This window comes from Mus musculus, chromosome 9, assembly GCF_000001635.26.
Source record: "Mus musculus strain C57BL/6J chromosome 9, GRCm38.p6 C57BL/6J".
Classification (NCBI taxonomy): Eukaryota; Metazoa; Chordata; class Mammalia; order Rodentia; family Muridae; genus Mus; species Mus musculus.
In genome coordinates this window covers 45163402-45305933 of record NC_000075.6, presented here as the reverse complement: position 1 = coordinate 45305933, position 142532 = coordinate 45163402, and the positions used below count along the sequence as shown (strand labels likewise).

At 47.8% G+C, this 142532-nt stretch overlaps 3 protein-coding genes, 1 long non-coding RNA gene and 1 other non-coding gene across 14 annotated transcripts; 4 read left to right on the top strand and 1 right to left on the bottom strand.

Annotated features, from left to right (window-relative positions):
• Nucleotides 1–36784: 36784 nt before the first annotated feature.
• Il10ra (interleukin 10 receptor, alpha) lies at nt 36785–52097 on the top strand. 3 transcript variants are annotated; one of them, NM_001324486.1, is made up of 7 exons: nt 36785–36928; nt 38720–38834; nt 39292–39479; nt 40279–40445; nt 41456–41609; nt 45463–45581; nt 49493–52097. In NM_001324486.1, the coding sequence occupies exons 1-7, from the start codon at nt 36862–36864 to the stop codon at nt 50402–50404; spliced, it is 1722 nt and encodes a 573-aa protein (NP_001311415.1). In that variant the 5' UTR covers nt 36785–36861; the 3' UTR covers nt 50405–52097. The 3 variants fall into 3 exon arrangements, 2 of the variants coding, with proteins under 2 accessions (NP_001311415.1, NP_032374.1); NM_008348.3 differs by having other exon boundaries at nt 38714–38834; NR_136903.1 differs by lacking the exon at nt 38720–38834.
• Nucleotides 39227–39291, top strand: Mir7086 (microRNA 7086). Its single transcript, NR_106054.1, has one exon. It is a non-coding gene; the product is annotated as a microRNA 7086 (primary transcript).
• A 2466-nt stretch (nt 52098–54563) lies between the features above and the next one.
• On the bottom strand, nt 54564–110246 carry BC049352 (cDNA sequence BC049352). 3 transcript variants are annotated; one of them, XM_006510476.3, is made up of 6 exons: nt 109941–110246; nt 105322–105434; nt 64425–64541; nt 62934–62967; nt 61647–61775; nt 54564–57119 (listed from the first exon to the last, which is right to left on the bottom strand). In XM_006510476.3, the coding sequence occupies exons 2-5, from the start codon at nt 105332–105334 to the stop codon at nt 61676–61678; spliced, it is 264 nt and encodes an 87-aa protein (XP_006510539.1). In that variant the 5' UTR covers nt 105335–105434; nt 109941–110246; the 3' UTR covers nt 54564–57119; nt 61647–61675. The 3 variants fall into 3 exon arrangements, with proteins under 3 accessions (XP_006510539.1, XP_006510537.1, NP_001185900.1); XM_006510474.3 differs by lacking the exons at nt 105322–105434; nt 109941–110246 and adding an exon at nt 66900–68574; NM_001198971.1 differs by lacking the exon at nt 105322–105434 and having other exon boundaries at nt 55945–57119; nt 109941–110168.
• On the top strand, nt 101815–133208 carry Tmprss4 (transmembrane protease, serine 4). 3 transcript variants are annotated; one of them, XM_017313272.1, is made up of 13 exons: nt 101815–102149; nt 115772–115805; nt 120006–120055; nt 121541–121693; nt 122627–122756; nt 125183–125284; nt 126491–126531; nt 128069–128228; nt 129382–129548; nt 130377–130475; nt 130690–130832; nt 131927–132076; nt 132526–133044. In XM_017313272.1, exons 5-13 carry the CDS (start codon nt 122743–122745, stop codon nt 132535–132537), a joined length of 888 nt encoding a protein of 295 aa, XP_017168761.1. In that variant the 5' UTR covers nt 101815–102149; nt 115772–115805; nt 120006–120055; nt 121541–121693; nt 122627–122742; the 3' UTR covers nt 132538–133044. The 3 variants fall into 3 exon arrangements, with proteins under 3 accessions (XP_017168761.1, NP_001351457.1, NP_663378.1); NM_001364528.1 differs by having other exon boundaries at nt 101899–102149; nt 121581–121693; nt 132526–133208; NM_145403.3 differs by having other exon boundaries at nt 101899–102149; nt 120006–120119; nt 132526–133208.
• Nucleotides 133209–136753: 3545 nt separating this feature from the next.
• Nucleotides 136754–138881, top strand: Gm39327. 4 transcript variants are annotated; one of them, XR_001779348.1, is made up of 3 exons: nt 136754–137338; nt 137599–137719; nt 138471–138881. It is a non-coding gene; the product is annotated as a predicted gene, 39327 (long non-coding RNA). The 4 variants fall into 4 exon arrangements; XR_001779346.1 differs by having other exon boundaries at nt 137568–137719; XR_001779345.1 differs by lacking the exon at nt 136754–137338 and having other exon boundaries at nt 137348–137719.
• The last annotated feature ends 3651 nt before the right edge of the window (nt 138882–142532 follow it).

Below are 142532 nucleotides of genomic sequence, written 5' to 3'. Positions count from 1 at the left end.
AAAAATTCACTTTTAAAAAGTTTTCACACTGATGACTGTCAACAGATACTGACAGTTGTATACCATTACTGCCCTTAACGCACACAGCGTTTTCATAACTCCAAACGTCCACAGTCAGTCTTGGGCCACCCTCTAGCCCTCAACACACTTTTGTTTCTAAGTCTCATTTATGGAATGCCATGGAAGACACTTACTGCCTCCAGCCTGCACTCCTTCAAGTGTGGCTTCTTCTATTCATCATGCTTTAGATTTGAGTTCCCGCTGGCCTGAGCGGTCCTTCACTTCTTTTTTACTGATGGTGGTGTGCTACTATGTATAAGTGTTACAATTTGTTTGCTCTTTATCAAGTGATTGACATTCGGTTCTTTCCTACTTGGAGCTATGAGGAATAAGGCTTCTGGAAACAGATACATTGTTGTAGAGACGGATGCTTTCCTTTCTCTTACACAAATACCTAGAAGTAGAATTAGTCAGTCATATGGTGTTTTGTTGACTTTAGAAGAAATACTAAGCCATTACTTTTATTTTTGTTACAGTTAGTTAGTGTGTCTGCGTGTGGGCACATGCATGCTGAGGCATGCGTGCGGAAGTCAGAAGACAACTTGAGGGAGTTGGTTCTCTTCTTCCACCCATGAGGCTTCTGGGGATCCAACTCCAGCTCTCCATCTTGGCAGCTAGCGTCTTTACCCACTGAGTCATCTCACTGACCCAGTCAACTGTTCTTGTAAAGTGGTTGTGCTATCTCCTTACCCACCAGCGATAGAGGAGGAGAGCGGTGGTGGCTGTTCATTGTCACAAAAGCCTGCTGCTGCTGCTGTTCTCGTTACCACCGGCACTGGACGCACAGAGCATTGTGTGTGGTCTCCATTTGGGTCTTTTTGATTCCTATAAACACTGAGTGCATCTCTTTGGTTAGGTGGTAGTAAGAATTTTACCCTCTCCTTCGTTTTTATCTCTTTACTTTTGAGTGATGAATTCTTTATACATACTGACACCTTTAACATACTCTCAATATCTGAAGATACATTTTTTCGAATGTTTTCTTTCAATCTGTGACTTCCGCAGTTCCAAGAAAGTGCCATCTAAAGGGTGATTTTTCTTTCCATGAAAAGCAATGTATCACTTCTTATTATAATTTGTATTTCTCATGATTTATCTAAAGGCCGTTGCTTGATGAAGACATTTCCCTGCTGTCATCCACTAGAATTCATCTTTGGAGTATAAAACTATGATTATGTAATCGATTTTCCTGTTCCTACAAAAGCAAGTTAAGAAAGGAGAGTCAAGGTTCAAGGTTAAAGTCCGTCCCAGCAGGGATCCTTGTGTCGGGTACTCCAGGCTGGGAAATCCTTGTGTCAGGTACTCCAGGCTGGGAAATCCTTGTGTCAGGTACTCCAGGCAGCGAGTCCATCGCGGCACCTGTCAGGAGAGAATGGCGAGCGCCCTGGTCATTTTCCTCCTTTCCTCAGCTGATGACCCCAGCCCATGCTACACACATGGGGGAGTCTTCCACCTCAGTTAACCTTTTCTAGATTGTCCCTAAACTGGAAGCTGATCTAATCTAGGCAATGTTCACCAGAGTGCCCAAAAGCTTGTGGCCCAGACGATTCTAGTCAAGGTGACTGTCACTATCAATCACACAACGGTCTAGTGTAGGTTACTGCTTATGTATGGGGTAAGGTAAAGGCCATTTTTTTTTCATCCTCAGTATTTATTATTGGGCCATCATTTGTTGGAAAGACATTCTTTGGTCCAGTAAAGTACTTTATTGTTTTTTTCAAGCACGGACTGACTGAACCAGGACTGGAGCTCTTGGTTGGGGAGCCCTAGAATAATCTGGAACATTCTTCCGTGTTCTGAGTTTAGCCCTCCTCAGCACTGAGATGGTTTAGAAATGGTATCCTATAGTGTAGGTGGAGTAGAGGCCTGGTATGGAGCAAGCCGAACCCCAACCTCTAACTCCAAGACTGGACTGAAAGGAGGGTTTTTCAAGCAGCCACAGGTTTTATGGCAGAACCTACAGACACTCAGGTCAACTGAAAAATGTCTCGCTGAAGAAAGTAAGGAGGGGTACCTGAACACGGCACTGGGATATGTCTCCAAAGACCTTTTCTAATGTATATGTGTATATATGTGTGTGTGTGTGTGTGTGTGTGTGTGTGTGTGTGTGTGTGTGTGTGTGTGTGTATGTGTATGTGTATAATTTGTAGGTGTGCAAACATGCTGTATATGTTTGGGTGCTCACAAAAGCCAGAAAACAGTGCGATCCCCTGAAGCTGGAGTTGTGGGAGGCTCATCAACCCACGGAACTGTTTTCTAAATCTGTTGTGCTACCTACATATCCACTAGGCCCTTGATGAGGGGCTAGGAATCAGATCCTCTGGATGAGCGGCAATGCTCTCCACTGCTGAGCCATCTCTCTAGGCTATGCACTATCGCAGACACCACCCCAAACATTTCGCTTGTGAGGTGTCAGAGGGGCTGTCAGGGGATGCTCTGGCCAGAGGTGAGACATTTTTGACTGAACTGGAGACATTTTTGACTGAACTGGGCCTAGGGAGCACTGACAAAAGGAGTCAGGGTTGGGCATATCAGCAACCCGAGGTAGAAAGATCAAATGAGAAGCAAAGGAGAGGAAAAGAACAGAGAAGCCTATGCCATGTCACCTGTAAGAATAGCTACTCAGCCTAGGCCTGGAACCAGGCAGTAAATGAACTAGGATTCTGTGCATGAAGGTGCCACCAGACACAGAGATGACCTAGGACAATGGATCCTAGTCCCAGCCTCGCAGAGTATCACCTGGCAACATTCAATAACTTGATGATGGCCAGGCATGGTGGTACATGTCCATGATTCCAGCTCTTAAGAGGTGGAGGCAGGAGGATCTCAAGTTTGGGGGGCTAACCTAGGCTACATAGTGAGTTTCAGACCAGCTTGAATTACAGAGACCGGTCTCAAAAAAACTCAGAAGAACTCACTAGAAGATGGTGCTTTCAATGCTGACACGGGGACAGTCCCAGGAACTGGGACAAGTTGTTCATCTCATATGTCTTTTCCCACTTAAGATGGCGGAATGCATGAACGGTGAGTTGTGGACTACAAGTTGAGTGTCTGGCTGTTAAATACTTAGCATGTAGATCTTTTCTGTCTAGCTGCCCTCTGGACAGGACATCTTCAAAGATCAGTTACAAGGAGGTTTGTCAGTTTGCTCCTCCAGGGACATAGATCAGTGTGGCAACAGGTGGGCTCCATTGAGGCCATATATGGCTTGGCACAGACACCTGTTTCTATACAATTTCCGAGTTCTGTGGGGTCGAAGGGGGCCCTGTCCTGTCTAAATCTTCCTACAACACGCCTTCATGTGGCAGATGCCTCTCCCGTGAAGCACTTACCATAGCCACAACTATGTACTTCACGGTATGTGGTAATTTCGAGACAGAGTCATGTAGCTCAGACTGTCTCTAACTACATAGCTAAGGACGACCAAAGCCTCAGCAAGGACAGAGGCCAGGTCCACTTTAGCTTTCCTTATTGAATCTCATTATCAGGTTTTTGGTTTTTTTTTTGTTTTTTGTTTTTGTTTTTGTTTTTGTTTTTGTTTTGTTTTTTTTTTTTTGTTTTTTGTTTTTTTTTTCAAGACAGGGTTTCTCTGTATAGCCCTGGCTGTCCTGAAATTCATTTGGTAGACCAGGCTGACCTCGAACTCAGAAATCCGCCTGTCTCTGCCTCATTATCCGTTTTAATAGTAAAGTAAGCCCAAAAGATGGCATCGGATTGGTAAAGGATGAGATCTCCAGCCTCAAACTTAGGAAGCTGCCTGTACAGACGGCTGGGCTTGAGCAAGCCTTGTATCCGGGTATTTTTGGTAACCACCTCCTCCTTCCCCCTCTGGCCCTGGTCAGCTATCAGCATGCACATTCACACCGCCTACCCTCGCCTTGAACTGGAAAGTACACAATGGGGTACAGTGGCATGGCCCCTGTTAGCATTCCTTCTAGGCTCCGCCCAACAGTTACCTAGCAACAGCCAGGTAGGCCTGGCTTGTTCTTAAAGACTTTGTTTGGTCGCTCCTTGCTCACTCTGCCCCCACCCCTGACTCTCTTCTCTCGCTGACCCCTTTCTCCTTCTCCCTCTACCCCCTGTCTTTCTCTGTCTCTACTCCCTTCCCAACCCCCCTTCCCACGCATAAATAAACTCTGTCCACACTATACCTGTCCTATGGCTGGTACCTCAGAGAGAAGGGATGTCACAGCACAGGCCCACCAAGGCCCCCTCCCACTGTACCATACTTGGTTCTATCAAACATATCCTGGCTCTCTTTTATAAAGCACAACAGCTACTGTGTAGACAGAGGTGCAGACTCAGTGTTGCACAGATGGCAGGTATCTTGGACGTCTCAATACTGATTTTTAGGCCTTGCATTCCTCTATTACGAGACTGCAGCCCAGTAGGATATAATGATGGAGTCGTAGTCCAGTAGGACCCAAACTGCTCTGTTAGCAATGGGGGTGGTAAAGGCCTTGCTATGGGGATTCTCTGTACCACTTCCTGCCTAAGATATGATGCTGGGAGTAGAGCTGCTGAGTACCCTCACAGCCAGCCCAGGCACCTCCCCTCCCTGCTCCAGTGACCTTTGTCATCGTTAATATCTATGATGTGTAGGACTTGCTAGGCAAGTAACTACCTCATTGGCGATGGCCTATGGTTTCTTCTTCCTCCACCTCCTCCTCCTCTTCTTCCTCTTCCTCCTCCATCCTCTGCTTCTTCCTCCTCCCCCTTTATTATCACCACCATCATCATCAGATCTTTACCAAACAGGCCAGTGGTCCAGATATTATGCTGAGTGTTGGGGAGGGATGTTCATGAGATAAAAGTGATTAATGAGATATGACCAGCACATGCTACATTCCACAGTCAGGGAGATAAGATATGGACTCAGTCTGTAGGGCAGTGTGTCATAAATGCCAGGCACAGGGTGAAGTTGACTAGTGATGCCTGGTTTCAGAGGAGAGAGAGCATGCGCTAGAACTGTGAGCGAGGCTGGGCTGGGCTGGCTTAGAGTGTTTTCCACTCTGTCATCCATTTACTTCACGTTGTTCCGTGCAGGGATCAGTCAGATGCTCTCACGACATTGCCCAGATACAAAAGAACCCGGACTGGACTGATGATGAGTGAAGAGTGGGTACTCCGTGAATGAAATGAGAAGCCCACTTCCTCTGCACCCAGTGCCTGATGTAACGTCGTGCAGCCTGGGTCGCAAGCGGAAGAACCCCACCTGCTGAAGTCATCCCTGCTGAGTCATTTCCGGGGAAGTGACTTGGAGAATCTGCACGCTCGCGTGAATGTCCTGCCTTCCAGTTTCTGTCTTCGGGCGCCACCTAGTGACAGCATTCGGAAAAGCTCTCTGCTCCTTCCACCTCCTGGCTACCCCCAGTACCGGTTTTCCTCAGTTGCCTCATACCCTGTAGCTCCCAGTACGAGACACCCCTCTTCCCAGTCCACTTCCTCTATAATTTTCTCACTTTGACCTTTTCCCTGAGCATCCTCTTGAAGAAACATCATCTTGTCATCTTCACGGACTTTTCGGAGTTCTCTAAGGGATCCTTTCTAAATTAATTCAGTGCTTTGCCAGTGAGGTGTTGGGGAAGCCGATGCCACTCTTCAGGTCCCTGAGACTTAATGCTTCCCAATGTTGCCTCTAGATCTGCATCCTCTTCATGTGTCCCCCTTTTCTGTACCACTTGGTATACCACACTAGACCAAATTAGAGTGTCCTGGTGGCACATATCTGTTTGGGTGTCCTGGGGTATGCAGATTGGCAAGAGCCATGCTCTCAGGAGATGTGACAGAGGGAGGCAGGTGAGGACTCACAAATTAACTAATGGATGTAACAATGAATGATCCAGAGGAAACAAAGTGGTTAGCTGAAAGTAGAAGAATCTATGTGGTGATGGGAATGGTAAGAAGGTTTCAGAGGAAGACAACAAAGAGGGGGCTGGAGAGATGGCTTAGTGCTCAAGAGCACTTGTTCTTACAGAAGACCCAGGTTCCATTCCCAGCAGCCATACGGTGGCCCACAACTGTTCATAACTCCAGTTCCAGGAGCTCTGGCACCCTCTTGTGGCCTCTGTGGGCATTACGCCCACTAGACATACATGCAGGCCAGGCACTCATACACTTAGAAAAACAAACCAATGAGAACAGTGAGGACGGAGGGGGAAGAAGTGAACAGTGAGTCCCTTTGGGGTTGATGCGCTACCATGAGACCCTTGGGGCAAGGTGGTCAACATGACTTTAAAGGTAGCAATGTCCTTGTGTATGCTGGAGTGTAGGTCCCCGAGACAGGCACGCTGGCTTCTCCTTGGACCTTCGTTTTCAGTGGATTGATTACATACATAAGGGAGTTTTTACTCTTTCACTTGGCTTCTCTGTTGGTTTGGGTGGGAATCAAAGAGAGAACTGAGAGTGGCACCCAGAGACCGGAGCAGAGAGCAGCTGTTTGAAAACAGAAGTGCAGAGTGAACTCACACAGGGCTCCCTTGGAAGTCCCTCCGGAGAAGACTCAGATGACATCACCTCCGGGGCCGAGCTGAGCTCATCTCCTGGGACTCTCAAAGAGCAGGGACTGCTACCAAAAGATGGGGGGGGGTCACAGTCCTGTCACAGTCTCTACCCCAAGAAGACAATAGATAAATAGATCTACCCAACCAGACCAATAGAGAGAACCAGAAAGGAGATTTGCTCATTGTGGTCACATTGGGAAGAGGCAGATCCAGTGACCACTTCAAGTCCATCTCAGAACCCTAAAGTGAAATTGAAATTTAAACAGAGGGCTAGGAACTTGCATATCTAAGCAGTCCTGGTCAGAACGCCCACTGATCCATTATTGTCTGGGCTTCATTCCGTTTCATGAGGTGATCTGAGAAGCTGTGAGTGTCTTTCTGGGAAACAAGTACTCTCTCACTCCCAGCCAGTTTGATAGTCAGGTCAGGAGATACCTAGTTCTTCCAGGCCTGTTACTGGAGAATGGCTGATTTCTTGGATTAACCTTCAGTGCACTCACTGTGCCCTTTAGGATTGGCCTTTGGGTATCTCAGGCTGCCCTGGACCCCAGGTATCACTGTGATGCCCTCTTGATAGTTGAGAGAGGCTAGAAGATACCCAGTAACTTGCTGAAGATCAGAGGGTTCTGAAGAGGGCGAGGAGGGTTTGACTCTGCGCTGGCACCTGAACCACACGTGAAACACTTGGGTGAATTTTAAGGTGGATGCTTGTCCAACCCCCGATGCCAACATCCAGGTGTGAATGGAAAATACTTCCTTGTTTCTTTCAATTCCCATCATAGCTATTCCTGTGTTGAAAACAGAAAGAAACCTGACAGCATAAACCGATGGTTCTCTATTAAAGGGGCTCTGGTCAGTTTCTGGAGACAGTTTTGATTGACATGAATATGAGGCTCAAGGGGGCACTGGCACCAAGTATTGGAGGTAAAACGTTTATTAGAAGAATTATTAACTCCTTGGAGAGACAGACGGGCAACAGCATTATGGGAACTTTGAGCAGAGTTCAGCCCCCCCCCCCCGAATCAGGGACAGACAACATGGCAGAGGATCTGAAAAGAGGAATCTGGGTTCACATGGCAGAAGTAGGATCTCTTGTGAGGATGTGGTGGTTTCTGGACAGGGCACTTTGATTCCCAGGCAGGAGGCTGGGGAGAGAGCGGGGAGCAGGGTGTGGGTCACCAATACCCACTGTGATGTACACTCCATAGGAGAGGAACCTGGCACCTGGAAATATGTTAACCGTAGACCCCAAGTCCCCTCAGTAGGGCGCCTGTCAGTGTGTGGGAGAGGAGAGGAGCTGCAGTGGGTATTGTGGTCTGAGCTACAGTCTGCTCTGGGTTCTCACAGTCATAACTGCTGGTAGGAGTAATGGTAGCAGCAGGGAAGTCAGGCTAGGATGCAGCAGATCAACCCACTGTGTCTGAGACAGCCACTCACAGCAGAGTCAGCCAGACCAAAATGTCACAAGTACTGGGGCAGCCAAGCCTGGCAGGGTGAAGCAGGGAGAGGAGGCACCGGGAAAGCAGCCGCTGGCCACTGTGACATGATCTTGATTATTTAACCTCACTCTGGGGCCTGGCTTTCAGCTTGTCAAACTTGCACCTTGGGTTTGTGACTTTTCAGAGATAAAGATTCTGCAGAAATGATTCACAGCGAGCAAAAAGCTTGAAGAATGTACTCGTAATGGTTTTTAGGCTGTCACTCTCCAAAACAAGGCAAAGAGCTCTCCCCCGATAGGACCAAAGCCTTAGAAGCATGGAAAGGAGAAAATAAATAAATACATAGAAGGAAAAAGCAACTGAAATTTCTCTCAACACTTCTCCCCACTCTTGACCCTTAAGCAAAGAGTCTAGAGGCTGGGACAGTCACCCACAGCTTGAGTCACTTCCTGTCCAGGAGCTCTTCAGTGACACCTTAGGGAAAGTAGCAGAGGCAGTTCTCCTAGAGGGATTCAGACCTAACGAGAACCCAAGACACAGAGACAAGTCCGCAGTCTTCTCTGATGACACATTCGTTCATTCACTGTAAGAATTCCGAGGATAACCCTATCTAGAATTTTCTTTTTACATTTTGTATTTGTTTTATGTCTGGATATTTTGCTTGCATGTGTGTCTGGGCACCGATTACATGCCCCGTGCCAATGGGTATTGGACAGTGTTCCTAGTTTCTCTGGAAGAGCAGCCAGTGCTCTTAGCCACAAGACCATCCAGTCCTCCATCTAGAATCTTCTTGTCAGTAGAATTGTGCACTATGGCTCAGCAAAGCAACACTTCAGGAAGCCGATGGGGGTGAGTTTGCAGAGTGGAGGGAGTGATCGCTAGAAGCCTTCCATAGTGTCTTCCTCACTCCGTGATTGATAAGGCCAGACCCTGTTATACAGACACTAGTGTTGAGTACCCATGTCCCTCAAGCTCCTCCTGTTGTTCCCTGCCAGTCCTCCACCCTCACGAACACGCCTGCCATCCTGCCAGCCCATCATCCCGGCCGCGTTTGAGTCTGCAGCCCGAAGTCCACCAGGCTCTTGACGAGGTCTGAAGTGTTGCTAGCTGACCATGCATTTTTCCTTGCTTACTTGCAGAACTTGATCATGGGGTCTCCATGCACCTCACCCTGGCCCTGTGATAGGTCACATGTCACTTTTTATGTTGTGTCACAGTGACCTGAGCATATTGTCCTCCCTACTCCATCTAGGGTTGTCCAGGCAGGTCTAATGACACAAACTTCTGGCTCTGTCAGAATCAGGATTAAATCCCAGCTACAGTACACACCAACCACTGCAACATCCTGTCAGTCTCTCTAAGTCTCGATTTCCTGACTACTAACTATGGTCTCCTGGGCTTAAGATAAAGTTGGATAGTCAGGCTTCTTGTCTCTGAAACAAAGCAGGGAAGGTCTATTTGGGTTTACCACTTTAGAGATCTCAGAACATGATTCTCACCTCTGCAGATTCTGGGCCCAAGATCAGGCATAACATTATGGTAGCATGAGTGTGTGGCTAAGAATACTCACGTCCTGACAAAACAAGAAGCAGAGGTCAGAATAGAGAAGGGACTGAACAAGAAATATCTGCCAAGAACACACCCCGCTGTGGGCCTACTCTCTCCAGCCAAACCTTCCTTCTTAAAGTTTCTAGAACTTTCTAGAATAGCAGCACAAGCTGGGGACAAGCCCTTCATCCATGAGCCTCGTGGGAGGAATGTCATGTCTGTAAAGTAGCTAGCAAAGTGCCAGGCAGAGGGAAATCACTCAGTAGATCACTGTCATTGATGTCCCTTCGGATTGAGCCCAGCAATGGCAGCCAGTCTCTCCCATCCTAGGTGTTCAATGCATGGTTGTGACTCAAGGCTGGTTTGGGCTCCTGTTCACTGCTGTGTCAGGCACAGGCTGTGCTTGTCTCACTAGTGTGAATTGGAGACTTGAGAAAGGTACAAACGACTCAGAGTGATCATTTCCCAGCAGGAAACCTAACTAGTTTCTGAAAAGTAAGACAGACAACAGCTACCTCCCAGGCCAGCACTGCCCACTAGGAATATAGCGTGAGTTACAGGTATAGGCCACCTAAGTGATTCTCAAAAGAGATGTAGTACTCAAGTTACAAGCTAAAGCAAAACTGTCAGTCAGTGAAATGAATCTCACTATCTTTTATTTAACCCCAAATATCCAAAACACTATTTTGATATGAGATTTATCTTGAAAAAAAAATGACATTTTATATTTTCTCTGTCTCTGGTCTCTCTGTGTCTCTCTGCCTCTGTCTCTCTCTCTTTCTTTGTGCATGTGCGCGCGCGTGTGTGTGTGTGTGTGTGTGTGTGTGTGTGCATATATAGGCCAGAAATCTGTGTTGGATGTCTTTCTCAATGGATGTCTTAGTTTTTGAGGCAGGGTTTCCCACTGAACCAGGAGCCCCTCTCTTCAGTTAGCCTGGCAAACAAACAGACCCAAGGGGTCCTCCTGTCTCCACCTCACCAGCACAGGGATGCTAGGCCAGCACTGCCAGGCTTGGGGATAGAACTCAGGACCTCAGGCTTGCATCAGAGTGAGCAATCTCCCAACGGATCCATCTCCCAAGGCCCTGTATTCCTCTTCTTTTTAAATATAAGCCTTTGAAATGTAGTATGTCTTTTATGCATTGTGCATTTTAGTTCAGACTGTCAAGTGCTCAGCTGCCACACGCCATGAGCACCTACCATGTGGGATAGCAAGGCCCTAGCATGTAGAAATGTAAATGAACCCACAGGGAAAGCAGGGTTCCACACAGGTATATGACACGTTAGTATTATTGCTTCGCCATTTCACATAGATAACATGGGCAATTCTTTGCATAGTTATGTGATTGTACTTTTTATAAGCTCACATTTCCACACAGAGAACATGGGATGTAGCAGGTGGTGAGTACAGCCTCTACCAGGGTGGATCCCATCCCTGTGGGGAGGGGGGCTGGCTATCACATGGCCTGTGTAAATGACGCGTCTCTGAGGCTCACTGACCAGTCTGTAAAAGGAGTTAAATAAAGTCCATGTCACAGGGAGGCTACAAGGTGAAATGGGCTGATGCCAGGCTCCACTTAGGACAGTGCCTGCAGAGAGGAAGCACACCACAGAGGGCGGTTATTACTGCGTTGTTTTTTTCTTTTAATTGAAAACACAGAACAACTGAAGGAAATGTTGGTTTATTAACTCAATGGCTTTTTCCACACCTCTGAACCCACATTTGACTTTTTTTTCAGTGTTTTTTTTTTTTTAATAAAAGCTGGGGCCCCACCTATTTCCTCTTTCGATAAGTTATAAAGAGCCTTGCATAACTTCAGCTTTTAAAAAAAAGTGCCTTTAGGAGCCCCTTTCCCCCTTTCCTGCTCTTATCATCTTTGGTCCCAGAAGCCAGGGCAGGGTCAAAGAGCATTCCCCGACTAAGACAAACGAACAAACCAAAGGCTTGACCCTTGACCCAGCAGCTTTTCTCTGGTCTGTCATTCAGTGGTTATGTCATGGGCAATTAGCATATGACATCTTGTTCCTGACAAATGTCAACTGAGATGAGATTGTTGATCTAGTCATAAGGAGAAGCTCTGCGTGTCCAGGATGTGGCACCATTACGTGTGGTAGATCTAGTGCCCTCTTCACTCAGCCTGAACAGCCCCAGCATGCTTTAGTAACCAAATACGAGCAGGGAATGCCTGTGTGTGCTTACAAGCCTGAAGCTCTGGTGTTAGGGCCCTCTTCCTAAGGCAGTGGCTTGAAAGGCGTACCTAGAGACTCAGTTGGAGAAGGTGTTAAAATTCTTATTTTGGGTTCAAGTCTTACAAAACCTAACTTTAAAGTCAGACATGGTAGAATTTATGCACAAGCACAGCACTTGGAAGCCCGAGGCAGGGAGATCAGGAGTTCAAGAACATCCTTGAATACATAGCAAGCTTAAGGACACCTTGAGCTACATGAGACACTGCCCCCAAACAAACAAATAACATAAAGAAAATGTTATGTGATTGCTTTATGGATGCCCGCTAATGTGCATTTGTTTACAGACTGCAGGGAATCCTGACACAGATGGTCCAGTCCCTTCTCTTAAAACCTCTCCATGGCCCTCTTTGCATCTTCCTGACATTTATAAAGACTGAGACGGGATGGAGACAGAGATAGAAGCAACGACTGCACCTACCACGTGGACCACATGGTGTTTGACCGGTGCCACTTGCCTACAAAGTTCAGGGTCACCTTTCCAAGCTATCCAAGACACACGAGTCACTGTCTTCGGAGATGGTGTGACTAACATGCCACATGCCATTATAATATCAAGCATTCCAGTGATCCTAGAGGGTGGGGAATGGTGTGTCTGAGGTCTCATGTTACCCTTGAAGTGTGTTAAGGGTATGGCTTAAGGTAAGTTTTTTCGACGGGCATGGTGGCACATGCCTTTAATCCCAGCACTTGGGAGGCAGAGGCAGGCAGATTTCTGAGTTCGAGACCAGCCTGGTCTACCAAGTGAGTTCCAGGATAGCCAAGGCTACACAGAGAAACCCTGTCTCGAAACAAACAAACAAACAAACAAAAAAATTAAGTTTCTTCCCTCTTTGATTGTCAATGTATTTATCTTGAAAAATGGAGATAATGAAGCCAACCAATCCCTGAGTTTATGAGGTTATTAAGTAATATTATAGGTGCAAATGAAATACTATCAGTACCAACTACAGAGCAGATAGCAGGTATTCATTTATTCAACAACTAAACATTTTTAGAAATGTGTTTTTGGGGATAATATATATTTGGGTTCCACACACACACATACATATATCAAAGATATGTACATATATACACATACATAGATGTGTGCCAGGCTCCATCCTAGTTTTGGGAATAAAAACAATAGGAGGTGCTGCCAGGCTGTGAGGTACTCTCCACATGCTGGTAGGAAGGAGGAGATAATGGGCCTCCAGTATGGATAGAAGGACATTGGGAGACAGGGCATCTCCCAGGATATGAGCCTCCTTGTTCCCCAGATGACACTATTAATTCCCCAGATTTCTAGCTATTCAAGAGTTGAGAAATGGCCCAGTGTTCTCTCCTCCTTGGCTGTCTCAAGTAAAACCAGCCTTCAGCAAAGCTCAAGTCCACCCAGAGAGCTATGAAGGGAGGGCCCAGTCAGGCTTCAAAATGCTTGCCTTGTTAATGATGTACAGCCAAGTCTTTCAACACTCCTATGACCCATTACCCTGTCACTTGGGTTCTGGAAATTTCCTCCAAGGAAATGATCTTAAAACCAAACAAAACAAAACTTCACCTGCAAAATTAAATCTCAAAATGCATTTCGACAAAATGCATGGCCCTTAGCCACAAAATCCCTCTCGTGACAGCCCGCCCTGAAGACGCCATTGTAGAGCTCCCAAGGAGTGGGCGGCACAAGGATCATCTATCTTAGCACTTTAAGTGAGAGTTTTTAATCTAATGTCAATTAAGAGAGGAGTTGACTAGGTAGATGTGGTATTTTCAGAAATAAAATTCAAAACACTGAACAGTCAATGTAAGCAAGAGTTCAGAGTGTCTATCTTGTACCAGGTGTCAACTTTATAGGTGCCTGATTTGGGGAACGTTGAAGAGGGTGCCAGGGCTGGGATGGGGGCAGATTGAATGTTTCATCAATGGTCATTCTCTGTTACTGAGCTGAAAAGACAGATAGCCAGAAGAGAGCTATGCAGACATGTAAAAAGATGTAATCTCAGAACTTGGAAGGCTGAGGCAGATGAATTGCCAAATTGAGCTCCAGCCTAGCCTAGACTGAAAGTAAAACCACACATACATATAGGTGTGTGTGTGTGTGTGTGTGTGTGTGTGTGTGTGTGTGCGTGTGCATGTACAGGTGTGGTTTCCATATATATGGAAAAAAAACCCTCAGAACTCAAAACTGAAAACGATTGTGGTATAAATTCTATGCCTTTGTAAAGATTCACCAAACCATACTGAGGCTTAGTGGGCGTTTTCTCTGTCATGATATCACCAGCTTCTGAGGCACTGTGGTATAGAGTAGCGACTACAATTCTGTGTTCTGAATATAAATGAATCTGCACAGCCCTCAGTGTCGGGATGTCCTAAGAAAGTAGAGCTTTTAGGAGGTGAGCCCAGAAGGTGGCCTTTACTAGTTTTCCCCAGGTCTCTGGCTTCCTATTTGTGGTGTCATCTGCCTCACGCACGGTCTCCCACCATGATACCGTCTGTCCCGAGGTGCTGCAGCCAAGCCCCACTAGAGCCTTGCTGCTTGGGCTTCTTAAGGACAAAGGAAGAGTTCAGATAGGTGATAGCTTATTTCCCAGCAGGAATGACACAAGAAAGAAGACTATGCGGTACCATCTTTAAAACATCAAAAGGACGGGGCTGGAGAGATGGCTCAGCCCTTAGGAACACTGACTGTTCTTCCAGAGGTCCTGAGTTCAATTCCCAGAAACCACATGGTGGCTCACAACCATCTGTAATGGGATCCAATGCCCTCTTCTTGTGTGTCTGAAGACAGCTACAATGTACTTATATACATATAATAAATTTTAAAAAATACTTTAAAAAACATTAAAAGGAAAACAAAACACAGTCCAAGCAAAACTGCCTCCTAAAAATAAACTCTTCAGATGCATCAAAGCTAACGGAACTTCCCCAGGTGAGCCACACTGCTCAGGGAAACTGTTCGAGCACAGAGAAATGATACTGTGTGGGAATCAGGGGCCTTCATAGTGGGCCTCGGAATGCTTTGGATGGTAGTAACTTTGTTAGTAAATGTAATTCTTAAAAAATAATTAAAGCCCTTTTAACTACAAAAGACTATTAAATCTAAAAGAAACCTGTGATTTATTGTGGGGGTTTAAAATATATGTAAAAACAAAAGTAGGGTAAAAGCTGGGAAGAGAGAGACACACGTGTGTTATAGGTTCTTGTACTGTGCATAAGAAAGTGTCACATGACCACTTGGAAGTAAAGTCACGTATATAACCTCAAGAGCAGCCAAGCTCACCCCAATAACAGAGTCAGAATATGCATAGAGCTGAGTTGGGAGAGTGTTGGCCAAGCATGCATAAAGCCATGGGTTTGATTCCCATTCCTATTTAAACTGGTTATGGTGGCACATGGCACATGCCTGAATCTCAACACTCAAGAGGGGAAAGCAAGTGGGTCAGAAGTTTAAGGACAGCCTAGATTACACAAGACCTTGTCTCAAAAAAAAAAAAAAAAGCTAGCAAAGAGAAGGTGAAATTACTTCATCCATCCAGAGATGGTGGAAACAAACAGGAAACAGGAAATATAGAAAAGATGAGATGAGGTTAAAAGAAACAGGGAGAAGTCTAACCCTGTCAACAATCATTTACATATAAATTAAAAGGCAGTAGTTGCAAGGCTTGGTAAGAGTCAACTACTTGTTGCCAACAAGAAATGCACTGTAAGCCAGCCATAGTGGTGCGTGCCTTTAATCCTGGCACTTGGTAGGCAGAGGCACATGGATCTCTGTGAGTTCGAGGCAGCCTGGTCTACAGAGTGAGTTCCAGGACAGCCAAGGCTGTTAGAGAGAGTAGCCCTGTCTCAAGCAAAACAAAACAAAGATACATGTTAAAGGTGAAAGGACAGCAGTGATGTACTGTGCTGGTCGAGGGGAAATTGGAGCAGCAATATTAATATCAAAGTAAATCAGAGCAAAAAAAAATTGCCAGAGATGGAGAAGTTCATGTTGTACTGATAAAGATATCAGTTAATCAAGAGGTTGCTAATGTTTACTGTTTATGTGCCCTCAAAATGCAAGGAAGGTGAACTGCTGTGAGGAGAAAGAGACAAATCTACCATTACAATTAACAGTTTCAACACCCTTCTTCCAGTAAGTGTGGGACTAAGCAGAGAGAAAAACTGTAAGAACATGGCACCCTTGAATAGCACTGTCCATCAATTTGACCCTGCCTCGCTGCTGGGATGCCACTCAGGGGAGGTGGAACAGTCCATGATAGGGGTCCCAGCTATGTTCTTCCGGATGAGAAACACTGAGATCGGGGTCCGAGGGTCTGGCCTTCCCCTATATGTCAGGTAGAAAGGGGGATGTCTGAGCCTTGGACAGGGCAGAATCCTGTTTGTTGAGTGCCGAGAGTAAGAGGATGGAGAGGCTGAAGGAGAGAAGGCCTTCTCTGGGAGATTTAGGCAAGGCTCTTTATAAAGAAGGCCTCCCCCTGCAGTAGTCTTTGATGAAGGAGAAAGTACTTGCTTGTCCAAACTGCTTTATTTTTTTATGGCATATGTACATGCATTTGTCTTACTCAAGGTGAACCAGGAATTAAATACATTCTATGGGAAGGGATGCCCAGGGAGGGAAGCTCATTGGCTGAACACTTGGGCCTATCTAGATACCTCATTAGCATGGAGAACTCCAGGTTTTTATGCTACATGACCTCTGTCATGGCTCTCTCCATGGGGTGTCATGGCTACATGTGCCAGGACAGGTAGATCAGGCAGGGAGCTGGTCCCATGCCTACCGTTCTCAATTCTGAGATTGCCAGGGTTGTGACCCTTCTTCAACCTTACCAGTTCTCCTGTCTGGTGGCATGGTCCACTTGCCCCCCACTGTACCAGGATGGAGTTAATTGGAAATTAATATCAGAAAGGTATCTGGAAAATCTCCAAATGTCTTGAAATAGCATCCTGTATTTTCTTTTTTTTTCATCCTGTATTTTCAAATAGCCCACTGTCCAGTAAAACAAAACTTACAAGGAAAATTACAGAGTATTCTGAACTGTGTAACATGAAGACACAACATATGGAAGTGTGTGGGCTGTGGCTAAACAGAGCGGAAGGGAAATGTGTAGCTCTTCATGGCTCCCCTAGAAAGTCTACCTTAGGAAGTCAGGAAGAAAGAGAGAGAGAGAGAGAGAGGGAGAGAGAGAGAGAGAAGCAAAAATTAGGCTCCAACTAAGCAGACAAGAAAAATAATTCATATCTGAGTATGAATTAATAGAATCAAAACAAAACAAAGCAGATGTCAGAATGAAGATATAGTTCAATTGGCAGAGTGTTGGTCAAGGATGCGTAAAGCCATGAGTTTGATCTCCATCCCCATGTAAACTGGTCATGGCAGCACGCGCCTGTAATCCCAGCACTGGAGATGTGGAGGCAGGAGGGTCAGAAGTTCAAGGACAGCCTGGATTACATAAGACTTTGTCTCAAAAAAAAAAAAAGTCAATAACATGAAAATGTTGTTCCATGAAAAAAAAAATTAGTAAAATTCATAGAGCCCAGCTGGACTGATTAGCATAAAAAGAGATGACACAGCAAAATGACTTGGTGGGTTAAGGTGCTTATTATAGCCAGGTCTGAGGACTGGAGTTAAACCCCAGGGACCCGGGTGGTAAAAGAAGAAATCTGAAATCCAACTCAGACAAGCTGTCCTCTCACTCATTGTGTGCGTTCTCTCTCTCTCTCTCTCTCTCTCTCTCTCTCTCTCTCTCTCTCTCTCTCTCTCTCCACACACACACACACACACACACACACACACGCGCGCGCGCACTCATTAAACAAATATAAAAACAAAGTTAGGTCTCTTTCTTTTCATTTTTAAGAAAACACAAATCACCAGTGTAGGGATAGAGGTGACCTCTCTTACCAGGTTCTGCAGATAATTAGAGAACTAACAAAGCCACCTTAGAAATCATGTGAGGGCAAGAAACTGAAAATGTGGGTGAAATGAACTAACTTTTGAGAAATAGAAAGTACCATGGCTTCCTTTAAAGAGATTCACTGACCTGAGCAACTCCGTATCTATGCAGTGACTCACAGTTACTGCGAAAAATCGCCCCACAAAGGAGCCCTCGAAGGCCAAGTTTTCACAATTTTTATGGAAGAAATAATATTTGACACAAACTTTTCCAAAAAATGGAAGAGATGGGGCAGTTCCCATTTCATGAGACCAGAGTCACCCAAGACCAAAATGAGACAGAGACACTTGGCGGGAAAAGAAAACTGAAGGCAGACACCTCAAATGAGCACATACACACAGACTTCCCAGAGAGAGTTTCCGAGAGCAAAGCCCAATGACACACTAAGAGGAAAACAGGTTATGAGGAGATCAGCTTTAGCCTAGGGCTTTGGTGTTAACGAAATATTAAAAACGTCCTCGGTGAACCCCAGCAACGTTAACAAAGTAGAAAGAGAAAGTCACGTGGTTTTCTCAGAAGATTCTGGAAAAGCACTGGTCACATTTAACATCCATTCCAGATATAACTTCTCAGAAAACTAGGCATGGAAGACAGCTGATTCGGTTGAGTTTTAAAAAATGCACACACACACACACACACACACGCACACGCACACGCACACGCACACGCACACGCACAGCCCATCAACACTCTTGCTGGCAAAAGACTGAAAGTTTGGGACCTGGGACATGATGGTTCAGTGGGTGAAGTGCTCGCCACAGGCCTGGTGACCTGAGTTTGTATCCTCAGAACCCACATAAGATGCAGTAGCACCCACATCTGTTGTCCCTGTGCTCCTGTGGGTGGCTGTAAGGACTCACAGCAGGTTGTCCCGATGGCCAAATGTACAAACACACACACACACACACACACACACACACACACTGTGTGTGTCACATGCACATGCATACACATATAAATGCATACAAATACAGATATATGCATACACATATGCATATAGAGACACATATACTTACATATACATATATACACATGCACACATACATATACACATATGTGCATACACATACATACATGCATATACACATATATACTCACATATACATATACACATGCACACGTGCACACATACATACACAGAGTCTGTGTGTTTGTCCCAAGATTAGTAACAGACAAGGTAACAGGTTGCAAGACACACACACACACACACACACACACATTAATAATCTACGACACTGTTATACACTAATACAAATAATCAGAAACCACGATTTATACAACAATACCATTTACCATCACCACGACTTCAAAGTATCACCTTTCTTTAGTTATTGTTGTGCTTTTGTTTTTAAGACAGGGTCTCATTATGTAGCCCTGGCTGGCCTGGAACTCAGTATGTAAATCAAGTAGATAGGTCAACACTTGTCTCTGTCTGCCGGGTGCTAGGATGAAAGAAAGGCACACACCACCACCTCAGCACTGAAATCTCAACTAGCTGTTAAGGTGGCCATCAAGCATCAGTGACTTCCACAAATTTACATCGTTCAGAGACTAGACTACAAATCAATGAAATGAGATCATCAGAAATGGTTCGCTGCCAACGGAGTAACCTGCGTGCCTCTGAAGAGCCCCAAAGCACAATAAACATCTAAAAAGTTTTAACCAGGTGAGAGACATAAGTCCATTGTGAGATGTGAGTAACTGTGCACGGGGGGGGGGGGGCGGATTTCATAACCTTTATATGTACAAATTAGAAATGAAGAGAAGATGACTGTCAGTGATCTAAGTGGCCTCCTCAAGATGACACACAAATGAAATCCAACCTGAGACAGAAGGAAAGCTGTGATGAGGATAAGAACAGAAAGTTATGAATAATAGAAAATGGGGTTAAAAATCTGAAATTGGGGCCTGGGAAACGGCCCAGTGGATAGGAAGGAGCACTTGCTGTGTAATCATCACTGATCTGATCGCCTGCACCCCCAGAGCTGAGAGGCAGACTCAGTATCTCAGAGACTTGGTGGCCATGAGCCTAGTCTCATAAGGGGTGAGAGTCTGGGAAAACTGGTGAGCTCAAGGTCCAGAGAGAGACCCTGTCTCAAGGATTAAGATGGAGAAAAAGGAAGGACACTTCCTTCTCTTGCCTATGTGCGCATGCCCACATGTGTGCACATGCTCCACCCCCGACTCTCCCCACAGAGTGCACAGTACAGAGAGTAACTCTGTCCCTTGCAGTCAGCTGTCCTCTTGCAAACTTCTTACCTTACTGTGGTGTATTTGTTAAATGAATGGACCTATATTGCTACGTTATAATTAGCTAAAGTCTATGTATGATGTATATTTTTTTCATTTTTTGTCTGATGCTTCTTTATGCTCCTAGATATAATATTGTGTAAGTTGACACATAGCCTTGGGCTCCTTGGCTGTGGCATTTATCAGCCTTTTCTTGCTTCTGACAAGCCTTGGTAGTTTTGAGGTAGACTGCTCAGTTGGAAGATGCACTTCTATTGGAAGTTGGCTGATGGCTTCCTTGTGGCTATCCCAGGGTTGTGTGCTGAGAAGGCAGTTCACAAGGTCAAGGGTTACTTTTAAATCATCACACTGTCTTAGGGGTGTGTCTGGGTCACTGCTCTATTGCTCTGAAGAAATAAAACAACCAAAGCAACTCTTATAGAAGAAAGGATTAGTTTCAGAGGTGTAGTCCACTCATCATGGCAGGGAGCTGTGCCAGTGATCTCCAGAACAGTAACCCAGACTACTTCCTGATCCATAACTAGAGAGAAAGAAAGCAAGACATATGTGGCCTACCCTTCGTGACACACTTCCTCCAAAGCCACACCCACTCCAGCAAGGCCACACCTCCTAATCCTTCTAATCCTTCTCAACTAGTACCACTCCCTGATGACTAAGCATTCAAATATATGAGCCGATGGGGGTCGTTCCTGTTCAAACCACCATAGGGCTTGACTGCTGCCATGACTAGTCACTATTAGTTTTTATTGGTGGGGCAGTGCCTAGGGTAGATTTGCCAGCAATCTCCATTATAAGTGTATCCCCACCCAATTCTGTTGGTTTTTGAAGGACATCACTATGTACAACCTAGAGTTGAGAAGAGGAGTTTTACCCCTTCCCCTATACAACCACTGATTTCAGATTGTCTACATGAATCATATAGACTTCGTACGTGAGAGAATTATCTTATCTCCTAGTTGGAATGATCAATATTTTTAAAGGATTTATCTTACTTTTATTTATGTGTGTGCATATGTGTGTATGAATGCCACATGTGTTCTTCGAGCCCATGGAGGCCAGAAGAACTCCTGTGGTTAGAGTTCCAGGCAGTTGTAAAACACCTGGTGTGGGTACTGAGAGCCAAAGTGTGGTCCTCTGGAAGAACAGCAAAAACTCTTAAACACTGAGCCATCTCTCCAGGCTCCAGGAGTGTTTTAGCAGATGAGGGTTTGTGCAGGAATCATTTGTATTGAAACAACAGCTTGGCCAATAACTTTTCCAAACTTTGAACTAATGTTTGCTGGGCACTTGGTATCACATACTCTCCTGAACATCTCTCCTGTGTTTGGTTTTCTCTCACCCGTGCAGTGATCGCTATTTCTCATAAAGGAACAGACTCAAAGCATCACTTTACGTGTAAGCCCTGTGTATCCCTCAACATGCTTTGAAAATATACCTTAAAAGTGTGTGTGTGTGTGTGTGTGTGTGTGTGTGTAATTTTCTGACCTCTTAAATGCCCAGAAGGGTAAGCCTTTCCCTGACTTCTTCTTATGTTGCTCTCTCTATCTCTGTAGTTAACTATCCCCTCTTCCCTATAGGCCTTGCTATACAGGAAATAGATTGCTCAAGATCCTGTCACAGAATCCAGCCTTGGGGGTTCCCAAGGACACCTAAAAGCTCAGACATGAGGTCCTGGGGGCCCAAGTTTAAATCCCCATCACCTGCATAAAAAGCCTGGTATGGCTATGCATGTCCTTGTAACCCCAGAGAGCAAGACCCTGGCCACCATAGCAGCCCCAAACCTCCACTCTCACATAAAGTGCCCTTACCACCCAAGGACATAAACATCATTCACACCTATGAGGACCTGAGAGGCCTAGGAGCCTGGCTCACACTTTGAGCAAAATCCCCCACCCAGATGCTAAAAGGTGAGAGGGCAAGGAACCAGTGGAAGATTTAAAAGCTGCTATGGTTGAAAAAGAAAACCCCATCTGACCACCTGTGGACGGTTAACCCACCTGTGCCTACAACAGCTGCCAGGAGAGTAAGGTTTGGCAAGGCTCAGCCAACGTTAGGACTCAATTAGATACTCAAGGTCTGGGCCTCCTCAGGACTATCCTTAGGCTTTGTAGTAGGTGCCAAGGTGAGGAGGAGAAAGGAGGGCTTGGGTGGAGAACATCACTGGGTTCCCCCCCATAAAATCCTACAAGGATGTGGGGGAGGGGTTTATATTGTCAGTTCACTGTGGGCATCAAAACTCCCAGAACCAGTAATTCTCTAGATATGTTCTGGTTAGTGGTCATGCTGTTTGATTCCATCTTGAGCTTTTTGTGTGGATAGATTGATCTAAAGAAGGAGAATGAGAAAGAGGGGGGCAGGGGAGAGGGAGGGAGAGGGGAGAGAATGGGAGAGGGGAGAGGGAGGGAGGGAGGAAGGGGCAAAGGAGGGGAAGGAAGGGGAGAAGGAGGATGAAGAAGGAGTGGAGAAGAGAGGAAGAGAGAGGAAGTGGAGGAGAGGGATAAAGAGGAGAAGAAGAAGAGGAAGGAGAGGGGGGAGGAGAAGGAGGAGGAAAAGGAAGAGGAGGAGGAGGAGACAGAAGAGCCACTGTCATGAAAAAAAAAAAGTAGGGAGACAGTGGGTAAAGAATGCTTACTGAGCCTAAATCCCCATTCTCTACATAAAAAGGCATAACTCCAGCACTGGTGAGGCACAGAGACAGGGGTATCCCTGGGCTTGTCAGGCAGACAACCTAATTCCAGGTTTAATGAGAAACCCTATCTTAAAAGAATAAGGCAGAGAGTGGCATAGCAGGATACACACCAGTCTCCACATACCCACAGGTGAGCACATTCATATGCAGGCATGCACATACCTGACACACATAATAAATGAAGTCAAGGCCGATCTGAATTCCACCCCCCCACCCCCAGATTCAGAGCAACCTGGATGATCAGAATGCCTGGTATCAACCAAGGAGGGCCCCGGCGATAATGCTGAATACTGTGAGGACACATGTCTTCTGGGTCTACCTGCCATCTTCTGGAGGGCTATGCCTGTCATGGGCTCCTCAGTTGGGAGCCACCTGGTGGCATGTGCCCAAGGAACTCATCTAGGTCAAGCAATGTTGGCAGCAGAGCTACAGTCTAGAGGCATTCACCTCATCATCCCCACTGGCATGTGACTAAGGAATGCCACCACAGAGCCTACGGTATTGACCCAGAGGGGCTGTGTTAAGTCTGTATGTCTAGAGTGCCTGGAACGGTATTATGGGGTCAAAGAGAGGAAGTCATTCACTCAGGGCCACATAGATGGTGAGTCACAGGCGTACAGTCCAGCAACCTTCACCTCTCGCCTCAACCCCAGGCACATGACCCTCGCCTCAAGAACCCAAATGATATCTTCACCTCATCTTCTTCTTTGTAACTCCCAACACTGTCTGCTACAGCCTAGTATCTAAAGAAAGTAATGTTGACTGAATTTTAGAGGTCTGGCCCCAGCTCTGAATTTAGAGATGTTCCCTGTTGAACCACCTGAGCCACACCAGGTGGGAAGTAAAGAGAAAATCCACGGTCGGGTGTAGGAAGGGAGAAGCCCTGGGCACAGAGCAGTGGCCAAGGGCAAAGATAGAGGTAAGGCCAGGACCTGCCAGGGACCATCTATCCCTTCTGTTGACAATGCTGTTCCTTCCTTTATATCTAGTAACACCATCTTCAATCTGTCTTCAGTTCTTAAATCCAGGGCACCTCTCATCTATCGCAGGCTGGTCTAGCACTTCCCACGGATTCAGACAGCCTGGCATTCCAGCTGGGTAATTATTCGATTAACATCTATAACCTGCAGTATCTGTGGCCTGGTGTCCACATGCATGGCTCTTGAGCTTGAACTTTGTAGATGTCAACATTGTGATGTAATATCAAAGCCCCAGGAGAACCTGCACTGCTCATAGCAGTTGCCAGTACCCCAAATTATTTGGTATGGAGCAAATGTTCTGTAAATGTGTGATAAATTTAATAAATGCAAAGACGATGACTGGAACTTAACTGGCCTTAGTAATAGTCTGACCCTGTGTTCCCTAAGGCCTGAGATATCCACATGAACAGTGTCTTTACGAGCATGATTGAATTGACAGTCATGAATAGGGAAGATTACCCCTAAATTCAATCACATTTAAGGTCTTAAATTTTTGTTATCAAAGGAAGGCAGAGGGAGATTTTGTACACACACACACACGCACCCACACACACATACAGTTGCATACTCATGTACAATGCACACTTGCATACATATGCACCCATGTATGTGCACACATACTCACATACCCTTGCGCACGCACACACGTGTACATGCACACACTTTCACAATACACACTTGCTCAGTACACACACTTGCATACACAAGTGCACACATGCATGCACACACGTGCACACAGGCTCTGCACGCACTTGCACATACACAACACACACTTGCACGCACACACACAGCACACTAGCACACACATTTGCGTGCACACTTGCAAGCAGATATGCACACGCATGCTCATGCATGCACATGCACGCACACACAGAGCTATAAGTCAAGTAAGTCAAGAAACCTGGCAACTACCAGACTGCAGACGCCTTCATCAGGTATCCACACAAAGGAGGTGGAGACAAGAGATGCATTTCCCCACAGAGGGCCATAAGGCTTGTGCCTGCCTCTACCTTAACTTGGCCTAATGAACCTGATCTCAGACTTCCAGCCTCCAGACCTGGAAGAGGATGCGCTTCAGCTGTTAGAGCTCCTTTGTTACAGCAGCTGCAGGAAACAAAAGCATGGGCCTTCCTCTTCACCCTAACTGGCATTCTTGCCAGCAACCTTCTCTGTGACCAGAAACTTCAGACTGAGAGAAGAGGGAAGTATCCAAAATAGAAACACGAAATGGGGAAGGGACAAAAGATGAAGAGAGAGAGGGAGAGGTGCTAAAAGTCTAGACATCAGACCATAAGGTTAGGGTTACTCTGGTGTATGAGAGTAGCCCACACTGCAAGAAGAAAAGCCCAGTGGCTATACTTGCCCTGCCCCTCCTCCACGAGTACTCCTGAATGGACTATTTGACTGACCGAGATTCTCAAATCCTTTGCCCACTGGTCTCTATTTGCCAGCCACCACCCATGGTCCACTTTGGGGAATCCAACCTATAGCCAGTCAGGTCTCTCTCACTGGGCTTCAGTTACACACTGGCCTTACAGGTCTCAAACATGCCAGCTTTGTCCCCACCCCCACGGCCTTGGCACTGTTGCTCCCCTCTGCCCAGAACAATGCTCACCCAGATATCCACATGACACCATCTTCACCTCCTTCGGGGCCTTGTGCAAAAGTGACACACTATGGGGTTCTCCCCTCCCAGCCCAGCCTCGATTCATGGCTCTCAGGAGCACACAGCACCGTCTGGCACACTGCTATCTACTCTTTCTGAGGTCCACACTCCATGTGGTAGCAGTCTGGTGGCCTAGACGGAAGGCAGAGCATGGTAGACTCTCGAAAGATGGGTCAGCATTCTCAGAGTCCTCCTTTTGGGGGAGAGGAGTTGCCGGGGGAGAACCTCACATGGGAATGGCATGGATCAGATGAGAGATGAAGTGTTTGCTTCAGAAGCCACCTGCTCGTCTTCCATAGCAGCTCAGAGGCCAGTGGAAACTTTGCCAGGGCATTTCTGCAGCTTCTGGCTGTATTTGTACTCATGGCCTCTCCCAGGGGGATAGAAGACCTCAAATCCCTGCCCACAGGCCCCATAGCTGGGTCTTTAGCTGCCAGCCTTCAAAGTAGCCTATGACTGGGATTGCCCCCTTGGTGACCTTTTGTCTGTGGCTAGCGTGAGAGAGGCTGAGAGAGGTGGTGCCATGTGGACCTAGCCTTAGAAAGTGAAGACTCAGTTTTCTCTGCTGTAAAATGGGCAGATGAAGTAGCTGTAGCAAGTTACCTAACCTAGCAATGTTAGGCTGCTTTCCCTTCACTTTCAGCTAAACAGGCACAGATCCTGTCCTATTTTTATACCCAGTCATTTTGCATAGTGCCTGGCACTTAGTACTTGGAGTTTCACAGAAGAACTATTCACCCAAAGGGAGAAATGCTGTGAAGAAGGCATAGGCCCTGCCATCAAACCAGAACCTCAGAAGAGTTCTGTTGTTACTGGCTTAGGCCAGAGTTGGCCAGTGGAGGAAAATTATGTGAAGAGGACAGAGGAATAGAGCCATGAACTCAGGACCACACTGTGACAGAAATGAATCAATGAAAAGGATCTTGTCATGTGGGGGAGACAGAAAGCCTGTCCTAGGATAGCCAATGGGCAAGCACCCAGCAATGGCAGGGTAACTCTTCTGTCATTTGTACCTGTGCCACAAGTAGTGACTGCCTACGAGACCTAATGAATCTTGGAGCAGCTGCTGACTGCCAGCTTTCTGAAGTGCATCTTAGAATCTCCACAGTTTATAGCATTAAGCAGGAGTCATCTCTCTGAAATGTCATACCGTCATCAAAGTATTAGTAAAATGTCTACATACTTCTGAACACTTGGTATGTGTGTGCATGTGTGTGTGTGTGCATGTCCATGTATGTGAGCGTGTGTGCATATGTATGTGAGTGTGTAAGTATGTGAGTGTGTGTCTGTGTGAGTGTGTATGTGTCTGTGTGTGATTGTGTCTGTGTGTCTGTGTGAGTGTGTATGTATCTGTGTGTGATTGTGATTGTGTCTGTGTGTCTATGTGTGTGTGTATGTGACTGTGTGTGATTGTGTCTGTGTGCATGTGTGTATTACAGTGTGTGCATGTCCATGTATGTGAGCATGTGTGCATGTGTGTATATGTATGTAAGTGTGTGAGTGTGTGTCTTTATGAGTGTGTATGTGTCTGTGTGTGATTGTGTCTGTGTGTCTGTGTGAGTGTGTATGTATCTGTGTGTGATTGTGATTGTGTCTGTGTGTCTATGTGTGTGTGTATGTGACTGTGTGTGATTGTGTCTGTGTGCATGTGTGTATTACAGTGTGTGCATGTCCATGTATGTGAGCATGTGTGCATGTGTGTATATGTATGTAAGTGTGTGAGTGTGTGTCTTTATGAGTGTGTATGTGTCTGTGTGTGATTGTGTCTGTGTGTGTATATGTCTCTGTGTGATTGTGTGTGTGTGTACTTATGGCTTACTGTATCTAAGAATTATGAGTTTTGAGCATTAATCAAAATTTTAAAAGTTTTAAGAAGTGTAAAAGTGCTTTCACCACATACAAGAAGAACTCTAAAGACCTGCAAAAAATGTTCATTTTTCTTTCATGGGTCCTGGTAATTTTCCACTTGTGTGACTTTCTGATTGTGTTATTTTGACATCCGGGGAAGAAAGTCTGGGGCAGGACAGTGCAATGCAGAAGAGCCATTAGCTATCGGTTATTAAGATACCAGTGGGACATGCCCACTCCTTTCAAAGTAATGAAGATGTCCCCCTGTTTTAAACCTTTGGGGAGAAGAGGTGAGAAGACTGTGACTGACAGTTCTTCTGCCCCCAAAGGTCAGGATGCCACATAACGAACCTGGGGGTAAGGTGCGAACCTGACACTGCCTTAACACAGCTCTTCTTCTCTGAGTTTCGTTTTCTGACAAATGACAAGTGCTTCAAGTCTTAGCTTCCCTCTTCCATGCCCTTCTCCCACACACTAAACTGTTGACTGTGTGCATGCTTCTCACCCGCCCTCCCTGGCCACCCTCCAGTTACCATTTCTTGTATCTGTTGTTGATTCTGTGAAGAGGTTAAAATGCTACTTTCAAAATGTCCTACGAAGAGTGAGGAACCAGGAAAGATAACTTCACATACTAGCAAGGACCCTGAGGATTGAGGCCCTGGAAAAGAGATGTCCAAATGTGAGAGCTTAGGCTTGGTCCAGCACTGGACTGAATGAAGACCAAATCTGTATGGAAAATAGTCACAGGAGCATCAGTGTTGCACATGAAAATAGCAGGTTCATCTCAGCTGCTTCTTCTTGAATTGTATTAACATTATTTGCTGGAGATCTAAACCCCAAAGAACTACCAATGTCTGACCCATTTTTCGAATCCCACTGGGCCTAAACAGGTGGTATCTTACAAATATTTTGCTCACTCTAATCCTGATAGGTTGTAAGGAATGTTATCATATATATTTTACAGCTAAGAATTTTGAGATCTGAGTTTTTGACCCTACTAAACTCACAGATGACAAGTGACAGGCCTGGAACTGAACCCCAGTCTTGGGTCTTCCCATCCAACTTACTCCCTGCTGTCATAGGTGAGGAAGAACATGGGATTTTAAATTCTCCAAGGCAAGATGCTGTAATTCAAGGGGTTATGTATACTTTCTGCATTACATACTGGTAACACTGTTCCTAGCTAAGAGTCTCCTGTGTTTTGGGTGAGTATTCTTGGTCATGTCCAAATTTAAAAAGTACAAACCTGTTGGTTAAAAGAAGCCTTGGACACCCAAAATGACTCCAAAATGAAGTGCTGCAAGTTTGGTTCAGCAATGACTGTGGAGTGTCTCCTTGGCCCGTGATTGGTACAAATACAAACCTTCATTTGCATGAATGGCTATGCTGTGATTAGGGAAAAAAACCTCTTATCTATAGAAGATATAGAAATGTTTCCTAAGGCTGAGTTTGGACTGTTCTGTGTTTTAGAATCACTGTGCTTAGCAAGATGAAACCATTGCCTTGAGACACCGGAGCAGGAACTAAATATTAATAAGCATTGTTAGGTAGTATTAAGCATTGTTAAGTTATGTTAATACTATTAGTTCTGTGTTGAGCTCTTGTCAAGTCTTTGGTTAAAACTCTCTTTATAATGCTTTGTGTGAATTATTAAGACCATCAAAAGCAGGGCCATTTGGCAAGCCCTTCCTTTATACCTGGCTTCCTATCGTTCAAGCATCCTCTTTGGAAAGCTGGCTCACTGGTCCCATGGCAGCCGAGCTCCTTTGAACACTCCACAGATGCTTTGAGGGAGCAACACCACAACTAAACCTCTTTTTTTTTTTTCTGAAGCTCCACTTGACTTCAGAAAGTGCTGTTCCAGCCATGACTATTTCAAACAACTTGGATCTGTCTTGTTGGTAAACTCTAGCAGCAAGCTTCATGTGGTCAGAGGAAGAATATTTCCCCTGATGGTTTATGACTTTTCATTTATACAAATGGCTGTTCCATCATTGGTGGAAACTACTTCTTCATACCCCACTTCTGGCTATATAAGCATGCTGTTTGACTGACTTTGTGAGTGGTCTGAGAAATAACCCGCTAGGCTACCTCCCGATGCTGTGACACCATGTCCAATAGAAGACATTTCTGGAATGACCTTGGCCAAATTTTGATTCTTGCCATAAGAAGTGGATTGAGCTAGTAACAGAAAGAAGAGACATCAGAGAATCAGTGGGGGCAGGCAAGTGTTGCCTTGGTGGTGGTGGTGGTGGTGGTGGTGGTGATGGTGGTGGTGGTGGTGGTGGCACTGCAGATATAGCAGAGGTGCCAGTGGTGCCGTCAATAACAGTAACAGAAATTGGCTGTCTGAAGAGTTACTGAAGAGTTCCAGAGAAAATCCAGGAACAGAGACAGTGGGGAGCAGAAGCAGAGTAAGCCACAAAACACAGTGAAGTCTAGAGAAGGCTTCCAGGATCTGAACTGAGAGTTCCAGGGAGCTGCTAAGCCCTAAGCCAAAGGCGTTGACACCTGATATGAAAGTATAGAGCTAAGTGTCTCAAGAGTTGTGACATTAGCCATTGCTAGGAGTCATGGGTCTCCCAAACCCCAAATTTCAGAGTTCTAAGATAAGTTGATGTTGGCAGCTGCTACAGCAAATGGCTAAGAGGCAAGGCCTGAACTAGCTTCTAGGCACCAGGCCACTGGCAATCAAAGCCTAGAGCAATAGGCCTCCAAACCAAGCACTTAGAGCCATTAGCCTCTAGTTGTTAGAGCCTTGAACCACAGACTTCTAGCTTTGAAGGCTTGGAGCTATAAGCCTCTGAATGTATTAACTCAGCTCATATAGTTTTGGCACTCAAGGGCACAGGTCTGTTTATAATAAAATAGCTATTCCTTGCCTACGCCAGCCAAGTGATTGGTAACAGGAATACTGTTTGCAGAGGCCTAGAGAGGCCTCATTTAGGCCAATGTAATCTCTTCCTCTCTGCAGAGGATCTATTGCAGTACTTTCCAACCCCATATAAAAAACACACAATCTAGTTATTATGCTTAAAAGCGATAAGCCTAGATTGGGTAGAACTAGCAATATACTAACTTGTTCCCCAGCTATGAGACCTTTTGCTACTTGCAGTTTCTCCCTGACACTTGGTTCCACTCCATCTTAGCTTCCCCTTTCTCCTTTTCCATCCTCTCTCCTTCCCTTCTCGTTCTCCTCTCTAACCCTGCACCAATTTCAAAGACTTCCTGTCCTACCTTTCCCCTCCACTTCCCAATCACAGTCTCTAGCCTTTATTGATCAGTAAATGGGGAGAAGATTCACATAAGATAACCTGAGTACATGATCTGAGTACTGCTCGTCCAGGGCCACTCCTCCTGAGAAAATAGAATTAACATGAGAATTCAAATGGCATCAGAACAACCCACAACAGGGAACTGCAGAAGGAAAGGCCTCCTCTGCCACCATCTGGGCACACAACTCTGTCCCCATAGTACCCTTTAGTGTGAAATTAGTGTGTGTCTTGCGTGGTCCACTGGAGAGGGGTTGCACCACTGTCCCGCAGCTGGGGATTCCTCTTGAAGGATGGTGATGTCCCTTGTGTGAATCATCTTGAGATAAAAGAAATAAGTAATAATGAGTGGGTTCAAGGCACAGAGAAAAGGTCCTCCTCTTTTAAGGAGAAGCCTGAAGAAGTCAAAGGTAGGAGTGGTGGTCTGTCCCACTGCACAGACTGCCCAGTGTAGAATGGGGCCAAAACGGGTCATTCTCCCGTAGGCCATGTTCTGAAGCAATTATAACTGGCAACATCTTGAATACTTCTAATATCTGCAAAAGACTTGGGCACAGCATTTTAAAAGGCATCATGTTTTTGCATGTGCCTGAAGCAGACTGCTGTAGCTCAGAAGTCACTATCATGTGACAGACAGAGCTCTAGGGAGGCTCTGGTCTAGAAACCCAGCAACAGATAAACTTCCTGCATTTGGAAGACAGGGTTTGGGGACACTGTTATTTTAGAAGAATGAGGAAATGGCCCCCTCAGAAACAGGAGAGGTCAGGGCCATTTGGGGGGTAGAAGGAAGACACAACACTTCTTTGAAATGACTGGGGATATTTTTGTGTGTGGTCTGTATGCCATCTCTTACATTTGAGTTCACAAGGCAAGGAGAACAGATAGGCCCATACCCTTTCCTGCTTAGATGGTGTTTCCAAAAACCACTCAGATGAAGATGGGTAGAAGAGAGGTGTGCTGTCATGCATAGCACGTACCACAGCTGGAGAGAAGCCAAACAAATCCAGGCTGAGAGACCAGGCTCTATTAGTACAGCAGGTGGCATGTTGTAGATTATTTCTACTAACCACATCTACTAACCACATCTTCCCCACTGGGGAAGGCTCTATCTGTAGGCTCCACATTTTTTCTGTGTGTGTTTCAATTAAGCAATGGCTAGTGGAGGCCCAGGGCCTGGGCTAAGGGCACACGGCTGGCAGTGGATAAGCTAGAATGCGGCTTCCTGTTTTCAAGGCCCATGAGTTCCATTTTGAGATTCGATCAAGAGCAGGGTCCTAGGTGCATCCTGCAAAACTCTACAGGACTGGAGAGGCTCTGAGCCTGCGTCTGCTGCTTCAAGGCGTCAGCAGGGGCAATCTTTCTCCTTCACTTGGGAGATCAGCAATTCTCCCTTTCCCTCCAAGCCGCCAGGCAGGACAAGCTACATAGCTACCTGGAGGCAGGGGAGAACTTAGCTGTGGAAAGCATGGTTTGAATTCTGAAGAGTGAGTGAGTCACCAATTACTTACCTGCAGGCTCCGGGTTCTGAGTCTATTTAAATGCAAATCTGTTCCCCAGCTATCTCCTATCTATAAATTCGAGGTTGTGTGTAAGAACCAAGTTGATTGTTTATGGGATGGATCCCCAGGTAGGGCAGTTTCTGGATGGTCATTCCTTCAGTCTCTGCTCCGAACTTTGTCTCTGTAGCTCCTCCTGTGGGTATTTTGTTTCCCTTTCTAAGGAGGATCGAAGTGTCCATACTTTGGTCTTCCTTCTTCTTGACTTTCATGTGTTTTGCAAATTGTATCTTGGGTATTCCAAGCTTCTGGGCTAATATACACTTATCAGTGAGTGCATTTCATGTGTGTCCTTTTGTGATTGGGTTACCTCACTTGGGATGATATCCTCCAGATCCATCCAATTGTCTTAGAATTTCATGAATTCATTGTTTTTAATAGCTGAGTAGTACTCCATTGTGTAAATGTACCACATTTTTCTGTATCCATTCCTCTGTTGAGAGACATCTGGATTCTTTCCAGCTTCTTGCTATAAATAAGGCTGTTATGAACATAGTGGAGCATGTGTCCTTATTACATGTTGGAGCATCTTCTGGGTATATACCCAGGAGTGGTATTGCTGGATCTTCTGTTAGAACTATGTCTAGTTTTCTGAGGAACAGCCAAACTGATTTCCAGAGTGGTTGTACCAGCTTGCAATCCCACTAGTTATGGAGGAGTGTTCCTCTTTCTCCACATCCTTGCCAGTGATCCATCCCATAAACAACCACCAAACCCAGACTCTGTTGCAGATGCCAGCAAGAGCTTGCTGACAGGAGCCTGATATAGCTATCTCCTGAGAGGCTCTGCCAGTGCCTGACTAATACAGAAGTGGATGCTCATAGTCATCCATTAGACAGAGCACAGGGTCCCCAATGAAGGAGCTAGAGAAAGTACCCAAAGGAGCTTCAGGGTTTGCAGCCCCATAGGAGGAACAACAATATGAACTAACCAGTAAGCCCAGAGCTCCCTAGGAGTAAACCACCAATCAAAGAAAACACACGGAGGGATTCATGACTCTAGCTGCATATGTATCATAGGATGGCCTAGTCGGTCATCAACGGGAGGAGAGGCCCTTCGTTCTGTGAAGGTTCTATGCCCCAGTATAGGGGAATGTCTGGGCCAGGAAGCGGGAGTGGGTGGGTTGGGGGACAGGGTGAGAGGAGAGAGGATAGGGGATTTTCGGAGGGGAAACTAGGAAAGGGGATAACATTTGAAATGTAAATAAAGAAAATATCTAATAAGACTAAAAAGTTAGAGTTAAAAACAAAAACAAAACCAGAACCCAGCTGAAGTGCATACAGCACCTTACTCCGGCCTGAGCTGCTGCTCAGAGGGCGCCTCTTCGGAGCCCTGCCATACTGAGCATTAGTATTGGGCAGAGAGTGAAAGGGAGCGGGCATGAATTAGATTCTACAGACACATTTAAAAGTTTCTCCTGGGACAGGGGCTGGACTGAGCATGCCCAGAGCACTGGTTACGCCTTGGCAGTCCCCATACCTTGCACTTGAAATCCTTTTCACTGCAAGGACTGCCCAGTTTCACCAGGCAGCTTCCTCCTTTCTGTCTCCATCTCAGAGCCGGTGCCTCTGGGTTTCACTGTTTTGTGCTGCCCTGACAGAGTGATTGTAATCACTGTAGGGCAGCCCGGGACTTCCCAAACACTCGTCTGGAGACCAGCTGTGTGCCTGCAGAACTCAGTTTCCTGCAGTGCTCAGATGCCCTGGGAAGTTTATGTAAGAGTGTCATGAAAGGGAGACAGTGACTCCATCAGACTTCAATTGTGCCCTAAGAAAGAGAGAGCTGCCTCAAGATCAAGCTATCTACCTGGCCGGGTCCATCGGCTTCCTGGGCTCACCACGGTACCATCATCCTCCCAGCCCCAAGTTGCCCTCCTCCTCCTCCTCCTGAACATTCTCATTCTCTCTCAACTCACTTGGTATTGTGCTTTGCAAAAAATCTTCCAAAGTTCGAAGTCACCATTGCCAAAATAGGAAATACAGAAGTTCAAGGACCAACTGAGCCCTGCCCGCCAACTAAAGTCTCTGCCCTCTGCCACCGTGTCCCCATTTGCAAAACACTGACAGCTGCACCACCTCCCCACCCCCCAGTGGATTCTGTTAAGGACTGGATGAGGCTGTGTTTGCAGATGAATCAGGACTGGCCATCATGGCTGTCAGGAAAGCCCTGAATCTCTGTGGTGTAATACAGGGATCCAGTTTAATGTTTCATCCTTCCTTCAGAGTTCTCCAAGAAGTGATTCGGGGCACCCAGGTCTTTTGCATTCCCTGGAAGTCCTCGGCTGGGGCCCTCTGGATGGCTGACAGGATAGCACAAGAGGCAGGGCCTGGGTGTACCACTCTCTGCTGCAGCTTCACACGGGTTTAAACCCGGTCATATTTTCCAGCCACACACCGGAAAACAGTTGTCCCATGTTCCCAGGAAAAGGACAGGGATTTGTTTGTTCAGTACCTGGCTGGTGTCTGCTATGCAGTGTAAAGTGTTTTATGGAGTCCTTGACACACCTTAAGAGTCCGAGCATATGAAAATCCTGTTATTTACCATCTGTTCCAATATGGATGCTCACAAAAGAACCCCTGAAGAACAAGCTACTCAACACAAAACAGCATGCATGTGGGCTTCTTCTAATTTTTTTTCTTTCCTCGGGTATGATAATTATGTGCCTAATGCAGCTTCTCCCTGGGTGCTATGCAGGAAGCAGGGAGTGTAGCAGGAAGCCCACACTCAATGCTGGTTCTGCCCCGAGCAAGGGCCAAATTATGTCAGCCCTAGGATGTGTGCCCACTTTACAGACTTCTCTAAAACTGCTGTATCCCCTCATCTCCAATGTCCCAATCCCCTCCCTATCCATCCATCAACTTGCCTATTACAACGCAGCGCTCAAGTCTCAGATAACCGGCCACCTCTGCCATGGAACCTTCCTTGTTCTCAGCCCTGTGTCCCCTTGTTAGTCTGTACTTTCCTTCCCAGAAACTGTTAAAATCTCCGCTCACTTTCTGTCTCTGGCAAGGTGGTTTCTAGAGGAAGGGGCCTGGTTTTGGCCAGCATCAGCTTGTGACTGTAAATTCTGGTATGTGGAAGAACCATCTCGATCGTCCCTTAAAACAGCCAAGGTGCAAGGCTTTAAAATTCTTATAACTCAACCAAAAACTAAAAGGAAGACAACTGAGGAAGAAACACCGCAGTGTCCTCTTTTTTAAGAGGTAAACGGGGACTAAGAAGTCATGCCCGGGTACTTGCGTCACGCCTGGGTACTTGTGTCACGCCAAGCAGTATATGTGCTTTACCAGCGGAAGGATGGGCAGTGCAGAACAGCAATTAAAACAAAGTCCTCCCACATTAAGAAGTCTGAAGTTTTCCAACATGGCTGACATGAGGGTATTCACAGTGACGAGGGTATCCCTGAGTGTGGTTCTCACTGATTGTGTGTGTGTGCGTGTGTGTGTGTGTGTGTGTGTGCTCGATGCTATGGTTCACAGATATTACTTCCAACTAGCTGAATAGCTAGGGCAGCCCAGTCCTCACAGACAAGCACCTTTCCCAGTGAGTTCCCTCGGCACAGAACATGATCCCACTCCACTTGGCATCCTCTGTCTAGGCCACTGGACATAGCACTATCCACTCCCACGGTGTTTAGACAAAGCTTGTGTCTCCACAAGCCAAGGGGGTGGTGTGCATCACTAGCTCTCAGGTCACGACGGCAGTGCTCGTGTCTGACACCCCCAAGTTGGAGGGTCCTTCTCCAGGTTCAGAGGTTGCCCAAATCTTTGACATAGTAACAGTACTTTGTCATCTACGAACTTCACACCGGAGAACCATCCAATCCAATTTCCAGGAAGAAAAAGAAAAATTTAACAAATACCTCATACTGTTTTCAGTCAGTTTCTAATTTGATGGGAGGCAGGATTGGTATTGGCACTGAGAATCATGCAATTTGCAGACCGATGGCTGGCCAAGCCTTCTCAAGGCAGTAGTGTCTTCCGTGTGACAGGTAGGCTCTGAGGGGAATAGAAAGTGACTTCTTGAGAGCAAGGGCATCCTAGTGACTCCAGCCCTTCCTTGGCTTCTGTGCCTCCTCAGAACAAAAACAGGGCTTCCAGGATAGCATGAATATGTACCTGGCAGATGACCCCACGGGCGCTGTACACCTCACAATTAGATCCCTGAAAATCATGTAAGTGACATACTCACAGTATCAGCGCCACCTGCCAATAAGTCAGGTGGACAAAGCTTGGTCTCTCACACAATTAACATCTTTGGTGACACTGGAGGGCAGACAGATGTCCTGGTCACTGAAGAGGCATCTGAGTGATACCAGGTCCCTCAAGGCGCCTATTGACACTTCTAACCTGCAGATTTAGGGCAAGAACAACCTAAAGGGCCTGGGGGTGTCATGGACTCCCACCAAGAGTCAGGTAGGGACGTTCCCTCACTGTTGGCTTAGCAGAGGGCCCTGCATAGAGGTCCCAGGACTTTCACACATGTACCTGCACGCTTGTGCTTTGCTCCTGGCCCAGTCAGTAATTCCAATTGCTACAACAGAGAGGGGAAGGGGGCAAGGGGAAGGGGAGGGGGAGGGAGAGGGGAGACAGGCTGTCCAGTCGGTGTGAGAGTTAAGAGCCCAGCCACAGAAAGCCTCAGCTGCTCTTTCACCTTGAGACAAATGCCCCAGAACTAGCTAGACTTCGCTGCCTGCTGAGGTTCCTGCGGAGGTTCCCAAGCTCCGTGGGCTGAGGGCGGAGCAACGAGGCTCCGCCTTCAGGTTGATGTCAAGCTGGCCCTGTGGATCCAGCGGCAGTCTTCAGTTCTCAGGACGCCGCCGGCCGGAGGCGTAAAGGCCGGCTCCAGTGGACGATGCCGCTGTGCGCCCAGGATGTTGTCGCGTTTGCTCCCATTCCTCGTCACGATCTCCAGCCTGAGCCTAGAATTCATTGCATACGGTAGGCTCCCCAGCGCTCGCTCTGTTGCTTTAAAGTTCACATTCGCGGGAGAATCTGCTTGGATGGGCTGGGGTCCCGCCCCAGCTCCTTCATGCTGGCAAAACGGTCTCCGGCTCACCTGCTGTTTAAGTGGAGGAGGCTAAGATTAACTGTGGCTGTTTGGGAGTGGCCAGCGATGGATGGGTAAAGCCTATAGTTTCCGTCCTGTACGTACCCTTGTTCCTCAAATCATTATCCTACCACCTCCGGACAATCCATAACTTAGCCCTCACTTTTCGGCTGTTCTGGTTCTTCCGTGGGTCTGATCGTGCCCCTTCTTAGTTAGGCTCCTCTCCCTGAACCCTACCATCTCACCCCATCCCTTCTTTCTGCCCACCCTTCCCGACCACCCTGTTAGTCTTTAGCCCACAATTCATCTCCGCTGCCTGCTGCCCACCCCCCTCACACACACACACTTTACCCACTCCTCAGCTCAGGCTAGGTTCCTGTAGCCCAGGAGAGAATGAAAAAGTGGAGAGTTGGAGGGACCAAGTGGCACAGAAGTACGAAGACCGGGGACCCCAAAACACACTTTTACAGGAGTTCAAAGTAAAAAGAGCACAGTCAGTCATGTTATCTACAGAGGCACTGGGGATGTGCCCCGCTGAACATCACAAACACGGGCTGAGGTTTTCACTCCCCCTCTCAGAGTTTTGCAACTGAAACACAACCTTGAGATTCAAAGAAAGGGGTGGGGGGGGGGAAGGGCTGGGACAAGTATGTTTTCTGAGAATGACAGGGTCACTGAAAGAGAACTGAGAACTGTGACTCTCAGAGAGCTGGCAGTTTGGAGAAGGAAAGTGTTGCAGAGCTGCCTTCAAGAGGAGACATCTTAAAGGGTCAAGAAGGCTGGAGAGGAACAAGGGCTATTGTCCTTGCAACACACTTAAGCCCGCAGAACTCATCAGGAGAATTCAATAGGAATGCTTATTGTATTGTTACAAAAAGGGCAGAGGATCTCAAGGGGGTCACTCCTCTGCTCCTGGTCATACTGGCAAGCTGCTAGCTCCAGGCTCCTGTGTCAGCTCTTTAGAACTAATAGAGTGGGAGACTACAGGTACTTCACAGCTGAGTTTTCGAGGAGGCCAGGAGGCTGGACCGCTGACGTTCATTGTCTCCATTTGAGGCTCGCCTAGGCATCTGATTATACTGATGTCCATGTCTGAGCTACAGCTTTCCTAGAAACTAGGGACTGTGGGGATACCCTGTGCCTGGACCACAAGATGTCTGTGTAGACAAGCAGGGTGCCTACGGATCCAGATAAGGTCAAGGGTCATGGCTTGGATGAGAACTCAGTCCTGGAATGTCGCTAGAACAGGAACAGGCTTTGGCCAGAGAGCCAGGGACCGGCTCATCTGAGAGCCACTCCTGGCCATTATCCTGGAATGTAACAGACCCAACTTGCCTTTGTCAGTCCCTTGTGAGGCTTCTCATCCCACATCACACAAGCATAGAAAGACAAGACTCTAGCTTTGGATTCAGACACATTCTGGATATAGACCACCACCATGCCCCTTACTGGCTCCACTGGCCTTGGGCCAACTATCTGATTCTCTGGGATTCTATTTCTTCTTCACTAAGTTCGGCATGTGTCTAGAGCCCAGAGCTGCTGTGATCACTAAACCGAACATATATATGTAAAGCACCCAGCCCCTCCCTCCCAAAGTACTCTTGCGGCTTTCACCACCCTCTTCCTAGTCCCCCGGGTACCTCTGCTTTCTCTAGTGTTAGAATTCTTTCCCCTAGGGACAGAACTGCCAAGCCCTTCCTATGTGTGGTTTGAAGCCAGATTTTTCCAGCACATCCTCCACTGGAAACCTATCCCAAACCAGTCTGAGAGCACCTACTATGAAGTGGCCCTCAAACAGTAAGGAAAGAGGCACAGGGGGACCAAATGGAGGCGGGAGGGGGGGGGGACGACTAGGTGGCTACCTTACTATTGAAATGAGACTAAAAGGGACTCTGACACATACTTGCTTGAGTGTCATATGAGTTGAGCAATGTGCTGGGACCCCTAAGGTGAGCAGCTGTTGGCTTGGAGGGCTTCCTGGTATTCTGGAAAAGCATTCATAAACCTAACTACAAGAAAGGAAACAGGGGATTGCAGAGTGGGCTCATACAGTCTTAGGGGGGAATGAGCTACTTAAATTCCCACCCAGGGGCTTTCTAGAACATGGATGTCAACAGAGACCTTGGCCAAGGGCCTGAGGACTGTTCCCTTTGTCATTAAGGAAACGTTCTGCCTGGCCTTTCCCTCCCCTCTTAAGAGGAGAAAGGTTTGGGCACAAGCTGTTCCCTCAGTGTCCGTTCTGATATCTCCTCAGGTACGGAAACTCAACCTGGAATGACATCCATATCTGTAGAAAGGCTCAGGCATTGTCCTGTGATCTCACAACGTTCACCCTGGATCTGTATCACCGAAGCTATGGCTACCGGGCCAGAGTCCGGGCAGTGGACAACAGTCAGTACTCCAACTGGACCACCACTGAGACTCGCTTCACAGTGGATGAAGGTGCTTTGCCTCTACTGGGCTTAGAACATGGCCTTCCGGGACAGTTCCAGCCAGGAACTCCAGCCTAGGGCTTGTTCTGTCTGTTCTCACCACTTTAAAGTCACCAGACTTCCTGGCCAGCAAACTGACTGCCTTAACAGATCTGTCTGAGATTTTTAAAGGGAAGTGACATTGTTTATCCTCCATACGAGAGGTCTTGGGATGGGTGGGGTGTCTGTGTCATGAAAGCCACATGTATGAACTTGTCGAGTTTAGGATGAGGCACTGGATTTTGAGCACTCAGGGACACAGTTCAGATGAGGCCTGGCCCCGCGTAGAGAGAATCTCCCAGCTTGTACCTTTGAGGCTGGAAGATGTACTGATGAAAAAAAAAAATCCAAGACAATTTCTGGGGAGTCCCAGGGCAGTTAGCTAGCCACAGTGGAACCCTTCAATCCACACTGGATCTGCACAGGGTCTGGCTACAAGATGGTCTCACCCTGTAGGACTCAGAGCTAGAAGTGACATCTGGGAGGTCGCTGTTTCCCCAAGGCCAGCTTATATGCTCGGGCTCAGCTGCCTGCAGAAAGCATATGCAAGGGAGTAGCTTTAAAAGTTGTATTTCAAGGACCCAGGCTGAGCTATTCAATTCCCTGGGTGCTAGAGACCCATAAGACACATTCTCTAAGATGTTCTCATGCGGGGTAGAGCTGTAAACCTGAGGTCTAGGTTTTAGAGTTGGAAAGGTTTGATCCTAGAGTGAGGCTCTGGATGCTCTCCCTAGCCTTTGCCCTCATGTCTTCACCTGTCTCTCACTTAGTGATTCTGACAGTGGATAGCGTGACTCTGAAAGCAATGGACGGCATCATCTATGGGACAATCCATCCCCCCAGGCCCACGATAACCCCTGCAGGGGATGAGTACGAACAAGTCTTCAAGGATCTCCGAGTTTACAAGATTTCCATCCGGAAGTTCTCAGAACTAAAGGTATGATGCTCCCCAGGGCCACCTGGATTGGAATCACTTTCTTGTCCCACTGGGGAGCTTGGCACATATAGGACAAAGAGGTTATGGGGAGCCAGGAGGGACCTGATATTCAAACTGTGCTCCCAGGGGAGAGTGAGAAGAACACACCTATCATCATCAATGATCAACGGTGATGATCAACGGTGATCAGTAGTATCAACCGTGCACAATGCATGCGACAACTACCCTCGAGTGTTTTCTTCCAGTTTGTAGATAAGGAAGGAAGCTGTAAAAACATGCTGGGGTCCAACCCCTGCAGTCTGGAACCCATCAAATACTCTCTCGCTTCAGCTTTTTCTAGTTCTTTCTGTGAAGAGTCTCCACTTCTATCAAAGACTCCCTTTGCTCTGTTAAAATAAAAGCGGAGGGCTGGGGTGATGGCTGAGCAGGTAACCAGCTTTCTGTGCACAAGCATGAGGAGCTGAGTTCAAATCCCTGCAACCCACATAAAGCCGGACTTAGAAGCACACACTTAGAATCCATTTCTCCTACGGTAAGATGGAAGCTGGAGACGAGAGACTCAGAGGAAGCTTCAGGTCAGCTCTAGGCTGGAGTTCACAGTGGCAAACACCAAAGAGGGCTTGTCTCAAACAAAGTGGAAGACGGAAGACTGACGTCTGGTTGTTCTCTGACGTTCACACTACACTAACACACACAAATACGCACATGCGTACATGCGTGTGCACACACATCAGATATACATACCCACACACAAAGATTAGATTGGTAGAGAGATGATAGTCTGTACTGACACCCACAGGGTTTGTTATCTTAGATGCCTGAAGACTTGGCAGAGGAGGCTCTAAAGTGCCCCACTCACCCAGGGCTGGTTCACCTAGCAGCAATCCTTGTCTAGCATCACAAAGCACTGGGTTCATCTCCAGCAGAAAACCACGACTAGGTCCCTCCCACTCTCAGCTTCTTCATACCATGAACAAATGGATTGCTTATTATTCTTGTTTCCATTTCAGAATGCAACCAAGAGAGTGAAACAGGAAACCTTCACCCTCACGGTCCCCATAGGGGTGAGAAAGTTTTGTGTCAAGGTGCTGCCCCGCTTGGAATCCCGAATTAACAAGGCAGAGTGGTCGGAGGAGCAGTGTTTACTTATCACGACGGAGCAGTGTGAGTGACCCAGGCTGCAGTCCAGGCAGAGGGTGCTCAAACCATCCAGAAAAATCCAGAGAACCATGCTTAGGGTTGATGGTGCCTGCACTGGGCCTAGAGCTTCTGTGTAGACCATCCACCTTCACACAAATCATGGGAGAAACTGCCCCCCATTCTGCTTAGAACTATCCTAAGTTTAATGATGATGATGATAATTACCCTAGGAGAAAACAAGGTAGTGAAATCTCTCTCTCTCTCTCTCTCTCTCTCTCTCTCTCTCTCTCTCTCTCTCCCTCTCTCTCTCCCTCCTTCCCTCCCTCCCTCCCTCCCTTCCTCCCCTCCTCCTCCTCCTCCTCCTCCTCCTTCTTCTTCTTCTCCTTCTTCTTCTTCTTCTTCTTCTTCTTCTTCTTCTTCTTCTTCTTCTTCTTCTTCTTCTTCTTCTTCTTCTTTCTCTCTCTCTCTCTCTCTCTCTCTCTCTCTCTCTCTCTCTCTTCCTTTTTCTTTTGAGACATGCTTTGGTTTCTCTGTATAGCCCTGGCTGTTCTAGAACTCACTCTCTAAACCAGGCTGGCCTCAAACTCAGAAATCTTCCTCCCTCTGCCTCTGGAGTTCTGGGATTAAAGTCTAGTGCCACGTCCCACTGTCAGGATAGACAGTAAAATCTTAATACTTTGTGATTATGCCAATCCCAGTGATGTCACAGTATGCTTGTTTCTCTGTCTCATGTGGACACACACACACCTGCAAAATAGAACCCTAGTGGCTCAACAAAGTCCTGGACAACTTCTATGTTACTCAAATAGTTTAAGGATGTCATACAAATGGCATGAACCCCAAAACAGTGCAGTGGAACTGAAACAATTCAAAGGAACTCTAAAACACAAAGCCAGTCACTACACGGTGACCACCAACGATGATGCACAAATCAGAAGGCTCCAAGGATGTGGGAAGATGCTCACTCCATACAGTGCTTTAGGAACTGAGTTTGAATCCCCCAAACCAGTATAAAAGTCTGGCATAGTGTGTATTTCTGTAACCCCACGCCCCTCTAGAGGGTGGTTAGAAACAGACAGACTGTGGCTCACTGGCCAGCCTGGGCAAATTGGTGAGCTTCTGGTTCGGTGAGAGATCCTGTCTCAAAAAATAAAGTGGAAATGGAGCATGGTGGTCCATGCCTTTCACCCCAGCACTCATGAGGCAGAAGCAGGCCATGGATCTCTGTGTGGTCCTGGACAGCCTGGTCTACAGAGTGAGTTCTAGACCAGCCAATGTTACACAATGAGACCTTGCTCCACCTGCTCCTACACACACATACACACACACACACACACAAGAAAGGAAATGGGGCACATGCAAGGTCAAGGAAAAGTGCAAAGGCATCTCTCTCTCTCTCTCACACGCACACACACACACACACACACACACAACCTTTGGCCTGCATAGACATCACACATACACACATATTCACACATATACACACAGGAATGCACAGACCACACAAACATGCAACAATGCAACATCATAACACACCACACTACACACAAAACCACACATACACACACAGCTCAAAGGATCCCTTAGTCAATATGAAGTCAAAATCAAAAGTTCAGCAACAAAGGAGAAATTCACCATGGGTCAAAACTTTCTTAGAAATCTAAACCGTGGTCCAAGCACTCATTTCTCTGCTTCACCATATATAGGTAAAAAGGCAGATGAACGTGAGTGGGGCGGACTGGGACAATTTTTAAAAAGTCCCCAGGATAGCATAATTGTAGCAACTCTCAGGGATTGTTTAATTTTTTTCTTTCTGTCCACGATAACTGGTGGGAGTGGCTGGCATTCAAAATGTGCCTTTTTCTCTCGGCAGAAGCAGCTGGGCTTCTGGGGGATCTCCCCAGCCCCCCTCTGTCAGATGCACTTGTCAGAATTATTACCAGAGCTGTGAGTCAGAGCATAGCCCCTGACAGGACCCCAACAAGATAGATCAAAGACTCATCAAAGACTCAGAGTGAAAACCAGCAAGAGGGAATGTATTCAATGTGACCACTTTGAGAAGAGAAACAACCAGGGCTGGTAGTCCTGAAAGCCCATTTTCCAGGGTATTAAGGGCATTCATGTTAACATGGTGTTTAGGTTTAAGTAGAGTCCCCCAGGTATGCAGAAGCAAGCAGGCTGGGTCAGGATGTATGGTCCCAGCCTCAGTCTTTCATGTTGGTCTGTCCTTAGAACAGTGTGAAATCCCCAGGAGACACATTCCGCTTGGCTGGCACCAGCCTTCGGCATGAGATTCTTCGGAGAAGCCTGTTTTTTCTAGAGTCAGATGGCCGAAAGGAAGGATGCTAAGTGTCTGTTCAGAATAGTTTCATTGCTGCCAGAATACACTGGGGTCCTTCACCCTAGCCCAGCTTGGCTTCCGGGGACCTCCCCAGCCCAAATTCACTGGGGTCCTTCACCCTAGCTCAGCTTGGCTTCCCGGGGACCTCCCCAGCCCAAATACACTGGGGTCCTTCACCCTAGCCCAGCTTGGCTTCCCGGGACCTCCCCAGCCCAAATGCACTAGTTCCTATTTGGTCCTGTTTGGGGCTGTTTCTCCTCAGGGCCAGTGTGGGAAGGGCTCCTCCCTGACCCTGAGTATCCCAGAAGAAGCAATGCTGAGCTGGCTCTTTGACAGAGCTGCCAGAGTCAGCAAAGCTGCTGCAGGCCCTCAGCCAGGGCCCTTTGCCAGGACGGTGAATCAGGTGTAGAAACTGGGTCTCACCGTTGAGAGACTTCTGCTGACTGCCCAGAGGGACCCTTAACTAGCAACGTGAGGCAGCTAATTTAAGTGATCACATTGTATCCAGTGTGTGCCCTGGGAGTGTCCCATCCAACAGACATGAAAAGGATTCTTCATAGATTTTGTAATAAATTTCAATGAAGCTCATTGTCGTGGGTGGAAGTCGCATGGAGAAGTCACTGAGTGTATGTCAGCTGCTGGGGGTGCTGGTTGCATTTCCATCACCCCACAACCCCCTTTAAAAAAACTTTTATCTGCATTTATTTTACCCTGAATTTATTCCCGGGCCATGAGATTTTGTTTTTTCAGTGTCTTCTGGGATATCTTTTTCTTGCAGGCAGCCTCCTCTTCTTTAAAGTGACATCCTTCAGATACTTGGTAACTTTGCAGATAGCCATACCTTTGATGGCCTGGGCGGTTTCCCGGGTGTTCTTAAAGTGAACACGAAAGTTTGAACCTCTTGGTTTGCATGATTTTGTAGGGTTTTCTGGGTCAAGAGAGTAGCGAACCATCTTCACAGGTCACCTCTGGCCACTTACAGGATGAGGTTCCATCATCCTTATAGACAAAAGGTTTGCCCTGGTTTATTGACATGTGGCCTTGGGCAAGTGACTTAATCTCTCAGGGCTTCAGGGTCTTGCTATGTAAAAGGAGGTGATGCTGACATTGGCTTCCTAAGACTGTTGCTAGGGTCAGGTGATACAGGCATGGTGTTTGTCTGCTGTCCTATGAAGCGGCTCTGTGACTTCCCCATTGTATATATGGACAGTGGGACTCAGAGGGATTCAGTATTCTGTCCACAGTTCCATAGGTAGTAAAATGTAAAGTTGAGATCTCAGTCTCCACTCTCACCTAACATATTATCCTGCCTCAGTGTTTATTGGCTATCGTGTGTAGGTGGCTTGAGGCAGACCCAGTGTGTTATTGAAGGAACTGGTGAAGGCTGACATTTCTAGGAATCAAACTATCTCTAGGGCTGTGATCTTCCCATAGCCTGTGGGAATGACCTGGGGTCATTCATTGAGTGCATTCTGAGGATAGCGGGAGGATCTCTGAGGACTGTACCTTATGTACCACATCTTTCTGTGTCTGCAGATTTCACTGTGACCAACCTGAGCATCTTAGTCATATCTATGCTGCTATTCTGTGGAATCCTGGTCTGTCTGGTTCTCCAGTGGTACATCCGGCACCCGGGGAAGTTGCCTACAGTCCTGGTGAGTGCTCTGTCCTTCCTGGATTCCCACATGGTCTGGCCCCCAATATGGGGTGGTCCAGCAATATGGGGTGGGCAAGCAAACACTAAACCCAGCTTGAAGAACTGAATCTCTGGGTAGTGCAGAGACAGAGTGAATTCACAGGTATGCACACAGGTGAGCATGCAGGTGTGCACACAAGTGAGCATGCAGGTGTGCACACAGGTGCATGCATACTAAGTAATCATAGTTTCATCATCTACACAATGGCCTGTGAACCGGCCACTGTGTATCATGAATTGGTCCTGGTCATTATCCTCATTTCACAAGTGAGGACAGAGGGGTTGCTTCCACTCACAGGATCACACAGCTAGGAGGAGTACTAGGGGAGGCTTTGCAGCATCCCATCCTGGTGCTGCTGAGGGAATAGACTCAGAAAGACAGAAGAGATGGAGTGGTCACAGAGGGAAGGGAACAGTGGAGAGCTGACCTAGAGAGGAGAGGACAGGATCTCTGTCCCCTCTCAGATGGAGGCATGTGTGGCAAGTCAGCCTCTTGAGGCCATCCTACAAGAACAAGTAGAAGTCCCCAAACCTCTGGTTGTCTCTGACCTAGTCTCAGACTGTGTCAGAAGTGGACAGCCACAGACTCTGGACCCTGAGTAATGTCTTCTAATATTAATACATAATAGATGGTTACAGGATATATATATATGCAAGTATATATATATCCTGTAACCATCTATTATAACACACACATATATATGTGTGTGTGTGTGTGTATGTGTATATGTGTGTGTGTATATATATAAATATATATATGTACACTCATACACACACACACACACACACACACACCCTGGCCTAATCAGGGCCTTTGCCTAGACAAGAGTCTGTTCTCACCCAGCCCTTAAAGCTCTCAAGGGTTTAATAGTTCTTCCTTGCATCTCGCTGAAGTAGGTCCTCATCGTCTTTCTTTGCGCTCCTGGGAGATTCAGTGCCCCGTCCCTGCCTCCCCTGATCTGTTCCACGGGCACTTTAGCTCATGCTCCTTGCAGGGCCTAGGACCCTGGTGCTCGGTGACTTGGGGATGAATGAGCCGCAGATCGAGCCTGGCCCTGTGGAGACCAGGAGCCAGGAAGTGTGGGAGGGTAGCCTGGAGCATCTCTGAGTGCATGAGTGCGCTGATCTGATCGAACTAAGTGGCTTTTGAGCTAGCTACAGAGCATCCTACCTAGTTGTACGTGCAGTGGGGCAGGAAACTGAGTCGTGTGGCCTCGAGAGGTCCCCAGGGCTTGATGCCAGCCAGTGCTAGCCAGGTGTCAAAGGCTAGCTTTAAAGCCATGGGACAGGCAGAGATCAGAGATTAAATGTCCAGGAACGGCAGGTAGCACTTGTTTCCTTGTGGACCTGTGGGTCATAGCATCGCTGCTCCTTTGGAGCTTGTCTTCTCAGATTGAAACAACCCAGTTCCATTTATCAGGTGCTGCTTGCTGTCTGTGGGGTTAACCAGTATGAGAGCGCCAGCCCTGGCACTTTAATTAACTCTCAGCTATCTGCTGATTTGAGCTGACCATCCAACGGGCCACTGACGTCAGTTTTATTAAGCAAGCTGGGGACCTCGAATCCAGATAGCTGTGTATAATTCCAGGTTTGTCCTTCATTGCTGGTGTCTTGAGGCACATCGTTTAACCTCTCTGAGCTTTGGATTCCTCCTGTAGGACACAGGGGTAATGTATACCTACAGAATTACCAGGGAGTACAATTCAGCTCAGCATATATTTATTGAGTGTCTTCTATGTAACCCGAATGATCCAAGCACGGTACAAGCGCCACCATGAGAAAGCACATGCTGCCATTAATCCTATCTATGGATGAGAAACTAAAGAACAGAAAGAACAAGGATACTGGCTCAGCAGCAAGTTGCTAACAGATACATCTTTCATCACTATATCATTATGGTGGTAAGGGGGCCACAAGCAGGAGGATTTGTATGGGAGGCCTTAAGTGCTGAGAAAATGAAGGTAGGGGTGCAGCATGGTCAGCCAGTCAGTCAGTCTGAAGGTCTGTCCGTCAGTCAACAAACCTGAGTTCCTACTAATTCAAATTCAGCTAAGAGTGAATCTAGGCTCTTAGAGTGGTGAATAAGACTGGACAGTTACTGCCTTTAGAATTCATATCATAGTGTCTGTCTTAGTCAGGGTTTCTATTGCTGCAATGAAACACCATAAACAAAAAGCAAGCTTGGAAGAAAGGATTTATTCAGCTCACATTTCATATCACTATTCATCACTGAAGGAAGCCAGACCAGGAACTCACACAGGGCAGGAACCTGGAGGCAGGAGCTGATGCAGAGCCTGTGAGGAGTGCTACTTACTGGCTTGCTCACCCTGTTTTCTTATAGAACCCAGGACCTTCAGCCCTGAAGTGATAGCACCCACAATAGCCTGGGCCTTCCCACATTGATCACTAATGAAGAAAATGCCTTACAGCTGGATCTTATGGAGGAGTCTCTTCAATTAAGGTTCCCCCCTTTCAAATAGATGTAGTTTGTATGTCAAGTCGACATAAGACCAGCCAGCACATTACAAGAACTAAGTTTAAAAAGAAGCAAGGAAGGAGATATGGAGACAATGGCTGAAGCAGTGGTTTGATCTGGTCTTGCACAGTCTCTCTGAGGAGGTAGCATCTGAGCTGAACAAGGGGCAGGAAACAGCCATATGGAATGCCAAGAATGTCCCAAGCTGAGGGGTCGGCCTGTGCAAAAGTCCTGTGACAGGGCTGCTGTTGCTGCGTTCAGGACGGGAAGAATACCACTGTGGCTAGAACAGAGGAACAAAGTACAAAGGGTTACATGGCTTCTCCTGGACAACCAAGGAGAGCAAGCCCTTGGCTGCAAGCTACAAAATGCAAAGAAGGGCAGGAGAGAGATAGATGGGGTGGAATGGGGTGAGAATGCACTGTGGCCTGTAGATGCTGTTCCCTTGTAACTCTAGTTTCAGTGACTCCCAGGAGCTGCACACACAGGTGCCTACTTAGCATCTATTTCTTACTTGGAGTCGTTGTCAGAATAGTTTACACACACTCCTGGATGGACCTGGCTTTTCCAGCCTCTTCCAGGCTGCAGAGAGCTTTCCAAGTGGAGGGTCTGAGTGTATTCCCCAGTCTTAGCAAGATCCTGTGAAATCTGGCCCTGGAAACACCAGCTTCCTATGTGTCTGCCCGGGGACAAACCATGAAGTGCCTTTGGGGGAAAATTGTAAAATTTTAATGCCAGTACAAACCAGGGAGCTCAGTGCAGGCTGCCCAGGCTCTGCACCTCCTCTATGCCTCCTCCACAGTTCCTCCGCTGGTACCTGGGAGGGTCCTTGCAGGCAGCCACACTTCTCTCGCTGTATTAGTTTTCTCAGTGCTGTGACAAAACACCCAGGAGAGACAACTTGAGGAGGATTTTACTTTGGCTCATGGCTTGATGAAGAAGTCCATTATGGGAGGGAAGGCGCAACAGCTGGAGCGTGCGTGGCGCAGCTGGAGCGTGCGTGGCGCAGCTGGAGCGTGCGTGGCGCAGCTGGAGCGTGCGTGGCGCAGCTGGAGCGTGCGTGGCGCAGCTGGAGCGTGCGTGGCGCAGCTGGAGCGTGCGTGGCGCAGCTGGAGCGTGCGTGGCGCAGCTGGAGCGTGCGTGGCGCAGCTGGAGCGTGCGTGGCGCAGCTGGTCGCGTCGCACCCACTGTCTTGAAGTAGAGACTTTCTCATCTTTATGCATCCCAGGACTCCGGCCCATGGGGTAGCATCACATTCACAGTAAGGCTTCCCAGCTCAGCTTAACCTTTCTCAAAACAGCCCTATGGGCATACTCTATAGAACCACGTGGTGGTTCTCAATACCATCAAATTGACTACAACAATCATCATGCTATTCCTGCCTCTCCTCCCAGGTCTTCAAGAAGCCTCACGACTTCTTCCCAGCCAACCCTCTCTGCCCAGAAACTCCCGATGCCATTCACATCGTGGACCTGGAGGTTTTCCCAAAGGTGTCACTAGAGCTGAGAGACTCAGTCCTGCATGGCAGCACCGACAGTGGCTTTGGCAGTGGTAAACCATCACTTCAGACTGAAGAGTCCCAATTCCTCCTCCCTGGCTCCCACCCCCAGATACAGGGGACTCTGGGAAAAGAAGAGTCTCCAGGGCTACAGGCCACCTGTGGGGACAACACGGACAGTGGGATCTGCCTGCAGGAGCCCGGCTTACACTCCAGCATGGGGCCCGCCTGGAAGCAGCAGCTTGGATATACCCATCAGGACCAGGATGACAGTGACGTTAACCTAGTCCAGAACTCTCCAGGGCAGCCTAAGTACACACAGGATGCATCTGCCTTGGGCCATGTCTGTCTCCTAGAACCTAAAGCCCCTGAGGAGAAAGACCAAGTCATGGTGACATTCCAGGGCTACCAGAAACAGACCAGATGGAAGGCAGAGGCAGCAGGCCCAGCAGAATGCTTGGACGAAGAGATTCCCTTGACAGATGCCTTTGATCCTGAACTTGGGGTACACCTGCAGGATGATTTGGCTTGGCCTCCACCAGCTCTGGCCGCAGGTTATTTGAAACAGGAGTCTCAAGGGATGGCTTCTGCTCCACCAGGGACACCAAGTAGACAGTGGAATCAACTGACCGAAGAGTGGTCACTCCTGGGTGTGGTTAGCTGTGAAGATCTAAGCATAGAAAGTTGGAGGTTTGCCCATAAACTTGACCCTCTGGACTGTGGGGCAGCCCCTGGTGGCCTCCTGGATAGCCTTGGCTCTAACCTGGTCACCCTGCCGTTGATCTCCAGCCTGCAGGTAGAAGAATGACAGCGGCTAAGAGTTATTTGTATTCCAGCCATGCCTGCTCCCCTCCCTGTACCTGGGAGGCTCAGGAGTCAAAGAAATATGTGGGTCCTTTTCTGCAGACCTACTGTGACCAGCTAGCCAGGCTCCACGGGGCAAGGAAAGGCCATCTTGATACACGAGTGTCAGGTACATGAGAGGTTGTGGCTAGTCTGCTGAGTGAGGGTCTGTAGATACCAGCAGAGCTGAGCAGGATTGACAGAGACCTCCTCATGCCTCAGGGCTGGCTCCTACACTGGAAGGACCTGTGTTTGGGTGTAACCTCAGGGCTTTCTGGATGTGGTAAGACTGTAGGTCTGAAGTCAGCTGAGCCTGGATGTCTGCGGAGGTGTTGGAGTGGCTAGCCTGCTACAGGATAAAGGGAAGGCTCAAGAGATAGAAGGGCAGAGCATGAGCCAGGTTTAATTTTGTCCTGTAGAGATGGTCCCCAGCCAGGATGGGTTACTTGTGGCTGGGAGATCTTGGGGTATACACCACCCTGAATGATCAGCCAGTCAATTCAGAGCTGTGTGGCAAAAGGGACTGAGACCCAGAATTTCTGTTCCTCTTGTGAGGTGTCTCTGCTACCCATCTGCAGACAGACATCTTCATCTTTTTACTATGGCTGTGTCCCCTGAATTACCAGCAGTGGCCAAGCCATTACTCCCTGCTGCTCACTGTTGTGACGTCAGACCAGACCAGACGCTGTCTGTCTGTGTTAGTACACTACCCTTTAGGTGGCCTTTGGGCTTGAGCACTGGCCCAGGCTTAGGACTTATGTCTGCTTTTGCTGCTAATCTCTAACTGCAGACCCAGAGAACAGGGTGCTGGGCTGACACCTCCGTGTTCAGCTGTGTGACCTCCGACCAGCAGCTTCCTCAGGGGACTAAAATAATGACTAGGTCATTCAGAAGTCCCTCATGCTGAATGTTAACCAAGGTGCCCCTGGGGTGATAGTTTAGGTCCTGCCAACCTCTGGGTTGGAAGGAAGTGGACTACGGAAGCCATCTGTCCCCCTGGGGAGCTTCCACCTCATGCCAGTGTTTCAGAGATCTTGTGGGAGCCTAGGGCCTTGTGCCAAGGGAGCTGCTAGTCCCTGGGGTCTAGGGCTGGTCCCTGCCTCCCTATACTGCGTTTGAGACCTGTCTTCAAATGGAGGCAGTTTGCAGCCCCTAAGCAAGGATGCTGAGAGAAGCAGCAAGGCTGCTGATCCCTGAGCCCAGAGTTTCTCTGAAGCTTTCCAAATACAGACTGTGTGACGGGGTGAGGCCAGCCATGAACTTTGGCATCCTGCCGAGAAGGTCATGACCCTAATCTGGTACGAGAGCTCCTTCTGGAACTGGGCAAGCTCTTTGAGACCCCCCTGGGAACCTTTATTTATTTATTTGCTCACTTATTTATTGAGGAAGCAGCGTGGCACAGGCGCAAGGCTCTGGGTCTCTCAGGAGGTCTAGATTTGCCTGCCCTGTTTCTAGCTGTGTGACCTTGGGCAAGTCACGTTTCCTCGTGGAGCCTCAGTTTTCCTGTCTGTATGCAAAGCTTGGAAATTGAAATGTACCTGACGTGCTCCATCCCTAGGAGTGCTGAGTCCCACTGAGAAAGCGGGCACAGACGCCTCAAATGGAACCACAAGTGGTGTGTGTTTTCATCCTAATAAAAAGTCAGGTGTTTTGTGGAAGCGATTGGATTTCTCATGGTAACTGGGAGTGATGGATGATGGGTGTTAACAAGGGCCGAGGACTTGGGCCACAGACTCAGCTTCAACATGAATGGTGACTTTGGGGAAGGCGCATATTCTCTCACAGTTTCTGATTCCCCCCATGGTGGATGACATGGGATGACAGTTGCCATGGTGATGTCATGAGGTTGACTTCGGTGTGGTGCCCTGCATCTGGCATTCCAGGTGTAAACAGCTGTCAAGGGCGGTTAGAGCTGGAAAGGGATATAGGCTTTCTCTTGGAAACAGGTGCGAATGAGAAAGGTGCCTGGGTGTTCTTTCAGAAAACTAAACAACAGAAAGTGCAGCCCAATATTTAGGATGTTTGTTCTGACAGTGAGGACCTCACAAGGCCCTCCCAGGAAGTAAGTGAACCCTTGGACCCTAAGACCTCTCGGCTCACCCTGGGGGCTTTTCTAGGTGCTTCCCACACACTGGAAGCCTCCTGAGTTCTGTTCAAAGGGCATTTTCCACAATGATCCATGTATCAGTTGACACATCTCTCTGAACTCAGCTGTGTGGTTCAGCAAACCTAGGGCCTGAGTCCTAGGTGTCTGTGTGTCTGAGGAGATGACCAAGATGCCTTGTCTCTCCCTACCTCTGCCCTATCTCCCACACCCTTTCCCTGTTCACTCTGAAAGGCTGTTGGGGAAAGACCCTGGCCCTCCCCCTGCACCACACACGTGCATGCGACATCCACTCGGGGGACCTCCTGGCTGGCTCAGAAAAGAGAAGTGTGGTGACCATTCTTTCCTGGAAATGGGGCAGGGGATGGCTTCTTTCCATGGGAAAAGCCCCTGAGGCAGATGGGAAGGAGCCTGAGCACTAGATGGATAAGAGAGAAGAGACCGCGTCACTGTGGAGAGAAGGAGGCCCAGTTCAGCTGGTAGAGAAAACCTGCAGGCTTGCAGGACAGAACGGAGGCAGAGATGGGCCATGGGGATCTAGAACAGTCTAGAACCAATCAGGAGGAGAGAGAGTCAAGCTGTTCCTGGGTTCAGCCAGGGCGTTGGGGAAGCCTAGGGGACTCTTCCAGGCAGCAGCTGATAAAACGTTCCATTCAGGCTTCTCTGGAATTCAGACTAAAGTTCCCAGCAGAAGGCCACAGTTGCTCTTCAGCTGAGCCACCTTCTTCAAGGGCTTTTCCAGACAGAGGGATGTGTGGTTCTGGGTTTCTGAGCTAATGGAACTTCCGCTTAGCACCGAGAGAGGGGAAATGGGCTCATACTGACAGAGAAGGAAATTTTGTCAAACCGTGTTTCCCCAAATTTGTAAATAGTTGAGAGGTTGCCTTGTCCCCCCAAATACCTCTACCCCCGACTCCATATACACAGGGACAGAATGTGCAGCCCCCTAAAAAGTCAGTCCATTTACACAGAACCCACACTGTGCCCACAGAACACACAGCACCCCAGAGTCTGGATACCACCCACAGAGCCCACACAACACCTGCACCACTGGGTAAAAGTTCCCAGAGCCCCTCTTGTGAAGGTTGGAGAAAGGGGAGCCTGGGCTCTTATCTGCCTGGGACAACATAGAAAGCCTAAGTGGCATATCCAAGAAGCTGGGTACTGATGCTATCGTCCTCACAGACAGGACACCCGGTACTGAGAAACCTGACTCACTCATTTCCTGCAGAGCTCATGGGTTTGAGGGTTTCTTTTGAAACAAACCCACAATTTAAAATTAAGTGTATTGTTATTAATGAGAAGGCTATGGCACCTCCTCACTATCAGAGTGATCTGAACTTTACTGGCTTTCCCATAAATCTCCAAACGAGTGCTGAGAACCTGTAGACGCTGATGAGAAAGGACTGGGTAGGGGGGAATTGGTGTTTTAAAAATGTGATTCTAGCCAAAGCATAAGTCATTCAACAAAAGGAACCAGGCAGGAACCAGGGGGGAGCCAGGGAGGAGCCAGGCAGGAACCAGGCGGGAGCCAGGGAGGCCTTTATTGAAGCTAACATTTAATTTTGAGGGGTTTCCCCTATGTTTATTGTTTCAGTGTCTGTGTGTGTTACATATGTGGAGGTCAGAGGACAACCTGGTGGAATTGGTTCTCTCCTCCCACTATACAGACTCTAGGGGGAGAACTCAAGTCATCAGGCCCGGCAGCAAGTGTCTTTTCTTGTTGACCCATCTCACCAGCACAGCTGTCACCCCCTGCATGCCACATGTGATATTTAGCCTTGGCTTCATGGAGCACACCATTCGGTCATAAAGATGAATGCCAAGCAATTGAGTAGTGACAAGTGTTGCCCTCTGTGACAAGTGCATTGAAAGAAACTAGTATCCTACTCTAGGATGAGACAGGAAGTAGATAAGCAGGGCAGGAAGCTGCTGTCACTCTGGTTATAAGAGAGCACACAGCCAGGGGGTGGGGCTTTAACTAGAAGCATTCCGGTACATTGGAAGTTGAGGGGCAAGGTTCTGGCTCATCCAGTGCCCACGGAGGGCCTTTATTCATTGTCCACAGGTACCCTGGAGCTGTGGCCTCCAGGATAGAGATACCTCTGTTCTCTTCCTCTTATGAAGACACTAATCCCAGCATGAGGCTCCATCCTTATGAGCAACTAAAAACCTCCATGAGGCCCCACCATCACATTAGGGATTAGGGCTTCAACACTGAGGGATGAGGGTCACCAACATTCAGTCCGTACAGATGCTTATACATGTATATTGGGCGGGGATGGTGGGGACCAGTTCAAAGGCTGCTTCAAACACAGAGCAGGACAGGACAACAGGCTGAAGAGACTGCCACTTGAAATTGATTAAACAGAGCATGATATGGGCCTGGAAGGGAAAACACAGCACGGAGGGGCAGGGCCGTGGGGATCTCCAAGATGCCGACCGAGCTTTTGGCTCAATAGTGGTATGTCATGCAGAGGAAAGAATTGATGGCCCTAGCACTGGGTTAGGGCTTGGAGCTGGGGATTTCAAGGTGAGCATTCTGTGTTCTCTGTGAGAACTTGCATCCTAGGTAGATCGGTCATCATGGCATAGAGACAAGAAGACAGGTCTGAGAGGATTCCTGGCCATCTATAGCCCACAAACTCAAGCTATTCCCCTGACTTGCTATCTAGGAATAGTAGACAGCCATCATATTGGCCCACAGTGTCAGAACCATGCATAAGTTCAGCATGGGCACAGCAGATCATGAGCCTCGGGTCTCAGAGGCCTTCAGACAGTCACAGCCCATAAGCAGGGTGAGGTAACAGCCAAGTGGTTCCTGTCAGTGAATTATGCCACCTGAGAGTCAGGCATGAGCAAAGGAAGGGCAGACACAGTGCCACCTTCCTCCTCCGGCATAACCAGCTCCTTAGAAGAGCTGCCCCATCTGTGGCCTGCGGCTACACAGCTGCATGATGTGTGCCCAGCACCCTTGCAGCTCTGCAGCCTCTCTGCAGTATTTACGACTCCTCAACACAACAGTTCCCATCCTTACCCCCTGTCCCAGCTGTCCTGAAAATGTCCCCGTGGAGGACCACGACGACTGTTTCCATGACTCCCGATTGCATCCATTCCTCTAAGGCCTTGGTGGTTCAACCTTTCCTGTCTCTAAACTGGAGCCATCGTTGTCTTCTCTGCTGGTTCCCATGATGGTTTATAACAACCCCACCCCCACAGTCACAGGCAGACCTTGCCTAATGGAAAAGGTGACCATCAGATGCCTCCTCAGCCTGACCTCGTTGGTGGCCTTGGAGCTTTCCCATCCTGCTTTGCCTGTGCTTAGCTACTTTGGGTCAACCACACTCTCTGGGATCACTTCCTGGTTTTGTTTTTTTTTTTTTTTTGGTTTTTGTTTTTTATTTTTTGTCTCCAGCATCCCTCACCACTAAATAATCTTCCTTACAGTTAACTGGGCTGAGGAGTTGGAGTTGAAAATGCAAATTTGAGGTCTGAGTTCCACTGGACAGCTTGTAAGACAGCACTCAAAGGTTCTGCTCAAACCAGAAGGTTCTTCAAGCCCTCCCTGCTACCTCCTGTCCTTTCTCATCTCTTCCCTTTAACATCCTCACCCCCTCTCCCCACAAGCCCTCATACCCACCTGCCTTCCCCCAACAAACTGCTGTGCATGCCCCTGGTCCTTTGTGCATGCCAGTTCCTTGTCCCCATATGTTCTTCATCCACTTTGCTGTTTCAAGGCTGCCAAAGTGCCCTCTGGAGAGCCCCTCTGAGCCACTCAGACCCTGTGTGTGCTTCCAACATGTGGCCTGTCACTATGTGTCACTCTTGGTGCCCCATGCAGCTGCCACGGTGTGGAATACCTTGTGGCTGCTGGGTACGCACCTGCTGGACTCACTGGAAAGAGGTAAAGAATGTGGTATATTAATTATGCTAGGTGGATGTGGGAAGCCTCAGACATGGAGTCTATGACAGCCAATACAAGGTGAGATCCCAGGATCTAAGGCCAGCAAAGAGTCAGCACAGGGAATAGGGCCGGTGCTGTGGAGCCTTGTATGGAGTGGAGGGCGTGGAGATAGGGCAAGCATGTGATGTCTGTTCACTCGGGCTAACTGACTACCATAGCAAAGCTCTTGGGCTGGAGAGACCTCAAGGGCAGCCTCAGGGAATGGAAAGAGTGCTTCTCCAGATGCTAGGTATGATTAGCTCTTTGCACATGGATCTATACCTCGGTCTTCTCATCTGTCACAGAGAGAGAGTAGTCTTGGAACTTGTCTGTTTTCACTAGTTCCCTATGACGTCTCATTGAAGGTTCTTTACCTGGCATTCATTCCAGCTCATTGATGGCAGAAACACCTCTTGATTTACCTCTGTGCCCTCTACACCCAGCCAACGCTAGTGCATGGTGATGAGCACCCTATAAATGGTGAATAAATGAACGCATGACTGGGTAGAACTTTTCCATTCATGTCAAAGAAGCATTTGAATGCAGGTGAAAGCAGTTCAAGAAGCATCGAGATGATTATGATGGTCACAGAAGTCTGAGCAGACCAGGTGCTTGGGAGACATCACTCTGAACCTAGGAGAGAGAGAGAGAGAGAGAGAGAGAGAGAGAGAGAGAGAGAGAGAGAGAGGTTACTGGCAGCTTGCTTTCTGGTTTGCTATGCTCTCTGCTTAGTCACATGGACCTATGATTATTCCCTTTCCCACTTTCTTCACCCTACAGCTCCTATATAGTGTAGGACTTAGGGCTGCAGACCAAACGTGAGACGGAAGAAAAGAGAGTACAACCAGGAAACTGAGGTGAAGGGGTGAATGAAAACATTCAGGTGCATTCACCTGCTCTTTGGGCAAACATTCATTGGGTACCACAACACCAAACCTCCCGAGACAGGCAACTAGACATGATCCTACCGGTTGGCTCAATTCTGCATGATGTGCACACTCGCTCGCTCACACACACACACACAGATGCACAGACACAGACACATACACACACATACAGACACACAGACACACAGACACACACAGACTGTCCATTCACCTCTCTGACACTCTCACCCCTGCATGGTGGAACTGAAGTTACCCACTGTGAAATATCTTCATAGCTGGAAGCCTCAAAGTTCTCAAGGCTAAATGGCAACCTTACACAAACAAGGTCCCTGGGGCCCAGGGAGCCTCATCCCATGATCTTTAGGGAGAAGAGTCAGGCTTAAAATAGAAGAGGAGGGACTTCTTCCATTTCCACCCACCTTTCTCCCAGCAGCCCTCTGCTTATGCACGGGAAGACCTATCCAAGGCTTTAGGGAATGGAAGCCAAGCCCATGGTTCCGCAGAAGCAGGGTGGATGGGGTGAATGGGTGAGTGAGAAGGGCAGGGACCACCAAGGCTTTGGTCTCCAGCACTGCACTCCCACATTGTTTTGTTGGTTTGCTGTTCCTCTGAGCAGACAGAACATTTTCACTTCTGGTCCCCAAAATGTGAGAATTCACCAGGCCACTGGCTTCCTGTTTTGCATTGGCTTTTGCACACTAAGCAGTTTTAAAAATAAAATAATGATACTCCCATCTACTGTTGTGTTGTCCTTCTTAAGCCCTGGAGCATAGGAGGGGCGTCATAAACTTCTCCTGGGTCCTGTCACCTGACCCTATCTACTGTCACTGGCTTGGGGCAAGGCGAGGAAGTCTCAACAGAGATGCTATGGCTTTGAACATGACTTAGGTTGTCCCTTGGTAGAAAAGCTTTCCATCTCTGTGTGCCCTTGTCTAGAAAAGTGTCTGATCACACCACAAGCATGGGAGGGTGTGGCTAAGGAGGGGGAAGGAGGAAAGATGACAAGTGTTGGTTTTGAGAGCAGCAGGCATGAACCAGGCTTGGAGCAAGATGCCCTCAAGAGGATGAAGAATCCTTTTGCTTAGTTTCCTGAGTAGTTCCTGCCTACGTGAACACATACATGTACACCTAAGTGTATGTAAGGCACAACAGGGGACTTAGAAGAGATGTAAAGCCCAACTTGGCCTGCTAGAAATGCTTGTGAGAAAGGAGAGATCAGGTTAATCTCCAGAGATACTGGATTCCCCATGGAGACAGCCCAGTACCTGGAGGAGCAGAGAAAATGAATGAAGATGTGTGAGCCAGAGAGTGTTTCTAAGTAAAATCAGATGAGAACAAGGGACATAAGTCTTGAAGAAGGCTCCTGGGAAATGTGAACTGTGAGCCAGGAGGAAGAGTGGCAGGAAGGGATGACTTGGAGATCAGAGAATAAAAGTAAACAAGGACTGGGAAGTGGGCAAGGCAGAAGCTCAGAGCTGAGATCAAGCCTGGGAGGCCTGAGCCCTGAAAGCCCCATCCATCACTGTGGGGCGATTAGCAGCTCACTGGAGGGAAGAGCCAGTATCTTGGAAGCTGGGGATCAGAGAGCTGCTGCCCCTTAGCTCTTCCAGGTTGGGGAACAGGATATGTGGAGGAAACCTGCTATCTACATGGGGGTCAAAATGAATGGTGTCAGCCAGGCAGTGGTGGCAGACGCCTTTAATCCCAGCACTTGGGAGGCAGAGGCAGGTGGATTTCTGAGTTCGAGGCCAGCCTGTCTACAGAGTGAGTTCCAGGACAGCCAGGACTACACAGAGAAACCCTGTCTCAAAAGAACCAAAACAAAACAAACCAAACCAAAACAAACCAAAACAAAAAATGGTGTCTTGAGTCCTGAGGTGAGTGTCAGGAAAGACGGGACATAAAATTCACAGTGTTTGGGCATGGACAGGATTGTGGGTGCAGGAGAAGAGGACATTCCAGGTTGGGCACAGCCCTGGGAAGGACATTTAGAGGAACAGGGTAATATAGAAACTGTAGCTAGTAGCCCTTGGCACAGCAGGCTCTCCAGTGGGATGGAGCAGGAGATGGGATGAAGGGTAGAGGAGCAATGGGTAGGCCCTAGTACAGCCAAGGATTGGAGTGCCCAGTCAGTGCCCAGCCTTAGCGGCCTGTTGCTTGGTTTCTAGTTAGTCTGAGAAAGCTGTAATCTGCCCCTTCACTCCTAGGGTGTAGCCACTGTCTGGAGTGAAGAAAACTGCTTCACCATGGGCCTGCGGAAGTAAGGAAAGCAAGGGGGTGCGGAAGGGACACGGAGCACGTCAGTGGCCTCAGAAAGAGGAAGCAATGTGCTCTCGCTTCTGCTTCTGAGCATGGGAAATACCCACTATTCTCCCATCCTCAGCAGATGTCCCTGTCCTCACCTGAAGCCACACAACCTGGGCCCAAGCCTACCTGGGGTTCAAGGCTCATTCTCTTTTCAAGTATCCAACAAGTCTCCTGAGTCCTGAGCATTCCCAGGGGACCCAGTGGGTCCTACAGGCCATGCCAACCAGGGCAGAGTTACAGGTGTTATTGGGATCACAGAACCTGTGAGTTCAGAAGTGGGGTCCAGCTTGCAGAGCTGGGTATCCAAGGAAGAAGGAAGCCAAAGGCAAGAGTATTCTCTTTCTCCATCACATCCAAGAGTTCTCTGAGAAAGGGGGAGAGGTCCAAAGCCATGAAGAGTCCCTCTTCATACTCAACAGCTCAGGGAAGAAACCCCAGTCAAAGGCTTCCAAATCCTAAGGCTTGGTGTGCTGTGTCCAAGGCCCACTGAGCTGGGAAGAAAAAGACTCCCACCCCTGGCAGGAAGCAGGAAGGATCCGCCAGGCCTGGAGCATTCCTTCCTCCACAGTCTGCTATAGGCCAAAGAGAGAACAAGAAGCAAAATAAGAAACACAAAACACAGGGGCCTCAGCAAAAATGAGGGGAAGGACAGAAAAATAATGGCCAGCCCTCCCCTTCCTGTCTCTGTTTTGGCCTCAGCATCTTTTAGCTTAGAACTGGGGCTGGTTGATCCAGTGACAGGCCTGACCAACACAGGCTCCTTAAGGCTTTCTCCATTTACTACTGCTTCAAGGAGTGAAGCATCTCTGGATGGAACTGCTTTATACCAAATATCGGCTGAATACCGGCTGAACTAAAACTGGTACCCGCTGCCTTCAGTCCAGTGGGTCACAGGCAGAGCAAGAAGCCACGGCTTCGGAGGTAAAGTGTTCTACAGTCCTTGTCCTTAGCTGCTTTGGTCAGCCTCCACCAGGCGCCTCCCATGGCTCCATAACTCTCTGCTTTCTACCACATAGGGCCAGCTTGGTGCAGGACAGCAGAGACGGAAAATAGATCCCACCCTGGGCACTGTGGGCACCCCAGGTTGGGAGCCTAAACAACAGGGACACTGTTTCTAGATTGTTCTGCTCATGTGTGGTGGGCACTGAGCCTTGTCACTGTAGGAAGAACTAGTCAGAGGGAGATAGCAAAAGGGAAGAAGCGTGGAAAAGGCCCAAACCAAACACAGCGCTGAAAGGGCAAAGTAAAGACCCTAGTTCAACCTTCAGGGAAGTTGGCCACAGATGGAAATGTTAAATAACATGTCTGAAATCACCCCTCTGACCACATGACTCCCCAATGAAAATGATCGGCTCTCCAGCTCCAGGTAGCAACTTAACAAAATGAAATGACAGGAGATTCCACATGAACATCTATCTACCCTGTAGAGTCTCTGGGCCATTTCCACCCTGGGCTGCATTCGACAGGAGGAAGGCTGGCCTGGCTGTGATTGTCGCACTGTGTCTGCAGGATATTTGCAATTCCTACAGGCTCGGTGTGTCCTGAAATCCAGTTTTTAACCCTGGGGGATAGTTGCTTCTCTGAATTCCATGAGAAGACTGCTAAGCCTGGTCAGGCTCTTCCGTAGGGGCCTAACTCCATGGGGGCTGGAAGAGGACCCAGTGAAGGTCCCTTATTCTTCTTACTTGCAGCCGAGTCAGGCTTTCAGGGCCCAGGAAGGCCAGAGGAGCTCATGATGACCCAGGAGCCTTTCCTGTGTAAGGAGAAGAGATACTGAAAATAGAGGTGGCTTGGGAGGGCTTTACTATGCTGGTTCAACTGGCCTGACTCTCTCAAGAAAGAGTAGAGGGATTGAGCCATTCATCTGTGCTCTGGGTGGCCCTTGGCGCTAAGCTTCACAGCCTGCACCCATATAGGATCTTACTCTGGCATGAGACCCACTCAGTTCTTCTGTCCTGCCACTCACCTGACCTTCAGAAGCTAGTCACTGCTCCATCAGACTCTGTCATTGGAGAACTTCATGTAGCCACCATCCGGGCTGCTCATGTGGCCACTGATGGTGAAGGGTGGGCCAACCTCCAAGTCCTTCAGGTTCCTGAGACAGATTTCCAATGAAGCTGTTAAACTGAGAACCCAGCCTCTCCAGGAATCCTGTCTCCCTAGACTGGAGCCACCAAGTGGGTCCTAGAAGCAGAGGCAGTATCTGAGCACTGACTCACTGACTTATCTTCCAGAATAAGATTTGTCTCAGCTCCCGGGGCCAGAGGAGCAGGCCTGCCCTGTGTCAGGGAGTAGTGAAATGGCTTACCCTGAGAGGGCTTTCTGACTTCTGTTCCTCAAATCCACGGCTCTCTTTGGTTGCTCTTCTTTTGTGAATGCTATATTGTGCCTGAGATTGCTTTATTTGCAATTAGGCTTGTCTCCAGCATAGGCAGTGAGATGCTTAGGGACAGAGAATATGCCAAGCCATCTTTGTATTTTTGGAAATAAATACCATAAAACTGGCTATATAATAAAACTTTACTGAATGAATAAACAGGTGGATAGGTGAGTAAGTGAGTAGATGGATGGATGGATGGATGGATGGATGGATGGATGGATAAACATGTAGGTGAATAGATGGATGGATACACACATGCATGGATATGTGCATGCATGAATGGATGGATTCATGGATGAGTAGTAGGTGGGTGGATGGGTAGATGGGTAGAGTAGGTGGTTGGTACATAGGTAAATTGGTGAATAGTGGGTGGGTGGGTGGGTAGATGTGTAGATGGATGAATAAGTGGGTAGGTGGGTGGATAGATGAGTGGATGGGTGGATGGGTAGATGCATGAATAAGTAGGCAAGTTCATGCAAGAGTGCATGAGTGGGTAGATGGATGAATAAGTGGGTAGGTAGGTGGGCTGATGGGAGGATGGATAAATGTGTGGGTGGATAGTTAAATGTATGTATACATGGGTAAGTGGGTGGACCGATGGGTGGAGAGATGAATGGGTGGGTGGATGGGTAGATGGATGATTGAACGGGAGGCGCGTTCTCTGCCTGAGAGTGAGTGCTAAAGTGAAGGATATCACACGGTACTGCAGTAGGCACAAGTTTTACTCTGAGAACTTCTCTAAATGGTGTCTTTATGGTTTGCATGGACGGAGTCAGGGAAGGGAAGCAGTAAGTTCCATTCTGCCTCTAGTTCTTTCTTCATCATATTTAGCCCCAGTGCCAGCTGGCCCAGTTCTGCCATGAGCCTACTCACCGGATTTGATATAAGTTGAAGACAAAGTTAGGCCCTGGGAAGACAACCCAAAAAGAGAGTTAGGATCCCCAGGGGAAGTGACTAGCATGCCTATAGGAACAGCTGGTACTTCCCCCACCTGCCCATAGTATAACCGGTCTGGCCTCAGGATGCTCTACACGGTTCTCAAGACCCTTCAAGGTACTTTCATCAGGAGCTCTGATCACCCCTGGAAGGGAGCAATCCTAGCCAAGAGCCCCCAAAGAACCAGTCCTAAGCTTCACTCCAGTCTCCAACACGTTCTAACCTTGTGGTTTTCATCACACACCCCTGTCTACTCCAGTAATGGAAGCTGAGGGACAGAAATGCCTCTCAGCTGGTCAAATGCTTATCTAGGGTGTGTGAAGCCCTGGGTCCCATCCCCAGCACAGCATAAACTAGGTGTGGTCATAGTCCTAGCACTTGGGAAGTAGAGGCAAGAGAGTCAGAAGTTCAAGTTCATCCTTAGCTGCATAGACAATCTAAGGCTAGCCTGGGCTACAGACTGTTTAAAACAAACAAACAAACAAACAAACAAACAAACGGAGACTGTCCTAAATAGAGAAAGAAAGAAAGAAAGAAAGAAAGAAAGAAAGAAAGAAAGAAAGAAAGAAAGAAAGAAAGGAAGGAAGGAAGGAAGGAAGGAAGGAAGAAGGGAGGGAGGGAGGGAGGGAGGGAGGGAGGGAGGGAGGGAGAGAGAGAGAGAGAGAGAGAGAGAGAGAGAGAGAGAGAGAGAAAGAAAGGAAGGAAGGAAGGAAGGAAGGAAGGAAGGAAGGAAGGAAGGAAGGAAGGAAGGAAGGAAGGCTAGAAGGCTAGAGCTGGACATAGACACAGTGGTACTTGGCTGTATTCCCAAAACCCTCTAGGCTGAGGCAGGAAGATGGAGTGTTTGAGGATAGTCTGGTATCCAAACCAAGACCATGTCTAAAAACAAGAAGAAATATAATAACTTCTTTATTCTGTGGAATTAAAAAAAAGCACTCCAAGGGAAAGAACACCAGTACTGGAAATGCACACAACTGGGAGGTTTCCTGTCAGCATTCCAACTTGCTGTCCTTGCTTCACCAGTTGAGAAGACCAAAGCAAATCCCAGAAGACACATTAGCAAGCTTGGGAAGCCAGGGGCAGGGTGGAGAGGTAGGATGGGAAACAGAGACCACCATAGCCTGGCACCCTGACCTTCTAGGCACTGCCTAGAGCCTTGGTGGGGAGAGGGGTTTAAAAAATAAAAGGCAGGCTACTTCTTCCAGTTGGAGGAGCCTCCATTCTTGCAATAAAGGCCCCACTTCTCCTTCAAGCCTCATCTCAGCTGCTCAGTTACCAACTCAAATCTTCAACCACTGCAACCACCAGAGGAAATATTTTTGCATCCTGCTGTGCTGGAAGTCTTGCCACCCCGCCCACTCTCACCCAGCCCTTACAATGAGGAAGGGCAGGGCAGAGCTGGGGCTGATTAACATGGGGCTCACTCACCATCCCAGCAGTACCCGCGCTGGTACCACTTGGCCAAACTGTAGCCTAGGATGGACACGAGCAGCAGTGACAGTCCCACTCCAAGGATCATGCCCAGTGTGCTGATGGAGTCGTCACCTGCGGAGGAGAAGCCAAGTATCCTCACATCCCCTGTACCAAAGCCCCGCACAGCACTATCTTCCAACTTCCCTCCTCTCCCTCTTGCTCCCCATCAAAGTGATAGTCCTGTAGAAGCCTGCCAGGCTAAGCTGGCTGGTTCAGCTTAGCCATGCTATGGTGAGAATATCCGATACCTGAATTTGGTAACTATGTTCATAAAGGGACCCGTTAGTCCCTTCACCCTTCTAGCTTTCAGCTGCTTTGATAGGATCTTCAGAGTGTTAATTCAAAGAAACAATAGCAATGGATATTTCACAATCAGAGAGATTCCTGAAACCTTGGGTATCCCAAGATGCTCTTTCTACCTTCCCGAGAGGTCTAGCCTCGGCAGCATCATGGTGGCCAGGAAGCAGAGCCTGGAGACCCACAAGAGCACAAACCGTAGAACCCTGGTCCTCTTGTCCCTTTTGCAAAGCCCGTGTACGCAGTGGGCAGGGCTTGCACTTGGCTGGCTGTGTGCTCTTGCTCCCTCTCCTCTTTTGTGGTATGAGCTCTTGGCTAAGTTTATATGTAAGGGTAAATCAAGAGCAAGAGACAACGAGTGTTTGAAAGTATGCACGGAAACAAGAGACCAGACCAGAACAGAGAGAAAGGGACCAGGCTTTGAGGTCAATGGTAGGCACACCATGAGGCAGCTCACCTGTGCCAGGGCAGGGAAGGAAGGAGAAGCTGTTGAAGTATTATGGAGAAATATAATGACCCCCTGTGTTCGTGGCCTGAGGACCAGAGGCTCTAGAGATGTTGCCACAAGGCTGGGAGATGTGTTGGTTGAACACAGACACTGGGGGCAGGCTAATGTGTGAAGTCCAGTCCCATCCTTTGCATGTGGTGGGGGCCACTAGTCCCTTTGCCCTTCTAACTTTCAGCAGCTTTGATGGATTATTGAGATGACTACAAAATGCACAGAGTTACTGGGAAGATTGATGGGCGTGTCAGGAAAAGAGGACGCTTAGGATTGGTCCTGGCACACACTAAGTGCTCAATAGATGTTAATGACATTATTACTGCCACCATCCTTATACCATCAAATTCATCAAACAGCGCAAGTGTATTATTAAGTACTTCACGTCTTCTCTGCCCTAGCCACTCGCCTCTAGCTCCCCCATCTCTCTTCTCAGTAACATAGCCAGGTTAAAGATAGGCGTGGTGGGACTCAGAAGGCGGAGACTCTGTGAGTTTAAGGCAAGACTGGTTTATATATAGCATGTTCTAGAATGTTCTATATATAGCATGTTATAGAATGTTCTAGAATAGAGCTACATAGTGAGAGCCTGTCAATACAAGAAAAGGACAGGCTAGTTATTCTCCACTCCTGAAGACAAAGTGTCTGTCAAATGCAGTCAGGATAGGTGTCTCTTTCTAATCACAAGTTTCAAAAGCCCAGACCTGTACAGACAGGCAAAACATTCACAGCATGGACAGGAAGTGACAAAAAGATTGACCCCACAGCTACATTAGAAAAGAATCCCTAGCCTAGGGAAAAATCAGGAGATGGAGGAAACGCACTTTAAGATGATATCAGTGGGTTCCAGAGAGAGGATCCATGCTCTTTATCCAAAAAGTTGAGCCCCAAAGAGACAGAAGGATTCCCAGATTGAATTGTAGGAACCCAAAACTAAGCAGAACCCCAGATAGACAGTCAGAGCCCACACAGGAACAGCACAAGGGTAAATGGAGTCTCTGCCTTAGAGAGCTGCAATACCTTGTCGCAGCTAGGAACACCAAGAGAGGCAAAGAAGTCACAGAGCCCCTGCAGACCTCAAGAAGCCACATAGAGGGGCCCCAGGACATCACTGCAGCACCTTGCCTAGTTGGTGCTTAAACCTATCACTGTAGACATGGCCATGGGTGTTGATGTGAGCTGGTGACACCAGGGACTTTTTATTACTCCTCCCAGGCCCCTTAACTCTCCTAGAACAAGGGGGAAGAGGGATTACAGAAGAGTCTGACATCTGGGTAATTAAGAACACAACTAATCATTAGATTCTAGGAACCAGAAAGTCACATTTTTTGGGCACACATGAGTTCATCAACTGAGATTTGTGCCTGCTACTGATAGCTCAATAGTAAAGATTACAAATATCTCGGCAGGGATTAGCAACTTTATAGGGTTTGGTGGAGTGGACTTTCTATCTTTGGTACTTCTGTCCTCTTGAAGCAGAGAATGGCTCTTGTCAGACACCAAAACTTCTAGCCCCCTATCTTGAATATCCCAGCCTTCAAAATCACAAGCAACAAACTCCCACTCCTTAAAAGTTATCCAGTATCAGATACCCAAGGATTACACCAGACAGAGAAACACTGGGAAGCACTGACCTTGAAGTTGCCTCTGTGGGGACAAGAACAGGTTAGGAGAATTGTGAAGAGCTTGGTGCTGGTCCAGGAAGCTCCCAGCCATTCCACTTGATGACATCTTCTCCTCATAGCTACATGTGTCACAGAAGTAAATAGAGGGGACAGAAGTACTTGTCCCTGGAGAATACACTCCAGTGGAAGGAGATGGCCAACGAGCTTTAAAAGGGAGGGAAGGAAGGAAGGAAGGAAGGAAGGAAGGAAGGAAGGAAGGAAGGAAGGAATCTATTGCTGTGACAAAATACTCTGACCAGAATCAATTTAGATGAAGAAAGGTATTTGACTTATATTTCTAGGTCACAGTTCAACACTGAGGGAAGTTAGGGCAAACACCAAGGAAGAATGCTGTTTATTGGCTCATTCATCAGATTCTGCTTAACGTTCTTATACATCTGAGGCCTAGGAATGTTTCTGCCCATAGTGGGCTTGGCTCACCCAGAAGAGCCACCAATCAAGATAATCTCATTGATATGGCCTCAAGCCAATCTGATCTGGGAAATCCCCCAATTGAATCTCCCACGGATGGATGGTTCTGGGCTGTATTGGGGTGATACCTGAAGCTAACTAGCAGAACCATTCATGAGAAACAAGACAGAGATGGCAGAAGATCATCAATGGTGGTGACCAAGAGTGAAGGGACAGGGCTTGCCTTCACATGTTAGTAGCACTAGCAGTGAATGTGGAAGCTGGAATTTTGAGGGGGATTTATCACGGAAAAGTGGCCACAAATAGAAAACACCAGAAGGAAATCACTAATAGGGAAGTCACTGGCCTAAGGGTCAGAGGTGAGGAGGGAAGGAGGCTCCATCTCTGTTCTTCCTCTGTGCCATCCCCACCGCTGCCTGCTGAGATTGCTTGCAGAAATACTACTTACTCTTTCTTCTCGATTTTTCCAAAATGTTCCTTTAGTAGAAATTCCTTACTTAGCCTCCCTCTGATACCCTTAAGTTTCTGCTGTAAAATATCCCTGCTCTAGGCATACAAAAGAGCACGGGAGCAGCAATGTGCTCACTTCTAATCTCCAAAGATTCTAACATTGTGCCATTCTTGCTTCTGGTCTCCAAAGATTATAACATTGTGCCGTTCTTGCTTATGAAAGACCTCAAGCAGAGACCATAACTAGTCAATGTGCCAAGAACAAGCAACCGGAAGTGCTCAGTCCACAGAGGGACATCTTGGGGAACATTGGCTGAAGGGGAGGTGGGAAGCACGTAAGACTGGGGTCCAGAGCTGCGAATGCTGTCTTCTGGATATGATGTGACTGCTGTGCTCGTAAACCCACAGCAGCTGTGCTCACCTGCACATGATCCGGGCAGCCAAAGTTCCAGCATGGAGTCGGGAGGAGCTCACCAGGTCCTATCCCTAACTGATGAGCCATTGGCAGTTGCTAGTTAGTTTCTAGGGAAAGAACATTTGTTCCTCTTTGGGGATGTGGGTACTTGTAGGTTGTCCCTGTTCCAGAGAATGGTGCACTTGTGGGCATGTTCTTATGGGTAACAGGAACTGGACTTAGTGGATTATTAACAGAGAGAGAGAGAGAGAGAGAGAGAGAGAGGATCATGAAGTTGAGAGGTAGATCTGGTGGGAGAATCCAAGGGAGAGTTGGAGGAGAAATAAGGGATCAATATCTCATATTTTATTCTACACATGTATGAAATTCTCAAAGAATAATTTATTTTTGACTCTAACTTTTAGAATAGCCCTTCCTTAGTTTTCCCTTTCTGAAATTCAGTATTTATCATTCCTATGCATGTTTTTTAAAGCCGTCTCTTCATAGTTTTTGCATAAATTGTGTAAAAACAATATTGTGGCCATTTTCTCTCTAGCCATTATGGAATGGTCAGGACCAGATTCCCTTCCTGTCTTAAATGACTAGAAGTCCAAATAAAATATACGAGCAAGGTGCTCCCTGAGGTTCCCAGGAGAGGACTGAAAAGACGGGGACTCATCTGCCATCAGTCTGTGTCCAGCTGTGGACACAGCATGACCAGGGGCCCCACAGGTTCCTGCCACCCTTCCCCCGCAGCCATGACAGACCCAAACTGTGAGCCCAAACAAGCCCCTCCTCCCTTACACAGTGGCAGAAGGCGGCACGCCTAACACTGTTTTCTGTGCAGATGCAGAAGAAAAGGAATCCAGTGACCATGAAAGGGGTGGTGGGGGAGAACTCAGATCCCACCTCGAATCTTCCCACCTTCTCATCAGCAAATGTGCACATTATTAATGAATTTACTTAAAGGCACGTGGGAGCTTTCACCTGCCAAGTCATTTCAGCAACCCTAATTTAAGGTCTTACATTTAAAACTCTATCTAGTCTTTGAGGTGGCTGTGTCAGGAGCAGGAACTTGAGAAAGTCTTTGTTTGTTAATTCTGATGTTTCTTTGTTTTTATCCAAACCTCAGCTTGTGGCCTGTGGGCTAAGAGAGAGATCTGTGTGGGGGCTGGAGAGATGGCTCAGCGGTTAAGGGCACTGATTGCTCTCCCAGAGGTCCTGAGTTCAATTCCCAGCAACCACATGGTGGCTCACAGCCATCTGTAATGGGATCTGATGCCCTCTTCTGGTGTGTCTGAAGACAGCTACAGTGCACTTATATATAGTAAATAAATCTTTAAAAGAGAGAGATCTGTCTGTTTCTGCTCTCTCTCTCTCTCTCTCTCTCTCTCTCTCTCTCTCTGTGTGTGTGTGTGTGTGTGTGTGTGTGTGTGTGTGTGTGTATGTGTTTGTCCAGTGTGGAGACCAGAAAACAACCTTGGGTGTAGTTTCTGTCTGAGGCACACTAAATAGTCCAGGGTGACTGACCAGCAAAACTTAGGCATCCATCTGTTTTCACACCCCCATCACCCCCCAGCACGGGGTTTACAAGCACCCCCCCCCAGCCTACCCCTAGCCCACCCCTAGCTCTTTTGACACCAGCCTTGGAGATGGAGCTCTGGTCTTCAAGACTTGCAAGATAAACATTTTGTGAAACGAAACATCTGTCCCTGCCTAGATTTGATTGTCACCATCTCGGTCTGTACTTCCTGTTTTACAGTTTCTGTGTAGGTTAAAACCAGATCAAGGGTAACAATGTCAAGTAAATGTAAGTGGGAAATGGAGACTTTCTATAACTACAGAGTTACAAGTTACTACAAGCATGACACATGGGAGGGAGTCGGCCACCGTAGGACAGCAAAGCCCCAAAGACAGAACACTCAGTGGATGTCCCCTGTAATATGTGTCCACTGGGTTGGTCCGCTAATAAACCAGATTGTGACTATGACTAGAAATGAGTTTTCCCTCTAAAATTCAGAAACTGTTCTCAGAATCCACCTGAGCTCTCAGCAAAGCCTGTGGGATGCCTTTAGCAACTACCCTGACTTCCTGCACCCAGGGACCATTTGTCCACATGCCCAAGAGGTCTGTATGGAGTTCTTATGTGCTAAGCTCTGTGCCCACTCCGCAGTGGGCGTAGAGTGGTCAGGGCAAAGGAATCCTGACCTCATAAAGCATGGTCCACAGGGCTCAGCTCACCACTCTGGGGGTCGTATTTGTTCACTGAAGAAGGACAGGGGATCAGAGTCAGGAGAGCTGAACTGGTCTAGGATGCAAGAAAGGCCTCCCTGACTCTGACACATAGGTAACACAGAATGATGTGATTTTTCTAAAGAAATGTGTAAAGTGGCCTTTTAGATCCAGAAAACAGCATGGACAAATTGCTCTCATTAGAGAATAAAACAACGGATGCATAAAAAGTATTGCTAGGCTAGTGTGTGAGGCTGGGGCATACATGATGTTGGGGTATGGAGTAGGGCTGGGTGTAGAAGGGGACTGAGGTGTGAGGACTAGGGCTGGGTATGGAGTTTGGCTGGTATGGACTAGGGCTGGGTGTGGAGTGGGGCACAGAGAGGACAGAATGAGAACATGAAGAGATTATCTCATCTAGCCTGGCCTGTGGTCTACACGAAGGAGTTCTACTTTGTGGGGAGCCATTTAAGCAGATACTGGTACAAAGTCATGGCCAATCATGTACATTCTAGAACCTACCCTGCTGCCGAGTGTAGAAAAGATGAGAGGTTGAGTTAGAAGGAAAGAAGAAATGGTGACTGACCTTGGGTGGCGATCTGGGCCACAGGATGCCGAGATCAAATGTCAAATAACCAGACGTCTGGTAGATAGCTTTAGTGGGAAGATTCGACCTTAAAGCCTTATAATCAGGTAGCTAGGAAGCAGGATCTGACCAATGAACTTACAGATTAAGGAGGAGGACAGGAACAAGAGGAAAAGAAAAGAAAAAAGAAACAAACGCAGTTCAAAATCTAAGAGACAGAGGATGAAAGGAGGAGGGAGAAAAGGGGGAGGGGGAGGAAGTGGGGGAGGAAGAAGAGGAGGAGGAGGAAGAGGAAAAAGAGGAGGAGAGATAAGATTCTGGCACAAAAACATGAAGATTTTTTGCTTACAGTGAGACAGATAAGACTTTTTTTTTTTTTTAGGTTTTTTTGAGACAGGGTTTCTCTGTGTACCCCTTGCTGTCCTGGAACTCACTCTGTAGACCAGGTTGGCCTCAAACTCAGAAATCTGCCTGCCTCTGCCTCCCAAGTGCTGGGATTAAAGGCGTGCTCCACCACTGCCCAGCGTAAGACTTAATTTTTAAAACAACTATTTAAAGCTTATAGGCAAACAGAAGATGAAAAAACTGTTCTAGAAGATTTGTGAGAATTTTTCTATAATATTTTTATTGATTATTTGGAAATTTCACACCATGAACCCTGAGCGTATTCACTTCCCAGTCATCCCAGTTCAGTCCCCACACTACCCTTAGGAGCCCCCACCCCCCTCCCAAAAAAAGAAGGAGGAAGAGGAAGAACAACAACAAAGAAGGAGGAGGGGGAGGAGGAGAAGCAGCACTACTACCTCCATCACTTATCACAATGGTTAAGAGTTCTAATCCATGGCTTTCTGTCTAGGCTGTTACTTTTGGGATGTAGGAATAGGGGTTGTCACAGAAGCCTTCTATGTCCCTCTTCTTCAAAAGTGAGTCTGCAGTCATCAGTAGCCTCCAACAGTAGCTTCTTTGACCTTTACAGTCAGCAGGAGCACTAATTGGATTTCTGAGAATTTGGTAAGAAAGGCAAGAATCTTCCACCTCTGTCTCAGCTCAGCCCAGTGGAGACATCACCCAGGCTGCTCAGTACAAAACGCAGAATGCACTGTGTGCAGTGACAGCTACAAGCCATGGAAGGAAAGCACCCTGGACCCAGAACCTCTGCAACATAACATCGAGAATGTCGATGGGAAGACAGAAAGAGGGAAGACAGCCAATGCATTCAGAAGATGGAGAATCAGGCTGAAAGGATGCTGTAATGTTGGATTCAATAGAAAAAGGTTTTTAGTCACCATAATTGTTTCCAGCATGAAAGTAGAACATGACCAAAGAAGTAAAGGAGACTGTAGAGGATGCCTGCCATCACGGCACTGCAGAACTGTGGAGGCTGAGGCAGGGGGATGCTTTGTGTTCGGGAGTTTCAGGCTAGCCTCAGCAAAGCAATCAGACCCTGTCTAAAGACTTAAAATTCTGTCTTGAAAATGACCATAACCAAAAATAATACATTCACTGAAAGGACTCAACAGTTGATCCAAGCCCATAGAACAAAGACGAAGAATAAGGAAGCCAGGAACAAGGCAGATGGCAGGAGAGAAAAGTGAGGTGAACAGCCAGAGAAACTGAAGCACAGCTCTCAAGTGTAACAGTGGTGTTAGAATTGGGGGAAAGACCAGGGGATATACTAAAAAAATACATAAAACTTATGAAACTTAATTTAAAGTACTGATAACTTACACACCCAGAAACTCCAAATATGAGACTTATAAATAGACAAATACTGGCAAAACAGTGCTAAAAATCAAAGATGTGGAACAAATAAAAGCAGCAAGAAGAAGACATCTGGGGACTCATGGGTGAGCAGGGACCGTGTGACAGAAGCTGCTTCCGAGTGGAAACAGCAAAGATCAGAGATACGGTGCTCAAAGGAAAACCCAGCAAGCAAGAGCCCTACGTTTGGCAAAGCTGCCTTTCGATAATGAAGACAAAGTAAAGACAAAACTTTTCAAGGCTAAAAAAATTACTGAATTTGTTGCTAGCTGTATATATAATGTCTATAGCATAGACATGAATGAATGATAACTGTATGATTGTTTGAATACAGCTCCACAGTGTAGTGGCTGTTACTTCTGTTTTATATGCAGAGGCCCTGAGTTCAAACCTTGGAGGAACCAGGTGCTAGACTATTAATTTCAGATGGTAGCTCAGTGGTTGAGCACTTGTGTAGTATGTATGTAGCATGTATGAACATACACACCACACACACACACACACACACACACACACACTATAAATGTCAATAAAGAATAATTCTGTAACTTTTGTAAGAAAGGATATTTCTCTGATCTTCACAGGTATAGAAAGCAATTGCATAAAACAAATTATTATAATACATTGTTGGGGCTATAACAGATGGAATCACGTTTGTCAATAAATAGCACAAAGGAATTGGATGGCTGCAGAGCAGCTATGATCACAGCTGGTAAGTAATCACAGCAATATTGTATTATACTTGTGACTTAAACATATATTGTATGCAAACAGCACACAAAATAAAGAGAGAGACAGAGAGAGAGAGAGAGAGAGAGAGAGAGAGAGAGAGAGAGAGGAGCAGTAATCACTACAATCAAGCTGACTTAAATCTAAAACTAATTTTGATAAGCTAAGGTGTGTGTGTGTCTGTGTGTGTGTATGTGTGTGTGTGTGTGTGTCTAACATGAGCCCTAGGGAGGAAAAACATGTTCTAAAAAGGATCTGGAGAGATGGCTTAAAATACTTGAGGACCTGAGTTTGAGCCCCCAGAACACAAGCTAATAAACAAACAAACAAACAAACAAACAAACGATGGTAGTTACCTAAGAACCTATGGCTGGAGAGTTCACGGGTCCCAAAGGAGAACCTACTATTGTTTTGCTAACACACATACTATCAAATGAACTTCTTGACACTCAAATGTATACGCCTAGATTAGCCCAGCCCTCAACCTTCATCAGAGAAAGCGTGGTTTCACGATGGTCATCCATTAGCATAGTGACTCACAGCTGGTCAGAGAGCAGCGAGTGAGTAACGGATAGGATACCCATGAGTAACGGTGAATCGGTCAGTCCTAGATAGGATACCCATATCACACTTCCCCATGTGGCTCGGGAAACATCACTGAACACGGGGTGGAAAGATTGTAAGAGCCAGGGTTGGGGAGGAGTGCAGTGAAAAGGTGTCTTCTAGATACGACAGGGCCAGCCTCCCTACTGGCACCTGTAGTGATCTTTGATCATCCTGCTTATAGCCCTTGGGCAGCGCCGAGACCCCACGCTCTCCTCCCCCCTTCCTCTAACTGGGCAAACGGCACACGCAGCATCCAGAGTTGCGGTTCCATGGCCAAGCCTGTGGATCAAGCAGTAGCACCGACCTAGGGGGTTTCGACAGGGTGGGGTGGGCCTTGTGGTGGCTCAAGCTCGCTGCTTCCCCAGGACCAGTCCCACTCAGCAAGGACATGGTCTTCTGTCTGCTACGGCTGCGCTCCCACACCTATGGCTGCTGCCGTGTTTCTAGTCCCATTTCTCTCCATAACGTCTCCACATAAGTCCTGCCGTTTTACAGGGGTTTTTAAGATACAGCACACTCTGCAGGTCATCCTGCAAAGCTGAATCTCTCCGCAAAGTCTCCAGGTGTCCCTCAACATCCTCGGTGAGGTGCCGAAACCCTGTGGATGCTGGCTGCTGCCACCATCTTAAATCCATTTCCCAAGGGAGGGTATGTCCTGTCGGTTCCATGGAACTGGAGGATAACCAGCCCCACCCCTGGAGCTGCTTTAGGCTCTCTGGGCCTCTGACGCCAAGGGTTGAGAAGGGAGATACCATGATGGAAGTTATGATTGTCGGAGACCGGGGATTGGAGATGGGAGTGGGCTATCACTTCACACCTGAATTCCCCGGGATCCTTTAGGGCTTCTCTTATAAGAGACTAAAGCAAACCAATTCAGGCAGGAATACAAATGGTGCAGGCTTGTTGAGTCCAAAGTGCTTGTGACAACAGAAAAGCGCGAGAAGCCTTGCAGGAACCCCGTAACACATGGAAAGCAGGCTAGGCATGCGAGCCTACAGAGATCTTTACCACTGACGTACAGAAGTCTGCCCTCAATCACTAGTGCAAGAATGAGCTCGGGAAGAAGTAGTCACCTCATTGATCATAACTGGCCATGACAGAGGACAAGGCTCTGTGTTGGGTCCCTTCCTCCTTAGCAAGGTCACAATGGTGTCTAATGAGGAAAGTTAGCATCAACCTTTGTGTTGATGATAGGGTTTCTAAGAGAGGAGGGACCTCAAGACTCTATGAACTCAGTTGGTAAAGTGCTTGCCTCGCACGAGTGGGAAATCTGAATTCAGTCTCCAGAATCCAACTGAAAACGGGTCTGTTGCGATGACGCACACTTAGAATTCCACAGCTGAGGAGAGGAGACAAGCAGTTCTTGAGTTCAAATCCCAGCAACCGCATGGTGGCTCATAACCATCTGTAATGAGATCTGACGCCCTCTTCCAGTGTGTCTGAAAACAGCTACAGTGTACTCACATGTAGTCTCCCCTCCCCCAGCCTGAAACCTGCTTGCTCAGGGCTGGAGCTTCCCGCTCAATTGTTCTGCCATGCCCACTGCTGGAACCTGCCGCTTTGCTGTTCGGAGCTGTGCACGTGGTCACCCTGCTATTGGACCACAAGATTAATTGGCGGGAATCGGGCTCCCTTCCCCTGCTTTATAATTGCGTACGGAAAGTAAAATTGAGCTTTGATCAGAATGACTGTCTTAGCTACATTTCTTTATCTCGCCACCTAGCCCCTCTTCTCTTCCAGGTTTCCAAAATGCCTTTCCAGGCTAGAACCCAGGTTGTGGTCTGCTGGCCGGACACAACACTCACATATAATAATAAATAAATCTTTAAAAAAATAAATTAAATTAAAATTTAAAAAGGTAGACGGTGCCTGAAGAACAACACCCAAGGTTGTCCTTAAGGCTCTACACAGCAGGCATACACACGTATGAACACACACACACACACACACACACACTGTGAGTCCTGTTGGCTGACTGCTAGAAATATAATTTCAACATGAATTCACTCCCTGCCACTCAGCCCTGAGCTTCCATGTACCCCTGTGTATCAAGGACCCCAAGTCTGAGCCAACATTTTCCTGAAATGTAGACAAGTCAGAAGCAGACGCTCGCACGTGCTCCAGAGTTCTCCATGCGTCTGTCTCCACAGCTGTCCAACCAGACTCCTTAGAGATGATCCAGGAATCTGCAGTTTTGGGCAAGCCCTCACCCGACTGGCTCGTCTGTGGCTGGAGTCATGTATCCGGTGGGTCTGAACCACCAAAGTCGGTTCAGATGAGAGTTCATGTAGGGAGTTCCCCAAAGAAAATAGCCCTGATTGTATCACTCTGGGGAGGAAGCAGGCAAGAGTCATTTTGAAGGTGCTTAAGTTTAGAGAGAAAAAAATACTTAGGTTTGGGCTAGTATTGTTTTGAGTAAAAGGATTTAAGATAAATAAACATTTTGGATATATAGGGGTTTTTTTTGGTTTTTTTTTTGGGGGGGGTAAATGTTGTCCCAAGAATTCTTGGTTCATGACATCCTTAAGCGTGATAAAATCCACAAGACAACTCAAAGCGAAGATCCCTTCTAATAACTGAGCTTCTGAGAAGAGACTGAGGGTCATCACTAACTGCTAATGTGCTCAGAGACATAGCCGGAAGGTGGATGACAGTGGGGGGGGGGGCGCAGAGAGAACTCCCAAAGGCTAAGCTCGGGCCCCAGGCAGGGCTGCTGGTTTTAGAATTCCAGGGCACTTGCAACATCTTGATTGTATTTGAGAGACCAAATCTTTTAAGTTCAGACTCCATTGTAGAGAACCTGACCTAAGTTTGAATTCGGGTAAAGTAACCGGTTGGTACCTAGCATTAGTTTCTAGGTTTCTGCCCAACAAGCCCACCTTCTGTCTGACATGCACCAATGCAGAAGGAAACAGAAGTTAAGTTTATGGTTTGACTCCCAGCACCAGCCAATTATGCTAAAGGACACAGTAGCTCTCCAATTAGATGCTTGCCAGGCTACAAACACTCACCTCCCTCTTGCTGCTTTCTATAAAACATTACCCTGGTAGATGTCTGGGGCTCCTCTCCACCAAAACCGAACTATGTGTCAGCTGGGGGCTGAGAGGCCCAAGCTAGCTCGAATAAAGGCCTTGGTGTGATTGCATCAGATCGGCTCCTGTCTGGTCTTTTGGGGTTCACTAGCACTTCCCTGGCACTACAGATTGAGAGGTGCCTAGGGGACCAGTAAAGCTCACTTCTTTCTATAAGGGCATTCCCAGAGATGATTGGCATGTCAGAGAACAAATAAGAGGGTAAAACCTGCCCTGAATGTGGGTGGCACCATCACTTAGACTGTAATCTTCAAATATAGTAGCTTTGAACCCTTCTTAACAATATTAAGGCATTACTTGAAGAAAGGGCCCAACACTGTCTTGTTTTGTGTCACAGTGGAGAAGCTATGGTTGGTTAAGTGACTATGTCTACCTATCCTGATTCTTGCACCAGGACCAACTTTCACCCTTGTGCTGGTCCTGCATAGTGTTTGGTGGCATCTGTGTGAGGCCAAGATGTCACCCAGGTGCAGACATATGTCATATATCCACATGCCACTGGATACTGCTATTTCAGAAGACCCTAGACCTTAGACTGTCCTACCCAGAGTCCAAGGATTGGGAAACCACGGAGATGACACGAGGTCTGCCTGCATGGTCTGACCTCCATAGGTAGGAGCAGCAAGTAAAATATTTCAGGTGCCAAACAGAAATGAGAGGCCAGTCCCAGGCTGAAATATAAGCTCTCACCTAAGAGGTATCATGACCAAGGTCCCCTTACGTCAGCCCAAGCAAAGGACTTCTATGCTCTGGAATCACTGTGACCCTCCACTTCCACTCCAGGGCACCGGTTTGGCGCCAACAGTGTGTACTGAACACAGTCCGTGTCTTGGGAAGGGCAGATGCTGAAAGCAAACTCAAGTATTTTAAGAGGTTGTTGGAAACTTCGTAGGAGATCAATTTGGGCTCAGAAGGTGCCTTGGTCCCATTCCTCTGCATTAGATTCATCAGAGTGAAGGACCATTTGCAGATAAGTAGAAAGGTCTTTTTTTTGTTTGACAACGTGTGCATTTGTTTTAATGAGATTACGGAGAAATGTCATTAGCACAGCAAGTCTGAATTTTGTGGAATTTAGCACTTAGAACAGTGGTTCTCAACCTGTGGGTTGCGACCCCATAGGGGGTCACATATCAGATATTTACATTATGATTCATAACAGTAGCCAATCACAGCTATGGAATAGCAATGAAATAATTTTGTGGCTAGGAGCCACCATAGCATGAGGAACTGTATTAAAGGGTTGCAGCATTAGGAGTGTTGAGAACCACTGGCTTAGGGGATGGCTGAATGTTTTAAATAGAGTCCTGCTGAGGAGATCTGTCACATACATGGTGGCAGAGGTAACTTGGGGTGAGGAGAAGTGATAAAGTGATAAAGAGAGCCAGAGTTCTAGACTAGACACACGAGGGACACCCAATATCATGCCACCTCAGGAAAGATGGAGAGCCTGCGGAAAAGATACTGGGGAATAAAGCCCCATAGATCCTGGTCAGGATGAGAGGGGCCAGAGCTTAAGTTATTCTCTTCCACCTACAACCTCAGCCTCAGGCTGAGAGCTGGGGCAACAGATAGGGCTGATGAAATAGCTCAGCCTTTTTAAAAAAGATTTATTTATTTTATTTATATGAGTACACTTTAGCTGCCTTCAGACACACCAGACGAGGGCTTCAGATCCCATTACAGGTGGTTGTGAGCCACCATGTGATTGCTGGGAATTGAATTCAGGACCTCTGGAAGAGCAGCCAGTGCTCTTAACCGCTGAGCCATCTCTCCAGACCGATAGCTCAGTTAAGTTCTTGTTGCATTGGCATGAGGACATGAATTCAGATCCCCAGCCCCCGCATAAAAGCTGGAGCCACAGTATGTATCTGCAATTCCAGCTCTGGAGAAATGGAGACAGGAGACTCGCTAACCGGTCAGTATACCCAAATTGGCAATCTCCAAGTTTGGTGAGAGACCCTGTCTCGAAGAGTAAGATGGAGAATGACTGAGGAAGGCACTCAACCTCTGGCCTCCTGACACATGTGTAAGCATATGCACACACACATGTGCACACATACATGGATACTTATGCACGCACATGCACAAAAGGAAGATGAAATAATTGTGTCCCTAATTACTACGTGCTTTGGCAACTAAACATTTTCTTAAGCTAAGCATGCTTACCCCCATGTGGCGACAAGCACAAGATGTGGTAGCAACTGGAATTGTCAACAGCAGCCCTTAGACACCAGTTGCCCAGGGAGCAGGGAGAGGCTTAGCAGAGTGGTTAAACACACTGAAGCAATGTCATAGGAGCTCCTAGCCAAAGGTGGCCCAGCGGCGGTCTTAAGTGTGAGCCTGATACACTGTCTGAAAGTAACGTCAAGGGAAGCTCTCATCTTTGCCATCTTAATTTACATTTTGCATGTGTGCTTTATACAATGGTTGCCTCTATCAGTGTGTAAGTACAAAAGTAACTTGTATATGAATAAATATTACAATACACACTCAGCATCATTTACTGATGGGAGACACAATCTAAAAGGCTTAGTGACAGTAAGACCGTAGTCCTTGTTCCTTGTACCTGCTTAGATGCCTGTCCACACTTCTCTGTGTCTTCCAAGTCTCTCACACCGAATGCTGAGAGGACACTGGGAGCCATCGGGGGAGCTGGTAGCACTGAGCCTAATGCACCCTCCACCCCATGCTGGGCTGGAGTCTCTGGGAATCCCAGGTTTCTTGGGAGTGGATACAGAGATGCTCTGAAGGGAAGGCTTGGGAGGACCTTTCTCTCTGCCTCAGCTGTATCTTGCACCAGCTGCACAGGTTTTAGTGAGCCACTCTAGACTTCAAGCTCATCTCCCCTAGATGAGTGAGATGTGCCTTAAGGTATCATGATGATGATCATCACGTGAGATAAAGGAAGACAGAGGTGTTGAGGGATCGTGAAGCCTCTCCCTTCAGGGGCAGGCGTGGAGCTAAGGGAAGCCCCACAAGCATCATCAGCATTTAGACCTAAAGGAGGCTTGGCAGCCTGAGAAACCCATGCTGAGGGGCCTACCCCAGCCTGAGCCTGCATCCACTTGGCTGGACCAAAAGTCACACACACACACACACACACACACACACACACACACACACACACACACACATGAACATGGCCAAGGTACCTACTCTTCTCCCTGTGCCTGCCGCTGTAGTAGACAGATACATTTGAGCTCCACAAATCTCATCTTGGCTCCGGCCATAGGCAATGCTGAGCCGAATTGTATCTGCCTCATGCATTTCCACCCCACACCGGTACCCAGCCACTCACATCAGCTACCAGCCATCCCTACCATCCTCAGATTCCTACATCTGTGGGGGAACCTCAAGGACAAGGGCACCATCACCCTTAGATTCTTCTTGGGGGTCCCCACCAGATCTTAGACAAGAGGACATGCACATAGAGATGGGCACCCATTCAGGGCACCCCAGGGTCCTCCCACCTCACAGGCAAATGCTGCCTCCCGCCCTTGCATCCTTATCTTGGACCCAGGCTGCTTCATGCTTCCTTGCTGGAAACAGAACAAGCCAAGGTTGCTTTGCCTGGCCACAGAGCCAGGAGCCTTGGGATCTCGGGATCTATTCGTGAAACATCTGGAAAGTCTTGACTACTTAGAATGCACACACTTACGCTTCCTATCACCCCAGTCACCTTGCTGCATTCTCAGCCCCAGGCCAAGGCCCCCAGCTGGTCTCCCTAGGCGATTTTCCTCTGAAGAGCATCTAGAGAACATTGACTCATTTGTTGGTTAGTCTCCAAGGGCCCGAATGAGCTCCTGCCCCTGTGAAGCCAGAGAAAGGGGAGTTTGCTCCAGGGTTTGTGGGGCTGCATGAGGGAAGGTGAGGCAAGCTCATCTTTGCCTTAATCCAGGCCCAAGAAGGAGCCTTGTGGGTCAGAAGCATCTGCCCCTCCCCCCATGGCTACTGCACTCACTGCAGAAGCTGCACACGATGACAAGCCTCTATGGCTTCTTCTGTAGGGCTAGATGGTGCCTCTTCCTGTGAAGGCTTCTTCCTGAGGTAAAGGTTTCTCACGCTCGAGCACACGGATCATCCACCCCACCCCGTGTATCCTCTAGCCCAGTCCATCCATGGCACGCAGAGCCATTCATGGATGCTGAAGTAAGACCTTAGGGCCAACCACGCCCAACTCAACAGTGTCTAACACAACTGAATGCTCAGTGCTCCCGTGGATGACAGCCCCAGAATCTAGAAGACGCTAAAATCCAGTGCTGAGCTTCTGTGTCCAGTGGAAATGCAGCTTTTACTAAGTGAGAACTCACCCTAGTTTCCAAGAAGGACCAAATGAAATGAGAGACAGACAACACTCCAAGGACCAGGTCCACCGGATCTGTACACTTTTCACTATCAGAATACCAAAGCCAGGTCACCTGTGGTTTCACCCCCAGGGTGACACTCAAGCCAGGCAATCTGGGCCTAAATACTGCAGGGCTGTAAATAGGAAGCCAGGGCATCTGGGGAGAGGGGATGGTGGGTGGAGCAGCTACCTCTCATGAGTAAGGCTTAATTCAATGCCCAGCCCTGGAAATACAAGGAGTCTGTGGTGTCATGTAATGGTAGAGCGCATGCTTAGTGGGCCCCAGCCAAGCATTCGTTTCAAAGCCAATCCTACACCTATGGGAAGACATTAGAGTCTAGCTGCTCACTGGGATATAAAGCATGAAAGTGGCTGGAAGATGGGGAAATTCTAATCACCTATGTGTTACTGTGAATGTTAACAGGAAGTCTTGGCCAGATTCAAGTTCCCTTGACCAACGAAGGTTGCCCTCTGCCCGAACTCCATGTGAAAAGTCATTGCCACCCACCTCCCATCATCCCTCTGTCCCTCTTCATCTAGAGAGCATTCCAGATACCAAATTCCAGAGTCCTTCCTTCTACAGCTACTCCAGGTTCTAAGAAACTCAGGCAGGAAGACAAATGGGAGTGGTGGGGGATGGGGGGTGGAGCCAAACTGGCAAGAAAGGAGGCTAAAGGCAGGCCGGAGCTCCTAAAGGCAGCCAGGAAAGTGTGCAGGTTGTGCCTCAGATGCTGAGCAAGGTTCAACATGAGCTAAGCTAGGCTGCAGGCCCTTCACTCTCATGGACATTTTAAGCTCCTAGATATAATTATATATTTATTCTTGTTCTAAGAGAGCCTCTAACGACTGGGTAAATATGATGAACATTTGTCATCTCAGCATTCTGGAGGCAGGAAACAGGAAGATCTTGAGTCTAAGATCAGCCCAGGCTACATGGTGAGTTTCCAGGCCAGCCTGAACTATAAGACCAATTTCTATCTCAAAAATGTAACCGCTGGGGCTGGAGAGACAGTCCAGTCGTCAAGAGCGCTTGTTGCTTTTGAGGAAAACCTAGGTTTGGCTTCCAGCACCCGCATGGCGGCTTTACCAACACTCACAGCTCTAGTTTCAGGGGATCTGATGCCCCCGTTGACCTCCTTTGGTAGCATACACATGTGGCACACATAGATGGAGCTAACATACAGAACACACACACATACACAAAATACAAATGCATAAATCTTACATTTTTAAACAACTTTTTAAAATTCCAAATCACAGAGGCCTCAGGAAATCTGGATCGATGTCCCCTCTACACCTCTAGGCAAAAACAACCATCTCTCCCTGTGACGGTTAGCAACATTTGCCGATCTCACGTGATCCAGAATCATCTGTTAGACACACAAATGTACATCGGGTTGATTGCTATAGGAAGACCCTGAATGTGGCCAACGCATTCCACGGGATGGGTTCCTAGATTGAATACAGAGAGAAAAGAGGGCTGGGAGACGGCTCAGTGGGAGAGATGTTTCCTGTGCAAACTTGGGGACATGAATTCAGATCCTCAGCATCCAGGGAAAATAAGGAAGAAGCAATAGAGGGAGATGCGAGCACACACGCGCGCGTGCGCACACACACACACACACACACACAAATACACACACACACACACACACACGCACTCTAAACACCAACATCTCCCCCCCGTGGATCTTGACTGCAGATGTAATGTGACCAGGCTTCTCACCGTTCTCGCTACCATGACTCCTCCACCAACTATGGCTTCTCAAACCATGAACCAGAATAAAGGTTTCCTTCCTTAAAAGGAAAGGCCTTGGTCTTTCCTCAACTGTGTCTGCTGTCACAACTAGAAAGGTAATATACTCTCTCACCCTATAACCCTCTACCCTGCAGCCTCATCCCACAAACACTGCCTGGCACTGTCCTGTCATACCCAAGAGGACGGGCCAACTAGGCTCCTACTTCAAGGCCATGGCCTAGGGTATGGTCCTACCTGTGCTCTTGTAACCTCCCCTCTAGTTTCCCACTGGCCTTTCAGGGCCCCCAGCACATCCTGCATTCAGCAGGAAGCCATCACTCAAGTTCCAGAGTCAACAGTGCCATATTCAGCAGCCCCCTGTCACACACAGATGCTGTACCTGGAACTGCGGGTTTGGGACCCACCTGCCTTCTCTGGAGATGGATTTACCCATGTCTGTGTGCCCAGAGCCTGTCTCTCCAGCTCAAGGCAGAACCCACTCGGGTTCAGGGCAAATGTTTCTTGGATGCAGTAAATGCCCAAGCAGGGCTAATTCTGGAGACAGTGACTGAAAAGTACAGAGGGCAGTCCTGAGATCACATCACAGTGGCTGTCATACTGTAGCCATACTGTCTCTGGTTGGAAGAAGATACTGTGCTTGACCTGATCTGGGCAATTCACGTTCCTTCTTGAAGGCAATGCTTTCTCTCTACTTTCTATGGTTGCCCTCTGCCCCATAACATATACACAGCCATTTCCTTCTGTCTCCCTTGGCTCTTGAAGGAACATGAGCCACGTTCTCACTGCAAATATCTCACTGTAAAAATCTTACAAACTTTCACACCACAGCACGGAAGAACACATTCCTGTGAGCCGTGCGCCCCCTAGTGGCAGAAATGGTTCCTTTTCCAACAAGGGAAGGGCTCTTGGAAGGCTAAATGGTAGAACCGCTTATGTAATTGCCTCTTCAGGCCAGTCCTAGCTTGTTGTGTGTTTATTCAATTGTCATACACTGTTGTTTTGCCAGACAGACAAGAAAAGGAGGCCCAAGAGTCACTACAGATCTCTGGTAGAGAAGACAAACAAAGGGAGAGTCTCTTCCAGAGAAGTGTGACACACCACTTAAGTTAAAGGGAGTCTGAGAACGCTGCAAGAACCCTGATTTGGGGGTACCACTGAGAGGACTCCCTGGGATCACATGACACTATTGCTATGCTCACATCCATGTAACTGGGTAACAGTTCAGCTTCCACACGCGGGGCCCGCTGTGGTGGGAGGTAATTGTTCCAGAGTCAGAGTGTTGTGGTTCAACTGTGATAAGACACTTTGCAAGAAAATGGTGGAGTTTCTCCAGGGGCCTAGAAACCAAACCAGGAAGGGGCTGAAGTTAAGAGACCAGAGGAGTCAGGAGACCCAGTTCCTTCAGAGGAGAAAATATAGTTGTAACAAACGACGAGACCAGAAAGGAGAAGAAATGGACGACAGACCACTGAGCATTGAGTTTTGCGAAGCCATGAGGCCATTTTGTGAAATTAAATGCAAATTTTTAAAAAAATCAATAGCTATACTCAGCATCAATTCACCTACATTCATAATTTGATAACTGGCTCCAGAATCAGGCTAACCACAGGCATGAGAGTAAACTCTGTTGGCGCCAAGGAAGTAGGGCAGCTAACTGTTCTACATAAGTAGAACGTGTCCTACAGTCATTTAAAAGAATTTCCAGGCTTGGGGGGCTGAGGCAGGAGAATTACAAGTGAAGGATCTGCCTTGGGTATCTCAATAAGACCCTGTCGAGAAATAGAAAACAAAACAACAACAAACAAAAACAAACAGACAAACAAAAGACTGTAGCTCAGTGGTAGGGAGTTTGTCTTGAGAGGCCTCTCAAGTATGTGGGGCAGCTACTCTGTTGTGGGACTATTCTGTTGAAGCAGGAAGTTACTGTCCATAGCACATTTTTGGCTCCTACTCAGCCCTGGAGACTTCCTGTAGCCCCAAGGTGATCCCATACCCCTTGTGCCAGTTCTGCCCCACCTTGTATTGAGGTTTCTCCTCTAAAGCAATATCAACTCTGGTATTCACCCCAGGGCCAGGTGTATGGGAGAGTCCTGGGTTGGGATGGGTCCTGGGTGGAGTGGGCGTAGGCAGATCTGGATAGTCAGGTGGCCAAAGCATAGATACACAAGAAATTCTGGAGTTCTGGATAGGAGGGGCCCAGCGAGGGAAGAGGACTGTGCCAGGGGCTGGACTTGGCACACCTAGTCAGAAACACACTTTATGAACATTTGTTCACTCAGAGTGTGAGGAAACATGGGGTGAGTGCCTCTCTCCTGGAGTAAGGGCAGAGCAAATAAAGGGTATGCATGCATGGCAGAGTACATGGGCCCACCTGGAACTCCAGGGATAGACACTAAATATGTCCTCCTGTTAGGGTAGCCTGTAGGGACCAGGAAGAAATGAGGGGAAGGTTCAGCAGGTGAGTGTGCTTGCAACCAAGCCCAAAGACCTGAGTTTGATCCCCAGAACCAACATGGCAGAAGGAGAAAACCAACTTCTACAAGTTGTCTTCTGACCTACACATAAACACACACACACACACACACACACACACACACACACACACACACACACACTTCAGAAAATGGTTGGTGCCGTCTCCTTGCCAAATGGAAACCAGCACTCTCTGAACCCCTTTGCTTTCTTGGCCCTCAGTTAGAGCCCACTGCTTAAGAGGGAAGCCAGAGTGAGCCACAAAGGGGCAAGAAAGGCAAGTTACAGTCAGGCTGGGAAAGATAGCAGGTCCGGGACAGAGCAGGATGAGACCCACCCCAGGCCAAGTATTATCTGGGTTTGCCCAGGGCTGATGTATGTCATGCAGTCTCACTGAATCAACCGGCACTAGTAAACTCTTCTTTGGTCCAGTGTGAGGATCTGTAAAAGCCAGCATGGGTAACTAAAATGACTTTCAAAATCCTACCATCCTACAAAGACTGCCTAGCCCAAGACAGGTGTGGGACTTCTTATGCCCAATAAATACAATTCTCCTGCACCAGGCCAATGTGAAGTAAGGTGAGAGGGTCACATTTGGAAAGAATGCTATCCTGTGTGACCTGATGCTTGTAAAGTGGGTGTCACCTGGGGAGGGTGTAATGATGTCTGACTGTGCTGACAGGAAGGGGAATAGCACACAGTAGGTGACTCCATCCCTGCTGCTTGCTGAGAGATAATTTCTCTGTTCTGGGACTGTGACAGACTTTCAAACTCAGCTCAGAATGTCTAAAGGGTTCGGTAAGAAATTGCATGAAAGGATGTCTCCATAGCAACACACTACACAACTAATGGGCCACCATCTTTAAAGACCTACAGAATACAGGCACCAGATGCAGTGGGCCTCTGGGACCCTTCTTAGTATGATTCCCAGTGTGGGTCCATCTCTACTCCTTTGCTACCTCACCTAGAAAAGCAGAGTAGATTCCCTGAGTCCTGCCTCACTCCAGGTGTAGGTGGGATGCTGGGATGCTGGGATGCTGGGATGCAAGAACCCAGACAACTGCTGGGTACCAAGATCCATGATGAGCAGAAATGGTGAAGAAAGCTGAGGCCTTTCTCCACAGTGAGATTCCCAGTCTTGTTTCCATATTGAATGAGGATACCCTCTCTCACGTCCCTGTCTCCCCAACAACTGCTGGTGCTAATTAAAGCCATGTTCTAATAAAAATATCAAATAGGATTCATCAGCCTGGAGGTGTTCTGTCTTTTTCTGCTTCAGCCCATGTTGCAACGAGTAGGTCAGAGGCCTGCCTGCCACATGAAGACACTGGTCACCCCTGAGCTGCCAGATCTCACAGCCACTACCCAAACCTCCCAGGGTCCCAGCAATGACAGTAGGCAGCTCAGTCAAGCTGTAGCTTCTTTGCTTTGCAACTGGGAACCAAAGGAAGCACAGGGGCTTCATCCATCCAAGCTACACACACATACACACACACACACACACACACACACACACACACGAACACACACATGCACAAACACACACATACACACACACACGCGCACACACACACACACTCACGCACATGCACACGCACGCACACAATCATCCCTCTCCCTCCGTTTTTCTCTGAATGGCCAAGTTTGTGCTTCCAAATTAATTGCATGTAGATTTTTGGTTTTTCATATTCTGTCCTCTAAATGCCTTCACGCTATTCTTTATGTTTATTTTAGTTGGCTTCCCCTTCTCCCAAACCCTTCCTGCCTCACCATATAGCCCTGGCTTGCCTGGGATTTTCTATGTAGAGAAGACTGGCCTCAGACTCGCAGAGTGTTATGCTGGGATTAGAGGTGTGGGCCACTATGTTTGTCCTCCTATGAGCCTATCTTTATTTCTAAAGCTTTTTAACCTTTTATGCCTATCTATATTACTCTTCCATTTCCTTCCCAAATAAAAATTGTAAATGAGAATTAAGATAACCACTGACCTTCATTGACTTCACATGCCTTCCACCCCACACACATCTGGACAGAGGTTTAAGTAGATGTCTTTGGTGATCACCTTTGGAGTCATGACTAACCCATTTTCAAGATTATTCTTATTGCATTTGCTTATTTTGCATGTGTGTGGTGAATGTGCACCATGGTATAAGTACAGAGGTCAGAGGAGGACTTTCCAGAGTTTTGCTTTGCTTTGTTTTTTTCCTAATACCGTGAAACACGAGTTCCAGAGATTGAATTCAGTTCAGCAGATTTGAAGGCTTATACCTTTTGCCACTGAGCCATCTCACCGGTTGTTCTTTTGTTGGCCAAGCCCCAAGTAAACTCTGCAATCCCCAGAACCCCATTTAGAAAAGCAAAGCAGGATGCAGGAGAAGTGCTTCTCCCTGGTCAGACACCTCCCCCTGCCCAGTCTTGGCAGCTGGACAGACCCGCCCCTTCTCCACCCATCTCATCCCTGCCTTTTGCTTTGCATATCTTAGTTTTGACAATGGCAGCAAGGATATTCCCAGCCCAATTAGTATTTCCCAATGACACTGGCTTGGAGCCCCAAAGATAAGTAGCTTGAATCATCTTCACAATGGCTTGGTGACTCGGAAGAGGAGAACGACATAGGGTAGCTGTACTTGGTGGAATATGGGACTGGTCCCAGTGGTCTGGCTGGGATCTGGAGATCTAGACAGACACCACCACTGACCCCTAGCTCCTGTCTTTCCTTCAAGGGCTTCCATCACCAGGACCCTGCTCCAAGCTAGCTACAAGACACCCAGAAGCCTGGCGGAGTGAAAGACTCCACCCAAGGTTCTCCTAACCTGACTCAACCTGTTTACCTTCCTCCCCAATCCCACTCTTCACCTCTGTTCACCCCCAATTTTCTCAGTAGCACAGAAACCCCCAGGCAACAGAACCCCCACCCCCAGCATCCTGGAGCCCCCGACATTTCACTTGTTTTCCAAATGTAGGCGAGCCAGCTCTCTCCTTGTACCATGGGGGTTCCAGGGATTAAACTCAGGTCATCAGACTTGAAGGTATGCACCTGTGGCCACTGAGACATCTTTCTCCCTGCTACCCTGGTTCTCCTAACCAAAGCTGGGGAGCTGCCAACCTGGCTTAGGGAACCTCACTGGGATTCTGTCCTGAAGCCTGCCACCCTCCACCTCAGTCACTCCACAGAGAGCCAGGTGCTCTTTCCAAACAAAACAAAAACAACCAAGTCAGCCTTGTGCTTACACAATTCCTGCCAGCTGCTCCTCACCTACAGTTGTGGTCTCCAAATTTCTTTGATCTCTGCAACCACACACACACACACACACACACAAAGATACTAATGCATGCATGTACAACCTCACTTGCACACACCCACACAGTGTAGACTACATCATGAGTATATGTGTGCTTATTTATGTCCAGGTTTGGATATACCCACCATCATCATTAGCCCACACCCAAGGATGATAAGTCTCTATATGAGTGCTCCAAGAGCAATAAATCTCCACATGAGTGTTTTATTTTTTAAAGAAAAGAGATATACATAAACATTTCAGTATTTTTCATCTGTTCCAAGACATCATTTTGCACAATCTCAAGGTTCAAAAATCCTAATTTGGAGACTTCTCATAAAAAGTCTATATTCATGTTCTATAGCTGTGTACGAGCCGTCAAACAAAGCTGCCTTTTGTGAGTTTCTCATCACAGGGCTATGCATTCATTATTCATTGAGTCGTGTGTGTGTGTGTGTGTGTGTGTGTGTGTCTGTGCACCACTTGGCTTGTATGCCCAGTGCCCTTAGAGGCCAAAAGAGGGTGTCAGATTCCCCTGGAGCGAGAGTTACAGATGGTTGTGAGCTACCCTGTGGGTGCTGGAATTTGAACCTAGGACCTTGGAAAGAGCAGCCAATACTTTTCACTACAGAGCTGTCTACCAGGCTTATTTATATCATCTTCGTACAGGCTGCCCCCAGAGACGTTTCTCAATTGGTTCTTTTGGAATTAATCACAAATTCTCTAAACACACACAGCCTCCTGTCTGGGCTGAGGGTGTCTCTCTCCACTGTATTCAGTCTCCCCCCTGACAAAATCCAATTTATCCCGCTAAGCTCAGTTCAAATGTTCTGTCTGCAGCGGTAGCTGCCTGTGCCCCCGGCTGTTCTCACACTAGTGTTTGCCAGCGGATCACCCTGTGATGTCTGTGTTAAGTCTCCCTCCTCGCTCGTGAGGAGCTTCAGAGGTAGGGGAAGTTTGCCTTCCTCACCTCAGCGTTGAGTCTTAGTAGCCAGCACATTCTGGGTACTCAGCACACTTTTGCTCAATGAACATCTCTCCCAGAGCCAGGGAGAAGAGCCAGAGACAGCTGGGCCTGAAGATGTCAGGCTCAAGGTCTTTCATTCTGGCCCTATGCCTACTGTTCTGCACATGGCTACATGACCGGGCAAGATAGAAAGAAAGGTGGGGAGAGGAGGGGCTATTACGTAAGGAGCATCCAGGATGGCCCTGCCTATCGACCTCACAGAGTAGTGTTCACTGATGGCCTTTTGGGCTGGGGATGAAGTCTACTCAGAGAGCTTAGGGGAGAGCAATGAGTCCCCTTTTGCCTGGCACCGCTATGTCTGTGTTTCTGGAAGCCCTATGGAGGCCAAGGGGTATCCAGAAGCCAGCAGCCGTCACCCTCCCACCCGAAGCATCACTATGTGGCCAAAAGCACTCAGTCAAGCCAGAGGCACCAGCATTATCAATAAATGATCATTTGCAGGGCGTGCCAAGGCCTGGATGCAGACGATCTAAAAAGCTTCTCCTCTCCAATGGGGTCAACCACTGAACTCATCTCTTAATGGTCCACCTCAGACCTCCATCGCCCAGATGGAAGCCTGAGTCATCCCGTGGCTACCTCAGCCAAGTCTGCTCATCCTATATCAGCAGAATCTCGACAGCCGGCAGTCCAGCATATTTCCCCATGCCAATTCAAGTTATCCTGCCAAGCACAGGCTGGTGCTGTTGGGACAGATCCCTCAGTCTCCACATCTATAAAATGGGAACATACAGACTTCATGTGCAAGGTCATTAAGACAACATTAGAAAGAGCATGTGTGATGGTTTGTATATGCTTGGCCCAGGGAGTGGCACTATTAGGAGGTGTGGCCTTATTAGAGTAGGTGTGACCTTGTTGGAGTAGGTGTGTCACTGTGGGTGTGGGCTTTAAGACCCTCATCCTAGCTGCCTGGAAGTCAGTATTTTGCTAGCAGCCTTCAGATGAAGATGTAGAACTCTCAGCTCCTCCTGTACCATGCCTGCCTGGATGCTGTCATGTTCCTGCCTTGATGATAATGGATTGAACCTCTGAACCTGTAAGCCAGCCCCAATTAAATGTTGTCCTTTATTAGACTTGCCTTGGTCATGGTGTCTGTTCACAGCAGTAAATCCCTAACTAAGCATGTAAATCAGGACCAGGCTGCACAGTGAGGTGAGAGGTACAGCTCTGTCTTCATCTTCATCTCTTTTCCATCTTTCACCTGGACTGTTGTAACTGCCTCGTACCTGGTCTCATCATCTCTCTCCTCTTACTAAATTGTGGTTCTCTATGGAGGGGGCTGCACTTGACATTAAATTCATAATAGTCACTACCAAGGCACCATTTAGGGGCCAGGTACTGGTTTCTCCTGGGAAGACCAGTAGATGGTCCCCTGGAAATACTTGACAGTTTTAGCCATATATTGCTATGGTTCTCAGTATGTGCTGAGAATATAATCCTTAATCAGCACTAAGCGACGAAACCTAATGAGAAGTGACTAGCCTGTGGCGGCAGAGAAAAAGGATTAGTGCCATGATAATAGAGTGATTTGTTGAAGAGGGAGTGGGTTCCTTAAACAAGACTCTTCCCATACAAAAGTTTCTCCCCTTCTTTGTCCCTCCCCTCCCCATCCCTTCCATCTTGCCATAGTTTGAGTAAGAAATATGCCCTCCATAAGATCATTTGTTAAATGCCTGGCCCCCAGCTGGGGCTGGTCCTTTAGCTGGGAACATTGTGTCATTGGGGGCATGCCTCTGAAGGTTACGCCTGGTCCACAATCCTTCCTCACTCTCTGCTTCCTATCTCTGGGAGATGAACTACCTCATCTTCCATAGGCTCTGACCACTATGATCCCAGAAACACAAAGTCAAGCCACCGTGAACTGAACTCCCTAGAACAGTGGCTCTCAACCTTCCTAACACTGTGACCCTTTAATACACTTCCTCATGTGGTGATGACCCCCAACCATAAAATTACTTTGCTAAGGTTATGAATCATAGTGGAACACGGCCCACAGGTTGAGAAGTGATGCTTTAGAATGGTGAGCGAAAATAAATCATTCCTCCTTCCTTCAGTTTGTTCTCTCGGGTATTGTGATCACTGTGTTGAGAAATATAGCTAATATCCCCACCCTCTCCACCATGGAATGACAGCAAAAGTCTTTCACCAAACACCAACCCTTAGGGAGTAGAATCCTCAGCTTCCAGATGGCAATCACCTCCTGTTCTTTATAAAATGAGCCAGCCTCCGGTGTTCTGTTGCAGTAGCACACAGTGGACAATGATAATCACTAGCTGCATGTTCGAACTGAATAACTGTTCTTCCCACTTCACATTCTCTCCTCCACAAAACCTCTCCCTGTCCTGCGCACCGAGCACACCTCCACCCCTTCAGCACAGGATCAAGAGATGAAGAATCCTGGTACAGACTGTCTGAGACCAATGGCATAAACTGGAAAGGGTGTGCTGGTCAGTCTTGATTGCCAATGTGACTGGACCGAGAGAGGCTTAGATTACTAGTAAAGGCCACGCTGGGCGAGTCTGTGAGATCTGCAGAAACAATTGGCATGGCAACTGAGGGAGAAAAAAAAACTCTCTCTGAAGGTGGCTGACACTACTCAGAAGGTTGGAACCTGGATAGAGAAAGTAGAGGAATGGAGAAGAGAGCCAGCCAGCATATGCAGGCCTCATGCTTCCTCAGCACACAGAGACTGCCTGCATCTGTGGGCCAGCCTTCTGCACCCTTTTAATGTGTGCTTGCCTTCACAAGTTCTCAGGAGGGCTTCCAGAGCTTCATTGGGGGGTCCTTCATTATGGGTCCTCTAGTTCTGAGCAACTGTTGGCTTCTGTGGCTTCCGTGGCTCTCCAGCAGGCACAGAGCTGTTGCTAGATTGGTCAGCCCTTTTATAATATACTTGACATATGAAACTGTTGGTTCTACAGTAATGACTGAATATGCACTTAGAAGGGCGGTACGTCACTTCTCTCCTCTTTCTTTCCCTATGCGTGGCTAGGGAAAGATTAGCCCCCTCCCCAAGATGGCGTCTTCACACAAAAGCAAAACCCAACACCTTTACCTCATGAAATCTCCATGGCTTCAGGATTCCATGTTCTAATCTGCCTCTGAAGGCCAAGAGAAAGAGCCAGAGCAGCCCCCTGTCCCCCAGCCTGAGACCACCAAGCCCCAGCAGATGGACTCAAGAGTTTCTCTGAGTAGTCTTAAAACCAAAAGCTGCACTCCTGCACACACATGTACACACAGACAAGGCGCCCCCTTGGTGCACTTGAGGTAGAAGTTACACTGAATAAACTAAACAGGATTTGACAGATAAGTTTGCTGTGATAAAAATAACCAAGGTAAAGATGGGAACCCTGGTCCACACAGAGCACAGGCTGCCCAGGATTCAGATGGTCTGTGTCTACAGTCATGGCGGAAGGAGAAGACTGCAGTGACCCTAAAGGAAACAAGGAGACACTGGCTCTGCCTTTTACTTCCCAGAACTACGAGCTCAGAGTGTCACAGCTGAATGATTTAAGCCAACAAGAAAATGCTGACTCTTAATTCTGGAGGCCAGATGTGTGGCATCCAGTGTGCCGGGCTGCACTTTCCAGGCTGTCCAGGAAAGGACCTGCCTTCATCCATTCTGTGCTGCTGCAACCAGGCATACCAGTCCACAGAGGGTGGAGACAAAGCATCAACACAGTCCCACATTACCAGTGGTAATTCATTCATAAGCTCTCATGGGCTGATCATTTCTTAAAAGCCCTGCCTCCATCGCTGTAACCAAATACCCGCCACACCCAAACTACAGAAGAGAAAGGTTTGTTCCAGTTCACGATCTCAGGAACGTCCATGAGTGCTTGCTGGGCCCTGCTGCTTTGAGGCCTAGAATGGAGCAGCATGACAGTGTGGGTGTGTCACACCATGGTGGCTGCATGGGGACCAGGAAGTAATGAAGGAGAAAAGAGGAGGGATTAGGGGCCCAATATCCCCTTCAAAGGTATGCTCCATTGGATAAGAAGACTTCCAATTGAGCCACGTCTCTTACAGGCTCTGCTTCCCCCTGACAGTGCTACCCAGCTGATGCACTGGGATAACACTGGGAAGTCCTTATATAGACATGGGGTTCATAGTTCTGTATGTCAGGTAGTCCTCAAGTCCTGACAGCGTCGGGTAAAGGCCTCCAGAAGGACATCTGAATACAGTGGAAGAGCAAGTAAGCCGTCCGGGAGAGACTCAGAGGGTGGAGACAAAGCACCAACTCCGTCCCACATTACCAATGGTAATTCATTCAGAAGCTATCATGGGCTGATCATCTCTTCAAAGCCCTGCCTCCACATCTGTTCTAACATGTGAGCCCTGCGGGGTACCTTGAAACATGGGAGGATCTTTTCTCGACTCTCCCAGCTGCTGGAAGCCACAGAGGCTCCCAGGCTTGTGGCAGGGTCATAGCTAAGTCTGCCTCTGCCTTCACACGGTCATCTTCCCTGCCTGCCTTCATACACCACTCCCCGCCATGTCTGTCTGTGTCCCTTGTTCTCTGCTGGGAAGCCAGTCCCGCTGGACAGCAGCTCCATCCTACTTCAGCCTGACGTCATCTCAACTCATCATCTCTGCACTGACTATTCAGAGGGTCTGCATACACATGGACTCTTAGCAGACACTTCTCAACTGACTGCAGGCACCCACTACCCCAGAGAAGGATGCCCCAAGCTGCCAAGAAATGATAGAGTAAAAGGGGCCATTTCCAGCTCTGGAACCATGGACAAGTGACTTGATTTCTCTGAGCCTTTATTACCTCACTGACATTTGGGGGTTGCTTAGAAAGTTGAAGTTGAGACAGTGTTTATAGCTGTAAAGCAATAAGGTGCTTCTTTACCTATAGGTAACTTCTTCCCTCTGTGATGTCCGACAGAGCATCAATGCCTCTACCACATCTTCCCAACCCTGTGGCATCTGCAGGGCTGTTCTCCACAGGAGCGTGTTGGCTCCCTAGATGACTTAGGGAGCTGATGCACTCAGAAGACATTTCCAAAGTCCCTCTGTAGAAGATCAGAGAATGACCATCTTATGGCTGAGATTTGCTGATGTCCTAAGGGACCAGGCCAGAAAGAGCCCAGTGTGTTTTCCTGTTAGTCCTTCCTCACCTGGACTTGGCTCAGGCTCCTGCATGTGCCCCAGTTTCTCTCGGGAGCATAGGATCGGGCCAAGCAAAGCTCACACCGAGGTTTAAGGGCAGAGGGAGCACATATGGTGTGCTGACTATGTGAGAGGCCACAGCTGCAGCTGGAAGTAACTCCACAGAGACTAGGGCAATGAGGCTCACCAGATTCTTCCAAGTCACAAACAGGTTGGAAGCCAGCTCCTTCCTGTCAGTGGGCAGCACTCTCTCCTCCCATCTTCCTTCCTGGAGGAATGCTACATCATATAATCTCACAGCAGGTTGAGCTGTGCAGCTGCCTAAACACCCAGGTAACTGAAGGAAAAAAAAAAAAAAAAGACGCACCCTGCCCTTACCCACATAGCTCACAGAAGGGGCTGGCACTTGGGTAAAAACACATGACCATCGAAGCAACAAAGAATCAGCGGTGCCTAAGGAATAGATGACAATGGTATGTGTAACCGGAAGTCCATTTTGATGGGAATGAGTCATTTAATGCTCATTTTCATCTTACTGTCTGTGTTGAATGTTTCCTAGGTACTCTGTAAGCATTTGATCACATCAGTCCCGGTAGGCAGGACCTATTACTGTCCTGTTACAGAGGAGGAAGGAGAGGTACAGAGAGACTAAGTAGCTTGCCCAAGGTGCCGTAGCCCGCAGACAATGGAGCGGCGATGACACAGATTTAAGCTGTGCATGAAGATTATTCCATGTGTGTGCTGTATACATAGCTGGGTCGTGAGAAAATGAGAAAAGCAGCAGAAGAAGATGAGATCACTTACTTACTAACCAGATTTAAAAGAAAAAAAAAAAAGCCCAATCTCAGAGTCCTCCCTATCTGCAGTCTTAAATCCACAACATGGTAGAAGAAACAGAATCTGGGGCTGGTAAGGAGACTCAATCAGCAAAGCACATGAACAAGCATGAGGACATGAGTTCAATCCCCAGAACCCACATAAAGCAAGGCACGCAGTGCTCGCCTGTGATCCCAGTACTGGGGCAGGAAGGCCAGGAAGAGCTCTACAGCTCCCTATCTAGCCAGCCTAGCTGAGTCACTGAGCTCCACGTTCAATGAGAACCCCCTATCTCAAATAACTGCCTATAGGCGCAGCACTCCAAAGGCTGAGGCAGGAGGATTACAAGTTTGAGGGCTACCCTTGGTTATATAGTGTATTAGAAAGGGTTTTTATTACTCCAATTATTATGTCATGACCAAATAGCAAGTTGGGAAGGAAGGTGTTTATTTGGTCCATCACCAGAGGAAGTCGGGACAGGAACTCAAGCCGGAATGGAACCTGGAGCTGATGCAGAGGCCATGGAGGGGTGCTCCATACTGGCCTGATCCCCCTGGTTTGCTCAGGCTACCTTCTATAGCACCCAGGAGCACCAGCCCAGGGATGGCGCCACCCACAATAGGCTGGGCCCTCCTCCATCAATCACCAATTGAGAAAATGCCTTCCGGCTAGATCTCACAGAGGCATTTCCTCAACTGAGGCTCCTTCCTCTCTGATGACTCTAACTTGTGTCAAGTTGATACAAAATTCAGCTAGCACATATGCTGAGTTTGAAGCTACTCTGAGCTACATAGATTCTGTCTCTATGAAAAAGAAAAAAGAAAGGAAGAAAGTGTCTTCCTGGATAGTTTCATGTCAACTTGACACAAACAAAAGTCATCTGAGAAGAGGGAACCTCAATTGAGAAAACGCCTCCATAAGACCTGGGTGTAGGCAAGCCTGTAGGGCTTTTTCTTAATTAGTGATTGATGGAGGAGGGCGTGGCTCATTGTGGGTGGGGCTGTCCCCGTGCTGGTGGTCCTGGGTTCTATAAGAAAGCAGGCTGAGCAAGCCAGGGACAGCAAGTCAGTAAACAGTACCCCTCCTGCCTCCAGGTTTCTGTCCTGTTTGAGATCCTACTCTCACTTCCTTCAGTGACTAACGGTGTTATTTGAGCCAAATAACCCCTTTCCTTCCCAACTTACTATTCTGTCACAGCGATTGAAACCAGAACTAAGTTAGAAAGTGTCTCAAAAGGTGTGTGTGAGAGAGAGAGAGAGAGTGAGAGAGAGAGAGAAATTGGACTCAGACACAATCTTGTTCTTGGCCAAGTTAAGGGGAAGATGCCAGGCTAATGGAAAGATCGCTCACTGAGCCTTCCACCAAGTTACAAGACGCAACAGCAACGTCTCCCCTGAGACACAGCTGTTCTGGTGCTCCAGGGGTCTGAGAGGCTTCTCAGAGGTTCCAGAAGAGCTGCAGCAGCCACCCTAGACCCTCTCCGTGGACTGTATATGGTGGAGTCAAAAGTCCTGAGCTTCCTGATCCACACAACGTGGGTTCCAACTCCATCTAAGCTCCAGCTTGCTCTTTTGTAAGAGACGGCAGTACCATCCTCATGATGGAGTGAATTAATGTGACACTGTACAGAAGCCTAAGGACATCGCTCAGAGGAGCATATGAGGCACTGACCAAATTTTACTCTCTGTAGCTTATTTGAAAGCAACTGTGTCCCCTGTCATACTGTCAGGCCCCTACATGTCTTCACCCTCCTTGAGGCCTTGGTAAGTGTTAACTGAATTGGCTGCTCCATCAGCAGGAGCCACAAGAGAAATGTCAGCTCCTCACCAACAGAGGTGACTAAAGAATCTTTGGGGGCACACTGAGGTTCCCATGTCTCTAGATAAATGACAGTTCTCGTAGAAAGGCAGAGACTTGATGGAGAGCCTCACTTTCACGCCCTTTCCATGATGCAGTTCCTCCTGCTATCCCATAGGATGGTTGAGCGCTCACTCCTTTCACGGGGCACTGCACTGCCAACGGTGTGAAAGTCATGGATACTGCTGGCTCCTGCCCACCCACTGCACCCTTCTTTATCTCATGTCTTGAATAAAGTCAGACAAACAGATCTGTTATTGAACTTGAATTGCTTGGGTTCAGAGGGCGGATCAAAGGGATTTGCCTTTACTAAGTTCTAACTCTGAACAGTGTCTTTCTGCTCCTAAGACAGTGGTAGCAGCAGCAGCAGCAGCAGCGGTGGTGAGCTCTCAGGGGCAGGTAACTCCTTACCCAGAGAGCTTAAAAGGAGGATTCAGGTTGAGTAGGTGGAGGGATGGGGGCACTGAAAGTCTACATTTCTGTCAAACTCTCATGAACTTTGGTCATGTCTTAAGCAGAGAGCCCAGCGGGCTTGCTTTTACAGGGTGCTTGAAGGTGGAAGTGCAGGGTGTGGGCTGACTAAGCTCTCTGAGAGAGATCATTTCTGTTTTCTCCAACTGTAGTGTCTAACCACACTGATAACACCATAGGAAACATCCCTTGGGTGGGTGGGTGGGTGGGTGAGTATGGTTGGATGGAAAGGTGACTGCTGATATTAAGATCAAATGTACAGTCGGAAACACTTATCCAGTAAGATGTAGTTCTATGAACTGGGGGTAGAACAAAGGTGTGGGAGGGGGGAGGGGGAGACCGCTGCAGCTGAGGATGGTAAGAGCAGCAGATCGTGGAAGCTGAGAAAGAGTCTCCTAAGCCCCAAGGCATTCTCGTTGTGTCTGGAATGCCTTTCTAAACTTAGCATGATTTATGAGTGTATCCCATCACCTCCAACAGACCAAGGCAGGTGCTCTTAGGCCCCACTTTTCTCTCCTAACCCTGCACTAGGAGACTTTTCTCAGCCTCCACAATCCCGCTCTGCTTCTCTTCCCATCCTTTCCTGTTGCTCTCTACCCCCAGTTTATAGAACTACATCTTACTGGATAATTGTTTCCGACTGTGCACAGAAGAGCTGTATCCACAAGAGTAGGGATAATATCTCCACTCACCGAGTCTCTTTCAGGTAGCAGATACATGACCTAGATCATCTCCTTTAACTTTCATAACTACCTTGTGAAGCCATCCCTGCCTGACCCCTGTGTAGTGAGGAAGATGGAACTCAGGAAATAAAGTGTAACAGTCAAATAGCAATTAATATTAGGGCATGGGGACTCCGGGCTACCAAAGGCCATGCTCTTGACCTAAGATGATACAGGTTAGGTGAAGCCTGAAGCATATATCATACATACATATATATATACACATATATACATATATATCATGCATACATACACATATACCTACATACACTTACACATATACACACACTCACATATACATATATACACATACACACATATAAATGTATATACACACATATATACACATACATATATACATATGCATATATGGATACATGCATACGTGTATATATGCACACATAAGTTACTTTTATTGTTATTTTTCTTTCTTCTTTGAGATAGTCTCTCACTGTGTAGCTCAGCCTGTACTGGAATTTGCTCTTTGGACCAGGCTGGCCTCAAAGTCAAAGAAATCTGCCTACCTCTGCCACCCAAGTACTGGGATTAAAGATGTAAGCCACCATATCTGGCTTGTTTTTACTCTGTGTGGGAGGGAGGGGTGGCCTCGATGTGACTAGGGGCCCGTGATGGCCAGAAGCACAGATGTCTGTGTGCTGCCCAACATAGGTGCTAGGAACTGAACTCAGATCCTCTGAAAAATTCGTTTGGATTTGCAACCAAGCCATCTCTTCAGCTCCTGAAGCCTATATATATTGAAGAGATGTGTGTGTGTCTGTGTGTGTGTGTCTACATAAATTATAAAACCCAAACGGCAATGTGAATATACTACTGGAACCCTGTAGATGGCCTTGGGAGGGGTCATATGAGTGAGAGGAACAAAAGCCCCAGGGTCACAGTGACTCTGAAGCTGACACACTTGGGGAGAGGAGCAAAGAGAGAAAGGGAAATCTGCTGCAAGGGAGAGGGAAGGAGAAGCAGGAAGCCAGCGGTGAGCGAGCGAGGAGGAGGGGAAAGCCAGCAGGAAATCTAAAGGCAGAGGGAGGCTCTGGGGTGGGCTTTGGCTGATAGAATGTTTTCCTAGCATTTACAAGGCTGCAGGTTCTATCCCCAGCACTGCATACATAAACCAAAAGTTATGAGGCACATCTTATTCTCAGGACTCAGTAGGTAGAGGCAAGGTGATCTGAAGTTCTCGTCATTCTGGGCTAAAGCAGTGAATTAGAGGCCAGCCTGGGCTACAGGAGACCCTGTACCCTCTACCCATACCCATACTCATACCATCCCCTAAAAAGGCTGAGGCCTCCCGTTGAAGAAGGAGTTATGGCTTAGCTGTTCACACCGGGCACCTGGGAGAGGCAGGCCTGTTTCCTACAGGCCACAGGGCCTCCGTCTCTCAGCTGTTATGTTCCTCCCCTGAGTATCACAGCAGCTTATTCAGTCCCGCCTGACTGCCTCCTTCCCAGGCCCATGCAATGCCTTCCCAGAATCATCTGGGAACTTGAGCCAAAGCCTGAGCCAGGAGTGCTGAGCAATCACCCTGCTGCCAGCCCTGCCCTGCAGCAGTCCCTCCTGGCTCACCTGAGCACTGGGTGAGGAAAGAAAACATATAGGCCAGATGTTTATCCTGGCACAGACTGGAACCCAACAAGGAAGGCCTGGCCACAGGTGACCCACCGCTGAAATTCTTCTTTAAGAAGCCGTGCTATGGCCCCAAACTTCCTGCTCTAAAGGTCTCTGTCTGGGGTGAGGAAGTTTGAGAGCCTCGTGGACTCAGAAGGCCCTGAAGACCCTATAGGTTTGGCCTCAGATGGAACCTAGGCTACTCAACATAGACCATAGCAACCATATCCCCAGTGTTCTGATGCCTCTGTAGGGTCAGGATGGCAGCCCATCCTGACTGGCAGTGGGAGAGGACTCAGGTTCCAACCACCACTGTTCTTCTGTTAGAAACTTCTTTACCATCCCCAAAGGTCGAATAGAACAAAATTGTCTCCATGAGGTTATCATGAGAGTTAACGAGATGGCGCACAGAAGCACATTGCTAAATGGAAGAGCTAAGGCATACATCTTACTGTTCTCCCAGGAGAACCAGATGTGAAACAGAACACAATGTACATTTTTTTTAATGTGTATGTGACGGGAGGTTTTGCCCCAGGGACTCTGTAAATGTCCAGGTCCCTTTTAGCTGTACAGTCTGATCCCAAAGTTCCACTTCATACAGCCCCTGGCCTGGGGTGGTTCCAACTATCCTATGTGGCAAGACATGGATCAAAAATGAGCCTGTGAAGAAGAGGACCTAGCCCTAGTTGTAGTACACTGGTGACTTTCCAGCAGTACGCTATTTGAAAGGCGCATTGCTTGCCAGGTAGGTTAGGTTGCTCATTCGCCCAACACTCACTCTGAGTCTTGGGAAGGGAAGAACACACATGTTCTTTAGGGATGAGATCCACATGGACACCCCAATCCTAATGCCTGACACAAGCTAGTAATCTACCGTGCCAACTTCCTGCAACCCACAAAAAAGCACCGCCATGGTGAGAAGTCACACAACCAGAGGAAAGAGAAAGAGAAAGAGTTGTCTGCCGTCAACTAGCCTCAGCCAATGCCCGCCCTCCTGCCTTCCTGGTTGGATGAAAGGCATTCAAGCAGATAGGCTTGTGTAACTCTTTAGGTGTGTCACCTGTCCTTAGGCCTATGAACCACTCCAGGTGTTGTCCCTGCCCCTAACGACTGGGTGTCAGATTACAAGACACATAATCATTCCAGTTTGGCAACTTCACCGGTTGTGTTATAGGACTTGACCAGCCCCAATAGTCCTCAAGTCACTCCTAGATACAGTGGCAGGTGGTAGCTGGCTTGCGGAAGGAAGAGGAAGAAGAGAATGTGGGCCATCAAGGAGCAAGGCCAGCCTTGCACTTGGGCCCCCTCTGCTCAGTGCTGACCAGGGCTTTCTGAGCCGCTTCCTAATGAGGCTCATTTGAAGACCCCCCCCCACCCCCCTCCTGCTGTCTTGGGTGGCAGAGCTAGCTCCAGGCTGTAAGAAAATTAGGAGGATTACCAAAGCAGTATGGTAAGTACAGGGGCCCTCAGGGTGGGGAGGGCAGCTGTCCACAAAGGGCTGTTCAAGGAACCTGTGGGGTCATTAACTGAGAATGTTATAACACCTTCCAGGCTTAATAAAAAAGAGGTCACAATTGAGTCACCTCCACGTCCAGCCTCTCATACCCATCAGGGCTCCTCTGCCTCCATCATTGAAGGTGGGCGTAGATAGAAGTCAGGGCTGTCTTTGTCCACCAATCGCCTCAAAGTCATGCTTGTTCCTTTGCATACTGTCTCGTGTGTGTGTGTGTGTGTGTGTGTGTGTGTGTGTGTGTGTGTGTGCGCGCGCCCTGGAGGATGTCATGGTTTCTTCAAAGGCAAGGGCTACTTTGGTGTCACAGTGACCCTCAGACACTCCCTGAGAAAAGTCACTCCTATCCTTTATAAAGAAAACAGTATAGATATGCCCCCCAAAACAATCAGGGGTGTCTGTGGGGCTCTTCTGTTTGATCTCTTTAATGCTCATCTCCATTGACTATCTTTAGCATCTTCTGCTGCTGGCTTGTCCTCTCAAGGGGGACAGCTGAGAACCAGGAAGGGGAAGAGATAATCGCCAGGCCTAAAGTGGGAGCCAGTGGGTCTTGATTCCCCAATCCTCAGCAGTCGCTCAGGCAGTAAAACAGAAAGGTTGAAGAAAGGACCTGCCTCCCCCATGACAAAAGGGGGTAGGTGCTACCTAACGCTTCCAGTGACCCACTAGTAAAAAAGTCTTGCAAAATGCTAGTGTCTGGTAAGGGCAGAACACCAGGAACTGCCTTGTCGGTACTAGACCAGGGCTGGGACTGAAGCACTAACTACCTACTACTCCATCAGAGGGGGTCCTGTGCAGAGGTGCCCCCACTGGGGTCAGTGAGGAAGGAAGGGAGCAGTGCCCACCTCCAGACTGTGAGCCACTGCTTTGTAGCACTGAGGAACCCTGGGTTGCCCCCTCTTGGATGAGCCACTGGCCAGGGTGCCATTTCTAAGGCAGCTGACAGGAGCAAAAGCTGATGTGGAACTCAATACCAGGATGCCAGCTCTCTGCAAGGTCTTGAGACTTTAATTTCACTGAGATTCAACGCATCCTCTACCCCTGTAGAAGGGAAACAGCGTGGTTCCCAAAACCCCTGGCACATACACAGGATGCTTAGAAAGGCTGAGCAAAGCAATGTGTGTGAACAGACTCTGTAAAGCAGGAAGCCCGAGCAAATGAGAGGCTGTAGGTAATAAGGAACCCATTCCAGGAAGTGAGAGCCAGAACCATGTCTCACCCTGCCCTGCTGCCACCACGGAATGAAAGTTGGGTGTTGCTGATGAGGGAGGAGGTAGATGGTCAGCATGGGTGAAGGGTCAGGCCACAAGGTCACAGAGCAATGGCCGCTAGACTGCAGAATAGAACTGCCAAACTCTGGCCCTGAGCAAACCACTAAGCTACCTGTGTGTGGCAACCAGTCCTTTCCCATTGATGAGGCCAGAATGAGCCTAGCTCTCGGCCCACAAGAGAGGACGGGGTAACACAGGCCAGGCTCAGCCCTCCCTGCTCTTTCCCTCTATCCTCCTGCCTCTCCCTGCAAGAGCTGGTCAAAGTCCAGCTGCCAGTTAACAACGGTTTTCCTTGTGTTTACTCTGCCAGTTATGTCCAGGGAGAGCCACAGCAGGCCACCAGTCCTGTGCCGAGTGAGAGTCTAGTGTCTGACCTGCCACATGTCCTCTGCATCTGAGACCAAAGGGGGAAGTTGGGGACCTCTGACTAGCCAACCTGGGCACGATTCATTACTACTCTGTAAGTCCTAAGCACACTAGGCTCCAAAGAAGAGGATGTTATTATCCAAACAAGGCAGGGCCATTATTAACACCCAAAGTCAGTCTCAACCCTTCAAGGTATTCCCCACTGCTTTCCTATTCTTGCCTCTACTGCCCCAAAGTATTTTGTGGGCTTGACTGGAGGACTGTGGCCAATGAATAGGCCAGCCCTCTGGCAACAGAGGTCTAATAGCAGGTGGACTTTCCACTCAGATTGAATAACAGACTTCAGGAGCTCTGGTGATGTCATCCTTGGCTTTGGGGTGGCATATTTAGAGTTGGGTAGTAGATAGAGCTGGGTGATGCTCTCTCTTCATACCTGCTTCCCCACGGGAAGAGAACCTGATGTCACTGCGGCTCCAGGGAGCCAGCTGCGTAATCAGCCCTGGCCAACAACCAACTGTTTGGCAAGGGGTGGAGGTGTTGAGAAATATCTAGATGCTTGCCTCCTTAGAGGAGCTCACCAGAGAGGGATCACAAGGTACCCCTGAGCCAAAATCTCTCCAGAGTGGCTGGAAGCTAACCCCAGAGGAGAAAGTGCTTGCTTTGGACTTCTTGAAGAATGAGCCAGCTCTCTCCAGGCAGGGAAGCCAGGAAGGGTGTGTGTCGACATAGAGGGAATTTCACAAGACAAGCAAGACAGATGGTAGTGCGGGGACAAGAGACAGCACACTATGGCGGGAGCAAACTGTGTAGGGAGCAGAGAGGTCACGATGCATGCACTATGATCCCTTCATCAGAGAACTCCGCCTCAGGGTCTCCCCCTGAGCTCAGAGAGGCAAGGCTGGAGAAGGGTCCCATCAACCGAGAGGTTGCCTCCAAAGGACCATGTTTCCCACCAGGCAAAGACCAGCTCTGACCACTCCTTGTACAGTAGTGCAGCCAGCCTCATCATCACCAGACCCTAGGAAAGCATTGGGAGGTGAGGACAAGCACAAAGTCATCACTGTGGAGCGTAATTCATTGTGGGGATGCTGTGAGGCAAGGTAAGGGGCCAAGAGTACCAGCCTTCTGGTGTCAGGAGCTGCAGGATGGGGGAGGGGCGATAGTATAAGGCGAGATGGGAAAAATCAGACCCCACAGAGGGCTCCAGAACTCTGGACCAACTTCCCAAAGCCCAAGCACAACTGGAGGCACACATCCTTGGACCTGCGAATCCCCGGAGGCCTCAGATTTCCCAATAACCTCTTCTGTTCAGCCTTCCATCTTGCCCAGATGCAAACATCAGCCTCAATATAACATGTCAACATCCCAGTGACACCCTAAGTGACAGTGGACTTCCTATGCCTGAAATGTACTTAAACTCACCACCACCAGACTGTGAGTTTCCCACAGCCAAGGCCCATCTTTCATCTTCTTACCTTTAGACATCATGGACCGGGGATGGAATAGTGCCCAGGTGTGTGAGTAAGTGACTGAGCGAGCAGTCAGTCAGTGGGTCGGTGACTGTCTGTCTGTTGGTCAGTCAGTGTCCCTGTAAATGGGGAGTGAATGACTGACTGATAAATGATCCAAAACCGAATCCCTTGTAGCCGGATTCTACTCTAGGTGATACAGAAAGCAAGGTTCACCTCATCCAACCTGAAAAAGTACCAAATCCTACCAGAAATAAAAGTATATTTGACCCTAAAAACAGAAGCTGGGGATGAGGGAAGGACAGGTCTGAGCCTGTTGGAAGCCCCAGCAACAGGACTGGGGAGAGTCAAGCAAGCAGAGACAGTGTGGCAATCCCCCTGTGATGTATTTAACTGCACCACCCAGCATGCCACTCCGATTAAACACTAGATCGCAGCAGAGAAACAGAATTCAAAGCTGCAACGCCCTCTCCTCCTGTCTGCTCAGGAGTGCTTCCCACTTCTGGGTCTTTCTGAAAATGGAAATTCACAGGTGGCAGGTGAAAGATCACTTTCTGGAGGAAGCAGGTGACAGAATGAGGTGGTCTGTCCAGGGGTGTGGAGGGGTCTTTGGTCCTGAAGTACGCTGCACATCTGCCTGGGCTTTGCCCTCTGGTGGGACAGAGATGCCCATGCTTGGCAAACTGGCTGTGGTGTCAACATCTTCCACTACTGTCTGCCTATACTATGTCTCCACTGCTCATAGAGTGGGTACCTAAGTGTCTACCATAGACTGGGTTCTAAAAAGACCCTGGAAGGTTAGGAGAAGATTTAAGATCTAGAGACACACACTCCTGGGTTCCAAGACTGCACAGAAGGAGCAAGCTAAAATGCTCACCTTATTCCAGCAGAACATGGCCCTCCTTCACCCACAGATGCCACCAAGAAGGGAACAACCATAGCACTTTCACCAAGGGAATAAATGGGGAACCTTTATCCCATTGTCACCTTGGCACCAGAGACATCCCCACTGGCCTATCCTGGGGACCTGGAGCCCCTGATGTCTTATAGAGTCATGGCAACAGACTTCTCATCCTAACCTGATGCCAGAAGTGCAGCCTCCGTGGCTCAAGCATCTCCCTCTGAGTAGAACACCATCGCTCTGAGACTTGGAGGTTAGGAGATAGAGGCACAGAGACATCCAATGCCTTGAAAAGGTCACTTGCTTCTAGGAGGCAGAGATAAGACTCCAAACTCATCAGGTTTACAGACCTATGAGACCAGCACTCGGTGTTTCCTGAGCCACTGTGGAACTGGGACACCCCATGGCACTACCTCCATGCTAATGGAATTTACAGCAAAGTGTGCATGAAGTGAAGATACTAACACAAGGGGGTTGGGGGAAGGAAGGGCTTGGGTTTTTGCAGAGACTTCAGCCCTTCCTAAGATGCCAAAGATTGGAGGAAGGGAGAGCAGCACAAGCCACTGGGCATTGTCACGAACCTTCAGGGAGGCTGAGACAAAGTTTCACAGCCAGTCTTCTCAGGGAAAAAATTATCCATATTGCCATGTGACCATTAAAGAGAGAAAACTGATGTAAAGCCAAGCCAGGTATAGTGGCTCACACCTGTAATCTGAGCATCCTGGAAGCTGAGGCAGAAGGACTGCCATGAATATGAGACCAGCTTAGGCTACCAACAAGTTCCGAGAGGGAACAATGAGTGAGTCAGGCCTCAGACCAGTCTCACCTGACAAGAGATGGTGCAAGCCACAAGCCAGAAGTCAGCCAGCAGCCAGCAGTTCCCAGTCACAGACTCCTGGGAAAGGACCTATGAGGCCTTATGTGTTCTGGCCTTGCAGCCCTCACTGGAACCCAATTTAGAATTCCATAAGCAAAACAGAAATCCCACAGTGGCAGCACTTGGAAGGACTGTAGCCTCACCCGCTCTTGCCCCCACCTAACCACCCCAGCACTGCTGGAGCTCTGCCTAGTAACCAAAGACGCTAGAGGCCCTGCATCTGGACCTGCCTCTGTCTGCTTGAGAAACTCCTGCGTGGTGGACCAGCTCCTACTCACCCCACCCCCCTTTCCAGGAAGTGCTTCTAGCTTCAGCAATCCTCCCTCTAACAAGAGAGCTCCCGCAATCCCCTTACTGTCTGAGAATCCTCTTGGGCCTCTTCTTTCAGATGGTTTGAATGGCCAAGTGTGCTTATCCTTCTGTCTGGCTTTGCTTCTCTGACCTGCATCTGCTACCTAGCCATCAAAATAGCTGTCCAGCATCCTTCACATCCATGCCAGATGCTCTGTGAAACTTACCCGTTAAGTATCTACTCTGTCAGGTACTTGCCAGGTATTCAAACATTGTTAGTAATTATTAAGAACAGTAGCAGGCTATCTGCTCATGGGCACAAGAATTCTGACTCTTGTGTGTAACTGGGTCTCCAGCCCCCAAACAGTGCTTTTCTGACTGAATAAAATAATTTTATTACAGTTCTTGCACTTTGCTCCAGGCCATGTGCTGGAGACCATGCATATTTGGAGCTCATTAGGAGGAAGACTTACTAAAAACCAATCTCTGTCTCTCTCTGTGTCTCTCTTTGTCTCTGTCTTCTCTCATTGTCTCTCTCTCTGTCTCTCAGTGTCTCTCTCTTTCTCTTTCATTCACACATGAAATTGAGGCTCTTGATGGTCAAATAATTTGAGTACAGAGGTGGGATTCAGACCTCAATGGCAGGATGCCATAGTCCGTGCTCCATCCCCTGTCAAGATGCCTCTTCTAACAGTAGCATCCCAGCAAGAGGAAACTTTCCAAGCACTTGCAGAGTTATATGAGTGGGCAGGAAAGTGGGAGAAGAACACTAGGTTATGCAACCACAAGGTAATAATGCAGAGAAGTCCCGGAAGCGCCACCAGAATGCTATTTATAGGCTCTGAAGTTCAGAGTTCCCAGGAAAGCCATCAGAGAGTCACTGAGTCTTTTGCGGGCAGATCAGCAGCAGCAGCCAAAGGAGCCACCAGAGGCTGGCTATCCCTGAGACACCTGGAACAAAGCAGGCTGCTCCCTTCTGCCCTTGCAGGGAACCTTGCCGGTGTACTTGAACTCTATTTGACATGACTGAAGTCCAGCCAGCACGTCTTCTCAGGAAGAATGGATACAGTGGGCCCCACCCCAACCAGAGCAGCTGAGACCCTTTAGACCACAAAAATCAACCAAGGGGGCCATAAACAGCAATGGGATCCTGAGAGGACCAGCTGAGGTCTTTGAGGGCTTGGAAGGGTGCTCGTAGCAGGTGGAGTGTTTGTGCTGATTCAAACCCACATTGCAAAGTGGGAAGGAAGCTAGGGTCAGGAGACACAGAATTGCCCAGGATTGCTTAGCAGCTCAGCTGGGGAGCCAGGCCCTCTCTATAAAATCCCCTCTTCCCTTATACCACTTCCTATATCTTAATGTTTAAAGACAATTCAGGACAAACAAAGGAAGTTGAGTTTTGTTGTTGTTGTTTTGTTTTGTTTTGTTTTAAGACAGCATCAACTCTGTGGAATTCTCTTATAAACATCAGACTGCATTGTGGGTGGCAGCTACCTGGTTTGGGTAAACGTTATTTAGAGAACTTATCTAAGCTCTAGCATCCATGAGCCCTCCCAACAAGCAGGTGCCCAAGAATCCATGGAAGGCTGGAAGTCTAACCTGTGCAGCCTCATAAACACACACACACACACACACACACACACACACACACACACACACACACACAAATGCATGCACACACACACACACACTACCATTGGGTCTCTTCGGGAAGCTACCTTTTCATCTGACCGTTCTGGAAAGAGAAAGTGGGCACAGGTTGTTAGGGCAGGGGGTGGGGTGGGGGAGCTGAGCAAAATAGAACAACCAAGAATTCAGAAATAGAGGGGCGGGGACTGCCTTCCCTGGGTTTGTTGGCTGTGCAAGAGTGAGCTCACAACAGAGCCACCTGGAACAAAAGGCCTCAGGAGGAAGCCAGGTGTCTACAGTCAGCTCCTCCGAAGACATTGGCCCACAGTGTAGCTAGAGGGCAGAGATCTTGCAAACCCTGTACCACACCTCCATCATGAAACAGGGATTCTTGCCTCTCTACCCTGGTCTTCCCTCTCCAGGCTCTACCCGAAGTTAAGGGCCTGGCAGAAACACAAAGGTTGATTCTTAAATAACAGAACTGAACAGCAGGCTCAGTAGCTGGATTAACAGTGGGTTATCTGACTCCTCTCTCCCGCCCCCAGGCCTTGCCCTGGAGCTATTATACCTTGGAATGGGTAGGATTCTCTACTCTAATTGCCAACAGGTCAGCACTTATGTGGTTTATTACAAGGCACGGTGGTTTCTAATGTAGCAGCTGGGCTGAGGTTAGGTTAAAAGAAAGCCTACACCTGGTAAAGACTGCTTCTCCTATGTGTGAAGCTGGTACCTAGCCTATTTTGCTGGACAGACATCCTGAAAACGGAGTCACAGGGCGGGACTACTTGGAAGCCAACATGGCTGTTGCCACTGACACCTTTGATTGCACCTTAAAATGCTGCACCACTGCAGCTCCCCCACCCCCGCCATGATGAAGCACCCCGCCATGATGAAGCACCCCTCCATAACCCCTTCCTGTCGCCTTACCTGCCATTGTGGAGGCACCAAGAGACAAGGTCTTGTTCCCAGCCTGATAAAGGCATCAAACTGCCTGCATAGCCACAGGTGGCCAGATGCCTGCCGGCGGTGGTAGGACTGATAGTTAGGTGTAGGTTCAGGGGGTCAGAGTGGCTTAAGGCTACCTAGAGCAACCCCCTGAACACCAGAGCTAGCTGTGGCCAAGCCTAGCTCTTCCCACTAACTGTGAGTAGCCCCAGGTCTCTTGGCTCACTCAGAGAGCAGTCCCCACCCTTCCCAGGGGTGCCCATGTCACCCTGTCACTGGCCTCAGCAACCTAACTCAATAAGCTAAGAGCCTCAGAGGGTCTGTGTACCCATCACCTGGCAACAGCCGCATCTTTAGCTCCAAGGTTTCCCTCTGAGATCAAGGGAAGCCAGGGCCCTTCCCATGGGATCCCAAAGCTGCCACAGAGAGGAACAAAGCCAGAGAAACAGCCTCTCGGTGCTCTAGTTTGTCTTCCTCGTCCCCACTCTGTTCTTCCAGCTCTCCCGCTAACCTCTTCCCAGAGCAAAGCAATGTCTGCTTCGGAGAAGCAGGCAGCTCAGCAGGGCGAAGGAGCTGGTGGGCTCTGTGCCTTGGGCCTCTTCATTATTCACTAGTGGAACACTAACACTGGTCTTTCCACTGTGGACTGATCAAGTTCTTTACCATCTCCGAAAGACAGTTCCCAGTGGCTTGGTGGGGGACCCAGTAGTCATAGAAGTTGAGAGGAGTGATCCAGCTGGACAGCAAGTCACAAGTCACACCCCCTTAGTTGTCTCTCTGTGGCTTTTTCTGTAGAATTTAAAAACAAAAGCTGCCTGGTCAGCTGTCTAGGGTCATCTGTCTCTGAAGTAGAAGCTAAAAGGAACCATTTAATATTTGGGACTCCGCTAAGCCCAGGAACTTCTCCAGGATATAAAACATTGAGGGAGGGTGAGAGGAGCCACAGCTGAGACGGGCAAACATGGTAGAAGATGGAAGACTCGATGGTAACATTAAGAGGGGCACTCCCAGACACCAAAGTCTGATGCCTATAGCAGCTGCCATCACCATTTGTGGATGCGTTGGCAAAGCCAGGAAGCTCGTCCAGGTCTCTGTGGGAAGAGCTGTGGCACTCCTGAGGGAGCATCCTGTGTGTTGATTGCAGGCAAAGCATAAGCAACAAGAGCACATTGCAGGAGGGTAGAGACTCAAAAGGATGTACTATCTCCCAAGGATGCTTAAACATGCAGGTCCTTGAAACTGCTGAGAAATGCAAGCAGACCTCAGATCCAGAAGCCCAAACTGGAGAGCTGGGTCTGCCCTTTACTTGCTCTGAAACCACAGAAGCCACTTTGTGGATAGACTTCGGCTTTCAATTCTATAAAGCATGAATGCCTTGGGATTTCCTAGAGATTAAATATAGTAGCACCTTCGAAAGGAAGATGTTGCACTTGATAAAACAATATTCAGCCTTCATAGGTGGATACTGGATTAATCTGTTCTCTTGATAGTGACCGACTGGAAAACAGAGCAGGAAGATGCTCTGAACTAACCAGGTACTAACAAGTACTTGTCAACAAGCATCCACTTGTTCTACTGTTCTACCAACATCCTGCTCCCACCACCACTACCACTGGGCACTAAGGGTCAGGAATTCTCAACCTTCCATTCTACTCCAGCCAGCAAAAGCTGTGTTCCAGATGAGCCCTAAGCTGGACATGGGCTGAATCAGACCCACAGGTCAGGGCTCTGTACAGTGTGAGTCAACAGAGCGCATGGCCTGCCTGGCCCAGCCAGCAGCTCTGACAGAAGTGTGAAGACTGGAGCCTTCACTTGGGCTATACAAGGACTGGACCATAGTAACTATGACCAGCTCAAGAGATTAAACTCAAGTTGAGGATAATCAAAGATATACCTAGCAGTGAAGAGGGAATCACAATTGGTCTTTGGTTGCTTTGCAAAGTTCCCTCTTCTACTGACTCTAGGATAGTATCTTTCCTCTGTCTGGCTTCAGGGAGAGTGGCCCAGGGTAGTCTTTAGAGAGCCTTTCAGCTCTACATCCTTGACCACGGCTGGATCTGCCACTGGTGGGATCTGATGGGATCTGAGTCCCTCATGGTACCCACATGACTCCACCTCATCTTTTTCTTCCTCAGTTCAGGACTTACTCTGGGCTGAGAGGGGGATGGAACTGCCCTCCAGTTCCTCTTTCTACTCTTCTCAGAACATCTCTAACATTGGTGGTCCCCAGTCACCATTCACAGCCCCAAAGCAAGCCTGCCTCACTGACACTGGCCCTGGTACTCATTAACTGCAACATCTCCACTTCCTGGAAGTTTGACAGTCTCACATTTACAGCATCTCTCTGTCAGAGATGTTTGTCTAGAAGCTTCCAGAAAGGGCAGAGAATAAGAGGTTTCAAGGCTACAGAAGAGAACCACGAGAAGGGCTAAGCTCCCCAAACTACTTGGCACAGACAGATGACAGCCTTTTGGTCTCTCTGTGAGTGCACAATGTTGCCTAAACCATACCTTGATTCATAATAATATTTCACTATTGATCCACACAGGATTTATTAGTAACTCATTAACTAGCTAGGTTAAGATTACAGTAAGCTCCCATAAATCTACACAGAAACTGGGGCTTAGAGCACCCTCTATACTCATGAAATTCCTTGTCGTCTCTCACATGCACACCCATGCCCCTGCTGAGGTAGAAGGGCAAGTCTCTTTTGCATATTAATTTAACAAAAATTGGCTGCACCTGTTTACTATCCACTTGGCTGATGTAAGCCCCGCCCATCCGCAGTCCCATGTCTATTATTCTCCTGCTTCTTCACAAAAAGGATTCGGAGCTATGGGTAACCTGTCGGCATTTTACCCTTGTTACTCGATTGCTAATGTTCCATTTCATTTGAGATAACTTATAGTTTTATTTTTACTTCCGTGTAATATTTTATTGTGTGACTGTATTTACAGGCAGATTCTTAAAAGCTGGCCCAAGACCAAGTCTTAAAACTGAGACAGGCTTGTTAATGTACTGATTCAACACCATTTATTCAATATTCACTCTATCTCACCCATAGAAAGAGTTTAGATGCGGGGATTAATGGCGCAGTCATGGTTCCGTGACTGTGGAGCAGTGTTTTAACTTGACTCACTGTTTCCTGCCTTTTGTTTGTGAACGAGGACGATATTCTGTACAGTACAGGCTTGACTGAGCAGCCAGCAGTGGGAGACATTGCCTGACGGGAGTATCAGGCCACTTCAGCTCAAAATGAGCAGCCAAAGCGCAAAAAGGTGTAGACTGCACTGTTGTTGTTGTTGTTGTTGCTGTTGTTGTTGCTGTTGTTGTTCCTTCTGTGTCTTGGCTTCTAGAATAACTTTCATCCATCATAGGTAGTCAATGCCTAGTGAATTAGTAAAAAACAAAACAAAAACAAAAATTCATCCCACCTGCTCCAACTAATGGAAGCATGTACACACAGGTACAGTCAATAAAAAAGAATGCACCTATGGGAAGGATCCACTCAACAAATGCTCTCAGCATCCACAACCCCCTCTAGCCTTATGTGGATACCCTAACCTGCTTAACATCCAAGGGCACGGGTCCACAGACAAAGCCCACTCACTGTGTTAATGCTCCAAACGAACACAGGTTCATCTCCTTCTCTGATGCTTCTGCCTCCCCTCCAGCCATGCCCACTTCTCTGCAGCTTCTTCCATCACCCACACTTGCACCTGAGTGCCAGTACCTTTCTGTCATTCAAGTTACAACTCAGATGTGACCTCTCTAACTGTTCTCACCCTTTCCCTTGGCCCCATCTTCATCCAGATACTGTCTTCTTATCCCCACTTTCTCCTGAAAGCTCCCCTCAAGCCCTCTGGGGTTTTTTTCTGGCTTATCTATTTGTAGTCACACATATACCCCCAAGCCCTCCAAGGGCCCTCAGTTGTCTTCTGGGGGGGACCTCTCTTTATCTGCTGGGATGAATGCTTATTAACCTCTGACATCTTCTTCTTAGTGGATCAGGGTCTGGCACAGTATGGATATTTCTCATTCATCTGTTTAGTTTAGCCATTATTGAATGCTAACCACTGTGGTTACCACACACTTGGTTTCAGTTCTTTTTAATCTGGAGCTGACTAGGTTAAATGGAAAGGCTTTGCCTGTTGTGTGTAAATTGCTGTTCGTCTCGTTATCTCCTGACTAGGTGTCCGTAGGACCAGGTGCTCTGAGCTGCTCTCATCCTCGTCCTGAAAGTTACCCTCTCCGGCCAGTTTGGTGATGACCAAGGAGGCAGAAAGTTCAGGGCAAGATACACTTTCTAGGAACTTGCCTCTAGGATCTAACTCCTTTCATGAGGCCACACTCCCAAACTTTTACCGTTTCCCAATAATGCCATTGTGTTTATGAATCTATCAGTCAATTAATCCATTAAACCAATGATCTTGTCAATTCTGGAGATGTCAACACAGACATACCCAGAATGTGATTCACCATGTCCTAGGCATTTCTGTGTATGTGTGTGCACATGTTTGTGCATATGTGCATATGTGTGTACATGTCTGTATCATGTGTATGTGGAAGGCAGAGGTCGACGGTAGGTGTCTTCCTCGATTACTCTCCACCTTATTTTTGAGACAGGGTCTTTCACTGAATCTGAGGCTCACTGATTTTCTAGACTAGATAGCAGCAAGTCTCAGAGGAGTCTCCTGTCTCCACCTCCTCAGAGCCAGGATTCTAGGGGTGTACCACTACACTCAGCCTTATATGTGGGTGCTACTAATCTAAACTCAAGCCTTCATGCTTATTAACTTCAAGCAATTAACCAAGAGAGACATCTACACAGCCCTTCACAGGCATTTCTAAGTCCAGTCAAGCTGACATCATAGAGGATCAGGGGGTTGGAGAGGAACTCAGTGGATAAGAGTCCTTAACCACTGAGCTGATGCCCTCGTCTGGCCTCCACAGGTACCAGGCACAGAAATGGTACACAGACATACATGTGAGCAAAATTCCTATACACATAAAAATATTTTTAGATAGAAAAGTGTAGTTGTAAGAAGTTTGCTCCTATCTACTGCTGAAATCCTATTGTGTAGATAATCCACAATTTATTTTGCTACTCAACCATTAAGGGTTTCCCAATGTTTAGCTATTACAAACAATGCTACTGTGAAAACTCAAGAATATATATATATATATATATATATATATATATATATATATATTTCTTGTGATTACATCCCACAGTAGATCTGCTGAGCCATCAATCTATAAACCAGCCCTGTGATTACTATCAAATCACTTAATCAAAGCACTGCTATAGTTTATATCCCACTAGCAAGCATAGACATCCCAGTTGCTCCATGTCCTGTGTTCTCACCAACACTTAATATTGTCAGTGTTTTAACTTTAGCCTTTCTAATGTATGGAGGAAGAGAGAGAGAGAGAGAGTTAGTTCACTGAAGCCTGAGTTTACATTTATGTAATGAATAACGGCAGTGAACATCTTTTGACATTATTGGACATTTAAGCATCCCCTTTATTTGTTTCTACAAAAAAATACAATATATGTAAAAATAAGCAAATGATTGACAAAGGAAGAAGCAATACAGATAACAGTCGGGCAGCCAATCGTTTCTGAGGCTCCTAACGAGTCTCTACAAGTGGCAAACTAGTTGAGGCAGGTCAAATAGGGGTATGGGTGAATTTTTCATTTCATCTGGTAGCTTATACGTAGCAGGAAGAATATACCCAGGAAGTGGGCCCTGCTGGTCCAGATCTCAAAGGTTCCCTCACTCAACTTAATCTGTTCCCTTCCATTGCAGGAGTCAGACAGTGGCCAACCCCTCAACAACCGTGGTAAGTTCACATCCCCAAGTCTTTGAATCTCAGCTACTGAGTGAGCCACCATTGTGCTAATGCTATGTGTGACCTCAGTCCACCATCCATCCATTCTTCAACAAGAAGTACTAAGTACTCATACGTTCCAGGATTTGTTTAAAAAAAAAAAAAAAAAAAAAAAAAAAAAAAAGCTTGGTCTCTGGGGAATATGACCAGCAGCCTGATGGCCAAGAACAGTGACTCCCCAGGCTATTCTGCCAGACCCTGATCTGCATGGAGTTGGGTTGAGCAATAGAGCAGCGTAGGCCCTGGTCACATGGAGTTCATGCCACCAAGAATTCGGGACACTGGTGTTTTACTGTTAGGAAAGAAAATAGCTGTGGATCTCTGACTAAAGGAGACAGATAAGTGAATCAGTAAAAAGCTCCCAGCTTTAAGGGTTTTACCCCTCCTATTATATTTTCTTGAATGCTTACTTCTGAGAGCCTTCATATCGGCAAGACGAATGAACAGGGAACATATCCATAAGACAATGAGCAATCCCACTCATATTAACGTTTTATTTGAATCACAAGTTAATAATAACCAGAAACAATAACTCGGCGAGTAGAAACAGTACCTCCTTTGTGCTCTGGAGTTAATGTAACAGTAGACCACAGAGTCCCCAAAGAGCACCAGGCTTCCCATGGCTCTTCCTGTGCCTCACCCAATGAACAAACCCAACAACTGCCAAACCAGAACACCTGGTGGAAAGGAAGCTGAAAGGAGAGACCGTGCAGCTGCTCAGGTGATGGGGAACACTGTATAAACCAGGCTAGATGAGTCAGCCAGCCATGGATGGGGGTGGCGATGGGGTGAGATCTGAGCTCCTGAGTCCCAGAAGTCAGGAATAACACTCAGGTCATTTGGCACCAGAAAACCAGCCTGTGGATGTAACTCTGTGTGTGTGTGTGTGTGTGTGTGTGTGTGTGTGTGTGTGTGGTGTGTGTGTGTGTGTGTGTGTACGCTGAATTAGCCGTGAGATCCATTTGGGTTAGTAAATGAAGTCAATTACACAGCGTAAAAGGTTCAGAGTACTAAAGTCCAGAAGTAAATGTGACCAGAGTCCCTGTTGTCACTCAAGAGGGAAGGGACAGGGGAAATACCACTTTCCTGGAAGCTCTATCTAAAAGCAATGGCAGGACAAACAGACAGAAGGAACAACCACAGGCATGGAGGATATTTCTAAACTTTAGTTAAGTTCCTTCCTGAGGAATATCCCTTCCAGAGAAGGAAGAGCCAGGACACACCTTTGGGCTTGGACACAATCCAATAGATTGTTCGATAACGGTGAAAACAAGTCAACCTCATGTCCCCAGAAGCAGGTGACCAGTAAACATATCATGCATGGATGACTGAACAAAATATTGATGTGTCCGTGGCCATGGGAACAGGGTAATTATGAAGACTTGATGTAAGGACTTTTAAAAAAAACAGGACCAGCTAGTATTATTGATAAAATTACTTTGTGGCAGGTCCTAACAACTTACAGGCCATACCATGTCTTTTTTCACATCCTTAGTACTGGGCCTCTGTACAGTTAAAACTCTCCATCAGGGAGGCACAGAGTTTGAGCTTTCTTATCAGGCCATTGATACCATCATGTATGGGGCACTGGCCTCTGGCAGACATCAGTCTGAGTTTCAGCTGAGCAGAGGACTGTGGGTAGAGCCAGACACATGACTGGCACTGTCTGAGACCGAATAAAGTGAGCTTGGAGAAGGGCTGACAGGATGCGCCTAAAAGAACAGAGCCAAGGATGGATCGTTTCCCATCTCGTGGACACTAGTTGGGTGTCTACTGTGGACCTTGCTCTAGGCACTGGAGACTCGGAAATGCACAAAAGACACCGTCTTCCATGGTGGCTTCATTTCCATTTCAGGGAGGGGTGAGAGGAGACAGAAAACAAGCCAAAGTAGGTCAGAGATGATAAGTGCTTTGGGAGAAAAACAGGCAAGAGGGGAAGATGGGAAATGCACAGTGGTCTTATCTTAAACAGGAAAATCTAGAGTGGGCTCACACAGAAGAGACTTGAAAGAAAGGCTGGAAGCTGAGGGAGTGAGCCATGTAGGTGTGGAGGCAGGAGAGAGGCCGCCTGCTGCTTTCTAGGTTTCTGAGGCTCTCAAGCTTCTTGCCCAGCCCCCCCTTGGGGAGGAAGGCTCCCACATGAGTTCATTGCCTGAAGGAAAGGGACCTGAAAAGGTCCAGAGCCTGTCTCTGATGCCAACTGAGGACTTTTCGCAACCTTGTCATACCCCATCTCCTTGGCCACCCAAGTGTTCTTTTGTGTCACTGTGACCGATACACCTGACACAAACAACTTCATGGACACAGGACTCATTCTGAAATAATGCCAGGATGTTTCAGTCCATGAAAGAGTGTTAGCAGAACAATTCACATGATGTCGCAGAAAATGGGATTCACAGAAGGAAATTTTAAAAGTAGGCAAAGAAAGTAGACTCCCAAATATAAACCCTCGAGATCTACTTGCTCCAGCTCAACCTTAACTTCCCAAGTTTCTAGACATTTCCAAAATAGTATCACCATTTGGGGACCAAACATTCAAAACTGTGAGCCTGTTGTATCATTTCAGATTCCGACTATGACACTCTATGAAACAAAGGTGGGACTGCTTGATTGTTTATTTGTTTGTTTTACAATTTTCAGGCAATGGGAGCCTCCGATGTGAGCTCCCTGGTCCCAATCTCTTTCATTCCAACCCTCTTCCTCCCTGACAATGAGTGAATCCTCTCTAGGTAATAGTCTCATCACACACCCTCTCTTGTTCGGAGCGTTCAGTGGCTCCTCAGTTCTGTCAGGACAAATGCCCAACCCTAGTCTGGTATTCAAGTCTCCACAAAAGGCCTTTGTCGTTCTGCCTCCCAACAGGCTTTGACCCACTTCATACTCTAGGACACTAGATGCTCACAGCACCCCCTCTGTGCCTGGGTCTGCACTGTCCCAGAGCCTCTGTCCCGTTTCTTCATGTATCAAAGTACCACCCACTCAGGAAGCCTTTCCCAGCATTCCCCAGGTGATGTCTCTACTCTACCTTCTTCCACCTGGTGGACTGCCATTTGTCCTGTTTGCTTCTTCTCCGAGACTCTAATCTCCTTAAAGACAAGGACCATGCTGGGGACTTGCTCTGTGTTGGACTAACTTGGAGGTGGGGGCCATCATAATACATAATAACTCACAAGTGCTATCAAAACTCTGCTACCCCTTCACTGTGTGGGGGAGGCAAAAAAATAAGGCAGTGGGCAAGGGATTGGGCTCAGGTGGTAGAATACTTACCTAACATGTGTAAACCCTTGGGTTTCATCCCCAACCCTGCAGAAACCAGCAGTGGTGTTATATGCCTCAAATTCCAGCACTAGGAGGATTGAAAGCTCAAGGTCATCCTGGTCTACATATAGAATATGAGGCTAGCCTGGACTAGGTCATCTTGGTCTATTTCTCGAACATGAGGCTAGCCTGGGCTACATGATCTAGCTCTCCTGCCCTTTAAAAAAAAAAGTTATCAGAGAAACAACTGTAGTAAAGAGGAGGGAAGGACTGATAGGGGTCGAGTCTAATGTTCTCCAGCACTGCAGAGTAACCTGCAGTTGATGACATTTGATGTCCCAGAAGAGCTAGTGAGAGAATTCTGGGTGTCCCCCACATATGCACAGAAATAAATGTCCTGCACGATAAACAGTAATTACCCTGATCTTATCATTGTGTGATACATGTGTTATTATAACATACATGTGTTGAAATGTTACACTATACTCCCCAAACACAATTATGCATTGATTAAAAATGAAAACATATTCAAGAATGGGGCCAGGACAAATGATAACATTTCATATATATCATGGTAAGTGCCCAAGTGCATATGTGACAATCTTGGGCCCCTCCCAGGGCAGGTACAGGTCAGACCCATCAAGAATGACATCTTGTCAAAGGTAGGGCAAGACAAGGGGAGGTGGCAGGCGCTGCCGTCTCCTTTGAGAAGTAGTTATGAAAGATAGGTGAATCCGGTCGAGGGAGGAAAGGTTCTTAAAGCTCAGCTTTGCCTGCAGGGATAATCCCCACCAAACTGTCGCCAGGGCGTCCAGGGCAGAGGGCTATGGGCCTTGGCGGGGCTGGGTTCTGAGTGCTCACTGCGCGCTTCTCCCTCTGTCTTTCTCCTTGCAGATATTGTTCCCTTTCGCAAACCCCGAAGGCCCCAGGAGACCTTCAAAAAGGTGGGGATCCCCATCATTGCAGTGCTGCTGAGCCTGATAGCCCTCGTGATTGTGGCCCTTCTCAGTGAGTTACAGCCCCCACACAGCTTTCACCCCACCCCTCTCCCCTCTGAGCCCCCATTCTCACCCTCACCCCCTCAGCCAGCTACAGCCCTCACCATGCACCAGTCCTCCCATGCACAGTGATAGGCAGGTGATCTGCACAGAGCTTTGGGTGTGGGGGGGGGGGGGTAAATGAATTCTCATGCCTCATGTATTCTCATGCCTGCTTAGGAGGTAGCCTTCTAAGTGCAAGGGGAAGGTGAGCGCACCCCTCCGTTCTCCCAGATGGCTTCTCTTCCAGATGGTTGCTACACACGTGGCACCCATTCCAAACCCACACAGGCAGTGGCAGAGGTGCCCACCCCCAGCTGCCTCCTTCCCATCTCCTGCAAACTGACAGCTGGTGGTGGAGCAGGGTGAGGGGGCTGGCTGGATGTCTGTGCAGCCCTACAGCTGTCAGGCTAGAGAGTATTTCTGCCTGTAGAGATTGGAGGCAAAAGGGGTACTAGGGAAGATGACTGGGCAGAGAGAACTCTCTGCCCACCCCAGCTCAGTCTTCATGAACCCGGATGTCATCTCAGGCAGCACACTCTGCGACAATGATTTCCAGAGTTACAGCAGAGACGGGCCACTGCTTTCACAGCACGGAGCTGAGCATAGAAGACAAGCTTAGGAGTCAGGGATGGGGATCATGGCTCCTCCAGGGAACCTGTGCACCCAGATAGGAGTCCACTGAGCCCCTCAAGTATGAAATGCCTTTAAGCATTACAAAGAACAATGAGAAACCTTATGTGCAGAACCTGGATTAAAAACCAAGAGCATGTAGCAGGCAGAGCAGGGACCCAGGGCACGTAGTACCTGTACAACCAGGGCATGGCCCACCCTTGGGGAGCCTTACTTAGCGCTCAGGTGACATTTGCACTCGCAGCAGACACCACCCATTGGATGGCACACAGAGACCTTCTGCTTGAACCCTTAATTCTACAGTTGGACACTGAGGTTCAAAGCCCAGGCAAGGCAAGCAGGAACAGAGGCTGGGATGGGACTCCAGTTCTCTGGCTGACCAGGTCCTCCTCGTAGTAACAGTGGGTATCCACAAGTCAGACACTACCTTGATCCTTGAGAGCACCAGGGTGGTTATGCAATGTATAAATCATTTCTTCTCCACCTGAGATGGTCCAACCTGAGAGCAGCTATGTTCGTTAGTGTTTCATTACTGTAGCAAACACCAGAAAATAACTCCCAAAAGTTGTCCTCTGACCTCCAGTCAGGGACACACATGCTCACACGCCCGCCCACCCGCACACACTACAGAAATGATTTATTTTTAAAATTGGCTGCCTGCCTCCAGCCAGCCTGACTTTCAGAAAAAGCAGCCCCTCTCTGTCCCCAATCGCCTGCTTGACCCCAGTCCACTCTGCTCCTCCCTAATGTACCTTCCAGTCAAGGTGATTCTGGATAAATACTACTTCATCTGCGGCAGTCCCCTGACCTTCATTCAGAGGGGCCAGTTGTGTGACGGCCACCTTGACTGCGCCTCAGGGGAGGATGAGGAACACTGTGTCAAGGACTTCCCTGAAAAGCCCGGAGTGGCAGGTGAGTCCAGGGACTGAAGGGCAGGGGCAGTGGGGGATGTCTGCTCAGATGTGGTCTCTGCCCCTCTTCTTTGTCATTGTCTAGCCCTGGTAGAAAAGGTCCCCAAGAGCAGGGCCATGACACATCTACCATTAGATCCCAGCACTGGACAGGAAGTCCTTCTCTCTCGGGAAGGGTTTAATGGTCCCCAGGGGACAAGGGAGCATTGCTGATACTATGCTGGTTGTTGCCGCCTTTCTAGAGTGCACGACCTTGAAGGTTCCTCTTTGATAACTCCAGGAGACTAGAAAGGTTGTCACCGTGTCATTTAGCCAGCCAGCCACCCTTCTGTTCATGGACATACTAGAGAACAGGACAGAGGGAGGTGACTGAAGAGCAAGTGTCTCAAGCATAAAAGCTGGGCTCCTCCAGCTTGGATTGACCCACTAACACTTAGCCCAGAAGATAGTTATAAGATCCTTTGAGGGGCAGGGCTGAGTGATGTCCCAGGCATTGGCTCTTAACTAGTAAAGTCAAATGCCTGTGGGTGCCTGCCATCCTCATACCAATACACCAACAGAGGTTTTCACTCCAATTCTTTTCTGACCTTTCATAGAGAAGCTACCAGGTCCCTGGCTGAGATGCTTCCCCAAACCAGGGGAGCTGTGTAGGCCATGGTAAAGCAATTTTGTCAGTGGTCATCGAAGCTGATACTTATCTGAGCAGAAAGAGAGGCTGTCAGTCGTTGTCCCTGGGCAGCTGGTCAAGTTTTCCCGTAGCTGCCATCCAAATTAGGCTCTAGTCAACTGGAAGAACTTCCCTTGAGGTTGAACATGTCCTCAGTTCTGGGTTGGGGAGCAGCGGCAAGGGAGGGGGCTGGTCTCATGACATGTTCCAAGGGTCTTGGATAAAGTGGCCCTACCCTCCAGCTGACCCAGGCGCCTTCCCTCCTAGTCCGGCTCTCCAAGGACAGATCCACCCTGCAGGTGCTGGATGCAGCCACAGGGACCTGGGCCTCAGTCTGTTTCGACAACTTCACAGAAGCACTGGCCAAGACAGCCTGCAGACAGATGGGCTATGACAGGTACTCAATCGGGGCCATAGGAAGCTGTCACCTCACGCCAGCAACCTCTCTGCCTGCCGTCCTTCCTTCCTTCCTTCCTTCCATCCTTCCTTCCTTTGTGCCTGCCTGCCTCTCTTCTTCCTTCCCTCCCTCCCTCCTTTATTTCCTATTTCCTTTCCCTAAAAACACAGACACAGGATTTATAAAGAACCACGTTTGAATCCCAGCACTTTCATTAACAAAGAGCATAGAGATAATTCCCCAGCGTCAGTTTCCTCAGAGTTACTAATGTCAATCTTATAAGAGTTTTCTTTTCTCCCCAACTTCCTCTCCTTTGCCCTTTCGTGAGAAGTCTTCCCCAACCATAACACACACAAAAAACATTTCATATGCAAAGTCATCTAGGTTAAAATTTAGCAGGCAGGAAGGCTGGGGGTGTAGCTCTGGGGGTAGAGCACTTACCTAGCACGTGCAAAGCCCTGAGTTCTGTTCTCTGCACTTGAAAACAAAAATAGCAAGGACTAGCCTGGTTCTGTTGGGGCCATCACCAGAGGCCCAGTTCTCTCATGGAAGTGCGAAGCAGGAGTGGTAGGAAGGTATGTGAAGGGTAATTAGCATTACATATAGTTATATTCATTTGATCTTGGCAGACAGCTCAAAGCATGGTTATTATTAAATCTGTGTTAGAAGCGGGCTCTCAGAGAAGAAGCAGCTTGCTCAGGCAGAAGCTGGGAGGTAGAGGTTAGAATCTGTACCTGCTTTAACCCATTCCTGGACACCATGAGTTCTCATAGTGGTCTGTTTGTACATCGAATTCTCTCTACTCACAAGGCTTCACCAGCGAAGGAAAGGAGAGTGAGAATTGATCCCTCGAGGAGCCTACCTGAAAGGAGCCCAGGTGATCTGCTGCAGGCAGGGGTCACACTCTCCCTAGCAGTCTGCCTCAGACAGACATTGCCTGTCGATCACAGTTCTCCCCATAGATCCCTAAAGCAGCCTCAAGGTTTTGTACAGTAGATGTTCTGGGCAGCCAGAATGAATCCATATGACCTCTGTCCCTCTGACCCTTCTTTGTAAAGGTCCTGCTCTCTTCCCTCCAGAGGAGGAGAACTCCCAGCACTGTCTAGAAAAGGGACACCTGTCACCTCATTTCCAAGGACAGCATGCCCAGTACCTGCTGTCCTCTACTTCCCCTGCAGCCATCCCCTCCCCCACTGCAGTCCAGCCCACTGCAGCGTCAGCTGGACCAGATGCAGCAGGCTGTCTCAGTTATGAAACCCGGAGTTTCCTGAGGTTCTTAAAGTGGTAGACTCCCAGATTTCCTACACTTCTAGAAAGCACTGAAGCACCAGTCAGCACCACTTGGCCTCTTTCTTCAGCTCTAGGATATCAAAGTTCATTACATCACTGCCCAGGTTAGCTTTGCTGGGCGTGTTTACTGACAGCCTCCTCTCTCCTTCTGGGTCAGAACTCTCTGCTCAAATCTCTCTGCTTTCTTTCCTACCTGGATTGGAAGGAAACTTTTCTGACCTAGGAATGCAAAGCCATAGGTGGTCCAGTGTAGGAGTCAGGGACCACCTGGCTCATGCATCATTTTATGGAGAAAATTGGGACTTGGGGAGACACATAGGACAAACATGACTTGCCCATGGTCACACACCAAACTGGTGTCAAATCCGGCATATTGGAACTTAAGTCTTGGGAGCTCTGTAGACAGACTCTGGTCATCCCAGCTCCAGCACCTAGTTCATCAAGAAAGTGTTTGCAGTCCTATCTGAGTGTGGACTAGCCAGCCAGGGACATGAATTGACCCCAGATATCTATGCAAAGCTTGACCTGAGAGGACAGACTGGAGAAGAAGGGGGAAATCCAAAAGACGAAAATTTAGTGAAGAAAGAGCCAGAGAACAGAATAGTTAAGGAAGGCTTCCTGGAGGAGGAAGACTTGAATATGGAGTTTGAAAGAAGACAAACATGGATTAGCAGAAAGGAAGGGAGAGGGCGGTCCAAGTTTCAGGAAGTTCCATCCAGACTCTTATAAGAATTGATCCAGGCTTCTCCTGTCTCCAGGCCCCTTATATGGAAAACCAAATGTCCACACTCCAGTTCCCTCTGTGCTGAGACAGGAGTTCATCTGGGTCCCCTTGCTTCTTTGCTCCTGCTGATGTGACCCTAACGAGATACTGGGACATCTGAGACAGGGACAGAGCTGGGTGTGAGGAAAGCAGGCCCCTAGTCCTCTGCAGAGCTCCACTTCTGGGCCAGGAGTCCCTGCCCAGGAAAGCGAGGCCACGGCAGCCTGCCTTGATGTGGGGACTATTCCTGCTATCCAGCAAAGCCAGCCAGCCGTGCCCCACTAACCTGTGCCCCCTCCTCTGGGAGCAGGGGCTCTTTCTGCCATGTAATTCATCCTCTGCCCCAGCTCACAGTTCACTCTTCCTACCACAGCCAGCCCGCTTTCAGAGCAGTGGAGATCCGTCCAGATCAGAACCTCCCTGTTGCTCAAGTCACAGGAAACAGCCAGGAACTTCAGGTGCAGAATGGAAGCAGGTAAGCAAGAGGGGACATTCTGACCTGCAGAGGCTAACTAACACTGGGAAGTGGCTCAAGGTTGCAGCAGGGGAACACGAGCCAGACAACGGGAAGAACTAGCCAAGCAGCTCATTAAATGTCCAGGGTTTTGGGATTCCACGTTCAGGCTCAGGGGTATTTTCTGTCTGCCTTTTTCTTTAATACAGCATGCATTGTCCTGCTCAAAGGCAGAGCAATGAACAGTGACCTTCTCTCTCCCTGAACTGTCAAGATTCATGCCTTCCACAGCTCCTTCATGTTCCCTAGTGAGTTACCTGGTAGGCAAGAGCCTAAAAGTAGCTTTGTACTTTTCCATCACTTCCCCAGGCCAAAGCACCACCTTCTAACGCTCCACAGAAGGCTCTCCAGCCCTCACCTCACCACCCCACATTAGAGCACAGCTGATTCAAAACAACATTTGCTACAAAGCAGCCAAGGCTCCAGGAGAAGGCTGGCGTCTTAGCATTCAGGACGCTGGACAGAGCCTTAACACAGTAACTCAATAACTCTTTATTTTATTTTATTTTATTTTTATTTTTGTATCAAAAATTGTTTAAATTTTTTATTGGATATTTTCTTTATTTACAATACAAATATTATGTCCTTTCCCGGTTTCCCTCCCTACCAGAAACACCCTATCACATTCTCCCTCCCCCTGCTTCTATAAGGGTGTTCCTCCACCCACCCACCCACTCCCACCTCCCCTCCCTCGATTCCCCTACACTGGGAGCCTTCATAGGACCAAGGACCTCTCCTCCCACTGATGCATGACAAGGCTGTCCTCTGCTACATATGCAGCTGGAGCCAACACAGTAACTCTTGAAAAGGACCAGGTTAGAGGTAGAATCTGCAGGATTCCATCAAAATCCTGGTCTGTTTGGGAGGCCACAGTGCAGCAGGTTCTGCTCCCCACCACCACCACCTGCTGCCCAGGGTTCCAGGAGCCCAGACTGGCTTTGCATTGGGCAGGACTCCGTATATTGTAGGTACACGCACAGCAACAGCAGTGTTGCACTAAATCAAACCACACTGAGTATAATGCAGATCTACACACACCCATGGTAAAGTTTCTGGGGTTCTGCAGTGTTGGGGGATGGGGTTGAATCAGCAGTTCACAAAGGCTGAGTTCTAACCTCCCAGCCAAGGCGAAAGCAGAAGCCACAGGGCCCCGTCTTTCTCTTTCAGATCCTGCCTCTCAGGCTCCCTGGTTTCCTTGCGCTGCCTTGGTGAGTTCACCCTATCTCTGAGAGTCTGGGGCCTAGGCCAGCAATGGTCAGGAAGAAAGACCTTCATCCTTACTGCTCTGTCTCCTGGTCTCTAAGTCCCACTCTTTGGGGCCAACCTTAGACTTACAGATCAGTGGTTCCTTCACGTGGTTAATGCCAAGAACCCCCTTATGCCATCTGCTCTCAGTTCATGCCCTGAGTGTGTTAGATTTTCATTGCTGTACTGAAATATCTGAGGCAGGATAATGTCATAAAGAAGTTTTGCTTAGCTTACAGTTTTAGAATCTGGAGGCCTAAGACCAGAAAGCCACCTTGGTTTGGCCTCAAGTGCTGGCCTACTGTTGGGTGGTGGATCGGATGTAGGTGAAACAAGAAACCAGACAGCAGGGTGGGCTCAGTCTTGTCCTAAGTTCTCAAAGACACTCAGGGATCATAGAAAACTACTTTATCCCCCTCAGAGGGCAGCTGCTCTGATGACCTAAGGGCCATTAGGCCTCACATCTTAAAGAGCCCACCACTTTATCATCACCATACTCAGGGCTAAGCTGCCACCTTTGTGGAGGCACACTCAAACCATAACCTAACTGTTCCGGAGACTTCCGAGCAGGTCACTGGCTGGATGGAAGCTTTGATAAGGCCATGTAAAGCAGTCCATAAGACTGTAGACCCCCCCATCTTGCCAACCAAGAAACTTTGAGTGAGTGAGCACAGAGCAAGTTGAAAGCAGGGTTGGGTCAGATAGCATTTGGCAGGTACGGAACCAGGCAGGGAAGAGATGATGGGAAAGGGGCCTCTTTGGAAAGACCAGAGAGGCACAGAACATGGCAGGGATGTGGCACTGGAGGCTTTAGTTTGGGGTTTGTTTTGTCTTTAATTATGGGGCAGGTATGTGCATGTGCCTGCAGCACCTGTGGATACCAGCAGAAAGCATCAGATGCTCTGGGTGGTTAGAAGCAGTCGTGAGCTGCCTGTTGTGGGTACTGGGAACCAAACTCGAGTCTCTGAGAGAGAAGGAGGCACCCTTAGCCACTGAGCCATCTCTCCATCCCTGACACTGAAAGTTTTAACTCAAGTTCAAAGGTCAGATGTAAAAGGTAGACCAGAAGACAGGGTAACCAATGGGCAGCTCCCTTAACAGAAGGAAGAAACCCAGTTCCTAGAACGTGCGTATTCCCTGATACCAAAGTAGCTTGTGAGTATCTGTTTACTCAGTGGGGAGTTTCTAGGGACTGTCCATTTGGGCAGGGCTTTCAGAATTCATGATTCCACGCCCTGGTTTGAAGATGATAAATTCCCAGCACAATGGTCACATCCATGTTAAAAAATCTAAATTCCTAAACACACACTAGAGGTGGGTTTCAGGGGAACCTGTGGGTCGTGCTCGATATCTCCCCACGGATGATTCAGGGCTGGTGTGGGTGGATTCTCCCATCCTTCCCATACTATTTCTGAGGGCCCTGCTCCAGGGGTCTCTGGGGAAGCATCCCCTCCCCAGAAGCCTGACTCCCCCTCCTTCCTTTCCCCCCATTGAGTCCAGACTGTGGAAAGAGCCTGAAGACTCCTCGTGTGGTGGGTGGGGTGGAGGCCCCTGTGGATTCTTGGCCGTGGCAGGTCAGCATCCAGTACAACAAGCAGCATGTCTGTGGTGGGAGCATCCTGGATCCCCACTGGATCCTCACAGCAGCCCACTGCTTCAGGTAAGTGTGACGAGGAAGCTAGGAGAGAGAGAGAGGCCATGGAGGGAGCCAGCCTTGCTCCCTGATTGTGCACCCATGCCCCGCCCCATCTACCCTGGAAACCATCTCTAGTGTGCAGCCTCTGTGCAATGAGACACCAGCCATGACATCCTTGTTAATTAAGTACTGAAAAATCTGTGCTGGTCTCCAAGGTTGAACTCTATTGGGTGGAAAGCTCCAGATACCCAGGATCCTCCCATCATAGCGTGTCCATTCCATTCATGCTACAGAAGCGCTCCCCACACATCTGGGCTCCCGAGAACTTGTCTCCTCCTTGCAAGTCCTCCAGGAAATGACACCAAGATCTAGAGTCACTGCCTATGTCTAGAAAGTGTAGAGTATCCTTCAGGCCAGAAGAGAGGGAGCTGGCTAGGGAAAGCCTTGGGAAAGGGGCTCCACCCAGGGCTTCTCCATTTTCCTTTATCCATTTCATTCAGCATCTAGAGAGTACCAGCCCTTCAGTCTGTGTGCACCACATAAACCTCATTGTTGCCTTCAAGGACCCCAGGTCGAGATCAGGCGTTTTTCACTGTTTTGAGGCTGATAAGGGCACTAAATCCCCTCCTAGGCAGGTCCTGCACACAGGCAGTGCCTGATGTAAAGAAGAATAAACAAAAGCTTGAGCCGGGCAGTGGTGGCGCATGCCTTTAATCCCAGCACTTGGGAGGCAGAGGCAGGCGGATTTCTGAGTTCGAGGCCAGCCTGGTCTACAGAGTGAGTTCTAGGACAGCCAGGGGTACACAGAGAAACCCTGTCTCAAAAAAACAAAACAAAACAACAACAAAAACAGCTTGAAAGCTCACAGATGGCAATGCAAAGATAAAAACAAGGCTGGAGGAGAGGCTGCCCAGTCATGAAGGCCCAGGAGTAGGGCAAGCCATTCCCAAGCCCTCTGGGTAGAAGTTTCCTTGTGTGTTTTTTATGAAGAAAAAGAATCAGATCTCCTTTTCTAATTTGGCTTCAGGAGGGAGGCTCTCAGACTGTCTTTTCCACCAACCCTGTCTCTATCATCCCATGACCTCCTAAAGCATCAGCAGACTTGGGGACCTAACCCTAGGTAGGCAGAGCCTCTAGGTGTGTGGATCCCCCCTGATCTAGCTATCTCTATCCCTAGGAAGTATCTTGATGTGTCAAGCTGGAAGGTCAGGGCAGGCTCAAACATACTGGGTAACTCTCCATCCTTGCCTGTGGCCAAGATCTTCATCGCTGAACCCAATCCTCTGTACCCCAAAGAGAAGGACATTGCCCTTGTTAAGCTGCAGATGCCACTCACATTCTCAGGTAGGAGGTGGTCCCTGGTAACAGGGCCCCCCAGGTTAACCTTACTCAGGTTCTGCTAAGCAGCTTTGGATACATCATGTTCCCACTCAAGATCTCAGCTTGCCTGTGGGTATCCAACTAGTATGTTCACTCAATATCATTGGTGCCACAAGACCGGCCCTAGCTGTCAAGCTGACATGCACATCTTCTTGGGCAGAGATTCTTCCAAGTCTGTTTGCTCTATCTGGAAGATCAAGGTCATCTGCTCTTGGCTTGTCAGGACCCTCTTTAAAGAATTGTCTGACCCATTGCTCACCCCTGACCAGTGCCCAAGGCCCTGCACAATAACTCCGCCAGAGTGTCAGTGTGCTGCTGCTTGTTTTCCTCCAGGAACAAGGAACCTAGCATTTTCTGGTTTTTCCTTTGTGTGTGCATGTGCGTGTGTCAGGAGACAGGGGGGGGGGGGCGAGGAAGGAGGTGAACAGCTCAAGTGATGTTTGTGGTTCCCAGGGACCACTGTGGGGAGGTTGGGTGGGCAAGATTGAGCATGCTTGAGAATAACTGTCTAGCCTGCAGAGGTTGACCTCTGACTGCTCAGTACCTAGATTTGAGTGATTTGGGGCAGAGAATACTGGCTTGGAGCGTGAAGGTATGTGAGGTCAAAATGGGGGCTCTAGATTAATTTGTTTACACGCCGAGGGCCTCACTGGTAAGTGGTTTATTCTCTCTAGGAACTAGCTAGCCTAGTCTCACTTAGACCAGCAAAATCCCCAACATGAGAAGGCACCAGATGTAGAAAACAATAAGCCATCCCTAATCTAGAATCTTCTTCCCCTCTGCTCCTGGTAGGCTCAGTCAGGCCCATCTGCCTGCCCTTCTCTGATGAGGTGCTTGTCCCAGCCACACCAGTCTGGGTCATTGGATGGGGCTTTACAGAAGAAAACGGAGGTGAGTCTTAGCCTCAGAACCTCAGCTGCCTTCCATGAGGGCCTTATTACCCTCCCCAGTGGTAACAAGAAAGAAGAATATCCTTCAGAAAAGTCCACCCTGACTGACCAGGCACCAAAGTTTCCAGCAGCAAAAAGTATCGAGGGCCCAGAAAATTAACCTGGGCTGAGGGTAAAGGAGAAACTAAGGAAATACGTTGCTTTCAACCTCCCAGGAAAGATGTCTGACATGCTACTGCAGGCATCAGTCCAGGTCATTGACAGCACACGGTGCAATGCAGAGGATGCCTACGAAGGGGAAGTGACCGCTGAGATGCTGTGTGCAGGTACCCCACAGGGTGGCAAGGACACCTGCCAGGTGGGTCCTCCGAAGACCGCAGGGAGCTCTGTGAAGAGGGATGCAAGTCCTAGAGAGATGTGAACCCCTACAAGCTGGATGCCCATGTGGAGGTTGTAGCGCTCAGTTTGTGATAAAGGAAGGCATAAATATGGTCTGAGAAAGTTAGAAGGAGGGATGGGTGGATAGGTGATAGTTGGCTCTAGACGAGGGAAAAGAATCTAAATTTCACATTTAAAGATGACATTGCTACTTTCTCTACCCACCCTCACTCCCCATCATCTATGCCCCCTTTGGGGACAGTGGCTCCAGGTCTATTTTCCCTCTCACTGTCCCTGTTCTTTATTAGAAAGCTCATCTCATGCTAGGCGAGCTTTGGTACATGGGTCTGCCCCCATCTCCATGGCCAACGGGACTTGTGAGCGATTCCGATGTACGATGTACCTTCTTAACACCCCAGACCCCAGAGGATCTCTGGAGCCATTTTTATTCAAATTTCTCAGTCTACACCCATCTCCAGACATTAAAATCCTCACTTGAGAGCTGTCTCTAAATCTTTCCTTGTGGGCCATGAACATGGCAGATTTAAAGACCGACTGTGCCTGCCCTTCAGGAACTCATGGTGGTCACACAGATGGCCATAGTGTCACTGCTCTCAGAGAGAGGCAGTGAGTGTAGGTTTCACTACTTGATTTCTTTCATCTGCTCATTCATTGGCTCTGTCAACCCTTTTGATCATAAACTTCCTGAAGGCAAAGATCTTTTTTCAAGTCCATTGAATCTCAGTTATGCAGAGCATGACGGTACCACAGACAGGCCCTCCACGGCAAGTCAATAGATGTAGGAACTACTGGACTTAAACTAAGTTCACTTTGCTAGTGTGACTTATGAGCCTCTGATAAGGCAGGCAGTATGCCCTCAACTTACCTGCCCACAGATGGGCCATTCCCCTCTCCCCCAAGAGTAACGGACACTGAACAATATGAGCAAGAAGGAGGGTGGAGAAGTGAGCATGTGCAGAGCCACAGAAAGGGCAGGGGTGGGGTGAGGTGGCGTGAGGTGGGGGGACAGATGGGCCTGCCCTCTCCAGCAGCTCCTGCCCTGACTTTCCACAGGGTGACAGTGGTGGGCCTTTGATGTACCATTCTGACAAGTGGCAGGTAGTAGGCATCGTGAGCTGGGGCCATGGATGCGGCGGCCCAAGTACTCCTGGAGTGTATACCAAGGTCACTGCCTATCTCAACTGGATCTACAATGTTCGGAAGGTGAGTGTTCCAGCCCCACAGGAAGCCCTCTCTCGATACTTGATTTCTACCCTGAGGGCATGCAGCATCCTTAGATTTGATTTAGATAGCTCTGACAACCTTCTACATCCCAAGTACACTTCCTTCCCTGCAAGCTGACAGCCTGAGATCTCTCAATTGAAGCCAAGATTCCTTAGATTGGTGATCCTGTGAAATGCAAATAACTCATGGCACAGAATCTCCAGCTTCACCGTCCTCTGTAGCCAGAGTGAGCCTGCTGGGCCCTTTCCAGGGAGATGATGCTAAGAATGAAGAAAGGGTTGTGAGGTGTCCTGGTCCCAGGAGAGGAGAGTGGGCAAACAGGCAAGCAAAATGATCTTAGGAAAGGAAGATCCTGTCAACCCTGTCACTCCTTTGTTGATTTGGAGTCATCTGATTTTCTGTCTGCCGTTGCCTTTTTTTCTTTCTAGTCTGAGATGTAACGCTGCCGTCCCCCACATCCAGAAGCTGCTTCCCTTCAGACCTACCTACGGCATGACCCCTCAAAGTCAGATATGGGACAAGAGCCTCCTTGAACAAACTCTGGTATCCCTGCAGCAAGCAAGGATACATTGCAGAGGTGCCCGGAGTGGAGTCAGATGGGCTAGCTCAGCCACCCCTGCATCTCCCAAACCCTGGGAGACATGTGGCCCATGGGAGTAAATCCAGGACATTGACTCAACTCTCAGAAGTGTTATTCAGTCAAGGAGGCTCTCCCTTCCACTGAAGGAAGGAAAGTCAGCTCTCTCCTGAAAGGCCAGATCACTGGCTGAGTAGATGAGACAAGGGTATGAAAGGCCTTTGCCATCTTCTTTGCCCAGTCCTGAAAGCACTGACGTAAGAGACCAGTCAGTTCTAATGTAAGGTGTATATTTTAGTGTCAGGGTATTGCAATTGTCACCTCTGTGGTCAATATCATTAAACAGGTATGAGAATTCGCTGGCATAGACTTCCTGGTCTGCTTAATAAGAATCCAACTAAGGATGTCACATGACAGTTTCCCAGAAAATGTGAACAAGTGTCCATCTGACACACGGCACCAATGACAAACCAAAGAAGTTATTCTGCCTGAGTCTCAGTTGCTGAACTAATAAATTAGCTGCGGTTTCTTGCATATGCGTGGGTAACTTGAAGGCGGCTGCCTCACCAACATAAGAATGCATGAAAGAGACATCACTGAAATTCTCTGCACAGCGTTCAGTTTCACCGCGAAGCTCTATCCTGTGTATCGCTGTTCCCCTGGCAATTGGTGACTGCTTGTGTGTCCTTGGAAAGGACCTCAGGAGTCTTATGACTCTCTGGGCTTCTTGCACCTATAGATCTCATAAGCCACGCCTCTCATTAGCTTTCTATGTCTCACAAGCCTCCCTCCTCTCTCCAGGAAAGACTCTTCAATTCCAAGAAGATTACACTCAATACTCTATCCCTTCTTCTGGCTCTCACATGTTTTCACTTGTTTTGCTTTAACCTCCTCCTCTTCGGGTGATGTTCCCTGAGCCTCAGACACAGTGTTGTAGTCAGCTGATGTCTTAGTTAGGGATTCTACTGCTCTGATAAACGCTAAGACCAAAAGCAAGCTGGGGAGGAAAAGGTTTATTTCAACTTATAGCTCCCAGGCTATGGTCCACCACTGAGGGGAGCCCTGGCAGAAACTGAAAGCAGGAACCATGGGGCAGGCACTGAAGCAGAATCCACGGCAGCATGCTGCTTATTGGATTGCTCCTCTGCTTGTTAGATTGCCTAGCTCGATTGCTTGTACCACTCAGCCCAGGAGCCCAGGAGTGGCACAGCCCAGACTGGGCTAGGTCTTTCTCTATCCGCTAGCAATTATGGCCACGCATATGAGCCATCGGGTGGAAGCATTTCTCAGTTGAGGTTTCTCTTCCCACTTGATGCTAGTAGCCATATCAAGTTGATGAAAAAAAAAAAAAACTAACCAGGACACGTAGTTATTTTCTGCCACTTCACTACTGGGGCCACTATGTGACAGCAACTGTCACTTACTCTTAATAATTCATTACAAGTCTCCAGAGTAACCACTGCCAACTGCAAAAAAAAAAAAAAAGGAAAGAAATTTCCCTCCATAACTAAGCTGACTGCAGCAGTAATCTATAGATATAAACATAAATGTCTAGAAGGCAATTAGACATATCATATTCATTTATCAATGACAATAGCTTCCCTCTTGGAGCCAGGAGCCTCTCTGGCAACAAGTCTTTGTTCTGACTTACATACCAAACATGAGCTCCCTCCTGTGCAGCAGGACTTATTTCTCACTAGAAAGTAGTTAGCCACACCTATCACAGTTGACCACACCCATTACAATTGGCCACACCTATCACAGATGGCCCCGCCCACAGCAGTGTGTCACACCTATCACAGTTGGCCACACACATCACAGTTGGCCACACCTTTCACAGTTGGCCACACCCACCACAGTTGGTCACACCTGTCAAGTGGGCCACACCCATCACAGTTGGCCACACCTATCACAGTTGGTCACACCCACAACAGTGTATCACAAACCCATCACATTTGGCCACAGCCATCACAGTTGGTCACACCCATCACAGTTGGCCATACCCATCACAGTTGGCCACACCCATCACAGTTGCATCACTATAGCACTACAGCCACATCTTATCTGGCATATTGATTGTATTAGTCAGGGTTTTACTGCTGTGAACAGACACCATGACCAAGGCAAGTCTTATAAAAAACAACATTTAATTGGGGCTGGCTTACAGGTTCAGAGGTTCAGTCCATTATCATCAAGGTGGGAGCATGGCAGTATCCAGGCAGGCATGGCGCAGGAGGAACTGAGAGTTCTATGTCTTCATCCAAAGGCTACTAGTGGAAGACTGACTTCCAGGCAACTAGGGTGAGGATCTTATACCCACACCCACAGTGACACACCCATTCCAACCAGGTCACACCTATTCCAACAAGGCCACATCTTCAGATGGTGCCACTCTCTGGTCCAAGGATATACAAACCATCACATTGATGATGTAGCACTCGGGGTCAAATAACAGCAGGACTGTCAACAATTTTCCTCTGGCATAGGATAACACTTTCTGGCACTGGAAAAAGACATGGGGCCGGAAGTAAGTTTCCAGACCAACCCCAGCCTCATTTCTCTCTGTCTTACACAGAAGTGTATGATAGCTTCAACAATAAGAACTCGCCATCTACTTCTGGCATACAACCAACAGCAATGGCAATAACATTTATGGCTTAAGGGGCCTCCTCAGGGGCTTTGTGGCCAACAACTTACAGGGTGGTAATCCACCTTTGGTACGAAGATTCTATTCGGTAACCTTATGGCTTCTGGCTATGCCTCTTCCACCCACACGGAGTGTCTTCACATAAGCTCTTTAATTGCTGCTTTTTTTTTTAACTGTTCTTCCAGATGCCTTTCCAAATCTGTAAGATACTCAAGGTTTAGTGTTATATAATACAACTTTTTATAGAGGATAGACAGCCTCTCAGAAGGCCCACCACCATCTGCTCCAGGCAAGTGCCAATTGGTCTTGAGAGTCAGCAGCCAAGGGCACAGTTAAAATAAAATGTTAGCAAGCTCCAATGCCACGTGAAAGACGCTAGCACTGATACTAGTTGTCCAGTCAGTGAGCAGGGTTGGGTACAGCAGTATGGGGAGACTTTCCCATCCAGCTTTCCATAATTCTCTTAGTCACTGCTCTATGGCTGTGAAGAGACACCACAACCAAGGCAACTCTTATAGAAGAAGCATTTCATTGGGCCTTGCTTACAGTTGCAGAGGTCCAGTCCATTATCATCATGGTGGGAAAGCAGAACATGGTCCTGGAGAAGTAGCTGAGAGTTCTCTATCTGTATCTGCAGGCAAGAGGAAGAGAGACTGGGCCTGACTTGGGCTTTTGAAACCCCAAAGCCCACCCCTAGTGATGTTTTCTCCAAATATTGCCATACTGCTTCAACAGGGCCACACCTCCTAATCCTTCCCAAACAATACCTGATGACTATCCATCCGAATACATAAGCCTAAGGACCATTCTTATTCAAACCACCACAATAATTGACCATAATCTTCCATGAGTCATTTCATCTCCTCACCCTGGGGACTTGTGGTAGGACCACCTCGCATCCACATGTATCCAGTGAGCTGAGCAAGGTGGACTTACACTGCTTGGGACAGCCAGAGCCAGGACAAACAAGGTCATGCTCTCCTCATCACTGGTGCTGGCTCCCCAGGTCTGTCAGGTTCTCAATTTATACCATAACCGTTACTTCTCCATCAACCACACCTGGCTCCTGAACAGACTGAACAAACCTTCATCCTGGTATACCTTCTTGCAAGGGAGAAACAAACACGGTGTTACTAGGGGAGTAAGTATACATCCCTAGGACAAACCTAATATGGTTACACGTAGTGTTCTGCTGCTAGATTCTTCCTTTGAAATTGTATTTTATTTTTATTTTATTTTACTTTACTTTATTTTATTTTAGGGTTTTTTGAGACAGGGTTTCTTTGTGTATCCCTGGCTGTCCTGGAACTCACTTTGTAGACCAGGTTGGCCTCGAACTCAGAAATCTACCTGCCTCTACCTCCCGAGTGCTGGGATCCATGGTGCACCACCACACCCAGCTTGAAATGTTATTTTAATTAATTTAATCAATCAATTCAATCAATTATTTATGGATGTTTTGTCTGCATGTATGTCTTTACCACATGCATTACTCATACCCAAAGATGCCAGAAGATGGCATGGATGCCCTGGAACTGTTGCTAAAGAGGTTGTGAGCTACCATGTAAGTGCTGGGATTGAATACAGGTCCTCTGGAAGAGCAGCCAGTGCTCTTACCTGATAAAGCATCTCTCCAGATACCATTTGATACCCCCTACATGCATCTTTGGTGAAGTTTTGTTCAATGTTTAATGTCCCCCACCCACCCCCACACCCAGAGGCTCACCTAGGTAGCATTTAGCTTTCTGTCATCCCCATCCCTTCCCAGGGCTTAACACAAATCTTGTCACATTTTCTTTCAAGTATCTCAGGCAGCTTCATTGTCTGCCTTCCCTTTTTGTTCCTATTCTCCTGGCGACTGCCTTATAAACTCAACTTACACTCATCTGAACTGTTCAGATCTGTCAACGCCTCTTCTAAATCGTAGAGATGGAATTCGACTGTGGAGTTCAGCAACGTGGCTAAAGATCTCTGCTGATTTAATTTCTTTCTGAACACTTCACTTCTCTCTGGCTCAGTGAGTGAGAGTCAAACACCACCATGCCCTCTGTACCAAGTCCCTTGGTGATGCCTGCCTTCCCTTTGGTGTCTTCTATACTGTGGTATTCACAGGGGTCTCTACTAACACTAACCCCATGTCCCTAATGGCTCATAAGAACCAGTCCATCCCAGACTAATCTCAGGTAACTCAGCCTCTGCCTAGAGGAGGATGGGTATTATATTATTCAGTTTCTCTGCCTCCACAGGGCTTAGACTGATATCATTCACCCCAAACAGCTTGGATACAGCATCATCTCTGATTGTCATAGCTTCCCATCCTCGGCCACTATGAAGGTCCTCATTTGAGTACTGAACAGAGAGCATTCTTCTCCACTGCGCTGAAGTTTGGGCCTACAAGGTAGCTTCCATTACTTCTATTTCTCTTCCCCACCTACACTCCAACTGACTGTCTGAGGCTTCCCATGAATTTCAAGCCTGGGGATTCCAGGAAGGGCTGTTTAGCATAAACCTAAATCGGACTATCTTTTTCTTGCACCCTGCCATCTGTAAGACACAGCAAGGCGACACCTCCACCTCATCACCCCTTTCCTCCTCTTTCTCTGCCAAGTAAGAGGCTAATGAGGATGATAGCATCCTTATCTCGTTTGCTCTCAGTTCCTCTCATTCAGGCAGATTCTTCTGGACAGATAGCTCATCTTCCCTTGCATGTCTGACCACCCACAGCAAAGCCACAGGACTGTTGCCACAATGTATTTAGAATCCCATGGCAAAAGTCCCACTTAGGGAGATAGCTATATAGTATCTAGTCCATCAGCTGTTTGAAGGGGCCGGGTATTCCCACTCTCAGGCAGAAAACCCACCAAAAGACACACCACCTATTGCATTAACTTTTCCTGGAAATACTTGAGCAAACATTTATTGTTTCCAGATTTTGCATCAACAGCAGACAAAAGGAATGAGTTCCACCCTAGTCTACCATTGGGTGAGGGCTAAGCCACGGCAGTAGAGGCAATTTATGAGCAGGTATACCACTAAAGAAAATGTGCCCCCTTCAACAGCCCACTAACAGCTCATATATCCTCAGGAAGGGGTCCATGCATCTACTGTACTGTCTCAAACTACTCATTCCTCCCCCTTCTTCATGACAGGATATCTGGGTCCAAGCCTGTGAGGAAGCAATCACAGCTCTTCTCATTCTAAGACAGCAGTGGTGGTGCTATGCCCAGAGGACAGCATTACATAATACAACCCTATATCACACAGAGGAAGATGTCCATCCTAGATCTGCCCCGCCCCCAAGCCCCCGAGGCTGGGATGTTCCACACTAGGATTGCTCAGCTTTGGTTGCAAGGCTTATCATCCACAGCAGGGGACACACAACCGCCACTACTTCGAAGACGCTGAGTCTGGGGAAGACAGGTTAAGTGTGATTCCCACACAAGCCTGTCCCATTGTCCTCCCATCCCTGATATCCCTGCCTGATATCAGCCATGGGATAAAGACAACACAGATGAACCAAGGACACTATGTTAAGTGAAACAAGCTTGCTATAAGATGCATCTTATTTCATTCTACTTGTATGAGATATATAATCAAACTAATGAGCTTGCAGGAGCTGGAAGGGGTGAGCAATGAAGAGTTATTTGCTTAACACAGAGTTTTAGTTTGTTGTTGGCAATGATGGTGAAAGTGGTGGTAATGGTGGTGGAGATGGTGGTGGGAGTAGAAGGGTGGAGTTGGAGGGGAGTGATGGTGGTGATGGTAGAGGTGGTGGTGGTGGTGATGATGTTAGTGTTGGTGATAGTTTTGGATGGTGGTTTTGGTTTTCCAAGAGAGGGTTTCCCTGTGTAGACCTGGCTGTGCTGGAACTCACTCTGTAAACCAGGCTGGCCTCAAACTTAATGATCCTCCTGCCTCTGCCTCCCAAGTTCTAGGATTAAAGGTGTGCACTACGTCGACTGGCTCAGAGTTTTACTTTTACAAGATAAATCAGTTCTGCGGGTGGATGACTGTGAGGTGACAGCACAGCACAAATGTGCCTAACATCACTGTGTGACACACTTGACAAATGGCTAAGACAGCCATGTTGTGTGCACAATCACACTTCAGAAAAGCCATGCCTGTAATCCTAGCTGCTTAGGACACTGAAGGTTCAAGGCTAGCCTGGGCTACAGAGTAAGTTTGCCGAGACCAGCCAATGAAGTATAGTAAGACCCTATCTGAAAACAAAAAGTTGAAGAAAGGCGAGCCGGAAATAAAGTTACCTTACAGAGCACTTGCTTAGCATGCACGAGCCCCAGGTTCAATCCCCAGTACTTTCAAAGTCATAAATGACTGTATTGGTGGTCCAAGAGTGTGGCAGCTGATGGTGTGAGCTCTGAAGTCAGAATGCTCGTATTACCAGTCTTACCTTGGGTCAGGTTCTTAACCTTAGTGTGCCTTAATGTTTTCCTTGTCTATGTCCACAGCATGAAGCTAAGACTAGTAGGTAAATAAATAATGTCTTGTAGGGATGCGTGAGTGTTAAATGAATCCGTACATTCAGAGTAGTGTCTGTCACATAGAAGTATATTTTCCACGAATTATTATCTTAGGGTTTCTATTGCTATGAAGAAACACCATAACCATGGCAGCTCTTACAAAGAAAAAACATTTAACTAGGGTTAACTAGGGTTAAAAAACATTAACTAGGGTTGGCTTACAGTTCAGAGGTTTCAACCATTTTCATCATGGCGGGAAGTATGGTAACATACAGGTAGACATGGTGATGGAGAAGGAGCTGAGAGTACTATATATGAATCAGCAGGCAGCAGAAAGAGCCGCCCTGGGCCTGGCTTGATCATCTGAAACCACAAAACCTACCCCCAGTGACACACTTCCTCCAGCAAGGTCACACCTCCTGATCCTTTCAAATAGTACCACTCCCTATAAACTTATGGGGGCCATTTTCATCCATATCACCACAGTTATTATGAAAAAGTGTTTCATTACCCACTTTATGTGTTTTCTCTCTCTCTCCACATAAACACACACAAACAAAATCAAAATAAACAAACAAAAACACCAAACAAAAATGCCAAAACAAAATAAAAAGTACCCCCAGAAAGCAGTGGAGTTCTGTTGTGGTAAATCTCCAACCCCAAATAAGCCCAGTCAAAGAAAACACAACTCAATAAATATGAATATAAGCTGCACACCTAGATTGGACAGATATATCACTACACTACTATATTTCCCACCTATGAGACCCCCTTATAACTTGTGGTTTCTCCAGGCCACGTGCTTCTCCTCCATTCTCCTTCCACTCTCTCTTCCCTCCTCCTCCTTCTGCCCCAAACTTTTCAGCTCCGCCTTCCCTTCCACTGCCCAGTCACCAGCTCTAGCCTTTATTTTACAAGTTAAGGTGGGGAGAGGGTTCACAAGAATTCACCTGTATTCGTGATTCACTCCTCATCCGCAACCCCTCCCAGGAAAGCAGAATTAGCATCAAAATACAAGACCAGGACTATTCACAACACTTCCCCTTTCTGTCCAATTAAAAGACTCTTTTTATCTCAGATATAAATTGAGCACAACTATTACCTTTTTGTAATTTATAAAGAACAAGATAGACCTAACACCCAGTCTATCATTTTTGTCAATTAAATAGAACCTCTGTCATCTATCCTAACTTAAAAGACTATAATTCTACACCTGACTCATGTCCTGACTTGGATTGTATGTCATCTGAAAACCATCCTCTCAAATCTATATCATCTCTCTCAATGTTAAACAGCTTGGGTTGGCTATAACACTACTGGTCTTTAACCCCATCAGAAAACTAAGAATGACTAATATTACCTGAAAATATGAGAAGCACAAAATATAGCTTCTAAAACTTAGACAATTTACAGAGACCACTGATCACCTGGTCAGTCCCTTATACTTCAAAACATTGGAGCATCGGTCTTCTGACTTCTCTCCCAGGATCACTTGGCAGACCTTTGAAATGTGGAATTTTGAAGGGCTGATTGCGGCAGAGATTATTAGTCGACTATTCCATATAGTGTGCCTTTTTTCTGGACAGTATTTGGTCTCTAAATGAAATGAGGCAACTCTTGCCTAGTGGCTGTCTTGCCATGACTGGAGCAACTCCACTGATGCTCAATTTCTTCTTTGAATCCAAGAAAGGGGTGATGTCAGGAGCAGACAGGTCTCTAGCCAAATGATCTTTAATAAAGAAATTGTTCATAAACGTCATATCCTGTGGACTTCTGACGCCTTTGAAGACTATCTACCAAAAGCATTTCTGAACTGTTAAGCCTTGACTATTCTCAGCTATTTCTAATGGAAATATCTCAGAAACACCCTTTAATTAACTCAGGACCATGAGTTTGCTATCTGGCCCTTAATCCATATTGTTTAATCATCTAGAAACAGTTTATAATATCAATTATAGAAGGACTGGGTCTAAGTTTTGTATTCTTAAATGTGTTATATAGGCGCAATGTTGATATGAGAGTAACAATATTAATCTCAATTTTGTATCAATAAGAAATTCATACCAATGAAAACTTTACATTTGTATCAAATAAATTCTCTATCAATGTAAGAGATTATAACTTTAACTTCCTATCAATTGTAAAGATTTCTACCAATGTAAAACATAGCTATGTAACATTTTGCATAAGAGTAAATTTGTTAACCTATCCCTATTTGTCGATTTCTATAATTCTATAATATTACTATATCCTCCCTTTCTTTTCCACCCCCTTCCCTTTTACCTAAGAAGGAAGGATAGAGAAGAGGAAAGGAAAGGTAGAAATCCTGAGTTTAAGCTCTCTAGTTCCCTCCCTGTCCAAAGCTACATTTGTAAAGTATCCCTTAAACGACAACATGTCTATAATTTATAAAATAACCAGAACTATCCACCCTAACATAAGGGACTGGCATGATGACCTTTTGTCTGTTTTCAGCTGAAGTGGGGTGAAGAATTCCCTTCTGGAGGCCCAAAGGGAAATAGGAGGATTGGCTTTGTCAAAGGAGAGTTAGCTGGCATCGTTTGCCTCCCAGGCACTCTGTGCTGAGAAAGTTCATTGTAGAGCTGACATCTTGACCATGACAGTCTGAAAGGCTGGATAGACAAGCTAGCTGTTCTGGAAAAGTTTTGGAAGCAAGTCTTTGAAAGAAGCAGCTTCAATGAAGTTGAGGGAGGAAGAGACAATCACGAA

What these genes read in the sequence shown, in the direction of transcription:
- Il10ra (NM_008348.3), top strand. Translation starts at nt 36,862, where the DNA reads ATGTTGTCGCGTTTGCTCCCATTCCTCGTCACGATCTCCAGCCTGAGC. An exon ending in CCTAGAATTCATTGCATACG is followed by an intron (nt 36,929 to 38,713) that starts GTAGGCTCCCCA and finishes TCTTTCCCCTAG; the next exon opens with GGACAGAACTGCCAAGCCCT. An exon ending in ACTTATCACGACGGAGCAGT is followed by an intron (nt 41,610 to 45,462) that starts GTGAGTGACCCA and finishes CTGTGTCTGCAG; the next exon opens with ATTTCACTGTGACCAACCTG.
- BC049352 (XM_006510474.3), bottom strand. Translation starts at nt 66,996, where the DNA reads ATGTCATCAAGTGGAATGGCTGGGAGCTTCCTGGACCAGCACCAAGCT. An exon ending in GCGCGGGTACTGCTGGGATG is followed by an intron (nt 62,968 to 64,424) that starts GTGAGTGAGCCC and finishes TTGTCTTCCCAG; the next exon opens with GGCCTAACTTTGTCTTCAAC. An exon ending in TTCAACTTATATCAAATCCG is followed by an intron (nt 61,776 to 62,933) that starts GTGAGTAGGCTC and finishes AATCTGTCTCAG; the next exon opens with GAACCTGAAGGACTTGGAGG.
- Tmprss4 (NM_145403.3), top strand. An exon ending in ACAGCAGCCCACTGCTTCAG is followed by an intron (nt 128,229 to 129,381) that starts GTAAGTGTGACG and finishes CTCTATCCCTAG; the next exon opens with GAAGTATCTTGATGTGTCAA. An exon ending in GATGCCACTCACATTCTCAG is followed by an intron (nt 129,549 to 130,376) that starts GTAGGAGGTGGT and finishes TGCTCCTGGTAG; the next exon opens with GCTCAGTCAGGCCCATCTGC.